This window comes from Lissotriton vulgaris, unplaced genomic scaffold, assembly GCF_964263255.1.
Source record: "Lissotriton vulgaris unplaced genomic scaffold, aLisVul1.2 SCAFFOLD_1976, whole genome shotgun sequence".
In the NCBI taxonomy this organism is placed as follows: Eukaryota; Metazoa; Chordata; class Amphibia; order Caudata; family Salamandridae; genus Lissotriton; species Lissotriton vulgaris.
This window is the reverse complement of record NW_028245914.1, coordinates 160,015-304,193: the sequence shown is the minus strand read 5'-3', so window position 1 is coordinate 304,193 and position 144,179 is coordinate 160,015. Positions and strand designations below refer to the sequence as shown.

At 47.4% G+C, this 144,179-nt stretch overlaps 1 pseudogene across 1 annotated transcript; it reads left to right on the top strand.

Moving 5' to 3' along the window:
* Positions 1-30,372: 30,372 nt before the first annotated feature.
* LOC147666256 (uncharacterized) lies at positions 30,373-120,251 on the top strand (annotated as a pseudogene). The gene is made up of 2 exons (XR_015304855.1): positions 30,373-30,481; positions 116,789-120,251. The product of XR_015304855.1 is annotated as an uncharacterized LOC147666256 (transcript).
* Positions 120,252-144,179: the final 23,928 nt, after the last annotated feature.

The window sequence follows — 144,179 nt, the reverse complement described above, 5'->3', positions numbered from 1 at the left end:
GCCATTTTGTGCTCCTGTGTCCTGGGCAGAGTGTGAGAGGGGTTATTGAAGAGGAGCCGGGCTGCTGGCGGGCCGGGGCAGCGAGGCTGCACCCACCGTGCGTGCAGCGAGGAGGGGGGCTCTGGGAACCCACCCCGGCCCACGCACACCGGCTTTTTGTGGCATCGCAGATACTTGCGGAATTCCTGGAGCAGCAGTAAACCCCGTCCCCTGCACTTCCCTTGTGCAGTTATCACTGGTCCTTTCAAAGACACTTAGGACTTCAAGGGAACGGTAACGCTTTGTCCTAATGTTCTGCTCGCCTCCCTCTGGGTGGGGCCCGGGGGCCACCAGGCCAATTAAGGAACCAATAAAATTTGAGCTCTAAAGCTGTTCTCCGTCAGGTGTGAGTGACTTACTGCAGATGTGTTTCTTTTTATATTTTTCCAGTTTTTTTGTTGTTCAGCTTGCACTGCAAAAACGTGTTGGTTTCTTAGCGCTTCATCAGTGAGGTCTGCTTGGCAGAGTGACGTAGGGGCTAGATTGTAGGCACACCGCCCCACCTTACGAGAGGTAAGTGAACAAGCATCATCAACACTGAACGGCAATGATGAAAACGTCACAGTGTAAATAAAACCGCCTGAGTGTTTGATTCAGATGCTCCGTCCATCACGACCACCTTTTGTACCGCGTTCTGCATTTGAGGCATTTTTTTTTCTTTTTTGGGGCATTTTTCTATAGCCCAAACTCGACCCACCTGAACGTATTGGAGAGTTTTGTAATTTCAATAAGCTTTACTGTTTTATTACACACAGGAGATTTAGTAATGTTACCATAATCCCAAAATGTTGAGCCGAGGCTTGAACCGGGATCCCCTACTCCAAAGTCTGCAACTTGAAGCACTGTCTTAATGAAGCCCGTATTTGACCACCTGTAGAACTAAAACGAAAGACTGGATTCAAACATTGAGCGACCAGAGGAACTTTTAACTAAGAAAGTTTAGTACACTGCACTTCGGGTTAGATAAAACTACTTAAGCATTCTGAATTAGTATGCATTTTGTTAGGATGTTCATTTTTTTTTTTTAGAATGAAGAAAACGCTGTTTAGGTATGGCCATCTGTGTAACAACCAATACTCTATCACAACATTCAGAAAAGCACTCAAGATCTGGCTCTATGACCTCCGCAGGGTCCTAGCGCCTGGCTACCCTCACGTGTGATTGGTCACGCTCTACAAATCCTGATTGATTGGACTAATACAAGTGGGTAAAATGAAAATGTAATTTGTCTTAGTGGAGGTCGACACCTTAAGGTGTAAATCCAGATGTTCTTTTTTTTTTTAACCAATATTTTGAGAACCAGAACAAAAAAGCTGGGTTTTATATGTCTGGTCGTGGTGGCAGGAAACCGCAGCGTACTTGTCGCCTAGGCAGTGAAGTCTGGATTTATCTCGGTTGCTGAACGCTCAAATGTGGAAGAGGCTCAGTCTGCAGAGAAGAGCAGAAACCCCGTGTGAAATTGCCCCGGCGCAACGCCGTGTCATTTCTGCTGAAAACTCGTGAAAGCCGTCAAGAGTCCCCAGATAAACCCTACGTGTGCAGTAATGGGCTGGCTTCAAGTCCATATCAGATCTAACAGCCTCACAGTTATGTCCCTTAATCCCAAAAGAGTATACTTTACGTCGAGGCAAGCCAGTAGGTCGCAACTATGTGAGAACTATTGGTTTTGATCCATGTTGCACAGCAACATGACTGAAAACAAAGAAAAGAACTGCACCTTGGTTCGGCCATTGTTGACTGCTTCATAGCTTTTTAAAAACATGTATACTATTCAGCCAAGTTGGGTTGTTGTACTACATGGTTAAAAAAAAAACATGTGAGACATTTTTGCTTTGCCAATGTTTGTTTTCACATGCTGCACTAATCAGCGTAGTTAGTTGAGGCGTGTGAGTAATCGGGTTCTGACAGGTTCAGGGGCTCGGGGCCATGTCCACCCTCCTGAGTTTTGCTTCTATCTTCGTTTTCTTGAATACACGTTAAGTTACAAATTATAACTTTATAGCTAGTGCCTATTATCGCACTGAGCTACCTCACTCTGCCGCCCCTCATGCCCACACCTCGCTGCCCTTTCCATCAACCTGCACCTCTTTTGCTCAAAGAATGAGCAAGCCACGTGGCAGTGCCTGCAAAGAGGCCACGGGATCGCATGGGCTCGGCTTTGGGGGTAGATTGCTGTAAATCTTTTTGCATGTCTTTGTAGGGCGGTGTCGGGTGCATCACGTCTTGTTTTCCTGCATCGAAGCCTCTGTTATTCAGTCCTTTGCCAGCGGTGCCTCGGCACCAGCTAATCAGAAGTGATCTTGTGATGTAAAGTTGTAAGTAGGCCCTCCTTCGAGGGGTGTGTCGAAAGTACTCGCCCCAGACAACAATGGGCTTATTTGACAGTGAGGGAAGGACCCCTCCCCTGTGCCCGTTGTTAGGTTAATCTGCCCCTGCCCCAGATGGCTGCACACAATGGCGGCGGCTGGGCTGTTGGTAAATGCAGATGGTGCCCGGTGGGGTGGTGCTGCTGCGCACCGGGCCAGTAGGACTGTGAACTGGAGGGGTGCTCCGGAGCGAATTGCTGCCTGGTAGGTACGTAGTGTTTAAAATTTGACCGTGAACGTTTGCGGAGGGGCATTCCTTGTGTACGGCGGCCGTCGGCTCCTGTCTGGAGGCCTGGTGTGCACAGTGAGGGAGGGTCGCCGTGTCCTTGACCCTCCCTGTGCCTGGCTACCCTTTGCCCCTCCCTCGGCTGATGTGCCCCGAAGCCGCTCCATCTGCTGCCGGAGCCCCCAGTGTCTGATGCGCTTATCCGTCTGGTACTCTTCCCCCCCCCCCCCCCCTCCCTCCCAGCCTAGTCTGTTATCGTTTCCCCCATGCGTGTGGTAGCTCGGCCTGTCCCTCATGGGGTTTCCTCCATTCCCTGGTGGTTCGGACCCTCTCTCTCTTCTCTGTTTCCTCCATGCCCATGGTGGCTGGAGCTTCCCTCTCCTGTGGTTTCCTCCATGCTTGTGGGGTCTTGGACTCCCCTCTCTCCTGTGGTTTTATCAATGTGAGTGATGGCTGGGACTGTTCCTCCTCCCCCCACATCTCCTGTGGTTTCCTCTATGTAATGGCTCGAGCTACCCTCCTTCCTTTGGTTTCTTGTGGTTGCCGGTGCTCCCCTTGGGTTTCCTCAATCGGTGAGGTGGCTGGGACTCCCTCTCTTGTTGCTTCCTCTATGCGTGTGGTGGTTGGGACTCCCGTCAGTTCTAGTGTTTACTCCAGACGTGTGGTACCTCACACCCTAGATCTAGCCGGTGTTAGAGTTTTTGGCTTCGCAGTACAAAATGCAGGTTGTGTGGCTACCATTCTGAGAATCTGAGATGCAGTGAGTACAGACATCGGTCAGGTGGAGAGAGTGTAATGTGCAATGAGAGAACCCTCCAAGGTTGCATTGCTTGCATGCATTTGTCTAATGTGTGAACCTGAGGTGAAGTGAGTGTCACTCTTGGGAGCAGTGAGTGTGAATCTGAGGGGTGGTGAGTGTGACTCTGAGGTCCAGTGAGTGTGACTCTTAATCGCACTGAATGTGAATTTGATGGGCAGTGAGTGTGACCCTGAGGTGGAGTGAGTGTCACTCTTAGGAGCAGTGAGTGTAAATCTGAGGGACGGTGAGTGTGAATCTGATGGGCAGTGAATGTGAATTTTTGGGGCAATGAGAGTAAATCTGAGGGACAATGAGTGTGACTCTGAAGAGTGTGATTCTGAGGTAGAGTGAGTGTAAATATGAGGAGCAGTGAGTGTGACTCTGTTCATGTTTTATTTGTTCATGTTTTATGATTGCCAACCCTTTAAGCTTGGTAATCACTCTTGTTTGACACCGAGCTGCCCTGAAAAGTGTGATGCACACATTTGTAATATTGCTGCACTTCTTGAGAGAATGTTTTTGCAAAAGTAAACCTTCTTTTCTACCTACGGCGTTTATCCTATTGGGATTTCTGCAGAGAGGTGGGTTTGATCCCAAATGCAGCTACATTTCAAGTATTGAAGACTCGTTACTTATTTTTCACTGAGGCACTCATTTCTTTTTAGTTGGAAGGGGAATGCTTAGCCAATATGTCTTGGTCTGAGGATGACGACAAATGTGGTATTTTGTGCAGTCAAATGCAGGGACTGGGCAAGTATTGCGGTCTATCCGGGGTGCTTGTGACTGCTATAATTTTACAATAAGTAAGAATCTTTCTGTGGGCTTGGACATAACTAACATTATGCCCGAAGAGGGGCTGATTTTGTTACCCATTTTTTTGTTGGACTTTTTTTTATAGCCCCATGCATTAAAATCAAGTAGATGAACTTGTGTGTCTTCTGTTGATGCAGCTAAAAGTGGACAAAATTCTCAGCTATATTTTTGGTATATAGCGCGGATGCTACCCGAAGGTGTCGGAGCGCGTCACAATAGGAAGAGTAATGATACATGAGGAGAAAATTACAAGAGAAAAAATACGAAAGAAAACGATAAGTTACATGAGGCAAAAGTGACAATTGTGAGCACACAAAATACAAGAGGTAGCAAACGGTACATTACAGGAGGAAAAAGTGACGTGTTCAAGTTACAAAGGCGTACAAAGTACAAGTAGAGGTATAATACTGCAATAAATGGCAGACACTCAAGCACAAGAAGAAACGTAACGTAGGCAATGGTGGCACTTTGGCAAGTATCTAAAGCAAACAAAATGAGGTCTCGGGAACGCTCCTACCCCCAGGGAAAGGAGAAGGAGGGCGTTGGATGAGGCCGGGGGAGGAGGGGGGGGACATTCCAACACCCCCCCCCCCCCGAAAAAAGGAGTGTAGTTCCAGGACGGTGATACTCGCCACATCTAATGCAGACAGGAACCAAAAATAAACTGCGGGCACTTATAATGTCCCTAGCATCTTCAGGGATGACGGCAGACTATATAATACAATATATCCAATGCCGAATATGTTCATACTGCAGAGGGCCACGGAGGTGCTTCGGTACAAGCGATTCCTATTCCCAGTCACGTTTTACACATAATTCAAAGAAGTTAGAAAAGACCATTTGTCAAAAGCAATACCAAAAGCTCAAACTTTAACAAAGGCAAAACCATTGCATTGTAAATGCTTGTTGTTATTTTAGTCTAAGCCCGCCTGATTCCATGAAATGGCGGTGGGCCGCGGGACAGGCCTTTCATTCTTTCACTTTCTGTTTCGCGCTTCCGCCGCCGCGTATGCGCGTGGGCACTAGGGCTGGCTGCTGCTGAGCGGTTGTGAGCAATGCCAGGCAGCCCCAGGGCACGCACAACACCTCATGCGCCAGCGCCGGGTCAATAAGCAGTAAGCACTCTGGTGTGGCGTGTGCGTGGCATCAGGGGCGCGGCGGCGCGCATAGCCATAATTTAAGAAGAAGTGAACTTCCCATCTCTTCGATTCCTAATCCTTCTAAGACAAAGAAAGCAGCCAGGCCCGCCCACGCTCAGCCTGTCAGATTTCCGAATCCATTCCGAAATCCGAAGACCGAAGTAAGTAGTTTTACTATGACCCGGTCCCGGCTTCAAGGAGGTGCATGGATTGCGAACTGCAGGCCTTGGTTTTGAACATTGTTTTTTCCTCAGTCTAGTTATTCATGGTTACCGGGCCACGGTGTTAACGAGAAAGAAAGAAACACCCATCGATAACCAGGCCTGATAAATTTGCACGTTACCTTTTGCAGGTGGGGATCAATATTCGAACTGCCGAAAGCAGCTTTTTTTTACTGTCACTATAACCTGCAGGAACGATAACACATGTTTACACAATTACTGCATAGGGGTATTGCTCTGCGCAGCTGTAATTGTGCAGTCGTTTTCCTCGTGTCTCCTGCTATTCTCAAATGAAAGCAGTTTAAAACAACAAGGTCCTCAATTATCCTTTTTTAAACGAATATTATTATCCCTGCTGGTTGAACTTGTGCCTTATGTTTTAATGCTTTTGTAACGCACAGATGTTAAAACATTTACAGTATACGTGACGTCAAATGCATTACACAGCTAATTTTGAGTAACAGTTTGTATTTGCATAACAACGCTTTGCTGCTTTTATCCATACCTGTGTGTAAGTGAATGTGTCTCATCTTCTTGTTCATATCAAAGTTAAAATATAACCTAAAACGTTTACCTGGTGTGAAATGCGTTGCACAGCTGTTTTTTTTTGGCCTGGGTGTGTATTTCGGTTTCCTTTCCTGCTGCCTATCGGTTAACAGTTACCTACTTTCTGATCGATATTAAAGCCAAATATGTATCCCTTAAAAAAAGCATTATTTCTTTTGTCTAAAGCGACACCCAATCTTTTTATTTCGGCTATGGTAAATGCATCCCGAGTGTTGCACATCTCTTCTCTTTGTGACGTACTTATGTAATGTAAGATTATTTCAAATCATAGTATTCACATCGTGGTTTAAAAATTAATTTCATATATTCATCCTTTGACGTTTCATTGTCTTTGCCGGCAGTTTTATTTCATTGGAACACCAGATTGGAATTACAACGGCAGTTTTTGCATTGGTTTCCTGAGAATGCCTGCTCATGAATAACGACACATTAGTATTTAAAATGAGTCCGCACACTGTTTACTGTGACATTCCTGGGTATTGTTCGTTAATTATTTACAATACATAGCAAAAGTGCACGTATTGGCAATTGTACCTAGCATAGAGAGTCTGCGTCTTTGGGTGGTCAGATCGGCTCACACTTTGGTCCTGGTGTGCAGAACACACGCTCCACTCCACTTTATTCCCCTTTACATACTGAAAACTCTGATTTGGGTGTCACGACTTTATCTGATACTATATGCATCAGGTGTGTGTGTTCTGTTTTAATTTTTTTTGAGGCAGAGATAGTGAGAAAGTATAGTTGTTTTTGTAATAGACCGGAGAGAAAATCCAAAAAGAAATAAAAACTATGCCTCTAAGCACCTGTGTCGCTCTTTATTCAATGGGAATGCCTCGGGCATTTAATTGTTTGGGTTGAACATCTGTGACATTATAGAAGTGGGCCAGTCCTATTCAAGTCAGTGTTGACCCGCCTCATAAGGAGGGGCTTTGCGGCCCTCCACATTAGTCACTGTCACTCACTCCGACCGTCACCGACCGCGGGGCTGCTGCCTGCCTCCAGGGGACAGGGTCCAACTTTGCCATCACTTGTCCGTCCTGCTCCGAATTACAATTGCACTGTAATGATTAAAATGATGAAAACTCATACCTAGTTTTTGCTTCATGAACAGAAGTGTTAGTTATGTGTATCCAATCCCTGGCCTTTAACTGTAGGGTAACGATTTGATGGAGAAGGGTTTTGTTCTGTGTGCGCACTGTCCTGACCATGCCCTTGAAAAGTAAATCTAGTTTTGAGTGAGTGGTATTTTAAACGTCCTGTAGTACATTTTTCTGCCCAGTGGTAGAATGAGTTTATCTCCTAAATGTATGGGCGCCCCGGCAGCAAACACAAAAACTAAACCAACTCCATCTTGCTTGTGTCATGTGACACATTGCTGCAGCACTGATAAACGCTTGGCTTGAGTGACTAATAATGAATGGTATTTTGCAGAGCTATACTGCGGTTGGCGTGGAGTGACAACGGAGTGAGATATGAATATGATGTTCTTGTTCTGGCATTTACAAGAGTTTGTCATGGTTGCATCAGCTTTGGGAAGAATGCATTTTTTAACAAATATTATCGCTGTACCAGGAGGGTTTGTTACACGTATAATGAATGCATATCTGTTTGTTCTACATGGAACCAAACTGTTGAGTGAATTTCCATTGTTGGACAAGGGTGTAAGTACTTGTGCGCAGCTGTTTGTGAGACATATTGCTGGAACTCGTGAATCTCCCATGTCATTCAGCTGCACAAAACCTCATCCACAGAGAACGATCCTTCTAAAACTCTTGGATTGTAGAAAATGGCAAGGCAAGCCTTAACAGGCTGAATCTGATCAGCTTATGTTGTTGTTCATACCAGTGCTACTATAAGCCACCTCGCTGGACCTCTTTTTTATTGATCTCCTAAGGACAGATTTATGAGCCAAGCTTGTGGCTAAATGTTTTTAAAAAGACTGCTCAAGCAGTTGCATTATTGTACTGAACTGTCCTACCCGCTAAACAGACAAATGATTCTTACAAAGTTGTAAACTAGAAGAAGCTATTTTTCCAGGAACCTAGAGTGAGGCCTTAAGCCAAAAGAAAGCTGGAGCCATTTTGTTTCTGCAGTAGGCAAGGGAAGGAGTTATGGGGAGTATTATCCTGAAACTGGCTGGAGCACACCAGAATGTTTTTTTTAACGTGGATGGATGCACATATGACTTCTCTTTAGGTCTGGGGTGACAGTGTAGGTGTCGCCTGATCTGGTTTTATCAGTAGAAATTAAACTCTTAGAAGCACTAGTGAGAGAGCCCAAATGTTGATATCATTGAGTACAAATTATAGCTCAGCTGAAAGAGTGCATGTATTGTACTTTCTGCCTTGTGCGACAACCTGTGCTCAGTACAAGGGTGCGTTGTTACGTAGACAAACCTTTGATCAACGCTATAGGTCTGATCTGTTTATTTGTGAAAAGTTTTGCCTATTCATACTTTGTCAGTTACTTATGATGAGGCATATTATTAGACGTTTGCGTTTGCACTTCTGTAGCTTGCATTGAACTATCAGACTGGTCTGGAACATCCTTATCCTGCTATGTTTTTACAGAAGTGCTGGTTTCAACCAACAACACCCCCTCAGTTACATAATCTGCTTTTGACAGGATTGTTGCAAATGCCATAGCATGTATGTTGAGAGTGTTTCCCACTTTCTCACTAGAACTTACAGAAAGACAATATAGAGGCATTTCATTTAAATGTTGGAGGTTTCAAAGCAAAATATTCTAGATTTCTTGGTGGTAGGGCAAAGTGGTACATGGTGGGCCGCGCCGCCGGGAAAGCATGATGGCCCGCGCCACGTGGGGGGGCCCCCTCCATGTGCTTTGCAGGGGGGCCCCCTCAAGTTTCGTTACGCCACTGGGGAGAGATGCAGGGGGGTGGAGGGAGGGAAACAGTTGATTGTTCACAGTCATGTGTATTGCTGCAGCATTCTATGCTCATACATCAGGGAACATCCACACTATCAGGTTAACACCTCAGAATGGCAAGTACATTAGATACACAACCGAATGACCCACCCAGACTCAGCGTCATGACCTGGAATGTGAATGGGCTCGGTAACCAGGTTAAGAGGGGACTGGTAAATGCATACATAAAAAGAATAGGACCAGACGTAATTTTCCTACAAGAGACGCACCTTAGGGAATCCAATTGCGCCTTCCTAGCTAGGGGACGCTATAAAGTGTTGGCCCACGCGGGATACACTACTGAGTCCAGAGGAGTTCCCATTATCCTAAAGACCACTTCCCCATTCTGCATCACACGCACGTGGACGGACCCACAGGGAACATGCGTTGGGGTTCGGGGGACATGGCGTAGACACACTTACACATTGATTTCGGTATACGCACCCCCTAAACTACAGGCTAATGCAATCAAGACACTAGCGAACATATTCCTCGATTCGGCCGACACCATTCAATTGGTGGGCGGTGACTTCAATGATGTTATGGATAGGAAGTTGGATCGCTCAGGGACGCCACCTACTAAGCATACCCAGACACCACTCGCCCAGATGATTACCACAATCGGTCTCACAGATGTATGGAGGTGGCTGCACCCGGGACAACCCGCATACTCCTTCTACTCAGCCCCACATAAGGTATTTTCGTGGCTGGACTACATCTTTATGTCCAGACAGGACTTGACTACTGACTCGACCGCAGAATATAGGGCAAGGGGAATCTCAGACCACTCGCCCCTGCTGATCAAAGTAGGACAGAGACGATACACGGCGGGGGCCACTTGGCGACTAGACGCTTGGGAACTTAAAAACCCAGCGGTCCTGAAGGGGGTACGGGCAGATGCACATGTCTACTTGGCAGAAAACGAGGGTTCAGTTGGCTAGGGAGTAACCCTCTGGGAAGCCTTAAAACTGGTCATGAGAGACAGGTTAATGAGTAGATTGGGAGAGGAGAGGAGAAAACTCCAAGGAGTGGTGGTGGAAGCGGAACGGGCCATAATAGACCTAGAGAGAGAGCACTTGGATACAAAATCCCCTATCGCACTGCGGAAATTGATAGATACACAGCGCCACTACAGGAAACTAGTGACAGACGAGACTAAGACAAAGAACCAGGCCACTCTCCACCGCCTATATGATGTGGGGGACAAATCGGGCAGGCTCCTGGCATGGCTCAGTAGGAAGGAGCGGGCAGAGCGCTGGATAGAACGCATCATAGATACAGACGGTAGACTCGCCTATACAGATACACACATTGCTGAGACTTTTGCGGCCCACTATGAAAGATTATACTGCTAGGAACCTAGGCTCTTGCAATGCTGCTCTCCGGTATATGAGCCAGACTGAAATTTCCTCTCTAGACTCGGAATCCGCCAGGGCCCTTGAGGCCGACATCACGCTAGAGGATGTTTCTTCGGCACTTGCTAGACTGAGACCTGGGAAGGCTCAGGGACCCAATGGTTTCCCGGCTGAATTTTTCCATGGCACGGCGGACATCCTGGCTCCACACCTGAGAAACCTTTTCTTAGGAGCGTATCAGGAGGGGAGTCTCCCAACTGACCTTGCTACGGCAATCATCGTCCCAATATACAAAGAGGGCAAACCGCATGAGGACTGTGCGTCCTACAGACCTATATCCCTCCTGAACACTGAGGTAAAACTCCTCGCGTCGGTCTTGGCACTCCGACTGCGGTCGGTGATACCAGATCTGATACACCTGGGTCAGACCGGCTTCCTGCCTGACAGGGCCACTAAATTCAATCTTAGGCGCATGCACAACTGGCTACAAGAGGTGAGGGACAGAGAGTCACCACACTGGTTCCTCTCCCTCGATGCAGAAAAAACCTTTGATGTGGTCACTGGCCGATTTTAGAGGCGGTACTAGAGAAATCTGGCTTTGGTCCCAAATTCCGAGCTTGGATTCGACTCCTTTACGCCAAGCCATGAGCCAGAGTACGGGTTAATGGAAGTCTATCACGAGAATTTCAGATCCAGAGAGGGACCCGACAGGGATGCCCTCTGTCGCCCCTTCTATTCACACTCACCATTGAAATCCTGGCGGCCCGGCTTTGACAGAATTCGACAATTAGTGGATTTAGAATAACAGACACAGATATTGCCCAAGAGAAGCTGTCCCTATATGCGGACGATGTCCTCCTATACATCACCAACCCAGTGACGACTATCCCGGAGCTCTTCCGGGAGTTGGAAAATTATGGTAAACGTTCGGGTTATACAATTAACTGGCATAAATCAATTCTATACAACCCCAAGGGCGGTAACCATTGGACGACGTTACCCCAACAATTAATAACTACTACGGAGGGTTTTCAATACCTAGGGATCTACATCACCCTTGACAAGAAACTCTCGCTACCGAAAAATATAGATACGATCTCTCTAAACTCAGCTGCAGACATGGAGAGATGGAAACGCCTGTCACTCACACTCCTAGGGCGGGCAGCCATGTATAAAATGATCATCCTTCCCAAATACCTGTACACCTTACAGAATGAATATTATCCCCTCCCAGACACATTACTACGCAGGATCCATTCGGATCTCCGGGCCTTCCTTTGGCTAGGAAAACAGCCTAGGATAGCACTAACCACGCTTCAAAGGCACCAATATAGCGGCGGAATCTCACTCCCAAACCTGGAAGCCTATTATTGGGCGGAACATACGACCCCGATTAATGAATGGTTACACTTGCCGGCAGACCATACCACGTATGCATTAGAAAGACATACCCTACCCACACACAACTTACTGCACTTCCTGTATGGAGGGCCCGCACATCGCACACTGCTTCCGGCGACCCTAATAACATTATGAGTCTGGAATAAGGCCATGAAACGCACAGGCTGGGACAAGACCCCTACTAGACAGACACCTCTTTGGCACTGTACGTGGCTACATGAGCTGCACAAACTAAAGGGCTTCAAGCGTTGGGATGACATCGGTATCTCCACCATCGGTGATGTAATAGCAAAGGGAGAATTGAAATCCTTTCAGACTATGAGAACCGCCTTCGGGCTTCAAAGTTCGCAGCTTTTTAAATATACCCAGTTTCGCCACGCGTGGAAGGCGCAACGTATAAGCTTGTCAGGGATACCAGAATATGCACCTTTGGAGGGGAGGCTTCTGCAAGACCGGATTCAGGAAAAAGCAGTCTCACTTACTTATAAAACACTAACCAACAACATGCTAGGGGACCTAGCGAAGCTTAGAAATGCATGGGAGAGTGAGGTAGGCACCCTTGAGGACCTAGATTGGGATCTGGTGTTAATGCACCCCCCGAGAGGTAGCGATTAAGTCCAGGCTGCGCCTCATCCAATACAACGTGTTACATAGAACATAATATGACCGGATACAACTCTATAAGATGGGGAAAATAGACAGATGTCTCCGTTGCCACTGGACAGAAGGGGGTTTCTATCATATATTATGGTCCTGCACAGTAATCCAAATCTACTGGTCCCGTGTCTTCTCAGAACTGAAGGAGATCCTGGGAGTACCACTGGCACAGGAGCCTAAGCTGGCTCTATTGGGGATGTCCAATGATGTAGACCTGCCCGCCACTTATAATCTTCTTGCTTCTGGCCTTGGTGGTGGCTAAGAGGGACGTTGCGAAACGGTGGGGGTCCCCGACTCCTCCTGACCTGGAGGAATGGAGGCGAGGGTTGGACCTATACATGACGGCTGAGAGGGTGACCTACAAATCCAGGGGGTGCCCTAGGAAGTTCCGAAAAATTTGGTCTAAGTGGAGAAACTATCATGGACTCGATGGTGGGTTGGGGGATGTCTGAGCATATGGTTGTTATACTAGTTCATTCGGGTGGAGGCGGGAGGGGCAGGAAGGGGGAGGTGAGGGACGACTCCCTGATACTTAGCTCTTTTTCACAACTATGTGGGGTACCGCGTATCAACAGCGTGCGATTGTGGGGTAGAGGGACTGAAATTACAGGAAAGAGTGTTGCTGAATACATGACTGTACTGTTGAGTTATACACAAAATGCAAATAAAAATGTTTAAAAAAAAAAAAGTGTGCTCCCTTCATACAGGTCTCCGATCACTCTGCAATCCCCCTGTAACCATAGGGCGAATGCTTGTGAGTGGAGGGCTGGAGGGAACAGTGGGTTACCTACAATGGGGTTTGTGGGGAGGGGAAGGTCGTTATACCCTTATGCACGGCTACCTTGTCCCATGTATCTAGGACTGTTTTAGTAGGCGCTGCGAGAGCGCACCGTATGGTCGAGCCACGTTAGATCCCAAATGGTATGCCCAGCTACCATCCTGTCCATATGAAACCACACCTTTTCACTTTCAGTGGTTGTCCATTCTGAGACAAAGCGGAGGTGAGAGGCCCATTAGTATTCCAGAAGGTTGGGGCACGCTAACCCCTCTTTCTCGCAGCATCATGAGGATCTTGTGGGAGAATCGTGGTCTACGACGACCCCAAATGAAGTTAGTTATATCTCATCGGAGGCCCTGTATCTGGTGTTGCGGGATAGGGGTGGGGAGACATTGGAATAGATACAAGATTTTAGGGAGTATCAACATTTTGACGGCGTTAAGCCTTCCCAGCCAGGATATAGCTAGGGGTTTCCACCCCTGTAGGTCCTCCAAGACCGTTCTCTTGCATTCACGACAATTGACTTGAGTCCATGTGTCCAGGGAAGGGATCCGTGGCCCATTGGTAAGGGGCGGGCGTCTTCAAGACTGGGATCTCCTCTTCGGGGATCGTGAGGTTTAAAGCCCAAGATTTCTCATGGTTAATTTTAAGGCCCTTGGCCAGCTCAAAGGACTATAGCAGAGTGTGAAGCGCCGGGAGAGATATATGTGGATGCGATAGTGTGAGGATAAGGTCATCCGCAAAGAGTGCTACCTTGTTCTGTTGACCTCCAAGAGTGAGACCATGTATGTCCGCATTCTGCCTGATCATCTCTGCTAAAGGCTCTATCACCAGGGCAAATAGCAGAGGGGACAGGGGACAACCCTGCTGCGTACCCCTATGTATGGAAAAGGGTTCTGTAAGCTTCCCATTGACCCGAACTCTAGCTTGTTGGGAGAGATAAGGGGCCATGATCATAGAAATCATGTTTTGGTCCAGTCCGATCTTGTGCAACAACGCTCGAAGGAAACACCAGTTCACCCGACCTAACGTCTTCTCCGCATCAATGTTAATGTTAATTTTAATGGGTATTTATAGAGCGCACTTACACCGGGTGTCTTCATGGCACTGACAGGCTTAGTTAGCTACCAGAATAACTATGTGTATGCTTGCAGAAACAACCAAGTCTTGAGAAGCTTTCTAAATTGCATAATATCAGTACTGGACCAGATTTCCAAGGGGAAGGAGTTCCAAAGCTTAGGAGCAAGGACCACAAATCTGCAGCCTCGCTTGAAGGTTGGAATAGTGAGCAGTGAGAGATGGACAGAACGAAGGTTTCGTATGGGAGTGTGTCTGTGTATCAGGCTGTTGGTAAATGCGGGACTTTTACCATGCAAGGTTTTGAATACAAGACAGCCTGTTTTGAAGGCACAACGCTGAGAAAAAGGGAGCCAATGTAGTTTCCTTAACACGGGTGTAACTGGTTGCCATCTTGGTTGTCGAAGGACCAACCGTGCTGCCTGGTTTTGAACCAGCTGCAGCCGTTTGAACAGGTAGAGTGGCATACCCAGATATACCGAGTTGGCATAATCCAAATGTGACAGAACTGTGGCAATTATAATCTGGATCAAGGTAAGTCTCAAGAGTTCGTTATGGGAACACAAGCTGTTTATCAAGACACTGGAGAATCCGGGCCCGTCTCGGACTTGTCCCCCTCCAAGGATCTGATGTGGTCAATAATGTCCTATTTAGCCTGCGACGATGATTGCTCATCAAGCGGTGGGGAGTGCCTGCGCTGACGTACGGTGGACCAAGACGGCTTGACAGGTATCCGTGTGGCGGGTGGGGCTGGCAGGCCGTGAGGTGGGGAGCCGGAGTAGTTGAGCCGCTTCTTTGTAGGACCGTATCACTTTACGAATGGACTCCCATGGAAAAATGAGGGCGAATGGGTGACCCCACTGATAGCAGATGTCCAGGCTTCGCAGTTTGTCTGTTACAGGGTTAAAGTTGCGGCGGCACTGTAAGGTATTGGGTGCTAGGTCCTGGAATATATGGATCTTGTCCCCATCATTTGTGAGGTCCTGCTTGGCTCTTGCCGCCCGCAGAATGGCTTCTTTTTCTGTGAAGAAGTGAACACTGGTTAAAATGCCCGGAAGGATGCCCTGCTTGCCCGCCGACCCGGTGAGCCTGGTCCAAAGCTGGCAGGGAAGCATCATCATTTCCCCAGACCTTGTGGAGTAGCTCTTCCACATCAGTTAAAATGTCTTTCCCTTCTGTCCCGAGAGGAACCCCTGGACGCGGAGGTTGTTCCGGCTACTTCGATTTTCCAGGTCCTCCAGCTTCAGTTGCAATTCTATGTGTTGGTCTTCCAGGGCGGCCAGGCGCTGCCAGAGTTGCTCCTGATCCTCCGTGCGGGGATCAACAGTTTTCTCCAGTCCGTCCACTCATTCGCCTAGGTCCGTAACTTCCTTCCTGAGTTCCCGGACACAGAGTGTACCTCAGTGTGAAGGGAGCCGATTTCCGTCTTCAACTTAGACATGAAGGAGCTCATGAATGCTTGCGTTACTGGTGTCAAATCCCCTCCAGCCTGCAGGGCCACCTCGGTGGGGGGGATATGGGCCCGCCTTTCCCCACATCGCTGCCACAGAGGTGCCTTTTGAGGTTGGCACTGGAAAGTCCTTGCCTCTATTGGTACATGTCATTGTTGAGCCGTGTCCATCCTGCAAGACCCCAGTCCCAAAAGCCAGCGAAGGCGCCGTAGGGGACGCAAGGCCCGACGTGGTCTCAACCCTCAGTGGTAAAGATGGCTGCCAAAGCAGGCCCAGGCCTCCTCTCCTTCCAACTATAGGGGGGCAGGTGCGCTTCAAGATGATTACCCCAGTCGCTCGGGGCTAAGATTTCCCTCAGAGAAACCATCACTCAATGCCCACTTCACCACCACAAGCCGCGTGTGCCAGGGCCTGCACCCAAAACGGTGGTGAAAACCCCCAAGGGAGCTGTAGCTTCACCGCCTGCCACGCAGCAGCCTCAGGGGGCAGACGGGACTCAGGGTGATAGGTCCAGCCGCAGGGGGGCCACAGTGCAAGTCAGAGTCGGAGGAGCCCCTCAAGCTCTCCAGGGCCAGCACCCCCGCAACCACTGGAGAAGTCCCGACCACTACCTTCTGTCTCTTGGAGCGCTACACTTCCACCATGCCTGGTCAGCCCCTGCGAGCAGGGGGGCTCAGCCAACAAACCCCTGGGGCTCAAAACTCCAGGGCAGTCTATCGCCTCCGGCCAACAGCACCACTCCAAGACCCCGTGCCCGCCAAATATCACTCCCAAAATTGCGGCCAGGTCTTCAAGGGGCCGGCAGGTTCGCCGCCCACCCCGCAGCCGTTCCAGGAATCAGGCGGGGTTCAGTTCAGCAGGGCTGAATGTGTAGCGGATGTCCGTTAATTAGGGGAGTAGACTTTCTGTGGCCCCCAGGCACCCCGGGCACCCCCGCTCGAAGGACTCAAGATAGGTTGCATAGCTTACCGGTGCCTTCCGCCAGGGTCCAGCTCCACCAGGGCCTACGTCTCTAATCCACTCGGCGGGGAGCTTTTAGCTGAGCCAACTAGGCCTACTAGATGGGTGCCATCCGCCCCCGCAAGCAGAGGTCCAGGGAAGTCTCACGTCAAAGCTCCCCAAGGAGGCAACCAGGTACACAGTCTTGCAGGCACAGAAGAGATCACCTCCGGGGGTAGCATGCAACTCCAGATGGGGTTCGCGTCAAGGACTGAGCGCGGTGCAGAAGGACAGTGTTTGCTCTGCCCCAGACGGGGTCCCTCCGCTCAGTAGCTTCCCGCACCTTCAGTCACATAGCGGCACCACTCACCGCTGAAGAACCCTGATGCCAGAGAACAGCTCCTCGGATCACCTGCCCCGGGCGAGTTCAGGCTCCGTTAGGCCCGGGTCAGGATCTAAGATGGTGGGTCAGTGGCGCGGCGGGAGACAGTTCCCCTCCGATCAGCAGCACCACCAATGCAGCAATCTCCTCTAACATGTAGCTGAGCCTCTGCCAAGTGGGTGCAGCACCAGCGGAATCCCGCTGGAGTTCAGGCTGCGCTCCCTAGCCGCGGGGAAAGGCCAGCCCCGGGAGACCCAAAATGGCGGGTGTCGCGATCCAGGCAGGGGGCTGATTCAAGACGGCCGCCCTGCCGCTTCAGTCACGCCCCAGTCGTCGGGGGGTGCCCTTCACAGTTCACCACACATGCTCCCCGAGAAAGTACGCCGATAGACCCCAAAACCCCGCTTTGATGGCGTTGAAGTGCAGCGAGCGGCCGGAGCTCCCACAGCATGTGTCTCACACCATTCGCAGCGAGACCACGCCCCCGACGCTTCGGTTTTTAAACCCATTCTGACCGGGTTGGCATCGCGATTACGCAAGGATTTGAAACCCTGACTGACAGCCCTGAAGAAGTCAAGGGATTCTTCCCATTGTGATGAAGCACGTGTTGGTTTCCTTTGTATTATGGATTAAACTTACAAAGGAAATTTACTCGTGTCAACTACAGATAATTCATGCTCTATATTTGTGAGACTTGCAAATCATCCATGTGACTCCTAGGGCTTTGGTTCCACCACCTAAAGGTATTTCACAAACGTTTGCACAGACGTTTGCTTATTTTTCTTTATTTAATACATCTGACCCACGCTCATATTAGTATATGCTTGGTCTGCACCTTCATCTGCAAAGAAGAATATGCTCACTAACACAAAACAGATATACTCTGCATCCTTTATTGCCCTACTGTCTGCTTATGGAAAGACACTAAAGACATCAAATCAGTCTGGGGGACTAAAGAATGACAGGTTCAGGGTACCGAGGCACTATTTAGTGTTGGAAAACTATGTCTAGATTGGCTAAGAACCTCAACACTGTCTTAGGTGAAAAACCACTTGTACCTATTGTCAGATGACATGGATTTTTTACTAGGTTCCAGAAAGCCCCGTCAGAAACGCTTCTTATTTGCCACTTACAACGAAATTTGGAAATTTGTCTCAACACGAAGCTGCTGAGAGGTTGCGTGAAATTGACAGAATTAACTCAGAAAATGCCTTGGTTGTGGTTGACAACAGCATGACCACATTAGCCTCCACAATTTCTTCACTGGGCAACATTGTATCTTCTGCAATGGATATAATAGAAAAGGAACTGTCCATCTTACAACACTGACAATCACAGTTGTGTTCTGTTGTATCATTGAGCTGGCTGCTACATTCACTGCGCTCTGGTTATGGTCCCTGGAGATATATTAACAATATGTCTCTGTTCTCTGCATATAACTTAACAGACAAGCAGTCATCGATGACACAAAGAGGTGCAAAATATACAGTGCTGTGCATTGAAAAATGAGACCAATTACCTTTCACAATGGCAGAGTCACCATCCATAGAATAGTTAATTCATGACCATATAATATTGCCTAGAACACCACTAGGTAGGCAGATATGAAGAAATGGGTAGGGAATTCATCCATGAATCTTGGGAATTATCATATAGTTTTAGATGCAGCAACGGGGACACCATAGGTTTTCTCAGCTGTACAGACTGCGAGAATTCTCTGAGTGGATCTCTCCGTTGCCAGGACATTCTGCTTCACAGGGCCAGTAATGGTTCAGTTTCTAACTTATCCTGTTGTTTGAAAGGTTCCCCAACGGACGTGATTAATCAAGTATTCAGGCTGCTCTCGAATAGGAGGTACTTGATGCTGAATCATCAAGGTTGCTGTGGGATGCTTCCGGGCATCGAGTATGTTGTCACTGTAGGTTCCAGGGTTACTTGTTTTATGCAAGTATTGTTTCCAATGACCCACACAGTGAGGGAGGCACCGTTATGGCCTTCGTTGAATGCTTCTTTTATAAGGTTTGATACTCTGAGACGAATGAAAGCCGTGCTTTTATAAAAAGATGTGCCCTTAACCTCAGCCTGAGAGACTTTTGATCTTCAGGTTTCAAGGTCCTCTGCTGAGATACAGGCACTAGTATGAACAAATTGCCCTTTCCACTTCGGAGAAATTGTACAACTTTTCTTTTTTTTTATAGAATGTTTTTTCCAGTTTCACATTTATTGAATACATATTAAGTTTAACGTTATACAACCTTTACAAACATGCAACAAAATGTATAGCAATTCCAACCATCGCTCAGCGTGGTTTCCAATAATCCATTCCCATGTTCTGAAGGTACTTTAAGGTACACTTTGTGTGCTGAATAAGGTCAGAATAGGAGGTTCCTTCATTCTTAGTATCTATACTTTCTATGGGCAGGCACATCCTTCCTAATCAGAGCCTGATGTCCCTGTTTTCTGCCCTCAGTGTTGCTTTAAACTCCTCTATGGACTCCCTCCATGTCACCAATTCTTCGTCTGAATGTCCATCCACCCTACACCCTCGTAGCCTGACCTCTTCTGCCACAGCCCATTCTTTCACTTCTTTACCCCATCTTTGTAAGTTGGGTCCCCCAGTGCCCATCCAAGACATAGCTACTCGTCTTTTTGCTGGTATTAGCTCCAGTTGTGCGAATCGCCATTGCATTTTTCTTCCCTTGCATTGTTTAAGTATACCCAGTAAACAAGCAGTAGGTTCTGGCCTTATTACCACAAACCCCAGTTTCTGTAACTCTCAACCACCCAGCCCCAGTAAATGATCACTGCATGACATTCCCAAACTAGGTGTAAAAATGTTGCTGGAGCTGTTTGGCACCGTTGACATGCATTCGATTTTGTGGGGTCTATACGGTGCAGCAGCACCGGGGTGACATATGTGCGGTGTAGAAAATTGAAGTGGGCTAGTTTAAATCGTGCAGTCCTTTTTAGGTCACGACCTACAGCAATGCTTGTTTGTCGAGATTATAGTAGTAAGGAATTTCAAAAGTCCGCCCAAACTGCCTGCAGATCGGGTACAGTTCATGTGAGCCAGGCGAGTGCACATCCCAGCCACATCGCACACCATCTGTCTGAGCCTCAGCATCAGACTTCAAAGGAAGCCTCTTCCCCGCCCCCACCTCAGGGGCCTAGTCCCGACCCCCTATCTCTGAGTGCACTTTCCCTGCTCCCTAACACCGGCTTCTCCACCATAACCCTCTTTTCGTTAATTTTACTCAGCTCTCATCTTTACTCCAGCCCACAGACACACACACCCACACACACAAAGACACACACACACACACACACACACACCCACACCCACACCCACACCCACACACACCCCGCCCCCCGCCGCGCAATGCCGAGAGCTTCACTGACACTTGCACTTTAATTTGGTTCTGGAAAAGCAAAATGCGTTCTTTGACTGTAACATGTCTAAAAGGATTTTAAGGTAAATTTCCCACCATTTTCATGTAAAGTGGAACAATGCATGTGCCTAAATAGTAGTACAGCTTTTTCGGATGAAATTGGCGGCGAAAACTCAGTGAGAAAATTGGTCTCAGGAACCAAGAATAGTTTTGGTGACGTCATTTTGCAGCACTCATTTTAAAAAATCGTAAATCCTACTTGCGACAAATAAATATAACTTAATTTGAGCACGAATTGTGAAATGTTAAAAGTCACTCTGACAACAACAATGCTTTTGCTAGGTGGAAGTTTAATGTGTCACATCACGGCACGCAAGAAACATTTTTTTTGTGGGGGGGAGGAGTTATGCAAGCACGAGGTGCCTAATTGACAGCGTGCTCTTACTGTGTGAACGAAAACATAACATTTTGCAATCCCGAATGTGTAGGAATGTACGTAGTGAGCGCTCGGAGAACAGACGTCTCGCGGAATGACAGATGAGAACAGCATGGGGGAAATTCTCCGGTTCATTTTAAAATGGCTCTTGGGATGGCTTCAAGGCGGAGGAATGCACCTAGCCCGTATCATTTCATTCTATCGGACCTGAACCCGTGCCAAGTAAATGAAAACAATTGCTTTCAGAGACACCGTGGCCCAACCTCACTCACCCTCACAACCTCACCCTCACCCACCCTCACTCACCCTCACAGCCTCACCCTCACACACCCTCACACACCCTCACCCTCCACACAAACCCTCATACACCCGCACTCACCCTCACACCCCTAACCCCCACAACCCTCTAACCCTCACTCACGCTCACACCCTCACACACCCTCACACACACCCTCACCCTCACACCCCCCCACCCTCACCCACCCTCTCCCCCACATCCCCTCACATTCACATCCCCTCACCCTCCCTCACACCCTCACCCTCACACCCCCTCATCCTCACACCCCCTCACTCTCACACCCCCTCACTCTCACACCCTCTCACCCTCACACACCTCTCACTCTCACTCACCCTCTCACCCTCACCCACCCTCTCACCCTCACATACCCTCTCACCCTCACACACCCTCTCACCCACCCTCACCCTCACACCCTCACACCCCCTCACCATCACACCCCCTCACCCACCCTCACTCACCAACCTCACACCCTCACCCTTACACACCCCTCAACCTCACACCCCCTCACCCCCTTACCCTCACACACACCCTCACCCTTAGATATTTACTACAAAAAATGCTATATTTGAATGGACCAAGGTTATGTCTACTGTGTTTGACACTTAAAAACACCTAATTGTGAATGCCCCATGTTTAAATCCTGAGGGATCTCATCCTCGTTACCAGTTTTGTAAGAAAGAACTCCGAGGATAACATTAATTAGAACTTTATTCAGCAGGTTACAATGACCCCTGGCACATCCCTGATCTCTGGCCGATGGCAACTGCCTGCTTCAGAGATTCTCAGAATCCACACACACCAGATTCCAGAAGTGGAATCATCCATGTTGCGGGGAAACAGCATCACAGTACCAGGGTGAAAATATACAATACAGAACATAACACTCTGGGGGTAGAGGCTCGACTGATCAGCACAGCACCCTCAAGATGCAGGTGTCTGTTTACAGTGCATGGAGCTATCGTAAAGAAGCTAAAAGGAAATATGCTTATTTATTGTTACCTGTGATATTTTATAACAGCATAGACGGTGACAGCTACACCTATGTGAAATGCTTGGATAGTGCTAAGACATGACTTCAAACTTGTGACCGGCACAACTTTATTTTACATTGTAGCCTGCGGCAGCTGGTCTCATGGTGAAAGGCGCAGCTTTTATTTGGAATTCTAGTTTTCAACACTGTACTGTTTGGACACTCGGCGATAGGCCCACTATCAGGCTGTGCCACTTACATTGTGTAGTACTCAGGGTTCATGGTCTTGATAATGTCATGATGCAATGTCATGTCGCAATGTTGTTGGTGCGGGATTCTACCCGAGTAAGTTGCTCTGTGGCTGGGGAGGGGATAGTCACGCTACATTATTGGTGTCTGTTACTAAAGGTGTTCTACCTTTACAACTAATGTGGTGCAGTCACTTCAACATTTCCCAGCCACATGTTGTGAATGACACCAGTCTGTGGTGTGAGTAGAGTCGGTGCGGGGGCCAGCAGCAGCCGCTGGGTGTGTGTCACATCTAAAGAAATTTCAAGGCATAGGTAGCATTGAAAAAGGAGTTTCAAGTCAGAGCTTCCAGTCAAGATTTGCGTCAGGTGGCCAAAGTGAGGAATGGCACATTTACTTTTCACATGCCGTGTCTTCCTGCTGCATCTGCAGTGCAACATTACCTCACGCACGAGGCCTCTGCTAAACTGCTGTGTTAGGCGCGCTACACTACTGGCCTGATAGTATGTGAAGACTACATTTGTCAAGACGTGCGATAGGGGGCCGAAGTGTGACAAGGATCACAGTGAGTTATGGGCACATCAGACTGTCTCGCCAGCGGTGACTGCCCACTGCAGTTGGTGTATAACGTTGCCTCACAAGGAATATGACACTTTACAACATGGATTTTGCACCACAATGCAGTTACAACGCGGTCTTTATGTCAACCGTGTGGTTACAAGGCAGTACCATTACAACGCAAGTCGTTATAACGACTTGCGCTTGATGGTGCGCTGGACTGAGCAATAGTATGATTTACTATTCTAATGCCAGTGTGGGCAACAGAAGGAAAGGTGTTGGAATAGTGAATCATACCATTCCTTAGTCTAGAGTGCCATCTAGTGCAAGTTGTAAATGTATTGCGGTGTAAAATTTGGTTTGTAAAGTTTGTTTACCCTCACAAGGCCTCTGCTAATCTGCCTGGCCGGGCACACACACTACACAACTGGTCTTGTGTTGGTAAAGACCGCCCACTCTGTCTGCATGATGCGCTTATTGGAGGCAGTCCCCTACTGTTTTGGGTCCTTGTACGCTGTGGAGGAGGATTCATCGGTTCTGCTCTGTGGCTGGAGCAGTTTCAAAAGATGGAGTGTCTTGGCTCATGTGACACATTAGAGGAAAGGCTCTTTGGTGGTATCCTCTGGCATTTAATTGTGGCAAGTTCCTCAATTGTTATTCCACCCCCATATCTGACACAACAGGGTCAACTTTCCCTTCAATGGGAGGAGTAAAGAGACATGTTTGATAATTACTTTATTGCACTGGATGGCGCTGGAATTCACTCCTGAATGGAATAAAGTGTTATTATTAGACACCATTGGCAAGGAGGCTCATCGTAAATATTAAATATTTACCTTATGTGCTGGGTAGTGACAATCAGCCTTTCGTTTTATACCAGACCTCTAAAAAAAAGGGGGGAAAGGCTGAATGACTTTGTATCAGGCTTACGTGAACGTTCTATAAAATGTGATTTTGGCCAAATGACCGACGAGTTGATCAGGGACCAACGTATTGCCCAGTGCCAGAGTAAAAAAAACACAAAAGCATCCGTGGGCAGCAAAACATCCTTCCTTGAAGGATGCCATCTCCATTGCCAGGGTTGTTGAAAAATCAGAGGGTTGTCTGAAAGAGATGAGTAGGAAAGAGGCTGTAGATGGAGAAGCTGCAGCAGAAGAGGCACCCTAAGCAACAACCAGCAAATACAATAATATAACACGGAGAGGGGCAATAGTGGAGGGTTGCTCCAGGTGCAGCAGTGCGTATCATACCAGTGACTTAAAGTGGTGTTTCACTTCAAACAAGGCCTGCAGAAAATGGGAGCATAGAAGTCACTATGCCGGGGTTTCTAAAGAGTTTGCTGAATCCCATGTGGAAGTTACTGACGATTTCAGTTGGGAAGACAAGAATGATGATCTTGTGTTGATGGTTCTCACTGGCTTAGGAGAAAATGTCTGAAGGATTCGACCAAAGGCATCATTCCTAATTCTGGACAGACAGATGGAACTGATGGTGGACTCCAGCTCTTTATACACGGTTATACCTAAGAAGATATGGAGAGAGGAGAGGCCTCAGGTTACTCTTCTACCCAAAGAGGTTAATCCTAGAGGTACCACACAGTTATACCTAAGAAGATATGGAGAAAGGAGAGGCCTCAGGTTACTCTTCTACCCAAAGAGGTTAATCCTAGAGGCACCACACGGTTATACCTAAGAAGATATGGAGAGAGGAGAGGCCTCAGGTTACTCTTCTACCCAAAGAGGTTAATCCTAGAGGCACCACACGGTTATACCTAAGAAGATATGGAGAAAGGAGAGGCCTCAGGTTACTCTTCTACCCAAAGAGGTTAATCCTAGAGGTACCACACGGTTATACCTAAGACGATATGGAGAGAGGAGAGGCCTCAGGTTACTCTTCTACCCAAAGAGGTTATTCCTAGAGGTACCACACGGTTATACCTAAGAAGATATGGAGAAAGGAGAGGCCTCAGGTTACTCTTCTACCCAAAGAGGTTAATCCTAGAGGTACCACACGGTTATACCTAAGAAGATATGGAGAGAGGAGAGGCCTCAGGTTACTCTTCTACCCAAAGAGGTTAATCCTAGAGGTACCACACGGTTATACCTAAGAAGATATGGAGCGAGGAGAGGCCTCAGGTTACTCTTCTACCCAAAGAGGTTAATCCTAGAGGTACCACACGGTTATACCTAAGAAGATATGGAGCGAGGAGAGGCCTCAGGTTACTCTTCTACCCAAAGAGGTTAATCCTAGAGGTACCACACGGTTATACCTAAGAATATATGGAGAAAGGAGAGGCCTCAGGTTACTCTTCTACCCAAGGAGGTTAATCCTAGAGGTACCACACGGTTATACCTAAGAATATATGGAGAAAGGAGAGGCCTCAGGTTACTCTTCTACCCAAAGAGGTTAATCCTAGAGGCACCACACGGTTATACCTAAGAAGATATGGAGAGAGGAGAGGCCTCAGGTTACTCTTCTACCCAAAGAGGTTAATCCTAGAGGCACCACACGGTTATACCTAAGACGATATGGAGAAAGGAGAGGCCTCAGGTTACTCTTCTACCCAAAGAGGTTAATCCTAGAGGCACCACACGGTTATACCTAAGAAGATATGGAGAGAGGAGAGGCCTCGGGTTACTCTTCTACCCAAAGAGGTTAATCCTAGAGGGTCCACACGGTTATACCTAAGAAGATATGGAGAAAGTAGAGGCCTCAGGTTACTCTTCTACCCAAAGAGGTTAATCCTAGAGGCACCACACGGTTATACCTAAGAAGATATGGAGAAAGGAGAGGCCTCAGATTACTCTTCTACCCAAAGAGATTAATCCTAGAGGTACCACACGGTTATACCTAAGAAGATATGGAGAAAGGAGAGGCCTCAGGTTACTCTTCTACCCAAAGAGGTTAATCCTAGAGGTACCACACGGTTATACCTAAGAAGATATGGAGAGAGGAGAGGCCTCAGGTTACTCTTCTACCCAAAGAGGTTAATCCTAGAGGCACCACACGGTTATACCTAAGAAGATATGGAGAAAGGAGAGGCCTCAGGTTACTCTTCTACCCAAAGAGGTTAATCCTAAAGGTACCACACGGTTATACCTAAGACGATATGAAGAGAGGAGATTCCTCAGGTTACTCTTCTACCCAAAGAGGTTTTTCCTAGAGGTACCACACGGTTATACCTAAGAAGATATGGAGAAAGGAGAGGCCTCAGGTTACTCTTCTACCCAAAGAGGTTAATCCTAGAGGTACCACACGGTTATACCTAAGAAGATATGGAGAGAGGAGAGGCCTCAGGTTACTCTTCTACCCAAAGAGGTTAATCCTAGAGGTACCACACGGTTATACCTAAGAAGATATGGAGCGAGGAGAGGCCTCAGGTTACTCTTCTACCCAAAGAGGTTAATCCTAGAGGTACCACACGGTTATACCTAAGAAGATATGGAGCGAGGAGAGGCCTCAGGTTACTCTTCTACCCAAAGAGGTTAATCCTAGAGGTACCACACGGTTATACCTAAGAAGATATGGAGCGAGGAGAGGGCTCAGGTTACTCTTCTACCCAAAGAGGTTAATCCTAGAGGTACCACACGGTTATACCTAAGAAGGTAAGGAGAAAGGAGAGGCCTCAGCTTACTCTTCTACCCAAAGAGGTTAATCCGAGAGGCACCGCACGGTTATACCTAAGAAGATATGGAGAGAGGAGAGGCCTCAGGTTACTCTTCTACCCAAAGAGGTTAATCCTAGAGGCACCACACGGTTATACCTAAGAAGATATGGAGAAAGGAGAGGACTCAGGTTACTCTTGTACCCAAAGAGGTTAATCCTAGAGGTACCGCACGGTTATACCTAAGAAGATATGGAGATAGGAGAGGCCTCAGGTTACTCTTCTACCCAAAGAGGTTAATCCTAGAGGTACCACACGGTTATACCTAAGAAGATATGGAGAAAGGAGAGGCCTCAGGTTACTCTTCTACCCAAAGAGGTTAATCCTAGAGGTACCACACGGTTATACCTAAGAAGATATGGAGAAAGGAGAGGCCTCAGGTTACTCTTCTACCCAAAGAGGTTAATCCTAGAGGTACCACACGGTTATACCTAAGAAGATATGGAGAAAGGAGAGGCCTCAGGTTACTCTTCTACCCAAAGGGGTTAATCCTAGAGGGACCACACGGTTATACCTAAGAAGATATGGAGAGAGGAGAGGCCTCAGGTTACTCTTCTACCCAAAGAGGTTAATCCTAGAGGTACCACACGGTTATACCTAAGAAGATATGGAGAAAGGAGAGGCCTCAGGTTACTCTTCTACCCAAAGAGGTTAATCCTAGAGGTACCGCGCGGTTATACCTAAGAAGATATGGAGAAAGGAGAGGCCTCAGGTTACTCTTCTACCCAAAGAGGTTAATCCTAGAGGTACCAGGGAGAAAATGTAGAAGTGTTGGGATATTTTTAATCTCGCATTGAGTTCAAATCATGACACGTTGTTTGAAAAGTCAATGTGGCTGAAAATGGGCCACCTATTTTGAGGTGGGGGCATCAGTGTGACCTGCATATTGTTATTGATCCCGATGCCCCGGAGTAGGTATTGTCGGGGACTGACATTACCATTGATGAGGCGTTGATGGAAATGAAAATATATTTTTGGCACTCAACTTAAAACATTTCTAACTGTGGATGCCAGTGCGCATGGTTTGGGAGCAGTATAATCCCGGGTGTGGGCGGGTATGGAAAAAACTGTGGCTTTTGCCTCATGCTCGTTGATGGATGTGTTGTGTTATGGAGTGTGAGGCCATACCAGCTGCCTGGTCTGCCGAGCATTTTAGGACATTTTTAAGGGTTATACCTTTTTTGCATATGTACTGATGACAAACAAATGGTGAACGATTTGAGTCCAGGTGGTACTGGTGAGGGCTCAGCTATGCTGGCTGGACTGGCTTCCAGACTTCAGGAGTATTTTTACAAGGTTGCCCACATTCCAGTATGATAGAACACACAGGCTGACAGCTTTACTTGTATGTCTTTGGAGTGTCCTGGGGATAACGGTCACAGTGGGTCTGCCTGGGATCAGGAAGGGGCTGTGCCATCATTGTACAATGTGGAAGGATGTAGGGGGGGTTCGTTATGGGCTGATAAATGGTGTTTGCAGGGGTTTAAGTGGGATGAAAAACTGGAGGGGTCTCTCAAAGGGGCATGGGCCATGTAGTTTGGTTGTTATTTGCATAAGATAAATAAGCAACAGCTATGGATTCATTGTATATAATATTAAAAATGTTTCAGTTCTGAAATGAGACTGTGAAAGAAATAAAACGAGGCTCTTTGAAGTTTCATAAAAGTCAGTGAGCGGTGGTACTACTGCAGACATAAGATTTTTTTTTCACCCTGAGGGTAAGGTAAAAAAATGGAGAGCTCGACAGGGACCCGTCCCAGCACCTGCTTTTTAGAACTGCCGGTTCTGAGCTCCTGCAGAACCTGGCCCACTTAAAGCCCTGGGCGTTTGGCAATGGACCAGGATGGTCTCTTGAAGAGTTTTGAACAAACGGTAGTGCATGGTGAGCATAGAGAGAGCATGGTTGGTCCTTTTGTGAGACCATTTGTTAAGATTCTGGATGAACTAACTCTGAGTGACACAAAATTTCTTATGAGAAATGACAGGTTTGTACCACCTAAGTGTTTGAGGCGCATAATAATTAAGTTAGTCCATGAGAGGCACTTAGGGCAAACTAAGACAAAAAAACGGGCGAGGGAGAATTTTTGGTGACCTTGTATGGATGATCAGATCACGGCGTGGGTTGTGGATTGTGAAGAGTGAGGAGTGTGAGGAGAGCAAAAAAAGGCTTATGACTGACAAGTACCCTGATGCAGCTTGGAGTACGGAGTATGGAGTATGATGCCTTGATTAATAATTAAAGGGAAACTAAGGCAGAAAAGTGATGTTACAAATGTATATGTATTATTTTGTTTACAGTCCCATTTAGTATCATACCCGGGCCTTTCAGACTCTTACAACAACAACAACGGGTCGGTATTCATCTTGTTGAAAGGGGTCAACCCTACCTGAGGTGAGAGCATAAAAAGCACAGCAGAGTCATAGTGGGCTCTGCTCAAGCCTGCAGGATGGGGGTGGAGAGGTACCAGAGGCTGGCGCTGAGCTGTCTCCTGCTGCCATAGGTCCTGAAAGTTAGATAAGGAGCTGAAGTGGTGAAATGAAAGAAGAGTGACTTGATCTGGCGTGAAAAACCCTGGCCCTGTGCACCTGCAGAGCCCAACGTCTACCACATGTCTAGTCATCAATGAAAAGTGTGTACGGGGCTGTAGGCAGAGCCAGCAAACACTACCAAAACAATACACTCACGTGTTGGCACTGCAGTAACGAATCCAACAGGTTTTGCTTTTCACCTGACCCGGATCATTTAGCGCTGAGAGGTCAGGTGGTAGGAGAAACACTCGGAGACGGCCAGGCTTGGCTTGATTTAAGTAATGTAAAGACAGACACCTGTGTTTAACACAGCAGACTCTGCTCAGCACGGCACCACCTGAACAGATCAAAGAGCAGCTTTGTGGAGCATGCCTCGTGGTAGTTCCGGGGTGCTATAAATACATGACTAATCCATTTCAGTGCAGTGATGCAGACACCAGCACTAACATGCTTTTGTTTTACTCCTGATGCGTGGCACTTGGCAGGGCTGTAACAAAACAGCAGAGAGACAGGCTTTGGTATCAAAGCCTGGCAGAGGCCGCTATCTCAATATATCAAGAGGCACTTGTGAGCTTAAATCAGAAATTCGTCACCTAAATTTGGCCTAAATTTCAGTGTTGTTCGACGATATAAAACTATTAATTATAAGGAAGAACCCCAAAACACAGCAATATTAGAAAAAAAGGTGTTCTTTTAGTTTTCGCTTTGAAACATGACTTATGCCAAACTGAATTTGAACTGGTGACTAGCATTGTATGCATTTTTCTTTATTTACTTTGCTGTACGCTGTGCATTTGAAAAACCGATAAGTGTTTGAAAAAATAAAATGAAACTGGAAATAAACTGTACAGTTTAATTGCACCACTAACACATAATCTGTGGCATCTAAAAACCCAGGTCTTTCCTGCCACAAAATGTTTGTTCTGTGAAATGTATTCACTTCTCCAGACTAGAAATGGAGGTTCTGTTAGTGGCCAGCAGAGGGCGCGCCTCGCCTGCTGATGAAATCCACTGAGCACATTGTATGAAAGAGGAAGAGACAGCACCAGCAGCGGATGTTGACATCACTTCCGGACTCTCCCCCTGTGTGCAGCCTGCTGCAGAGGAGGAAGGACGCCCTGTCTGTCTGTGCAATTACTTTCTTCTTCAGACCCTCACAGACCGTCCTTCTCCCCCAGACTCCAAATCTGTGCCCCACCCCAGCCATAGGAGGAAAGAGCCTGGAAATGCCTGCACAGTTTTCTGCTCAGGTAGGAGATTGTCAGCCCCTTGTGCTGTGTTTGTAGAAATAGACTGAATAATCCTGGGGAAATCTCCGTCAGGAGTCGGGCTCTTCTATCCAGGGACCTCTGGGGGCCTTTCCGTCCAGCCCTGGGGGTGTTTGTGGTCATCATTTGTGTTAAGATCTGTGCACGGTGCTTTGCATCTTAGTGCACTATGAGAAATCTGTGCTTGCTGCACTGTATTTTACTGCACTATGAGAAATCTATGCACACAGCACTGCACCGTACTTAACTATGAGGAACCTGTTCTGTACATACAGCAGTGCATCTCACTGAACTATGAGGGAAATTTCCAAAGTTGAATTATATGTTCTGAGCTCAAAATGTGATTGAGGTGCAACGTGAATATGACTCTTCAAGCGTTATAGATGTAACGTACTGTTTAGTGTTTCCAATATTAGAGCCAGGTTTAGAGCTATGGATCTGGGATTTAATCCCAATCACCAAACGGTTTAAATAAATCAAATTGAGTGATCAAGGTATTTTCCTGCAGCTGATGGCACGCGGAGTTACCTGCTCAATTACCATTCTCACCTGGGCCCATAAATATACACACTTAGAACAGGTATACCTGCTTTATTCCCTTGCCTATCAGGATTATATTTACTTTAGGATTTATACTTATACACCTTGATTTACCAATCCTTGTCACCTGTAGTTAAAGTCCTAAGGGATCGAATAGGCTGTTAGAATAATAAGTAGAATAATAAACATTTATCTTTTTCATTAAATAACCACAGACTCAGGAAAGTTTAAACACTTTATCTATGAAAATTCTTAAATGCCAGAGTCCATACAAGCGCAGTTAAAGACTTCTCAATTAGAAAAATAACAACTGATACAAAGATATGTAGAAATATTACGAGATTTCTTTTGTGCATTGATACCTGGGAAGGGTAAGGAAAGGGAAACAATACAAGGACATACCCACACAGATTTATATTTACCTAGAATGGCGTGAAGACCAACCCTGGCCACGGGCTGGGGCAAAGGAAACAGATCTCCCAATAGTTCAGGTGTCAACAGGACAAGACAGGTGCAGCTCAGGACAGGTGAGGATCAGGACTAGACAGATGCAAGTCTGGACCGGTACCCTCAGCTAAGTGCAACAACAGCGTCACACCGTTCTCTGTGGCTAACAGTCGGACCCCGATTGGGTTATCAATTCTTCTCCCTCAGCAATTATCTATTCTTCTGACAAAGTGCTCCACCAGCACCTCTGCTCTCGATCTTCTACAGCATAAGTTGGGTCAGTGACAGGTCAGCTACTCGGACAAGTCGGACAACTAACTAACTAAGCCTACCTTAGTTATACCATTTTCCTGGGCAGTGTACCACCCCCCTGTGTTGCAAATTTGTGTATTCCCTTGATTTGATTGGTCAGAAAGGCGAGGAGAGGTCATCACACCATACCAGTATGAGATCATTTCTATGCAATAATTTAGATCAATGTTCCCGCCCATAATTTACTTTCCCATGATTTTATTCCACCCAGCATTACTGTAGCAAAAAGATATACAATTTATAACATTTTATATTTTTCTCTTCCCCTGGAGAGTTCATGAGGTTAGATTCCCAGGCGCATCGCAGGCAATACTGTCACTGGCATAGGTTCAATGCCATTGCTTGAGGACTCCTGGATTTCTGGTACATGCGCGGTGTGGGTTTCAATATGGCGTTACAATTCACTCTTCTGGCCCAAATAGCTAATGATAAAATCAGAGAAAGACACATTAAAATGCGAAAATAAATTAATGCACTGTATACCACTTATCTCAACTCTGTTCCCATTACTTTATTTTATCTATAGCAGTAATAGTTAAGCAGAACTAACAGAGTTTAGTTAGAGCACAAGGAGGTGCTTTAGTATGTGAAACATGAAACTGCCATCTTTAATACTAGTGCACAGCTGCAAGAAATTCCCACCAAAGCAGAGACACGTCACACCACGTGAGTGTGGTGAACGCATGTGCAGAAAGGTTCCCGCGTTTTTGGCAGCCATTTTAATGCATTTGGGTTATTGTTAGTTAAAGCACATAGTCAAGCTTCCCCTAGATACTAAAAATGTTGTGTAGTGCGATGGTAGGATATTTGCGTGTGTGCACTGCATACACTAGTAATGAATTGCACTGAGTGGTGTCTTCGATACGGTAGGGCCTACTTCGCATATTGGATTGGTGTGAGTGACCTATGGAAAGGCTATTGATCTGGATTTCCTACATGCAGAAGAGTGTCAGTTTAGTGTTTGATATCGATGATTTCTTAATGCAGTGAATTCGACACAACAGTGGAAATATCCCTTAGGGAAAGTGGCATTGTCTGTACTCATGGCTCTGTATGCCTATCCACCTGTCTCCAATTCACAACTGGCTGCTGGGGGGGATGGCTACATCTGTGCATTTCTGATAAGACCGCTATAAACTAGGTGCTCAAGGGATACTACAGACCTCGCACTCTGAGGGGCCTTCCTTTGTTGGTTAAGTGGGGGTTGAATTGGCACCGGCATTACAAGTGGCAGGATTGTGGCCCCACTAAAGATACTTATTAAGCCTTCCAGGGTAGGATGTCAGGCATGACAACATTTGGTGGTCTGAGTGAATTCAACATTACGACGGTGGAAAAAACACTTTGGGAAGTGGGTATTTTGGTACTTATGGCTCTGTATGCCTCTCCACCTGTCTGGCTGTGCGGGGGATTGCTACATTTGTGCAATCCGGACAAGACGACCATAAACTATGGGCTTAAGCCATACTGCAGACCGCTGACTCTGAGGGGCATTCCTGGGTTGGTTAAGAGGGGGTGGAATTGGCACCTGCATTCCCATGGGCAGGTTTGCGGCCCCACTAAAGATACTGATCAAGCCTCCCAGGGTAGGATGTCAAATAGGACAAAATTTAACACGCATTGGCATAGCCAATAGGTCTCGCCTTTGGGACCTTATAAGTGGTTCGTCATGCAGTGAGGGTAGGAGAGGACGGGGCAGTGCGCTCAGGTACTCTACTCGGGTAGGGGAGGAAAGAGGTAGACTAGCTTGTGAGCAGGAGCACAGATTCACATTGAGGGAACTGACGCATTAAGTAGGGGCTTGCATACATGGTAAATGGGAGAGGTACATTAGAGATGGTAGTATGGCCTTGGGTGCACTGCGGGTAAGGAGGAAATTATAGCTCGGAGTCAGAGTTTAGGTACACAGTGTGGAGAAGGGAGCTGGTGCTTGAGTACACCACACCGTAAGCATAGGGAAGGTTAACTGGAGCTGTGAGCAGGTGCTCGGGTTACGGTGTGGTGTGAGATGAGATGAGATGAGCCGTGCTGTGCTGTGAGCAGAAGCTCATGTACTCAGTGAGGGTAGGGAGTCTGAAGCTGTGTGCTCTGCGCAGGACCTCGGCTACACAGTTAGGGCAGGAGTGCATGGGAGGAGTCAGTAGAGGCTCTGAGTCACAGCAAGAGTCAAGCGGGACTTGAGCAATGGACAGTGGTTTCAGTTAGCGCTCTAAAACAAAAAACGCCTGTCTGCTTCTTACAAGCACTCCTCCCATTCCCATCCACTTTCATGGCAGTTGGGCCTTGTTATAATTTCTTTATATCCATGAGAGGCCTGACATGCCATCAGCGCTGCGGCAAGGGGCTGCAGGGAAGACAGAGCAGGGCTTCACGAGGCCTCCATGAGCCGTCATGGACCGGAAGGCCAGTGAGCTGTCAGCCACACACTGATCACCGCCGCCCGCAATGAATGCAGCAACAGAAAATTAAACAAGCGCAGCCGTGAAAGTAAAAGCAACCGCGCTGTGTTTATTTAGTAACCTGATCCACGAGGCGATGAGGGAGGAATACAGCTGCCACATTGCGAGCTGCTGCGCATTCTTGAGTCTAAAACGCAGTGGGAGTGAACATTTTAAGAAGAGGTGGGGCATGCACCTGTGTTTGGCCATTTGCATGCTTTCATTATTGAAAGCCACACACTAAGGCCAATTCAATGTGTGGGAGGAGTCGGACCCACACGGAGAAGTTTTGAGTACTAGGCTCGACCTAAAAAGGACCCATGCATTTCGAAGGTGGCCTTTTTAACTGATCTCATCTTCATAGGCCATTGTGGTTATAACTACTGGGGCTCTGCCTTTAGCAATTAGAGACGCTTTGAGGATTGGAAACATGCTACTCTGGTTCAACGCTGGGACATCCACAAGAGGAACTATTTGGGTGGGAGGCTACAACTGGATTATCTGCAGACTTGTGGTGGCCTGCGGCTTGTCATGCTCTAGGACAGAAACTATCACATGGTGGATTTTGCTGGATGTTGCTGGCCTGCAGCTAATTGCCAGCTGTCACGGCCCGGGTCCCTACGCACTTTCCAAGTACTGGTTGACTGGCCTCCTGTCCATGAGTTCCCAAGGACATAAATGATCTCCCCATTTCCACAAGAAGGGTGCGGCAGAAACGGGTGGAAGTGATTGTCGGTCGGGACAAGGACCCTCCTGACGTGTGCAGTCTTCAGAATGTGCCAAAGAGTGTGCTCGTAACGTTCAGCAGCACACTTGGGGTGGCCGTAGCATGACGAGTTGAGGAGTGTGGGGGAAGTTTGCGGAGTCAGAGGGTCCGCGCTTACAGCTGGAATCCTCTGCTAGAATGCATTCCTTAGCATGTGGTGTATGAGCGGTGTTGATAGAAGTTTGCAGAGTCAGCAATATCCAAGCTGGCAGCCTCCAGATTGGCAGGATGACAGTGCCTGACATCGCGGCCACAGTCCAAGGTTTCATTAATCTAATTAAAGTGTCGACAGCAGGGGCAACATGTTTTAGTTGGCTGGTGTAGTTTGAGTGGCTAGGTCACAAGGTGTAGAGAGAACCTGTGCATGTCGTTTTGATTTCAATGTGTGTGTAATACAAAGAACAGTGTATTATACATACAATACAATGTGGAGTATTTGTTAAGCATCCACAGGGTGTTGTGAGGTTTAGGGTTATGCCAATACTTTACACTTTGCCCCTGAGGATAAGCATGACTGGTCTGTGCCAAGCTATCCGAGGGAGAGTATAGGTTATCAGACAAGTGTATCCTACTCATCCTATCTAGAACTGATGTCTGACTTAACAACGAAAGCTCAAATCCCAATGGATTTTTAATGAAGGCGTTACTACGAAGCTGGCATTACCGCACCAGTTTCTACAATGAATGCAAACATCACGCCATGCCATACTGTACAGTTAAAAATTCAGCAAAAACGAACGTGATGCTAATGCGCCCAATTACGATGACTACCATTACAACAACTAATGGTAATGTACGACAGTAATTAGCTTAAAGCAATTTGAAGTAAAAAAACATTTCAATTACCTTTTCACATTCGATAAGCTTTGATTTCAGGCAAATAACATAACCACTTTGGGGAAATGCTTTCTTTAGTTCAAAGGCAGCATTGTAACAATTCTGCCCTAAGCGCTTATGCAGTAAGATAATGGAATTGTGGTTCTACCTTACTGTTTATTAATTTAATCAACGTTTCCCAATTCAAAATGGATATATTATTTGGCCCCTTTATGAAATCTTTGAATTTAAAACTAATTGAGGGAATCCTTATGGCCGTTGGCTGTGAGCGTTTATCCTTCACAGTGAGCTGCGTTACGCATACCAGAGCAATGACTTATGTCTTATAGTTACTGGCCATGTCAACACAACCCGTGAGCCTGATTCAAGCACTGCCCCGCGAGCCCATGCAGAGAAACACTCCTCCTACAGACAAAAGAGAACAGTATTAGGGGAACGTGCTGATACGGAGGGATGTATGATTGAACAACTACTGCCTAACCCACGAATTCCTACACCACGATCAATGCTAAACCACCTATAGATGGCACTAATGTACTAACAATACTTCCACGAAATATTTTTATATTGCTCATTACCCATTTTCACCACAATGTTCTTTTTAATCCGCATATTTTTGTCATTTTAAATAAAATAAATATGTTAATAGTTGATTTGAATAATAATCAATTATCATTTGATGATACTTTAATCAAAGTATATTTTAACAGCTGTCATTCCAGCTCCAATGAGACGCTGACAGCCGTAAACACTGGGAGTGAATTAGCACTTAGATTTCTTTTCTTTTTCACTTTCCCCCCTAATTCTAGGGAATTCCATGCCTTTTTTTACTCCCCTCCTAATAATATATTTAAAGCCCGCAGTAACCTGTACTTCAAATAAGCACTGGCGGAGAAGCTGTTGAAGATATGTCAACAATACGAGCGTGTCCTTTTCTGGTGATTTATGACTGAAAGCCCGCAGCTGCACCGCTCACATTGTGTTCTCAGCAAGAAAGAGCCAACTTAAATGAAATTTAATTGAAGATACTAGCGTGTTACTACTCACTGGGCTGATTTGTCCGCACACTCCAATGGCTTTGTTCCTCGTGAAGGTACTCGGATGTGTTGCCTAAGCTGTCCTTAGCAGGGGAGTTGAGTTGCTGGCAATGCCGTAACCATAAATATTCGTTTTGTGAATAGTCAAGTCAAGTCAAGAGATTTATATAGCGCGCTACATACCCATAGGGTCTCAAGGCGCTTGAGGAAGGGTGGGGAATTACTTGTCGAATATCCAAGTTTTAAGTTGCTTTCTGAATGCTAGGTGGTTCTGAGTAAGGCGAAGGTGAGTGGGAAGAGAGTTCCAAGTTTTAGCTGCCAGGTAGGAGAAGGATCTGCCTCCCATGGTGGTTTTGCTGATGCGAGGTACAGTGGCAAGGGCTTGGTTGGAGGATCGTAGATGACGTGAGGGGGTGTAGAAGGACAGTCGTGTGTTGAGGCATTCGGGTCCAAGTTCGTAAAGTGCTTTGTGTGCGTGGGTTAGGAGGCGGAAAGTAATCCTCTTATTTACGGGGAGCCAGTGGAGGTTTTTCAGGTGACCAGAGATGTGTTCTTTACGCGGGATGTCTAGTATGAGCCTGGCTGAAGCGTTCTGGATGCGTTGGAGTTTTTTCTGGAGTTTTGCGGTGGTGCCGGCGTATAGGGTGTTTCCGTAGTCCAGGCGACTCGTGACTAGTGCGTGGGTGACCGTTTTTCTAGTTTCGGTGGGGATCCAGCGAAATGTTTTTTTGAGCATGCGAAGAATGTTGAAGCAAGATGATGAAACGGCGTTGACTTGTCTGGTCATCGAGAGTGAGGAGTCCAGAATGACGCCCAGGTTCCGTGCGTGGTCCGTCGGGATGGGTGCTTTTCCAAGGGCCTCTGGCCACCAAGAGTCATCCCAGGCGGAGGGGGAGGTGCCTAAGATGAGGACTTCTGTTTTGTCTGAGTTCTGTTTCAGACGGCTGTGCTTAATCCACTCGGCTACTTCTTTCATTCCTTCGTGTAAGTTGGTTTTGGCGGTGTTAGGGTCTTTGGTGAGTGAGAGGATCAGTTGAGTGTCGTCAGCGTAGGAGATGATGTTGAGATTGTGTTGGCGAGCGATGGCCGCAAGGGGGCTCATGTATACGTTGAAGAGGGTGGGGCTGAGTGACGATCCTTGTGGCACGCCGCAGATGACTTCAGAGGCTTCTGACTTGAATGGTGGGAGGCGGACTCTCTGGGTTCTTCCAGTGAGGAACGAGGTGATCCATTCCAGTGCTTTTCCTTGGATTCCGACGTTTCTGAGGCGCTGTAGAAGGGTGCTATGACAGACTGTGTCGAAGGCAGCGGAGAGGTCGAGGAGGATGAGGGCGACTGTGTCTCCGTTGTCCAGTAGAGTTCGAATGTCGTCTGTTGCTGCGATAAGTGCGGTCTCAGTGCTGTGTTTGGCTCGGAAGCCGGACTGTGAAGAGTCGAGGGATTTGTTGGTTTCGAGGAAGGTGGCGAGTTGGTTGTTGACAGCTTTCTCAATGACTTTGGCCGGGAATGGAAGAAGCGAGATGGGGCGGTAGTTTTTGAGTTCGGTGGGGTCAGCTGTGGGTTTTTTCAGAAGGGCGCTGAGTTCTGCGTGTTTCCAGTTTTCCGGGAAGGTGGCGGAGTTGAGGGAGCAGTTGATGACATCTCGGAGGTGTGGTGCTATGATGGAGTCGGCTTTGTTGAAGATGTGATGAGGGCATGGGTCAGTTGGGGATCCTGAGTGGATGGAGTTCATCAGGCGGATGGTGTCCTCAGTGGAGATTGGGTTCCAGTCGTTAAGGATGTTCAAGGGGGGTGAAGGTCCTGCAGAAGATTGGGTGGGTTGGTGTCCGGGTTGGTTGTCGAAGCTGTTGTGGATGTCTGCGATTTTGTTGTGGAAGAAGGAAGCTAGGGAGTCGCAGAGGGCTTGGGAGGGGGTGATGTCGTTGGAGTTGGCTGATGGGTTGGTAAATTCTTTGACGATGTTGAATAATTCCTTGCTGTTGTGGGCGTTGTTGTCTAGTCGGTCTTTGAATGCGGCTTTCTTGGCAGACCGGATTAGTTGATGGTGTATGCGGGTGGCGTTTTTGAAGGCGTCTCTGGTGCTGGTGTTTGGGTCTTTTTTCCAGGCCTTCTCGAGGGAGCGACAGAGTTTCTTCGATTTCTTAAGATCATCGTTGAACCAGGAGGCGTTTTTGCTGCCTAGTTTGATTTGGCGTTTTTTCAACGGTGCTAGGATGTCGGCGCTGTTGGATAGCCATTGGGTGAGGTTAATGGTTGCTTGGTCGGGGTTTGGGCAGTGGGCGGGGGGGTTAAGAAGAAGCGATGAGGAGATCTGGTCGGTGGTGATTTTGTTCCAATTTCTTCGCAGGGTGGGTTGAGGATGGTTGTGGATTGTGGTCTTATTGTAGATAAAGTGAACGCAGCTGTGGTCCGTCCAATGAAGAGCTGTGGTGTGACTGAATGAGACATGTTTGCTGGAGGTGAAGATAGGGTCGAGTGTGTGACCTGCAATGTGGGTGGGGGTAGTGACAAGTTGTTTGAGTCCGAGGTTGGCGAAGTTGTCCACAAGGGTGGTGGCGCTGCTGTCATTGCTCTTTTCCAGGTGAAAATTGAGGTCTCCCAATAGAATGTAGTCCTCGGAGGGGAGGGCGTGTGGGGTGATAAAGTCAATGATGTCGTCACTGAATTGTGCACGGGGTCCTGGGGGCCGGTAGAGGAGGGTGCCTCTGAGTGTGGTCTTGGGGTCGGTGTGGATCTGGAAGTGGAGGTGTTCGGCGCTAGCAAGGTTGACGTCTGAGCTGGTTGAGATGCGGATGGAGTTCTTATGGACGATAGCGATGCCTCCTCCTGTTTGCTTGATGCGGTCTTTACGGATGGTCTTGTATCCTTCCGGGATGGCAATGGTGATGTCTGGGGCTGAAGAGGCATTCATCCATGTTTCTGTTAGGAAGGCGACGTCCGGTGAGATGGTGTATAGTAGATTCCAGAGGTCGATGGCGTGTCTGTGGACCGAGCGAGTGTTAAGCAGGATGCAATTTAGGTGGTTGGTGTCAGGTCTCTGTTTGGTGTTGGTGGATGAGGAGTTGGTTTTGGTGCCGTCGAACTTGCAGGAGTTGCAAGAGAAGGGTCCATGGGTGTGTCCAGGAGCGGCTTGGACGCAGTTGGGGGAACGGCCAGGGTTAAGAGCTAGGAGGGTGGTGGCATCGTAAGTGATGCGAGTGGGCTGGGCATTGCGGGAACCAGGGGGACAGGCGCTGGGCGCGGTCCAGGCGCGGACGGGCGTAGGCGGGCTTACCTTTGGCGCACCTTCGGCACGGCCGTAGCGCGTGGATGCTGCGCGTGGGGGCATCCGTCATTAAATGGACATTGAGGGGGGAGGGGCGTGGGAGGGTAGCAGGGAGGCGGGATCAGTGCGAGGAGGAAGGGCTCTGGGAGACAACAACAAACAAAATGGAGGCGGTGAAAAGTCGAGTGAGGCTGGGGCACCGAGATAATATTCACACGCGCTTTTAAACAGGCAGCGTTATTGTGCACAGATAGAGCGCAGTTCCGTTTCCGTCGCGCTGTTTAAATGGCACCAACTATGCAGCAATGCAGAACACCAGAAATGCTGTTGCGCTATAAAAATGGCACAAACTAAGCTGACTAATTAATCACCAGAAGCGCTATGAGATCAAACAAGTGCACAAATTAAAGTACAGACACACAGACAGTCGGGAGTCAATGGATGAGTAATGATACCACCTTGCCATGTGCGCAACTGGGAGGATGGCCTGGTGTAAATTCCCTTTGTGTGTATGTGCGCAGATGCTGTGTGCCATGGCTGGAGCAGCACCGATTTTTTTAATGTATTATGCCACTGCCGTTTCCAAGTTTCCTAAAGGGGTGGGGGGCAAAGAAGAGTGAAGTGCAACAAATTGTACCAGGGCCATTGCAGTCCGGGAATCGATGTTAAGAAAAGTCGTGATTTAGGTCTTCGTTGTTCAGGTAAGTCGTAATTCAAGTCAAGTCAAGTCAAGGATTTGTATAGCGCGCTACATACCCATAGGGTCTCAAGGCGCTTGAGGAAGAGGGGGGGAGTTACTTGTCGAATATCCAGGTTTTAAGTTGTTTTCTGAATGCTAGGTGGTTCTGAGTAAGGCGTAGTTGAGTGGGAAGAGAGTTCCAGATTTTAGCTGCCAGGTAGGAGAAGGATCTACCTCCCATGGTGGTTTTGTTGATGCGAGGTACAGTGGCAAGGGCTTGGTTGGAGGATCGTAGCTGGCGGGAGGGGGTGTAGAAGGACAGTCGTGTGTTGAGGCATTCGGGTCCAAGTTCGTAAAGTGCTTTGTGTGCGTGGGTTAAGAGGCGGAAAGTAATCCTCTTATTTACGGGGAGCCAGTGGAGGTTTTTCAGGTGACCAGAAATGTGTTCTTTACGCGGGATGTCTAGTATGAGCCTGGCTGAGGCGTTCTGGATGTGTTGGAGTTTTTTCTGGATTTTTGCGGAGGTACCGGCGTAGAGGGTGTTTCCTTAGTCCAAGCGGCTCGTGACCAGTGCGTGAGTGACCGTTTTTCTAGTTTCGGTGGGGATCCAGCGAAATGTCTTTTTGAGCATGCGAAGAATGTTGAAGCAAGATGATGAGATGGCGTTGGCTTGTCTGGTCATCGAGAGTGAGGAGTCGAGAATGACGCCCAGGTTCCGTGCGTGGTCCGTCGGGATGGGTGCTTTTCCAAGGGCTTCTGGCCACCAAGAGTCATCCCAGGCGGAGGGGGAGGTACCTAAGATGAGGACCTCTGTTTTGTCTGAGTTAAGTTTCAGACGGCTGTGCTTCATCCACTCGGCTACTTCTTTCATTCCTTCGTGTAAGTTGTTTTTGGCCGTGTTAGGGTCTTTGGTGAGTGAGAGGATCAGTTGAGTGTCGTCAGCGTAGGAGATGATGTTGAGGTTGTGTTGGCGTGCAATGGCTGCGAGGGGGCTCATGTATACGTTGAAGAGGGTGGTGCTGAGTGAGGATCCTTGTGGTACGCCGCAGATGACTTCAGTGGCCTCAGACTTGAATGGTGGGAGGCGGACTCTTTGGGTTCTTCCAGTGAGGAACGAGGTGATCCAATCCAGTGCTTTTCCTTGGATTCCGATGTTTCTGAGGCGTTGTAACAGGGTGCTATGACAGACTGTGTCGAAGGCTGCGGAGAGGTCGAGGAGGATGAGGGCGACTGTGTCTCCATTGTCCAGTAGAGTTCGGATGTCGTCTGTTGCTGCAATGAGTGCGGTCTCAGTGGTGTGTTTGGCTCGGAATCCGGACTGTGAGGGGTCGAGGGATTTGTTGTTTTCGAGGAATGTGGCGAGCTGGTTGTTGACAGCTTTCTCGATGACTTTGGCCGGGAAAGGAAGAAGCGATATGGGGCGGTAGTTTTTGAGTTCGGTGGGGTCAGCTGTGGGTTTTTTCAGAAGGGCGCTGAGTTCTGCGTGTTTCCAGCTTTCCGGGAAGGTGGCGGAGTTGAAGGAGCAGTTGATGACGTCTCGGAGGTGTGGAGCTATGATGGAGTCTGCTTTGTTGAAGATGTGGTGAGGGCATGGGTCAGTTGGGGATCCTGAGTGGATGGAGTTCATCAGTCGGATGGTGTCCTCAGTGGAGATTGGGTTCCAGTCGTTAAGGATGTTCAAGGGGGGTGAAGGTCCTGCAGAAGGTTGGGTGGGTTGGTGTCCGGGTTGGTTGTCGAAGCTGTTGTGGATGTCTGCGATTTTGTTGTGGAAGAAGGAAGCTAGGGAGTCGCACAGGGCTTGGGAGGGGGTGATGTCGTTGGAGTTGGCTGATGGGTTGGTAAATTCTTTGACGATGTTGAATAATTCCTTGCTGTTGTGGGCGTTGTTGTCTAGTCGGTCTTTGAATGCGGCTTTCTTGGCAGACCGGATTAGTTGATGGTGTATGCGGGTGGCGTTTTTGAAGGCGTCTCTGGTGCTGGTGTTTGGGTCTTTTTTCCAGGCCTTCTCGAGGGAGCGACAGAGTTTCTTCGATTTCTTAAGATCATCGTTGAACCAGGAGGCGTTTTTGCTGCCTAGTTTGATTTGGCGTTTTTTCAACGGTGCTAGGATGTCGGCGCTGTTGGATAGCCATTGGGTGAGGTTAGTGGCTGCTTGGTCGGGGTTTGGGCAGTGGGCGGGGGGGTTAAGAAGAAGCGATGAGGAGATCTGGTCGGTGGTGATTTTGTTCCAATTTCTTCGCAGGGTGGGTTGAGGATGGTTGTGGATTGTGGTCTTATTGTAGATAAAGTGAACGCAGCTGTGGTCCGTCCAATGAAGAGCTGTGGTGTGACTGAATGAGACATGTTTTCTGGAGGTGAAGATAGGGTCGAGTGTGTGACCTGCAATGTGGGTGGGGGTAGTGACAAGTTGTTTGAGTCTGAGGTTGGCGAAGTTGTCCAGAAGGGTGGTGGCGCTGCTGTCATTGCTCTTTTCCAGGTGAAAATTGAGGTCTCCCAATAGAATGTAGTCCTCGGAGGGGAGGGCGTGTGGGGTGATCAAGTCAATGATGTCGTCACTGAATTGTGCACGGGGTCCTGGGGGCCGGTAGAGGAGGGTGCCTCTGAGTGTGGTCTTGGGGTCGGTGTGGATCTGGAAGTGGAGGTGTTCGGCGCTAGCAAGGTTGACGTCTGAGCTGGTTGAGATGCGGATGGAGTTCTTATGGACGATAGCGATGCCTCCTCCTGTTTGCTTGATGCGGTCTTTACGGATGGTCTTGTATCCTTCCGGGATGGCAATGGTGATGTCTGGGGCTGAAGAGGCATTCATCCATGTTTCTGTTAGGAAGGCGACGTCCGGTGAGATGGTGTATAGTAGATTCCAGAGGTCGATGGCGTGTCTGTGGACCGAGCGAGTGTTAAGCAGGATGCAATTTAGGTGGTTGGTGTCAGGTCTCTGTTTGGTGTTGGTGGATGAGGAGTTGGTTTTGGTGCCGTTGAACTTGCAGGAGTTGCAAGAGAAGGGTCCATGGGTGTGTCCAGGAGCGGCTTGGACGCAGTTGGGGGAACGGCCGGGGTTAAGAGCTAGGAGGGTGGTGGCATCGTAAGTGATGCGAGTGGGCTGGGCATTGCGGGAACCAGGGGGACAGGCGCTGGGCGCGGTCCAGGCGCGGACGGGCGTAGACGGGCTTACCTTTGGCGCACCTTCGGCGCGGCCGTAGCGCGTGGACGCTGCGCGTGGGGGCATCCGTCATTAAATGGACATTGAGGGGGGAGGGGCGTGGGAGGGGCAGCAGGGAGGCGGGATCGGTGCGAGGAGGAAGGGCGCTGGGAGACAACAACAAACAAAATGGAGGCGGTGAAAAGTCGAGTGAGGCTGGGGCACCGAGATAATATTCACACGCGCTTTTAAACAGGCAGCGTTATTGTGCACAGATAGAGGGCAGTTCCGTTTCCGTCGCGCTGTTTAAATGGCACCAACTATGCAGCAATGCAGAACACCAGAAACGCTGTTGCGCTATAAAAATGGCACAAACTAAGCTGACTAATTAATCACCAGAAGCGCTATGAGATCAAACAAGTGCACAAATTAAAGTACAGACACACAGACAGTCGGGAGTCAATGGATGAGTAACAATACCACCTTGCCATGTGCGCAACTGGGAGGATGGCCTGGTGTAAATTCCCTTTGTGTGTATGTGCGCAGATGCTGTGTGCCATGGCTGGAGCAGCACCGATTTTTTTAATGTATTATGTCACTGCCGTTTCCAAGTTTCCTAAAGGGGTGGGGGGCAAAGAAGAGTGAAGTGCAACAAATTGTACCAGGGCCATTGCAGTCCGGGAATCGATGTTAAGAAAAGTCGTGGTTTAGGTCTTCGTTGTTCAGGTAAGTCGTAATTCAAGTCAAGTCAAGTCAAGGATTTGTATAGCGCGCTACATACCCATAGGGTCTCAAGGCGCTTGAGGAAGAGGGGGGGAGTTACTTGTCGAATATCCAGGTTTTAAGTTGTTTTCTGAATGCTAGGTGGTTCTGAGTAAGGCGTAGTTGAGTAGGAAGAGAGTTCCAGGTTTTAGCTGCCAGGTAGGAGAAGGATCTACCTCCCATGGTGGTTTTGTTGATGCGAGGTACAGTGGCAAGGGCTTGGTTGGAGGATCGTAGCTGGCGGGAGGGGGTGTAGAAGGACAGTCGTGTGTTGAGGTGGTACACAAAAGTGAGCAACCCAATATACCCTTGAGGGTTTGGGCAATATATATGTTATGGTAATTGAACCTTCAAGGATTTTAATTGTCTTAATGTTTCGAATATTATTTTAAATAGCTACAATTGTACGACCTGATATATTTGATGCCGTTAATGCACAACAACTGTGACAAATGTCTTTTTAAGTTAATTTCTGTTTGTCACTGAACAGTGATCTTTTTGAGACAAAAGAGAGCAAGAGAAAGGGTGTATATGAAAGAGTATTCGGATTTAATATTTGTTACAAGGGTACATGATAGATAAACAACGTTGTAAGAGAACATACAAATAAATTGATCTATAAAAATTCTCTATACAACAATTGTAAAAGCTTTTCTACCTATTTACAATCTAATTTATTATCCGGTAGAAAAAGCAATCGTCGACGTTTCGGTCTCTATTCTTGCGTTTCCGAGACCATCCTCAGGACATAAAAAATCATATCTTGGGAGACCCTCAATCACGAAAATTCTGAATATGGTGGTAATGTGCAACACAGCATAAATCAAAATGATTGTATATCTCTTAGTAGAATAACCTGTTTGAAGTCCTTATTCGCCTGACTTCATAGATGTATAGAAAAGGAATTGGGCAGATAGGAGATTTTCACCAATTTTTTTTAGATATCTTATCTGCCCAATTCCTTTTCTATACATCTATGAAGTCAGGCGAATAAGGACTTCAAACAGGTTATTCTACTAAGAGACATACAATCATTTTGATTTATGCTGTGTTGCACATTACCACCATATTCAGAATTTTCGTGATTGAGGGTCTCCCAAGATATGATTTTTTATGTCCTGAGGATGGTCTCGGAAACGCAAGAATAGAGACCGAAACGTCGACGATTGCTTTTTCTACCGGATAATAAATTAGATTGTAAATAGGTAGAAAAGCTTTTACAATTGTTGTATAGAGAATTTTTATAGATCAATCTATTTGTATGTTCTCTTACAACGTTGTTTATCTATCATGTACCCTTGTAACAAATATTAAATCCGAATACTCTTTCATATACACCCTTTCTCTTGCTCTCTTTTGTCTCAAAAAGATCACTGTTCAGTGACAAACAGAAATTAACTTAAAAAGACATTTGTCACAGTTGTTGTGCATTAACGGCATCAAATATATCAGGTCGTACAATTGTAGATATTTAAAATAATATTCGAAACATTAAGACAATTAAAACCCTTGAAGGTTCAATTACCATAACACAGTCGTGTGTTGAGGCATTCGGGTCCAAGTTCGTAAAGTGCTTTGTGTGCGTGGGTTAAGAGGCGGAAAGTAATCCTCTTATTTACGGGGAGCCAGTGGAGGTTTTTCAGGTGACCAGAAATGTGTTCTTTACGCGGGATGTCTAGTATGAGCCTGGCTGAGGCGTTCTGGATGCGTTGGAGTTTTTTCTGGATTTTTGCGGAGGTACCGGCGTATAGGGTGTTTCCATAGTCCAAGCGGCTCGTGACCAGTGCGTGAGTGACCGTTTTTCTAGTTTCGGTGGGGATCCAGCGAAATGTCTTTTTGAGCATGCGAAGAATGTTGAAGCAAGATGATGAGACGGCGTTGGCTTGCCTGGTCATCGAGAGTGAGGAGTCGAGAATGACGCCCAGGTTCCGTGCGTGGTACGTCGGGATGGGTGCTTTTCCAAGGGCTTCTGGCCACCAAGAGTCATCCCAGGCGGAGGGGGAGGTACCTAAGATGAGGACCTCTGTTTTGTCTGAGTTAAGTTTCAGACGGCTGTGCTTCATCCACTCGGCTACTTCTTTCATTCCTTCGTGTAAGTTGTTTTTGGCCGTGTTAGGGTCTTTGGTGAGTGAGAGGATCAGTTGAGTGTCGTCAGCGTAGGAGATGATGTTGAGGTTGTGTTGGCGTGCGATGGCTGCGAGGGGGCTCATTTATACGTTGAAGAGGGTGGTGCTGAGGGAGGATCCTTGTGGTACGCCGCAGATGACTTCAGTGGCCTCAGACTTGAATGGTGGGAGGCGGACTCTTTGGGTTCTTCCAGTGAGGAACGAGGTGATCCAATCGAGTGCTTTTCCTTGGATTCCGATGTTTCTGAGGCGTTGTAACAGGGTGCTATGACAGACTGTGTCGAAGGCTGCGAAGAGGTCGAGGAGGATGAGGGCGATTGTGTCTCCATTGTCCAGTAGAGTTCGGATGTCGTCTGTTGCTGCAATGAGTGGGGTCTCAGTGCTGTGTTTGGCTCGGAATCCGGACTGTGAGGGGTCGAGGGATTTGTTGTTTTCGAGGAAGGTGGCGAGCTGGTTGTTGACAGCTTTCTCGATGACTTTGGCCGGGAAAGGAAGAAGCGATATGGGGCGGTAGTTTTTGAGTTCGGTGGGGTCAGCTGTGGGTTTTTTCAGAAGGGCGCTGAGTTCTGCGTGTTTCCAGCTTTCCGGGAAGGTGGCGGAGTTGAAGGAGCAGTTGATGACGTTTCGGAGGTGTGGAGCTATGATGGAGTCTGCTTTGTTGAAGATGTGGTGAGGGCATGGGTCAGTTGGGGATCCTGAGTGGATGGAGTTCATCAGTCGGATGGTGTCCTCAGTTGAGATTGAGTTCCAGTCGTTAAGGGTGCTCAAGTTGGGTGAAGGTCCTGCAGTAGGTTGAGTGGGTTGGTCTCCGGGTCGGTTGTTGAAACTGTTGTGGATGTCTGCGATTTTGTTGTGGAAGAAGGAAGCTAGTGAGTCGCATAGGGCTTGGGAGGGGGTGATGTCGTTGGAGTTGGCTGATGGGTTGGTAAATTCTTTGACGATATTGAATAATTCCTTGCTGTTGTGGGCGTTGTTATCTAGTCGGTCTTTGAGAGCGGCTTTCTCGGCAGACCGGATAAGTTGGTGGTGTATGCGGGTGGCGTTTTTGAAGGCGTCCTTGGTGCTGGCGTTTGGGTCTTTTTTCCAGGCCTTCTCGAGGGAGCGACAGAGTTTCTTGGATTTCTTAAGATCATCGTTGAACTAGGAGGCCTTCTTGCTGCCTAGCTTGATTTGGCGTTTTTTCAACGGTGCTAGAATGTCGGCGCTGTTGGATAGCCATTGGGTGAAGTTAATGGCTGCTTGGTCGGGGTTTGAAGAGTGGACAGGAGGGTTTTGAAGGAGCGATGAGGAGATCTGGTCGATGGTGAGTTTGTTCCAGTTTCTACGCAGGGTGGGTTGAGGGTGGTTGTGGATTGTTGTCTTACTGTAGATAAAGTGAACGCAGCTGTGGTTCGTCCAATGAAGAGCTGTGGTGTGGCTGAAAGAGATATGTTTGCTGGAGGTGAAGATAGGGTCGAGTGTGTGCCCAGCGATGTGGGTGGGGGAAGTAACAAGTTGTTTGAGTCCAAGGTTGGCGAGGTTGTCCAGAAGTGTGGTGGCGCTGTTGTCATTGCTCTTTTCCAGGTGAAAATTGAGGTCTCCCAATAGGATGCAGTCCTCGGAGGGGAGGGCGTGTGGGGTGATAAAGTCAGCGATGTCGTCATTGAATTGTGCACGGGGTCCCGGGGGCCGGTAGAGGAGGGTGCCTCTGAGTGTGGTCTTGGGGTCGGTGTGGATCTGGAAGTGAAGGTGCTCGGCGCTGGCAAGGTTGACGTCTGAGCTGGTTGAGATGCGGATGGAATTCTTATGGACGATGGCAATGCCTCCTTCTGTGTGCTTGACGCGGTCTTTACGGATGATCTTGTATCCTTCTGGGATGGTAATGGTGATGTCTGGGGCTGAGGAGGCGTTCATCCATGTTTCTGTTAGGAAGGCGACGTCCGGTGAGATGGTGTCTAGTAGATTCCAGAGGTCGATGGCATGTCTGTGAACAGAGCGGGTGTTGAGCAGGATGCATTTTAGGTGGTTGGTGTCAGGTCTCTGTTTGGTGTTGGTGGATGAGGAGTTGGTTTTGGTGCCGTTGAACTTGCAGGAGTGGCAAGAGAAGGGTCCATGGGTGTGTCCAGGAGCGGCTTGGACGCAGTTGGGGGAACGGCCGGGGTTCAGGGCTAGGAGGGTGGTGGCATCGTACGCAGTGCGCGAGGGGTGGATGGGACGGGGGACAGGGGGTCTGGCGCTGGGCGCGGGCTTGGCGTGGACGGGCGTAGACGGGCTTACCTTTGGCGCACCTTCGGCGCGAATGGGGCGCGACCGCTGCGCGTTAACGCTGCACGCAAGTGCTTCTGTCATATATGGGTAGTGGGAAGGGGAGGGGCGAGGGAGGATCCGATGGGAGGCGGGTGCGTGGTGGAGGGGGCGGTCTCAGGGCAAAACAACAGCAACACAGCAAATGGCGGCAATAACACTAAAGCAGACCGGGTTTGAGGAAACTTGGAGCGTATTTAACAAAAAACGATCCCAAACTGTGAGCAAATGCAGCTTATAGGCACAAGGGTTAAAAAACATAAATATATGCAGGTACAGTTGCGCACAATCAGGCAGGCACGTTCGAGCGCTAAGCGAGGGCAGCAGCGCTATGTAGGCAAAAGTGAAAGTGAAGAGCAGCGTCAGGAAGTCTCAGCAGCGCAATGTCTACGATACCAGGCAGCTCTGGGTAGGAGTCAGCGAGGGCAGGAGGGAGACCCGTGGTCTCATGTATATCTTTTAGTATCAGATAAACAAGAGCCTGAAATAGTGAGTAGCTCTGACCTTTCCTATGTGAGCCTCCGCGCCCTCTTCATTGGGAGGGAGGGGTTAGGGGGGGGGGGTGAAGCAGACCAGGACAAGGAATATGTGGAAAAGGACGCTTTTATTGGAACAGGTGCGCATAACATATTAAATAAACCTCTGCAAAAGCCTTCCAAAACTAAACTTCACTAAATACGTAACATCCCTAACCCCGCCCCCGCCCCTAAAATGTCATGACCCCGCCCCCACCCATACAATACAACATTTCAAACATTACAAAAACATTACATCCCCATATCAACCATTATAACCTATAAATACAAGCCCTCCGTTAACCAACTCCCATGCCTGCACCTTCACATCTGTCAATCCCCCAAAACGTGTAACCAAACTAAAAACAACCAACCTATCCTTTCCCTGTCGATAACACAACTTACCCATTAATCAACAAACCTCTGCCAAAAAACTGCCCAAAAACAAATAGACCCAGCACAGCACCTGCTCCAAGCGACAGAATACAGCAAAACATTCCTGCTCCCCTGTTCCAACAAAACGAACCGAACCACTAACCCACTGAGAAAAAATTATAAAATAAAAAACAAAAACACGAACTGGCTGAAGGGAAGAAAAACATGAAATCTAGAAAAAGTGGGAGGGAAAAAATTCCTGCCTGAGCTCCCAGCCACCAGGTCACCAAACCTGAAATGGTGGCTGGGAGCAGGAGCCCAAAGCATTTATGCTTGGGCTCCTTTTGGGCTACATACTAGGAGAAGCCCAAAAACTGAAATGGCCGCTGCCCTGCCTCATAAACCCCCCCTCACAGCCCCTCCCAAATCGCCCGGGGGGGGGGGGACCTCCCTTTGGTCGGCTGCCCCCCCAAACCCCATTTGGGAGGGAGGGATGAGGGGGGGTGAAGCAGACCAGGACAAGGAATATGTGGAAAAGGCCGCTTTTATTGGAACAGGTGCGCATCACATATTAAATCAACCTCTGCAAAAGCCTTCCAAAACTAAACCTCACTAAATACGTAACATCCCTAACCCCGCCCCCTCCCCTAAAATTTCATGACCCCGCCCCCACCCATACAATACAACATTTCAAACATTACAAAAACATTACATCCCCATATCAACCATTATAACCTATAAATACAAGCCCTCTGTTAACCTCTTAAGTGCTGCGTCGGGGCGTTGGCCGACGGCAGCACTACCTCCCCAGTGCTGCGCACGACCATTGGACGTCCATTCAGCACTAGTTCCAATGGACAGCGCAGCACTGGGGAGGGATATTTGCGCCGCATCTAAGGTGTTAACCAACTCCCATGCCTGCCCCTTCACATCTGTCAATCCCCCAAAACGTGTAACTAAACTAAAAACAACCAACCTATCCTTTCCCTGTCGATAACACAACTTACCCATTAATCAACAAACCTCTGCCAAAAAACTGCCCAAAAACAAATAGACCCCGCCACCCAGAAAGGCGGGGGAAGGAAACTACCCCCCCTTTCTGCCCCCCCCCCCCCCCCCCAGTAGGAACAATTCTAAAACCCTTCACTTCTGAACCTACAAGCATCTAGACAAAACTTCTCTGAACTCCAGCAAATAAAGGTCCATACCCAACCTGGATACATGAACTCCATCATCACGAAAAAACTCAACCGACTCAAAGCAGATATTCCTGTGTGACACATCTCCCAAAACCCAACTGACGGCAAAACCTAAAACTCTCTGAATTCACCTACTTCCTAGCCCTGTCAATTGCTCTAGGGTTCACTGCCCCTCTCCAGATCTTTCACGTCACTAATTCTGACCGTAACACATGGCAACCAGACCAACACTTTTCAATTAAAGATAAATCCTTCTTAGTAGCCAGCAACAAAACCACTCCTTTCACCCCACAAACATCATTCTCTCCCTGGTGTATCAAGAAAATATCCAGACATAGTCCTCTCACCATCGCCTTATTCAAACACGGAATGAGTTCCCCCCAAAGAATACCCCCTTTCCCCTTCCACACAATATCGAACATTTGATCAGTAAAACCCAACATTTCAAAAATAACTTTGGGCTGCCTGCACCTGGGCCCCTTTGATGAACGAATGCCCCATTATCCAAACCGTCACTTCTTTAGACTGGGGCCCAGCTACAGAACCTGTAAAAAGAAAAATACAATGAATCTCTAATCAAGGAGGATGACGCATGCGCCTCCCCCGCGTTGATCTTCACATAACGCTGGAAACAATTTGACAACCAGCGCCCTAACCGCATGATTTCCCCTTGAGACCATCCCCTATTATGTGCTTCAGACGCTGCACCAATCCTAAAAGAGTGCGTTCCATATTGCTCCTTATTAACCTAATTTTCTGCGAGCTTTACGCAACACCATGCACAGTTGATATGCTGTAACTAGCGCCCCATTAAATGTGCTGAAAACAGTATTGCCGTCTGACCTCCTGACAATGTCTTCCAGCGGCGGGCCAATGCCATGGACAAGTAACCTGAGGAGCCCTCGCTTCCAACCATACCCCTTTCCCCAACTTCCCCTGATCGGTTTTAGAACTGGAAAACCAAACCTGCACCCCTTCTTCAAGGAAAAACACGTTTTACCAAGAGATTCCCTTTTTAGATTTGAAAACCTGATAACTCCGAGACTCAAAAGCCCCAAAAAACACAAATGCCTGCAAACCAAAGGTAAAACTTCCAACAACGAGCCAATTACTGCCACGAGAGGGGAGAACGGGTCAACTGAACACCTTCCCGCTCACTAGCCCAACCTTCAAGCATTCTGTTCCCGACTTCACCAGCCAAAGGAGAATAACCCTAATCGTCCTGCGATGAAAAGCCTCTCTCTAAAAATCCATAATGAATCGCACAACATCCTCGGAACGCCGCCAAGCTCTTTCACGCCTACCTGCCCCATACGCCAAAAATTCCTTCCATGCCAGGGCATGTGCTGTTAGCGTGGACGCAGACAAAGAACCTACCACAAGGTGTAATACCCTATGTTGCCTACATACTACAGATGTTACGGCATTGGGATCGGTGTCCTGTCCGCCTCCTTGTCCAGCCCACGGAATCCCCCCCACTGCGAACGAGACAACGCATCAGCTATGTCAATGTCCACACCCAGCATGTGCAAAGCTCGAAATGTAAAATCATGTTTCAGGCAGCCTAGAACAAAAACACTCATTAACGTCAAATTCTGTTCATCTCTAGTTGATTGCCTGTGGAAGATCTCAACCACTGCCATGTTGTCCACCCAAAAAAGGACCTTCTTGTGTGCCAGTTCCTCCCCCCAAAGGGTCAATGCCACTAACAATGGAAAAGGCTCAAGAAATGTTACGCACCTCCCTCCATCCCTCCAGTCCTGTGGCTACTTTTCTGCACACCACCTGCTGCACCAGTATAAGCCAAAACCGTCACAGCCCGTTGTATCTGACAACATTTGTACGTCCCACTGAACATCTTCCTCCCTGACCCATGGCACACCATTAAATGAAGTAAGAAAACAAAAGGACCACCTACGCAAACCCTCCATCACTCCCCTGACAACCGGACACAGTGATGAGGCAAATGCCGACCAGCCAAAGATCTTCCCAATCTCTTACAGAAAATCCTCCCTGCCCTGATCGCCCTGCAAGCGAAGTTAAGATGTCCCAGCAACACTTGAATCTCCTTCACCTCCACCTTCTATTTTGACAGCATCCTGACCAGTAAGTATCATTTTCAGCTTTTTGTCAACCGGCAAGCGAGCCCGCATTGCCACTGAACCGATGGCAATACCCAAAAAGGATAATACTGTAGCTGGTCTCTTTGTTGTTTCAGGAGCCAAGACCACTCCCAAGTCCTTCATGAGCTCATGGAACGTGTCCAGTGCTGACTGGCACTCCGTGGAACCCAGGGTATTAACAAAGAAAAATCAACCAAATCGTGTGTTACCCATAAATGACCTGTGTAGTGCGTGAAATACCATTGCCCAAAAGGTGCTGAAACATTCAAATAGAGCACATGACATGGAGCAACCCATCGATAATGCTTTGACCACGTACCATTTATCCTTGAAATGGATACTCAGAAGATCCTAATCATCTGGTTGGACTGGTGAGGAAATATAAATTTTATGGTCAAGAAATGTTCCCTAACGTGTACCCCACCGTCTCCATGTACCAGCTTAAAGTGCATGTAACTTCCCTCCTGTGTCAGCTATGAAGACGCAAATACATTTGCGTCCAACATTAACATGTCCTCTTTCAGACCCGCCATGAACGGGTTGAATATTCCGTTTCTAAATATGCCATGCCAACGTCTTCTTGTGGTGTACTTTACACGTTTTTCAGCTCTGGCGAAGTAGGCCCTGAATTCTGCCATCGAGCCTTTTTCTGCCTTCTGACTCTGAACGCCTCAGCCTGGACTGCCTCTGTACCCGTGACCTCTGCCTTACTCCCTGCGCGGCTCACGGCGCTTAGCTCAGCCTGCTGCCTGCCAAGACTGTATTCAACCTTCGAATTATCTGTTCCGCTCCTCGAAAATGCATTCCTACCTACTAGTTTAAGTAAACATCCCCCCAGCTGCAGAGCAAAGGGCCCGGCCTCACTGTCTCCGTGCAAGTAATTCATAGCCTCTGTTACCATGGTAGGCCCATGCCCCCTCGCATCTCATGCAGACACTTAGACGCTTATACACGCACTCACAGTCAGTATAGAGTAGCTTCTGCCCCAGAGACCTTTTCCTTTTAGATAATATGGTTCCTAAACATCAGATATCAGATATGATAGAGGCACGAGTTGATCTGACATGCCAGACTTCTGTCTCTTTCCGCTAGTGTAAATGTCAAGTCCCCTGCACCCTCCAGCTTCACGTCAATCACACGTCATGCAGCTGCGCGCGCATCCAGGCCTCAGATTTCTGCTGACATTGCAAGATTCTGCTTTGTAGCCACCCACTTGTGACACTTACATATGACGTTTCTAGCACACACCTCTATGTTCACGCCTAGTTCACGCCTTCTAATTACGTGTCACTACCACGTGTGTGTTCTTATCTTGTTTCTCTCAGCTGTTACGCCTACTGTATTGGTTTCTATAATATGATTTAAGTATATAAGCTATGTATTGTCAATAAAATATTGCTCTATCCCTTCCTGCACCCCAGTGGTGGCAGGAACATGATATCCGGTCTGGTACCATTCCTTTTTAAGGAATAAAACCCCTAAGAACTCTAACACCACGGCTGCATAGAAATTAGGACGGTAAATCAAATATTTACCACATTATTTTGGCGCCCGAACAGGGACCCCTCCCCCACCCCACGCGCCGGTTGGTGCATTGCAAGCTTTGCCCCCTGCCATCAGTCAAGACGGAACTACACGTACCCGCAGGATTTCCTGTATCTCCCTCTGGCCCACGGAGGTGACGGAGACTGCGATCAGCACCCAGACGAGGCGGTGAGGAGTGCGGAGGATCCCGACCAGAGCCTAGCCGAAAGAAGCAAGGTCCGAGGTGTCAAGAGGCCCACCAGTTTCCGAAGTATCCACGTGTCGAGTCGAGTCGAGTCCGGTCCAGTCCAGTCGAGTTTTCCGAGGCCTTCTGTTTCCGTGCTTCCCGGTGAGTACCATTGCTGGGACGTATCTAGACGGGTGCATTATTATGTATCCGGTAAAGACGGGTTTGGGTACACAAACGCGGTCTGCACTGTTTTAGACAGTGTATCTGTACTGTTTAGCAGTATATCAGTTATTCAAGTTCTTGCACTGTTCTCAGCAGTGTATCTGTGCTGTTTAGCAGTACATTCAGTATCGAGGGTAGTCATATATGTTTCAAATGTTTTTCATGTGATTAATGTCGTGGTATGAGTGACTGTTTGATATACATTATTGTGTTTTTGTGTAACTAGGTGTGTTCAGGGTTAAGTAGCAAGGATTGAGTATCCAGTACTAAGTAAACAAGATGCCGTTTTTCAATAAGTTAAAGCAGATAGGAACTAGGAAAGGGATACTAGAGGAAGAAATTCCTATCCCCCCTAGGGACACGCCTGGAAATTTCATGTACCACAAGCATGGCATAGACGCCATACTGTATCTAGATTTATGGGCCGATTATACTAAGCACCTAGAAGAAAGACACAGGTGGCCCGTTACAGGAACATGGGATGCCGAGTGCATCCTGAAAGTAGAAGAAGCACTATGGAGAAAGAAAGCCAGACAATCCCAGAAAGATGCCATAGAATTGTGGCGTAAAGAATCACATAAACGTGCTGAAAAAGAACTCCGAAAAGAAGACAGACATAGAGAGGCGTCGGATAGAGTCCGAGAAAACGAATTAGTTAATGAAGGGATCCGAGTAAAGGCAGAACAAGTAGACCGCGCACGAAACAATCTTGTAAATGGCATGTACTTAGTGGCCGAGGGTTCGCCTGAAGCCACTTCAGAAATACCGAAAGATCTGCCGCCACCATTGGTTCCAACTAAAGTAAAACACAGGACTACTAAAGATATATTTCTCGCTTCCTATCTAGATGATGTAGCACCCGCTTACACCAATCCACCTGCCCGCGGGCCGCCTGTTGACGGTGACGGAGGTGGCAACCCGCCTCAAGACCATATCCCGCCATTACCGCAACAAAGTTCCCCCGTTCGACAGCCTGTCCCTCCACCCCCGCCACTTCCCACACCTAAGGTTAATATACCAAATCCGTTTTTGCCTGATCCTATTAAGAGACAAGTTCAGGTACACATACAGACTCCACAGAGAGATAATGCTCAAGCCTCAGCCTCAGGAGGTGCGACGGGGGGTCTCCAGACCCCGCCAACAGCACACAGATTAAACTTTAGAGACATGCTGAAACAACGTACACCCCAATCACCAGGTTTGGACAGGCTCAGAGAACCCCTTCCAGTTTGCAGATACGATCCAGTACCCGGTAAAGACGATAGAATGTTGATAGCATCACTACGTTTGCGACAAGCCACAGATTACCTAGTGTTATTCCCAGGGATGGCTGAACACCTAGATAGAATATATCATTTTGTCCAGACTGGGGAAAATCCTGAAAGTATTAAGGAGGCCCTGGCACACCAGAAAGTTGACACTCAAGCATATGTATTACGTTTTTTCATAAATTGCTTAATAAGAGACCGAGACAGGCCTGGGGTAGACCAGGAAGAAATGGAAGCACTAAACAAGTGGGGTCAAAATATAGCCGAAGGAAAACATGATAAGCTTAATTGCATAGCAAGCATGTACAAGAAAATCAGAAAAGAAGTAGTAGAAATACACAAAAGAGAACAAGAAAAAGAAAGTGACAGGGACAACTCCTCCGAGGAGGAGGAAGGACCTGAAGAACCAGAAACGACTACAGATACGATAGCGTATGTAGGTAAGGGAAGTTACCTTAGGAAAGGCATTCGTCCAGAAAGCAAGAGAGTTTTTCTCTCTGGCATATCAAAACCGAATTCTCCTGAACATCTGTTTCAGGTTGCCGATAAAATGCTTCAAGAACGAATGGGGTACCATGTTCTCAATTCTATGGATGAACAAGAACTAGCCCGGTCAGCAGTACTATGGGCTGACAATCCTAATATATACAATGATGACACAGTAGCACAGACATTTCTGAACCTTTCCCCAGACGAGCAGAAATTAGCAGGTATATACATGATTCAGCACCTCCTCACGTTATACAGAAATCAACATTCTGACCCAGGTCCCTTACCTGATACATTAGAAGCACTACTTATGAACAGATGGAGAGGCCTAAGTACCAAGTTAATTCAAATAATTCTAGAACAACGGAACAGATATAACACTTTCTTAGGCCCACAATATGTTTCCGCTCCGCCCCCAGAAAGAAAAATGTTCCATATGGAGCATTTTGACAGGCAGAATCCTTTACGGGAAGTACATCCAGTTATGGGCACCGATAATACCCTGAAACGTGTGTATGTATACACACCTCTGACCAAGTTAGAACTATTAGAAATGAAGAAACTAGTACCTTGTCACGATAAAGACCCTGCAGGTTTTCACCGAGAACTTAAAGACATGTTACTTATGGGAGATTACACATATACGGATATTATGAAATTGTTAAAGGTTCTGTTGCCCACCGGCATCTACGAGAAACTCAAGGAAAGAGAATGGGAGGTGGGAGATAAAAAGATTATATGGACTGAAATAGAAGACGAGGAAAAAATTCGTACTCCAGGGCTAGGCCTTGGGAAGAAAGCTAAAGCATTACCAGGTTTAATAGTACAGGTTCTGCCAAGATTATTGACCACTAAAAAGGAAGACTGGGACGCAATCTCAGCCTGTAAACAGAAACACGATGAAGATACTAGTGACTTCTATTCAAGATTCGAGAAATGTTTCATTATAAATAGTGGCCTAAAACCAGGTAGCGAGTCATACCCACATCTTTTTGTAACGAAATTAGTCGAGAATTCCCTGACATTAGTTAAGAACCGCGTATACAAAGTTGAAAGTACATGGCAAGCAAATACACCATCCCAGATGTTACAGATGTTACAGTATCACCAGAACAGAATTAGAGAAGAACAGGATCATGAACAGAGACGCATGAAAGACACGAAAATGAAAATGTTAGTGGCCCAGTCGGTTCCAGCCGACGGCCAGAGAAAAGGTACGACCCAGACCCAGAATTCAGCAGCTCCCGTTAAAGGGACATGCAACTATTGCAAGCAGCCAGGTCACTACGTACATGAATGTCCAGTCCTGAAACACAATATATCAACAGGTAAAACTAAAGAAAGACCGCGTCAGCCTAGACAAGACCAGGTCCAGCAACAGACTTCACAGAATATACAGCCTATGCATGCTTCACCACATACAGTACAGACCGTAGCGGTACCACAGTCACAGCCACAGCCCATTGCCGCGACTCAGCAAGTTTCACAACAGATGTACCAGTATGCCCAATCTGATTACCCCGATTATCCGCGATACACATGAAACAGCCTAGAGAGGGAGGTTGGCTTGCCTCTTATCGAGATTCCTGTAGATCAAGAGGGTCCTTATGTACACAGTCAAGTATTGGGAAAAGACAGAAAGTTTTTAATTGACACAGGGGCAAGCCGCACAACAATCAGCCATGATGAAGTCCCAGGGGCACCCCTCTCAGGCTCACAGAATGTCTCCCTTGGTTTTTCAGGACAGCCTATTGTAAATGAGGTATCGAAACCCGTCCCCCTAGCAGTAGGTCCATTATCACGTGTTACAGACTTGTTACTCACGAAATCATGTCCAGAAAACTTGTTAGGAATCAAGACACTGAAGGCTCTAGGAGCTGTGATATGTTGTTCTCCGGAAGGAGTTAGACTTTTCTTGCGTGACTTTAAGGGTCACTATGTATTACGAGAGTTTGATGTCAGATTGAAAAATGTACCGGACCACTTGTGGGCACAAGGCCCAACCGATGTAGGCTGCATGCACATTACACCATACCGTGTTACACTCAAGCCAGGTGTTGTTTTACCCCGAATCAGACCATACAAGTTACCACCCGATGCTGTAGTGGCTTTACTGGAAATCATTGAAGAGCTCATTGCCCAAGGAGTGGTCGTAGAGACCGACTCCAATATCTGTAATTCCCCCATCATTCCGATTCTTAAACGTACTGATCCCAATGCACCGCCAGTATATCGGCTGGTGATTGATTTGCAAGAACTGAATAAATGCATTGTTCCACAGTACCCTGTGGTTCCCGACATCTCATCTTTATTGACTGCTATTGATTCAGAAGCAACGTTCTTTACTGTAATTGACCTCAAGAACGCCTTCTTCAGTGTACCTATTGATCCAGAGAGCCAATATCTCTTCGGATTCAGTTTAAATGGACGAAGTTTCAAATTTTCACGCGCACCTCAAGGATTCACAGAAAGCCCCAGCATCTATAGCCAAGCACTGAAAAGACATCTTGATTGTATCCAAATGCCAGTTAACACTGCCTTACTACAGTACGTCGATGATCTGCTGATCACCGCACAAAGTGAACCCGAATGTGAGCAAGCATCACTGACAGTTTTACATTTTCTGGCCGACAAGGGACACAAGGTGTCTCCTTCGAAGCTACAATTCTGTGTTCAGCAAGTTGTGTACTTGGGTCACTTGCTGTCCAAAGTGGGGAGACAGCTCACTCCTGACCGCATTCAGTTAATTGTAAATATGCCACAACCCCAGACACAAAAGGAAGTGCGGGCCTTTATAGGCCTCACCTCGTATTGCAGACAATGGATTCCTCAGTATGCATTTCTAGCTAAACCACTCATTCAGTTGACAACACAGGAGGCAGCGACTTCGACTGCCCTTCCTTGGACTCAGGAACATACACAGGCTTTTGAAGAATTAAAGAAAGCTTTATGTCAAGCACCAGTTCTAGCGACACCATGTTACAGCAAACCTTTTACACTTTTTGTTACAGAACGTGATGGTACAGCGTTGTCTGTCCTCACTCAAGACCAAGCAGGTTCACATAAGCCTTGCGCTTATTTTTCAAGTACATTGGATTCAGTAGCCCAGGCACTCCCTGCGTGCTTAAAGTCAGTTGCAGCGACAGCCCTAGCAATCAGACAGAGCGACTCAATTGTATTAGGACATCCATTAACAGTACAAGTTCCACATTCTGTAGAGGTTCTTTTAAACAGAACACAGACTCAACACTTGACTATAGCACGACTGACAGGTTATGAATTGACGCTATTCCAGCCACACATAGAAATCAGACGCTGTAGCATTCTAAACCCCGCAACATTGTTACCCTCGATTATGACAGATCCAGCCCCGCATGATTGTATAGAGATCATTAATGCAGTAACAAAGCCTCGACGAGACTTAACAGATGTTCCACTGACAAACCCAGACCTGACACTTTAAGTGGATGGTTCATGCATGAGAACAAGTACAGGAGAATTAGTGGCCGCGTATGCAGTGACCACTGAAACTGAAGTTAAAGAAACACATCGTATTGACACACTGTCTGCTCAAGCGGCGGAGCTCATCGCTCTGACCCGAGCCTGTATACTAGCCAAGAACAGAAATGTTAACATATACACTGATTCCCGTTATGCTTTCGGAGTCGTACACGACTTCGGAGTGTTATGGCAAGAACGAGGTTTCTTGACCTCTCATGGTGCCAAGATCCAACACGGTCCCCTCATTCAAGCACTGTTAGAAGCAATACATCTGCCTTCAGGCATATCCATCATGAAGTGTAAAGCACATACTAAAGTTACAGATTCTGTTTCCCAGGGTAACGACCTGGCAGACCAAACAGCAAAACATACAGCATTGACTCACACCCAGACAACTGATGTGACAAAGACAATAGTACCGACACAGTGTATGTCAGTTAGGGATCCCACACTAGATGTAATTGATATTCAGACACATGCCACTCCAGATGAAATCAAGAAATGGACTGAACTAGGAGGAATTCAGACAGATCAAGGATGGATGACGAAGGGAAAATCTACATGGTTTCTCCCTGACTCTATGGTTCAAGTCATAATAAATACAGCACATAGTCCAGCACACCTAGGAGAAAAAGCGATGTTAGACAGTTTACAGAATCTCTGGTACAACAAACACTTACGAGCAGCAGCAAAACAGAAAGTGCGTACTTGCATGATCTGTTGTCAGTTCAATCCAGGTAAAAGCGTCCCTGTAGAGCAAGGTGGATTTCATCCTCCCGATCACCCTTTTGAAGTCCTCCAGATGGATTATATCCAGATGGACCGTTGTCGAGGATTCAAGTATGTCCTCGTAGTTGTTTGTGCACTTTCCCGTTGGACCGAAGCATATCCAGTCTCAGATTACACTGCCCCGACCACTGCCAGGCAGCTGGTTCGAGAATTTTTCCCACGGTACGGCTTGCCTCGTATCGTGTACTCAGATAACCGACAGCCATTCTCATCCGAGCTCATGAAACAGGTTTCCCTTCTGCTAGGATATCAGTGGAGATTCCATTGTGTCCGACATCGCGAGGCCGCTGGCCTTGTAGAAAGGCATAACCAGACACTGAAAACACGCCTTGCTAAAATCTGTAAAGAGAAAGGGGGCGACTGGATAGTCGCCCTGCCAGTTGCGCTGTTCTATAGGAGAATGGTCCCCCATTCGAGATCAGGACTATCCCCGTATGAAGTGGTCTTTGGCCGACCACCGAATATGTGGGGGACGCCCATGCCTAAGAAAATAACCGATGTTGATTGTAATATGCTGACAGATTACCTTGCCTCCTTGATGTCTGCACTCCAATCATGTCGTTCACAGGTTGCCGCAGCCTTCCCTGACAACACTGATGTAAAGCCACACGATGTCCGTCCCGGCGATACTGTGTTAATTCGCAATTTCGACAGGAAAAGCCCGCTGGAGCCCCGCTGGAAAGAGCCGAAGATCGTCCTTCTTACCACGAGGACCGCGATTAAGGTGGAAGGCCGAAAGGGGTGGATCCACACGAGTCATATTAAAAAATGTAATGAACTGTTGCCAGAGACTGACTCGTCCACCCCCTCAAAGGACTGCCTTGAATCTAGTGACTTTAAAGTTCCCAAACGAGAGAAAACTCCCCAAGAGGAGTATCGAACAAAACTCCGATCTAGCAAGTCAGACAGTTTAATTGTTTAAGTCCTCCCCTAGGTGAATCGGTTAAATAGTTTCTGACATGTATCCCCTAGATCGAGATAGAGAGAGAGAGAGACAATTCAAGAAACGTGCATACTGTAAATCACTCCGCAGTCACTGTATAGTGACATTATTGGTTATGTTTTTTCTAAGTCTTTTGATTATTGTTGCTAGTATACTACTGCCAATATACTACCCTATCTTCAAGCGTGAACAATCTGCTTACAATGTCACTGCCGAACATTCTTTTAGTGAATTACCGCCTCATGAACTATCTTACAGACTTGCGCTGCGCAACAACACATTCATTAGTATGTTACATCACTCCCATCAGACTAGCAATGCTACAAACTGTTGGATATGTGGCCGACTCCCTCCCTATCAGAAATACAAGGGAGTTCTGCCCCTCTTTCCGTATCCGTTCACTCACAATGGCTCCTGTGGTGCATGGATTAGATTAATTAATTCTTTAGATCCTGATATTGCTGTTTTCGAGGGGAATTGGATTTGGGGAAACCTGAACCTAGTTCTGCTCAACGCCTGCTACCCTGACAAGAATGGACAACCCATTAGGACAGGAACTGATCTAGAAAACGAAGTATATGGATTAGGTAATTATACAATTAACCTCATGATTCTTACTATTGAATCCAAAGCTGCACCCGTTCTCCCCGCTGTGTCAGTATTACCAGTCACTGGTGATTTTTGTGTCAGAAAGAAGGGTTCAGTATACTTAGGTCATAGTAAATGTACTACTGTGGTCGATTCAATGATCAGGGCAGGTCCTCATTTAGAGCTACTCGTCATTCCTACTTTGTTTGTGGCCATACCGCATACATACGCTTGCCTCCTGATTGGGATGGTACCTGTTACATTGCCTTCCTTCTGCCCCCTGTTTTCCTAGCTCCTCCTGATTATCATAGAAATACAAATCTAGTAAACAGTAGACTCCGAAGAGATCTCCCGATTGTCGACTATACTGAAACGGCATGGGAGCAATACACAGATTTCAATAAAGGATTCTTTTTCTTCACAGGCCCCGTCCAAAACAGTAAACTAATACGTAGATTAACTAGAACACTCGAAGCAGTAGTGAATGAAACTGCCTCCGCTCTAGGTAACTTAACAGAGGAGCAGTCCGCCATGCGGATTGTTGTCCTTCAAAATCGTCTTGTTATTGACGTCATCTTGGCAGATAGAGGTGGAGCTTGTAAGGTCATCGGGTCAAGTTGCTGTGTTTTCATTCCAGAAAACGCGCCAACTGTATATAAAGCTATTACACGTCTTCATAAAATTGCAAGTTTTGAAGTAAATCGGGGTTCCCAAGGCCTACACGCTCCGGAGATAACCCACTTACACTCAAGAACTGTTGGCACGGAAACTGTAAAAGGCAAAGAACAAGTTTATTAAGACCCCATGGGGTGGTGGTACACTCAAACAGCACCCTTCGGTAATGCAAGAGGTATCACACCGAACACGGGTGTGACCCCGTTTATATACAGTTTTGGGGCAATAAAAGATAGGCGGCACAAGTTAAGACACATTTTAAGGACATATATGGTCATGTTTTGGAATACTGCCAGCTCATTGGAGGGGGCACAACTCCGCTGGTCAGTTTGGTGCACATTCCTGAAGGCTTACGGGTCAGCTAGAACTGCGCGTGTGCGGCTTGACCAGTACTAAAAATAGCCTGTTGCTGGGCAGATTGGAGTGGTCAGTGGAACGGACAACGGACTAAAGGGCACGCCGGCCACGAGGCCGCTTATGATCTAAGATGGCCGCCGCAACATTCAAAATGGCGTTTTAGTATATAGCCAAGTTAAGGAGGACAACGTGTAGGTTCAGCTAATCGCTAACGCGGCCGGGCCAATTACGACAGACGACCCTTTTAGCGTTTAGCTGAATCTACCTCATAGTGAACATAATCAGGATGTTCGTCCTCGATGTCTATTAACATTATTTGTGTTACCTCTTTGTGAAGCATCATTTTGTCATGGGCAAGAGCTCGTCTTGATGGTATGCAAGCTGATAAACACATTGAACATAAAGCTGGGCCACATTGAATACATAGGCATATGAAAAACATGGCTCCCACAAGTATACACAGAATCGTCAACAGTTTCCAGCCCCAAGTTGCAAGCATGGACCAGAACCATCCTGAAAGTGTCCAAGTTCCATTGTCCGGGTGTATTTCAGCTGCAATTTTATGAAGCTTGGAGATGGCATCATACACAGATGGAGAATTGTCCGGAATATATACACAACAGCTGCTTCCGATAATTCTACATGCCCCCCCCCACGATCAGCCAAAACGACATCCAACACCATCCTATTTTGGAGCGTAACAATCCTGGAAATCTGTAGTTCCTCGGTAATATTCCCCAGGGCAATGGCAGTGTCATTCGCTACAGCCTCGACAACACGTGTCAGTCGTCTGATTTTCCGGCTGTTTAATGCAGCCCCCACAAAGGAGAATAGTCCCAGATTAAAGTCCACATACTGTTGCAATGCAGTGTCTGTTTGGTCAATGTCCTCCAGGACAACAGTTCGTTTAACCCTATTCAAGACGAAGTCATGGTACAAGGTGTAATCATTGTGATACATTGGAGGGGCAATGAATACAGGCGGTAACACAAACGATACGTAGCACGTGCCCAACCACCCCAATGGAAGCTGATGGTAGCCCTTCGTTCCACAAATAAAATACGTATTTCGTGATGCAACAAATGAAATGCCATTCGGGCTATCAAAAGTGAGAGTAGTATTACATTCGCTTTTCCCCACTGCAATCGAGCCCTTATTCCTGATACATAAATCGGCTTTTGTAGCAATGACATTTATAACATGTGCACTAGATACATTAATGTTCCGCTGATTGCTGTATACACGTGGGGCAGACACATTATCAGGCCTATACTCCTCCCATTCAAACCTAGTGCCCTCAGCCCGTGGAAACCCATCCTTGTCATGGGAACATACTTTATTCAAGCGGAAAAGCACCCCCCTTTTGTTGGCCATCTCAAAGTAAAGAGGAGGGTGTACCAAGCGTTGCATGATCCATTATGCGAAAACGGGAGTGGAATAAGTGGGGTGCCCCCTCTCTTCTGGTGCCCTGGCAACATCCCACACACCCAGCAATTTGAGGTATTGGTCATGTTATGTGTGTGGTGAAGAATCTGAATGAAGCTGTTATTTAAATACGTTTGGCGGTGTCGTTCTTCATGAAAGGGCAGTGTAAAATGAAAATGTTCAGACGGAGCCGGGGTAGTCGGCAGCAAATGTTCACGTACTGGCACCACAAGTTCAACTACCCAGGCTATGACAGCTATCACCACAATAGTCAGAACAAAGAGAAAGGCACCCAAGATTTTCTTATCACGAGATGCCGCTGATGTATCACGAGATGCCGTTGACGCCATAGTTCAGAAATGTTCGTGCAAAGTCTCAAATAGCACAAATTGTTCACAAAGTCTCAGATACACGTGCGTGTATACCTAAAAAAAAAAGAAAAATACGGTGCTGAACTCCGAGGTAGCCGTTGTTTTCTTCTCCGGGCCAAGACGGGTGTCGCTACACTGGCAGAACTGATCCCCCCCCCTTGGAATTCCCGGTTTCCGTTTCACAAACCTGGAGCGGTAACCAACCAGTCATAAAATGCAAAAAAAAAAATCTTCTTATCGAGGACGCAAGTTGTAGCGCTCTCGTCCGGCAGCAGCTTGGTCCGGGAAGGCTCCCTCAACTTCGGCCGACGTCACAGCTGGGCTCTTTTCTTTCTCCAAGATCTCCTTGTAATCAGTCAGCACAGCAGGAGTCACCAGATCCGGAGAGACACGGCGACAATGTGTTGAATGCACCCACCGCTTCCTGTTTGTCACTCGTACAGCGGTGCGGGTCGCAAGGAGGACCTGCTCGGGGCCCTTCCACCTGGGCTCCAGACTGCTTGCTCTCTCAAACGAGCGAATCATCACATGATCACCAGGGCGGAGATCATGGCCCTCTCCAGTAGAGTTGTCAGGGAGCGCTTCTCGAACCTGTTGATGAATAGAGAGCAAATCATTTGTTAATCGTGCCAAATAATCATTCATCATAACACAAGGCACATCATGTATTAATCGCGGCTTGGGCACCCCCCAGATATTCATAGGGCGGCCAAACACCACCTCATAAGGCGTAAGGCCGGTTCGTGAGTGGGGTACTGATCTGAGAGAGAGTAGTGCTAGCGGCAAAGCATCTGGCCACTTCAACGATGTAGACGCCACAATCTTGGCCAGCTTAAGCTTCAACGTCGCATTGTACCACTCGACCAGACCTGCTGACTGAGGGTGGAATACAGCGTGGAACTTCTGCTGAATCCCTAACCCCTTCAGTACATATTCCACAATCTTTCCAACAAAATGGGGCCCATTATCGCTCCACAAAAATTTACAAACTCCAAAGCGAGGAAAGAATTCCTTAAGCAACACCTTAGCTGTTGTCAAAGCCATGTTGTCTTTCGTGGGGTAGGCCTCAACCCATTTGCTAAAAGCACATACCACCACTAGGACATACTTCAGGTTATTGCAGCGCTCGAGTTGGATGTAATCCATTTGAAGCACCTCAAATGGTGCAGAAGGTGGAACGAACCCTCCTTTCGGAGTATGGGTCCCCTTTCCAGGATTGTGTTGCAAACATACCAGGCAGGTCTGCACTACTCTCTTTGCAGTATTAGCAATCTCGGGATGTTCCCAAACTCATGTTAAAAGCCGAGTAATTGCAAGAGCTCCGACATGAGCCAGTCCATGTGTCATCTGGACCATCGCCTGTAAGTAAGCCGCAGGCAATTTCCACTTCTCCATGTCTTTGCTTCTCCAACAACCCTCGTCATATAGTACCCCATCTGCTGCCCATGCCGCGAGTTCAGATTCAGTAGCTGATTTTTGAATATCCCGTATTTCTGCTCTAGCATCACTCCATCGCTCAGCCTGTGATTGTACCACGTACATGGGGGAGCTAGTTCGGGACATAGCCGTTTGTCTTGCTATGCTGTCTGCAAAGGCATTTCCTTGGCCCACTTTATCCGTGATCTTTTTGTGGGCACTGCACTTCACTATCGCTACTTTCTTAGGGCCAAGCAACGCATTTAGGAGATCACGCACTAGCTCTCCGTGCATAATGTGCTCTCCGTGTGATGTCAGAAACCCACGTTCCCTCCAAAGTAGCCCGAAGTCATGGGCCACTCCAAAGGCATACCGGCTGTCCGTGTATATGTTCACACATAATCCGGCACTCAATTCGCAGGCTCTTGTTAAGGCTATCAGCTCTGCTGCCTGAGCCGACTTTTGTGGTATCCTAGCTGTTTCTACCACTGTCTTAAGCGTCGTGATCGCCTAGGCTGCGGAAGTCGTACCATCTGGCAGCCTTAAACACGATCCATCAACCCACAGTTCCCCATCCACATCTGGAAGTGGCACATCCTGTAAGTCAACACGACCCTTTGTCTGTTCCTCGGACAGGAAAACACAGTCGTGATGTTTTTCTTCCTGACCCTCCTTGGCCGGATAGGGCAATAAAGTGGCAGGGTTCAAAGTAGCGCATCTTTTCAGTGTAATATGTGGCGCCAAGAGTGTCAGCTCATATCCTGTTAGCCGTGCACTCGTAAGGTATTGGGTCTTTGTTTGGTTTAACAGGGCATCTACTGCGTGAGGAACTAACACCAACAATTTGTGTGATAACACTATTCCCTCACTCTGTCGTATGGCCACCGCTGTTGCTGCTACCGCTCGAAAACACCCAGGCAACCCTCGTGCTACAGGATCCAGAATGGCAGAGAAGTATGCACATGGTCTCTGCTTATCCCCGTGTAATTGCACTAACACTGACAACGCGCACCCATCATTCTCGTGCACGTACAATGTGAAAAATTTCGTGTAGTCTGGTGTACCTAACACGGGTGCGGAACAAAGGGCCTGCCTCAACTGCTCGAAAGCCTTCTGGCATTCATCTGTCCACTCAAGGGGCATTGGTGTAGCTTTGGACAGTAATGCTAGCAAAGGTTTTATGATATGTGAAAAACCCATGATCCATTGCCTACAAAAGGACGTCAACCCTATGAAGGCACGTACATCTCTCTGCGTGCGGGGGACTGGTGTGTCTAAAATTGCTTGAATTAGATCAGATGTTAATGCACGCCCCTCCTTAGACAACAGATGACCGAGATAGGTCACCTGGGGTCTACAGTATTGAAGCTTTTTCTTGGAAACCTTATGATTGTTTTGTGCCAAAAAGGAAAGCAACGCAAGTGTGCTCTGTTCACATTGTGCATAGGAGTCAGCGGCAAGCAGAAGGTCATCCACGTACTGGATGAGCGCAACGCCAGACTGCAATTTAAAAGAATCCAGCTGCCTTTTCAAAGCCTGGCTGTAGATGCTAGGACTTTCAGTATATCCTTGGGGAACACGACAAAATCTATACGATTTATTATTGAGCGTAAAGCCGAACAGATATCTGCTATCAGGATGAACAGGGATGGAAAAGAACGCATTCTTTAAATCAATAACGCTAAAGGTGGTGGCTGTCGGTGGAACCAAGGTAAGCAAGGTCGTAATATCAGACACCACCGGGTATTGGGGATTGACAATTTTGTTGATCTCTCGCAAATCAATAATAAATCGATAGATTTTGCCGTCAGTGTCTCTCTTAAGAATCGGAAGAATAGGACTGTTACAAACATTATAAGGGACCTCCTCCACAACCCCTGCAGAAATCAAATCCTGAACAATATGTGTCAACGCAATTTCACCTTCTCTCGAAATCTTATACTGTGGCACTCGTGGTAGAGGGGCCCCCTCCTTAACAGTAATGTGTATTGGTGGAATACGCATCTCTCCCACATCCGTATCTGAGGTCGCCCACAACGTATGCGGTAGAGAGGCCAAAGCTGGAATATCTAAAATCGCATAAAACCTGTCAGGGTCAAGATAATTGTCATTCAGGATAACCCGCACTCCCTCTGGAGCGCAACGTATGGTCGCTCGAAAATATTTAAGCAAATCAATACCCAGGATATTGTCTGGGGTATGGGGTGATAACAAAAATTGGCCAAAACTGAAGTATTTGTCAATACATAGTGCAAGGGGCTTGGACAATGGGCTGGGGGAGGGTGTGCCATCAAACCCTACACACGTAATCATTTCGCCAGACAGGGGAGCCCTCGGAACCAAGTTTTTCGACAAAGCGCTACGAGTAGCTCCTGTGTCGACTAGAAATTGATCAGTAGAACCCAGAATACCCGCTGTTACATATGGACCTTGCTGATCTATCGGCACTTCAACTGATTCCTTACCCCATCCTACGCAGTCCTATGCATGCACATAATCCTGGTGTTCCACATTCTCTCCCTCCGAAATCTGATATTGATTCCGTCTATCAAATGTATTTTGTTCGTCCTGGCCACGGCCCCTCTCTTCAACCTGTCTACGATCACCTCCACCACCTCTTGCTCCAGTATAACCTCCTCTTGACCTTCCACTTCCTCGACCACGCTGACTACGCTGTTCACGAAGTACCGGACAATCTTCGGCCCAATGCCCAAACTCCTTACAATAAGCACACTGATCCTCCGCTATGTCCGTACGACCATACGACGCGTGACCTCCACCTCGTCTACCTCTATCATTCCCTCTACCCTGTGTTCCCCGAACCTGCGCCAACATCACCTTCGTTTTCAATTCCTTCGCCTTTTTCTCTACACTTTCTTTAGCCTCCACTTCCTGCCGCTCATAATACTGAGCCATAGTTAACAAAGACGCAGGGGTCGCCGTGGCCCAGGAACTTTCACTCGACTTCAATCGCTTTGCAATCTCTGGTAGGAGATTAGCCACATACTTATCTACAAACAAATGCCGACCCGTATCGTCAGTTAAAGATTGACCACTGTAATCATGAAATGCCTCCTCGAAGCGTGTAAAGAAATCTGAGACCGTTTCATCGGGTTTCTGCTTGCACGACGTTAGCATGGTCCAATCAATCTTTTTAGAGGGAACAAGCGTTTTTAATTTATTCAAGATAGCTGCCGGAAGGTCTAGAATTAGCTGGCAGGGCTTACATGCTGGTTCTCTATCTAAATCTGCAGCATTTATTTCTTTCCATGTTCCCCCCAATATCGTTTCATCATTATTTTTACGAATTTGCCTCCACATATCAGGTGGTAAAATTAGCCCAAAAAACAAATCTATATCCACAAGAGTCATCACACAAGACGATATAGCCCCCTCCACCCCCTCATAGAATGCCGCCGAATTCTTCCGAAGATCAGGTAAAGAATTTTTTAATGCCATAACATCTGCTCTATTCCACGGCGTATATACCCAATTATACACAAAATACCCTTTCGCATCCTTCGACAATTTATCATCATCCGTACCTTCCCCTTTAGGTGGAACATACAAAGGCGCGGCTTCACGCATAGGCATAACATGCAATGCAGAACTCTTATCTGAACCACGGAGAGAGCACTCCTTAATCTGCCCATTATTCCCCGACTCGGACTCCTTTTGCCTCCTTTTTCGTTCCTCCCGCAATCGAGTTGTCTCATCCCGCAGCTTGATCAGTTGCTTGAACAGGTCGTCAACATCTGAAAGATCAAAATCACCTTTAGCCAAATTCTCACGATACACTGACAACGATTTAGGCTCTAACGTATCAGAAAGTTCACGAAACGCGCCTACAACTTCATCCGTCAGACTGGACAGAAAATACATTAATTCAAGATCCGAACACGCTTTCTTTTCTGTTAACAACTGCTCCTGAGTAACACAATGCTTATTCACTTTACGAGCCCAACTGCGTAAATGAGCGGACCTCTCCGCAGTAAACCTGAGAGCCGATACACCCTTCTGGCCCAACTGATCCTGTCTATCGTCCTCTGAATCCGCAGCCAGAGTCGTCGGCGAAACGTACGGAGGCGGTGACCGATCTAACAAAGAAAAATCATCAATTTCATTATTAAGGACAGGATAAAGTGGTCGGCGAATAGGAAATTGACCAGTCGTTTGCAATTTACGTTCCCGTTCCTCCCTTTCTTTCTTCCCCTGAGCCTCCTTTTCCTCAAGCTGTAAAGCCTTATCCCGAGCAGCCTTGCGCTGCTCTTTGTCCGCCAAGGCAACCTCACGCTTCATTCGGTCACGCGCCGCTTTCTCCCACATTCGCACGCAATCAAACATATTTTGTCTAGACCTGCGTTGAAACAGACATTGCTCCACAAATTGTACTTTAGATAAATCAAACGACCCGTGTAGAGGCCATTGCAATTCAGGATCGGCCTTGGTGTACTTATGCCATAATTTACTGTACATAATAGGGGGAAGGCCAAATTTTATGTACATCTCCCGATTTGGTGTTCCCTCTGGGGGAGCCGGCTGTGCCTCTGCTAACCTAATTGAGGTACCTTCTCCAAGACAGCACATTCCTCGGAGTGTGCTGAAAACAGGCATGTTCGAAAAGTATCACGAAAGCGTGACACCAGACAAAATGGCACTTACAGTTCTTCACACGATTGTGCCGCTCAGAGGGAAAAAAACAAAGTTAGAGAAACATCTCTACATGCCTGCCTATGTGAAGTGCACTACACATATAAGTTCAAAGATCACAAATTCACAATGTTAGCTAACTCAAATCAAAAACGTAGATTGTAGGACTTCGGCAAGCGTCCGAGGACTACCTTACCGATCACAAATCACAGAATTTCAGTAAGCGTCCGAAGACTACCTTACCGAACACAAATCATAGGACCTCAGTAAGCGTCCGAAGACTACCTTACCGATCACAAAGCTTACCCAAATTCCCAAATGTCCAGATTCCAACTGCCAAGGTCTTGTAAGCCAAATCAGCCAAACGGCACTTTCTCAGCGATGCAGACACTCGAAAACTCAGTCGGAGACCGGCGCCACCTGGAAAGTCAGATCGGAAGGAAAGGAAAAGACACCGTGGCAGCCAAGACTCGGGTCACTCGTGGCAGCGCGCGCCCATGGCGGGTTTCCAAGCCTTCGTCACGACCTCTCCTTCGGGCATCCGAGTCGCCGATGAGTCCCTTCGTGGTCGCCAATTGAAGTAAATCGGGGTTCCCAAGGCCTACACGCTCCGGAGATAACCCACTTACACTCAAGAACTGTTGGCACGGAAACTGTAAAAGGCAAAGAACAAGTTTATTAAGACCCCATGGGGTGGTGGTACACTCAAACAGCACCCTTCGGTAATGCAAGAGGTATCACACCGAACACCAGTGTGACCCCGTTTATATACAGTTTTGGGGCAATAAAAGATAGGCGGCACAAGTTAAGACACATTTTAAGGCCATATATGGTCATGTTTTGGAATACTGCCAGCTCATTGGAGGGGGCACAACTCCGCTGGTCAGTTTGGTGCACATTCCTGAAGGCTTACGGGTCAGCTAGAACTGCGCGTGTGCGGCTTAACCAGTACTAAAAATAGCCTGTTGCTGGGCAGATTGGAGTGGTCAGTGGAACGGACAACGGACTAAAGGGCACGCCGGCCACGAGGCCGCTTATGATCTAAGATGGCCGCCGCAACATTCAAAATGGCGTTTTCGTATATAGCCAAGTTAAGGAGGACAACGTGTAGGTTCAGTTAATCGCTAACGCGGCCGGGCCAATTACGACAGTTTGATACATCAGAATCCTGGCACCTGGACTTGGTCCGGTTGGTTCTGGACAACGTTGACCGCTTGGGGATGGAAGATCCTATCCTTCCTAGGCATTGCCCTTGTCATAGTATTCAGTTGCTGCCTGTGCCTACAGTGTGGGCCAGCGATTTGTGGACTGTGCGCCACATCGTGCATTGCACATTCCAGTTTTCTCTCAAAACGCGAAAAGAAGAAAGAAGAGCAAATGATGTTACAAGAACAGACTGATCGATTCATGAGGATCGATATATCATGAAGGGTCCGTAGGGAACAAGGAGGGAATGAGGAAATATAAATTTTATGGTCAAGAAATGTTCCCTAACGTGTACCCCACCGTCTCCATGTACCAGCTTAAAGTGCATGTAACTTCCCTCCTGTGTCAGCTATGAAGACGCAAATACATTTGCGTCCAACGTTAACATGTCCTCTTTCAGACCCGCCATGAACGGGTTGAATATTCCGTTTCTAAATATGCCATGCCAACGTCTTTTTGTGGTGTACTTTACACGTTTTTCAGCTCTGGCGAAGTAGGCCCTGAATTCTGCCATCGAGCCTTTTTCTGCCTTCTGACTCTGAACGCCTCAGCCTGGGCTGCCTCTGTACCCGTGACCTCTGCCTTACTCCCTGCGCGGCTCACGGCGCTTAGCTCAGCCTACTGCCTGCCAAGACTGTATTCAACCTTCGAATTATCTGTTCCGCTCCTCGAAAATGCATTCCTACCTACTAGTTTAAGTAAACATCCCCCCAGCTGCAGAGCAAAGGGCCCGGCCTCACTGTCTCCGTGCAAGTAATTCATAGCCTCTGTTACCATGGTAGGCCCATGCCCCCTCTCATCTCATGCAGACACTTAGACGCTTATACACGCACTCACAGTCAGTATAGAGTAGCTTCTGCCCCAGAGACCTTTTCCTTTTAGATAATATGGTTCCTAAACATCAGATATCAGATATGATAGAGGCACGAGTTGATCTGACATGCCAGACTTCTGTCTCTTTCCGCTAGTGTAAATGTCAAGTCCCCTGCACCCTCCAGCTTCACGTCAATCACACGTCATGCAGCTGCGCGCGCATCCAGGCCTCAGATTTCTGCTGACATTGCAAGATTCTGCTTTGTAGCCACCCACTTGTGACACTTACATATGACGTTTCTAGCACACACCTCTATGTTCACGCCTAGTTCACGCCTTCTAATTACGTGTCACTACCACGTGTGTGTTCTTATCTTGTTTCTCTCAGCTGTTACGCCTACTGTATTGGTTTCTATAATATGATTTAAGTATATAAGCTATGTATTGTCAATAAAATATTGCTCTATCCCTTCCTGCACCCCAGTGGTGGCAGGAACATGATATCCGGTCTGGTACCATTCCTTTTTAAGGAATAAAACCCCTAAGAACTCTAACACCACGGACTCTGCCTCTTTCTTTCCGATTGAGTTATTTTTGTTTAAGTACTTACCTGCATAGAAATTAGGACGGTAAATCAAATATTTACCACACTGGAAGCAACTGAAAAGCAGACTTAATATCACATTTTTGCCATCTCTGCAGTTACGCCCGCGGTCACCACTAGTGACATGGCCACGTCAACTGAGGAATATGTAACTGAGGCACTCTCCTCATCAATGAAATCATTCACCGAAGACCCCTCAGGCCATGACAAATGCTGAATTAGCCCGTATTGCCCTTGTTCTTTTTTGGGCACCACTCCAATAGGTGATATTATCAATTTCAGGATCGGCCAGTGAATAAAAAGGGCCTCCCATCCTTCCTCCATGCACTTCTTTGCTCAGTTTTTCTCGCACCCCCGCTATGCTCTGACGCTGACTTCAAGTTATCCGCCCACCTTCTCTGCCTTGATCCCTGATATCCCAAATGAAAACCATATTGAAAACCTTCTAAAAGCTTCTATTTCACTCCTACCTCCTCATAACCCTGGAGTGCCTGTTCTAGCTTTGACAGCCTAACTGGCGTTGGAGCCCATTGTCCCAGATCCATGTGCCCCTCTACCTCCCCAACCCCCTTGAAACTGCTGTGTGGTGCCCAGATGTACCTGCCCCATACTTATTACCTTGCTGACTACCTGGTGGTTTTGGCTCTGTACTTGCAATACTCCCTAGTGCATAGCCCTTTGTTGAAGTCCCAGCATGCTCCAGTTCCAGCCTGTGTAGCCGATCCGCTTCCCACCCCACCCCGGGTGGGGTTCCCCTAAAAGGGGCGATAAATTAACGGCAAACCATTAACTGTTAACAATAGATTTGCCGCCTGCAGCCGCCCCCATGGTATGCTGCCATAAAGCTATATGTAACTCCCCCCACTTTGCTTCTGAAACCCATGCAATCTGAGCCCGAAACTCCTCAACGTATTGGGCCCATGCATAGCCTCCCCCCCGTACGCTGGGCTTTCGAATCACATCCATATATTTAAAGATAGACATGCTGCCGTCCAGGAATGTCTCACAATATATACTTGCACATATTAGAAACGCTGCTGTCCAGTTCTCAATAGTCAATGTCACTTTAGGGCGCTTTGCCAATTCATACTTTTACTCCTTAGAACCTTCTTTTAACCAGACCTCCCTGTAAAGGAGTTTCAATATCTCAACATACTCACCCTTCCAAATGCGCTCTTTTGTTGCCACCCATAAATAAGCACCCAACGGCTTAGTTACCCCCATGTAAGGCAGCTTTTTAATTTTCACTTCTTTAATATTAAGTGGCTCTTTAACCCTCTTTGCTTTATCCGTATTAGTCCCGCTCTCCACCCTATTGTCCAAGGCCACATTTCCATCCTCAGTGCCCACTCATGTGACCTTGACATATCTACCCTCGAGCAGTCAACCCTCCAACTCCCCCTGACCCACCCCAGTCCCCACAAACACCATTTTTGGTTTGGCCTGTGTATGAGCTTTCTCACCTGGCTCTAAAGAGGCTGGTTTGGCTGACTCCGACCGCCGTGCCGATAATTCCACTCTTTCTCTTGTCCGAGGAGCCCTCACCAAGGGGCCGCGCTCTCTTCTGTTCCTTGGCTGCTGTGCCACTCCTGAAACCTGTAAAACACTATGAGAAGCGTGATAGGGCTCTCCCCCCTCCATATCCTGCAAGTCCCCTTCCTCGGGGCTGTCTTCATCATAATCAAGCAAACTCGGCCCCACCACCTGAAGCCCCTAATTATCAAAAGCAACCTCACGGGTCCTACCAAAAACCTGCATCAACAATACTGTCCTTCATGTACACTTGGCGTTCCTTTTGGCGGGGGAGCCGACTGTACCCGCCGGTACTCCCCCAAGCGTTGACTCTGAAGCTCCATAGCCGACGGTAAGGTAGACCACCTACACCTGCTATTCGTTGGGGCCAGCTTGGTTGCGCCGGACCTTCATGCGCTGACCAAGACGGGGTCCCTCTGCGGTACGGAAAGTGCAGCGCAAGGCTCTGTCCTCCATTCACCTCGGCGCAGCTGGGCCGAACTGCGCCCTACCGAGTCTGCTGCGCCGCGCTGATCTGAATCCTGAAAGTAAAAGTTTGGACTGATGTGCTGGGGCCCCTAATAGAAAAAACTGACTCTGGCCCCTGCCAACTAGACACCACCGGGCCCCGCTGACCGCCTTCTTACACGCCCTGACTGCACTGTCCTGCCTGTACTCGCCACAGGGAGATGTGACCCCCCTCCTCAAAATCACTCCAATCCAACCTAGACCCCAATGCTGCTGAAACTTGACCGCAACTCCTGTCCACTCTAGCAACAACACTCTCCCCGTACTGCCTCCCGACTGGCCCACTGAAATCCAACCGGCCCCCAGATACCCCACCGGGTCTTACTGTTCCACCACACCACGGCCCTTTACACCAACTGACCAAGAAGGAAAATTATCCAGGCCCTCCCAAGCTTGCCCACCACTTGCTGGCCCCAAGTCCCCTTGCACCCCCACCACTGAACTAGAAATAACACTCCCAATACTCTCAACAGGAGACATTACGCGTGTCCTCACAGGTGAAACAAAGAAAGCACCATCATCACAAGAAAAACTCCCTTTAACCTGCCCTGCACCGAAGCAGAAAAACCCCCTTTTGACAAACCCTCCAGTTGAAGTACCTCCAAATGTCTCCCTCCTTTCTATCTGCCTCACACCCGAAAAGAAAAAACCTTCTTTACTGGAGCCCCCTTCTCCCACCTGCGCCCACTCACCATCACCTTTTAAACTCCCAACCACTTTCTAACACCTCAACGCTAAATTTAATTAAACTAGTGCTAATTACAATTACCTCATAATACCACAAAAAATTCCTGCCTGAGCTCCCAGCCACCAGGTCATCAAAGCTAAAATGGTGGCTGGGAGCAAGGAGCCCAAAGCATTTATGCTTGGGCTCCTTTTGGGCTACATACTAGGAGAAGCCCAAAAACTGAAATGGCCGCTGCCCTGCCTCATAAACCCCCCCTCACAGCCCCTCCCAAGCACCCCTTGTCTCAGAAAGGTATTCCAGACCCTTCTTCTTTGTCTCACCTGTCAGTACCGCAGTTCTTAATGCGATATTTTCAAGTCTAACTAACGCAGGAACTGATTCCAGCAGAGAAGAAAACAGAGCAAAATGTATCATTGCGAAGGACATGCCTGTTAAAGTGACAGTAGTTCACATGGCTGAAGAAATACGAATACTTTTACAAAGAATAAGCCTTTAACATTCGTTGTACAGGCATTCGTGATAAAAGCATATTCGTTTGTAAAGGATGATTTCCATCTAGGATAGTGGATTCTGCCTGCCTTCGTTGCATCCCAGCCTGCCAAAAACCGCTGGGTCTAACAAGTTCCTAATAAAAAATAAATTACAACTTACTCCTAAGATGCACCATATTGCACACAAGTCCACCTCAAGCTGTACCAACTCTAGACATGTTTTTGCTATTGTAAAAGAGCTATGAAGGTGTCTTTTGTGGTCCAGCTAATATTTTGGTAGTAAGTAGGACAAGTGAACTTCTCTAAAGGGCAAGTTGATTCATGTATCAATCTGCCCTTTGTCAAGCAGATTTTAAAACATCCTTCCACACCCCATGAAGGGGTATGTACAGATCTGTAAGGTGCACTGATTATCACTTGCATTAAGAGGGTGTGTAGAGTTTAAGAAATCTGTGTGCTCTGCTGAAGACTTAATCTGTGCACCTGGCACTGCTTTTTGCCGTGGCAGGGGAAAAGAAGTTAGGATATGAATAATGTTATGTTAAGTGTATCTGTAGAACGCATTATCACCCGAGATGGTATCCTGGTGCTGGGAAGGTTTGGAAGTCTAGCCTAGAGGGCAGATTCAGTCGAAGAGCTAGGTCTTCAACTGCTTGGTTAACTCAAGAAGCGAGGAGGCTCTGATCAATCAGGAATTTTGAGGCGGCAACTCACCCGTGAGGGTCTCAAGACGCTGGGGGGGGGGAGCAGCTCCGGTCAGTCCAAGAGCCAGGTCTTGAGGGTCTTCCTGAACATGTGTAGAGTGGGGCGCATATGATGTCGCTGGGGAGCTCGTTCCAGATCATGGCCGCGATGTAGTAGAAGGTCCTTTTGCCGGTTCTGGCTATACGGATGCGCGTGGGTTTTGCAAGGGCGAGGTCAGCGGAATGGAGGTTTCTCTTGGGTACCTGGAAGGAGATTCTTTTGTTGAGATTTTGGGGTCCGGTGTTGTGGAGGCATTTGTAGGCGTGGGTGAGTATCTTGAAAGTTACTCTCCTCTCAACAGGGAGCCAGTGGAGATTTCGCAGGTATTGTGTGATGTGTTTGTGTTGAGGGATGCAGAGGACAAGACTGTCTGTGGTGTTCTGTATGATCTGAGCAGAGACTTGTTGATCACGCTTAGAGGAGGTTTCCATAGTCCAGTCTGCTGGTTATAAGTGCGTGGGTGACGGTCTTTCTTGTTTCTTGGGGGATCCATTTGAAGGTCTTCCAGAGGATACGGAGGGTTGTTGAGCAGGTGAAGGCAACGGCGTTGATCTGTTGGATCATGGAGAGATAGAAGTCGGGTACGATGCCAAGGTTTCGGGCATGGTCCATGGGGATGGGGGACTGCAAAGGGCAGTGGGCCACCAGGTGTTGTCCCAAGCAAAGGGGGAGGGTCTGAGGATGGGGACCTCTGTCTTCTCCGAGTTGAGCTTCACGCAGCTGCTGCTCATCCAGGATCCGACGTCATTCATTCCTTTCTAGAATCTGAGTCTGGGGGTGATGAGGTCCTTGGTGAGGGAGAAGATGAGATGGGTGTTTTTTGCTTAGGATACTATTCTGAATCTGTGCTGTCTGATGATGGCGGTGTGGGGCACCATGTAGAAATTGAAGAGTGTGGGACTGAGCATAGATCCTTGGAATACTCTGCAACTGATCTCTGGGTTCAGAGAGGAAGGGTGGAAGTCTGATTCTTTGGGTTCTTCCAGTGAGGAAGGAACGGAGCCTGTCTAGGGCGGTTTCCTGTATGTTGGTGGCGTGGAGTCTGGCAGTGAGTGTGCGGTGGAAGACTGTGTCGAAGGCTGCAGAGATGTCAAGTAGGACCGCAGTGTGGCCTTGGTCGAGGAGTGTGTGGATGTTGTCGGTAGCGGCGAGTAGAGCAGGCCCGCTGCTGAGGTTCCTGCGGAATCCGGATTGGGTGGGGTCGAGGATGGAGTTCTCTTCGATAAATTTCATTAGTTGGGCGTTGACGGTCTTCTCGGTGACTTTGGCCGCGAAGGGGAGGAGGGAGGTGGTTTGGTAGTTCATGAGGTCCGAAGGATCTGCTGAGGGCTTCTTGATTGGGCGCTTGACTTCTGCACGTTTCCAGTCATCGGGGAATGTGCCTGTTTCGAAGGTGGCGTTGATGGTGCATTATAGTTCTGGTGCATCTGTGGAAGATGTGCGGAGGGCAGGGGTCTCCAGAGTGAATGACTTTCATGGTCGATGCGGTGTCTTCGGTGGTGACTGGGGACCAAGAGGACTGAAGGGCTGACTGGCGATGCTGGCTGAGGGGGTGTTCCCTGAAGTTGTAGTAGAGGGCTGTTAGACCTGGCACCATTGATATGGGTCTCCCTTCCATTTTTGCTGTTGCCTCATGTAGTTTTGCTGGTGTTATATGATTTGGGCACTTGCCACTGCTATCCAGTACCACAGTGCAAGTGCTCCCAATTGTAAATTGATGTATTTATCAGTGGTTCCATGTTTGGCTATTTGGTTTACTTGTCAGACCCTAGTCTAGTGCACTGAGTGTGCCCAGGGCGTGTTAATCCAAATGCTGCTGGTGGGCCTGCAGCACTGGTTGTGCCACCCACAGAAGCAGCCTTGTAAAATGTGTCTACAGTCTGCCATTGTAGAGCCTGCGTGCAGTCTGGTACTGTCATGCTGACTGGGCAAGTGCTCTCACTTGCCAGTCCCTAAACCTTCCCTTTTCTTCATATCAGTCACCCCTATAGTAGGCCCAAGGGCATTGTAAGTATAAGGTAGGACAGGCCCTGGTGTGTGTGGCATGTCCTAATAGTGAATTACAGCCATTTTCATGTTTCACTATTGCAAGGATACCTGTTCTCCATTGGCCAGAATGGGCTGTTAGAGTTATTACATTTTATAATCCTAACTGTCTCAGAGAACATGGTAGAAATTCGAGTTTAGTATGCCTGAACTCAGAATGATAAAAACTTTTAATGAAGTTGGTTTTAACATTCTGTGTTCGCAAATACCACTTTTAGAAAGTCGGTATTTGCTTGTCTAACCATTCAAACCTGCCTCTGCTAGGTTGTGTATTCCTTTGTCTGGTTTTGTGAGTGACAGTGCTGGGTATTCCAAGAGACAGGCTGAGTCACCCATTGGTGAATAGAGAGATCTGCATATAGATGGGAGGGAGGAGTTGCACCTGCACCTTGAATAGGGCTGTGCCTGCATTCCACAATGCTGGCTCCACCTCCTGGGGAGCGGCTGAAGTCTCTGCCCTGCACACTCAAAGAAGAGAAGGAATCCGGTAAACAAAGTGCTCCAGGACTGTACTTGCCTTCCACAATGCTGGCTCCACCTCCTGTGGGGGGTCTGATGTGCCTGCCCTGCACTGTGAAAGGAAAGGAGAAGTCTAGTAAACAGAGTGCTTCAGAACTAGTTTGGACTGGGCACATGTCCCTCTCCCCTCAGAGAACAAAGGATTTGGGGGTATAAGTATTGGGACCCTGGTCCCATGAAATTAGATCACTGTTGGACTACAAGAAGAAACCTTTACTGAGGAGAGGAACCTGAAGAAACTGAGGAGAGACTATTCCCAAGCTGAAGTGCTGCTTAAGGGTTTGGCCTGCAGTGGTTGCCTTACTGCCAAAGGAAGGAGAAATTAACTTTGTGTACTTTGCTTTCAACTTGTGAAGGATCTCCAAGGGCTTGGAAAGGAGCTTGCTTCCTGCTGAAGTCTCAGGGACAACAGACTTCAACCCCCCAGATCCCCAAAGTTCTTTGGAAGTGCCTGCTGCTGTTTTGGGCCTTCTGAGGAATTGTGTGCCGCAAGGAGCTGGAAGCGCGACTCAACGAGAAGAAGCGTGTCGCCGTCGCTGTGCCTGCCGTCGCAACTCCGAACTGGAACTGTCGCACTGCACCGCATCGGAGAGAAGCGTGCCGCAACGAAGTGGAAGTGTGTCGCCGTCGCTGCTGCTGCCATCGCAACTCCGAAGGAGGGTGTCAAGGCTGTAGTTGCCGCACTGAACCGCATCAGGAGAAGAACCTTGCAACGAGGTCGGAGCGTGTTGCTGTCGCTGTGCCTGCCGTCGCAACTCCGAAGGAGGGTGTCGCTGGTGGAACTGTCGCACTGCACCGCATCGAAGATGAGCACCTCGCACCCCCGAGAAGCACACAGCCGTCGGAGCTGCTGCCGTCGCGTCATAGATGACGCCTCTGTAGTTGTCGCATCGTGCGGAAGCTTCACGCATCGTGGGAGAACAGTGTCGCCGCTGGAGCTGCTGCCGTCGCATTGCGGAACAAGGGTGTCGCCGCTGCAGTCCACGCATCGAACCGAGAACATCTCGCATCCCCGAGAAGCGTGCCACATCTGGAAGATCTTCACGTCTTTATTTCTTTGTATCTGAACTTTGCCGCATTCCCATCGCTGCGACATTGCTTGTCGTGGAAGCACAACGCAACCTAAGGTACATTGACGCAAAGTGTCGCATCTAAGAACTGAACTGAACTACACTTAATCTACCATCTTAAAGTAATAGTATTGTGTATTTTTGTCGTTAATGGACTTGTGGTAACTCTATATAAAGTCTACTTATTTTTTATATTAAAGCCTGTGTGGTGTCCATTTGTAGTGTTGTCACTGGGTTACTGTATGTGGTCACAAATACTTAACACACAATGCCTCTGAGATAAAGCCTGTGTGCTCGTGCAAAGCTACCAAGAGGGTGAGCAGGGGTTATTTTAGGAGTGTAATCCCCCTTGCCCTGACTAGAGGCGAGGGTCCCTATTTGTCACAAGTACCTACCTGTGCCAACTAGAGAACCCCAAATCTAACAAGGGCCTTGATTTTCAGGTGGAAGTAGGAGCCAAGCTTATTGTAGAGTTCCCGGGAGGGGGTGATGCCTGTGGATTCGCTGTGGGGTTTGGTGAATTCCTGGATGATGTTAAACAGTTCTTTTGAGTTACTGGAGTTGACGAGCATCTTGTTCTGTATGATGGATCTGATGATTTTTTATTCTGTCATGGAGTTTTTGTATGTGATGCGGTCTTCAGAGGATTTACTGTTTCTCCGATTCTTATTGAGACTTCTGCAGGTGCATCTGGATTCTAGGAGTTCGGCTGTGAACCAGGAGGCCTTTCTGGGGCGCTGTCTGTCGGGGTTGCAGAGGGGTGCGAGCTCGTTTGTGCAGTTGGTGATCCACCTGTGGATTTGTTTGGCCCTGAGGTAGGCGTCGGTTGTGGTGGAGGGAGCAACCCAGTTGAGGGTGCGGTTGAGCTGCTCCTCAGTGATCTTGCTCAGGTGATAGCGTGGGGCACGATGAGGTCGACGATGGTGGTGGTGAATGTGGTTCGCGGTCCCGGAGGTCTGTAGGTGAGTGTGCCTCGTAGGGTCATTCTGGGGCTGATCTGGATCTGGAAACGGAGGTGTTAGGTGGTAGGCAAGCTGTCGCTCGTGCTGGTGGTGGTGAGTAGGAGGGAGCTCTTGTGCCAGACCTCCTCCCGGATGGTTGGTACGGTCCTTCCTCTGGATTTTGTATCTGTGGGGGATGGCATGTCTAATGGTGGAGGTGGAGTTGGTCCATGTTTCTGTGAAAAATGCGACATCTAGCGAAAGGATGTTGAGGAGGTCCCAGGTTTCTATAGTGTGCCTGTGTAGGGTGTTGGCATCCAGCGTGGTGCCCGTTGGGGTCCGAAGGGTGGTGAAGTTTAGACAGCAGTGTCAGCAGGAGAAATGGCCGTGGGTGGGGGTTCAGCGTAGAAATCTGGCAGTTGCTGTTCCTTCTAGGGTTGAGTGCAAGGACTGCAGGTGAGTCGTAGCAGTTGGTGGTCCGATATCCAGGGTCTCGGGCACTGGTCGGGTCGCGGACGGGCGCAGATGGGCTTGTGCAGCGCCGCCATTAAATAGGGTAGGGGGAGGGAAGCGCAGCAGAAATGCGGGAGCGGGAAAGGCAGAGGGAGGGGCCGCAGGGGCTGCAGTGGCAGGAAAAGGGCAGTGTAAACAGGCACAGAGGACAAAAACAAAGGGCACGGGAACAACAATGAGGAAAAAGTGAAAAAAATAAAACAGAATCACAGAAAATAAACAAACACCTGACAAAGCAATAAAAAGACTGACAGAAAGAAGGTAAATTAGCACAACATATAGCTAGACAACAGCGGGCCTTGAACACCTACCAGGAGAGGTGTAGGTGGCAGCGGCACAACAGCGGAGCTGCAGTGACAGAGAGCGGGGAAGTAGGTCTACGCTTTAGGAGTGATGTATGAGAAGGGTTGGCCTCTGGATCCGTTTCTGTGTTTGCGTGAGATGTCTGAGTCTGGCTGAACAGAGGTGCCTTGGCGGTTGATGGAAGGAGATGTTGTTGATAATGGAGGCAGGGACTTGTTGGGTAGTGCCTTGAATGTGTGGATGAGGAGTTTTAACTGTGGGCGCTTATGTATCTTGAGCCAGGGGGCTGTGATATGTGTTCTGAGTGGGAGGTTGAGGATACGTCTGCCTGCTGCATTTTGGGTGGTTTGCAGCCTTCTGGTGAGTTGTTTGATGACTCCTGCATAGTGAGAGTTCCTGTAGTCCAAACTACTGTTGAGGAGTGCATGGATGACAGTCTTCTGGTGATTCTTGGGAGCCATTCGAAAATATTCTTTAGGGTGCAGAAGCAGTGACGCTATTCACCTGGGTGAACATGTCCACCTTTTTGTTGATGATGATCCCTGGGTTGCTGGCGTGCGAACTAGAGGTGGGAATAGGTTGTAGGTTGGAAGGCCATCACATGGAGTCCCATGGAAATGTGATGTTTCCAAAGATCAACACTTCTATCGTATCAGTGTTGAGTTTGAGACAGTTGAACTTCATCCTAGTGGCTACTACCATCATGCAGGCAGTGAACTTGTTCCTTGTGTTGTGGATTTTGTCTGAGAGGGACAGTATTAGTTGTGTGTCGTCAGTGTAGGAGAGGATGTTCATGTAGTGGGTATGGATGGCGTTGGCCAGTGGGGTTATGTAAGTGTTATGTAGGCTGAGGACACTATTCAAAACCTGGAAGGAGCAGATCAGTCGCATACAGGTCCTTGAATCTCGAACTTGTGAAGGCGCCTGATGAGGATTGGATGTGGTACCATGTGACATGCCGCCAAGAAGTACAATTGGATGACGGCCTTAATCTCTCCTCTGTCTAAGATCATGCAAATGGCGTTGGTAGATTCAATGAGCTCTTTTTCCATTGTCGGGTTGGGCCTGCATCCAGACTGGGTGGCCTCGAGGAGCTGGTGGTTCACAAAGTAGCTGGTCAGACACTTCTTTTTTTTTTTTTTTTTTTTAAAACCTTTATTGATGCATTCAAATACAACCACAGGGGCTGGCCGCAAAGTGGCAAAGCAATTCAAAGTACATGCATTTGTAAGTAATCCTGGCGATCTCTACGAAGAATTTACAGCAGACGAGTAAATGCATCACCAATATAACAAACATATTAAAGGTTTCATTTTTTCTTTTTTGAAGAGTCAGTAGTATCATTACTGTGAAAGGCGTCACACCATACTTGAAAGCAGTAAGAGACGAGGGGGTGTACTACGCACTGCAGTCAAAAGACAGGGAACAAACCAGTACAGTCTTGAGCCCGCAACAGACTAGGAGTAAAAAATATATTTACTAGCAAGCGATCAAGTGCGAGCTCCCTCCCGGACATCCACCCTCAAGAGACAATGAAATAGAAGCTGGTGTAGACGCCCCACGAATCAAGGAATGGCAGAAGGAGAAACAGCCAACCCACTGGGAAGAAGAAAGAAAAGAAAAGGACCATAGAACAAAACAAACTAAAATACCAAAACCCCCCTTAACACCCGCCACCCTGCCCCTGTAATGGCTACGGCCTACCCCACTAACAGCGTGCCTGTTGCCCCGGAACTACCCTAAAAGAAGGAAAGAAAAGCGGAGGAGGAGAAGAACATATACACTCCCGGTCTCCCTTGCCCCCCGCCAGTGGCGACCCCCCCAGGACATCTCAACCACTGCACAAAGCAAGTATTACACCCCAGCAACAGCAACAGCAACAAAACCACCTGACCCCCGTTGCAATATGAGGTACAGTCCCGACTTAGAGCACAAGACGCAGCAAACCCCAGAAGCCAAAATCAACCCTGCCCAGTACGTTCTTTAGATAGTCCTTGCTGCCCGATCCAGAGTCTACATAAGGAGATCAAAGCATTCAATACAGTACTAGACAATGGGGTCAGATCGAAAGTAGGACAGAACCAAATTCAACCCTGACCAGTACGTGTTTGTCCAAAAGTCCTTGCCGCCCAGTCCAGAGTCTTCACGAGGAGATCGAAGCAATCAACACAGTACAAGACAATGGAGTCAAATCGAAAACAGGATACAAAATGGCGGCATCCACAATTCCGTCCGGGAAGGATGAGGAAAAACCGCGAGCTTCTCTGACAGTCACTGAAGAGCTGGTCGTGGCGATCAACACTTTTAGCACCGATGTTTCGTCGAACAAGAATTGAGGAGGGAAGGCCAGCAATGATCTCAAGTGCGCCATCCACCAAGCCAGGATCATCCGAGTGGGCTAAAGCAGGCTTCCGCTCAGGGCTTTCAGAATGACAGATAAAGGACTCCACAGGAACCACAGGTTGCTGATAGCATGTCGGGGCATCGTGCACCGGTCTTAAACAAGCCTTGGTCAGCGGTATAGACATCCGAACGTAAATGTCGGCAATTTGAGAGCGGAGCGCCCCAATGACGGCCATTACAGACCTCAGCGATATTGTGTCGTCCGCCTCCTCCATCTCCTCCCCCAGAGAGACGAAGCAGGACACAATCACCGAACACAAACTCAGAGGCACTAGGCACGCACAAAGCCAATGATAGCAGCGGGCGCTCACCAAACAGAACGGATCGACACCTTCGCCGCCCGCGGGGCCAAGCCAGTCGACCCCGGCCCAGATAGGTCTCCGGGCGTCGAACCCCCGGTCACGGCTGTCGTTCTTCAATTATTGCACCGTACCATATCCACCGCTCAAATCGGTAACTGAGATGCCAATCGAAATTCCAAGAATGGTCCAAATCCGGGAGACCGGATGCAGCCCCGACCCCACAGCCGATATTGTTCAATTCCAACCCGGCTGGGCTAGAAATCGAGGTCCCGGCTTCAGCCCTGGAGTAGGCCAAGAATAGTTCTCGATATAACTTCGCCACCCGGTGAGCTGGGAAGACCGGGATTGCACCGCAAGAGTCAGGAGCACTTCATGCGCACGGGGGTCTGGTGAGAGGAAAGAATAATCAGCAGGATATACGAGCCGCCGGCGGAGGTCGGCGGAGCCGGGAGCTTATGCGGCCATCTTGGTTCGCGGCGTAGCTCCTCCTCCGGGCATACACTTCTTGATCGTTTTCTCTAGGACTTTGGCATTGTATGATAGGAGGGTGATTAGTTAGTAGTTGGAGAGTTAGGTGAGGTCCACTGAGGGTTTCCTCTGCAGGGATGTGACAGCTGCCTGCCTCCGGGTTTCTGGGGAGAGGACCGCATTGATGGGGTCATTCAGGATGGGAGTGAGGACTTGACTGATGTATGTATGTATGTATGTATAAACCATTTTATAACGCGCTCTGTTACTTGGGAGTATCCTGGCGCGATGGGAAAAAGCAGAGAAAAGACAAACGGAAATCAACTTATGTCACACTCGGGCAGCCACAACAGCTATGGACTGGCCCCCTAGTCTAGTTCGCTTAAAGCGAGGAAGAGTCATCTTGAATAAAGAGGATGATCTGAGGGCTCGTGTGGGGGCATAGAGAACGAATCTCTTCTTCAGGTAGGCAGGTCCTTGATCATGGGTTGCTCTAAACGAGATTACCAAAGATTTGAACAAGATGCGATGTGACACTGGCAACCAATGAAGGCTACACAGCTGGGAGCGAACGCTCTGCCATCTCGGGACATTAAATAAAAGACGGACAGCGGCTTTCTGGATCACCTGCAAACGTTTAACTAGGTAAGCGGGGATACCGCTAAACAGAGCGTTCGCATAGTCCAGCCTTGCTAGAATGAGAGCTCGGGCAACAGTCTCCCTTGCTTCTCTAGGGAGCAATGGAAAGAATCTACGTAGCATTCTCAGAGTAGCAAAGCATGTCCCCGAAAGTTTCTTTATGTGGTCCTCAAATCTTAGGTCCTCTCCAAACCATATGCCAAGATTTTTTGCGGGCCACCCATCACCTTAGGGCAGGGAATGTTCGGGGGCCACAGCGAGTTTTTGAAGTCGGAAGGGAAGGAACTATAGAAGAGGACCTCGGATTTGTCCTCATTACATTTCAACTGCGCCATAGTTAGCCAGCAAAAAACTGAGGACAAACATAGCTGGACTACAGAAGTATCCAGATGATCATCAGGCCAGGTAAACAGCAGCTGTGTATCATCCGCATACCCTATAATCTTAGCCCCGTACTGTTCCGCTAGGTATACCAGGGGAGTGATATAAATGTTGAACAGTAGGGGACTAAGAGTGGATCCCTGTGGGACCCCCGTGAGGAGCGGTTTGGGCTGTGAGGCATGAGGCGGCATTCAGACCTGTTGTGTTCTGTCTACTAAAAAAGAGGACAGCCAGGCCAGGGCACCACCACCAATGCCAATAGCCGACAGCCTGGCAAGGAGGAGCTCGTGAGGGACGGTATCGAATGCGGCAGAGAGGTCCAATAAAATCAGGACCGCTCTGCCGCCTCCGTCCAAGCACTCCCGAACCGACTCCGCCATCTCAACCAGTGCCATCTCTGTGCTATAGGCCGCCCTAAAGCCTGATTGAGCTGGATGTAGAGCATTGGAGGTCTCCACAAAGCTCTGTAGTTGACGAAAGACCACTGTGAGAAGTTGGCCCGATATGCAACGTTCGCTATTCTAGCGACCGCTATGTATCGTTCCAACGACCCTTATGGTGTTTGGTTGTAAGTCAACCTATAGACCAGCTATCCTAGTAGCGTGGATACGAGCAGTCTAAGGCTAAAGACTCGAGAGGGCGCGTTAAGCTAGCTGTTTACCACACATGTACCCCTTGAACACCCAGTGAAAGGACACCACACAAGTGTTATGAAAATAAACAATATATTTATTAAGAATCACAACAGCCCTGTACTCTTTATGAGGACAGGGTACTAAGCACAAACCAAATCTCTTTAGCAAATACTTCAAGTGCACGTTTAAACAAGTGTCCGAGGACACGGAAAGGTTAAGGCAAGTCGGAAGCGAGGGACTCGGGACCCTAGAGCAAGGAGGCTATGCAGGCACCGAAATGCCGAGTTACCTAGCCACAAGGGCTGCGGCTGCACAAGTCTTACAGGCGTCGGGGTCTTCGCTGACGAGCCAGGAGCCGGAAGAAAAGGAGTTGCTGGCCGGCGACCAGTGATGAATAGTTCGTAGAGATCCAAGCCTGGATCGGAGATTGATGAAACCTGAAACCAGAGGGGACCAAGTTCGTACTACTAGCCAGTAGTCAGAGGGTACCAGGAAGGCACCGGTTGGCCGTCACCTCGACCAGGTGAGTGGGCGACGCTAGGCTCTGCAGTCTCACGGACCAGGAGGCGTTGTCGGCGACCACGGTGGAGGTGCGAGCTGTCCCACGAAGGATGGCGCTGTCGGCGTCTTGGGTGGACCAGGAGGGTCCGGGGTGCTTCTCTAAAAGATGGAAGCAAGGGCCAGTCTGGAGCAACCAGACCGGCAGTGATGATTCTCGGATGTCGTCACAGAAGGACACAAGCCAGCGGCTAGTGACCAGACAACGTGCTGAGCAGCGAGCAGAAGGGCCCCACGCAGGTCGTGGAGATGCTGGGAGACTGCACTTCGGTGCTGGAGCGGCTCAGGGTCGGGGCTTCTCGGACCCCAGTGCACTCACCAGAGAGTTACCTCGATGGTCGTGCTGGTTTTAAGAGCGTGCAGGTTCTGATGATGGCCGGTCCCTCGAGGTCTCGTCGCACCCACAGATCACAGCTGAGCTGATGACGTGGGTAGAGGTCAGAGGTGCCAGGGAAGCCGGTTCTCGTCGAGCTGGGCCGTCGGATTCCTTGAGGAAGGACTTACAGCAAACCGCAGAGTTCTTAGATGGTGCCCGCTGATGCAGGGTGACTACTCCTTAGCCACAAGGGAGAAATCTTGAGAAGAGTCTTGAAGTCCTTTCGTAGAAAGTATTCTTGATTCAAAGATGATCTAATTTGGAAGGGTCCCCGCTCCGGCCTTTATTCTAAAGAAAGGGGTGGGTACATGACTAGGTCCTGCCCTAAGGGTGGGACCAGGAAGGGGGGTAGTTACACCCCTCTCCCCTGCCGGACTTTCCCCAGGCCAGGGCTGTCGCCCCTGGAACTGGTTCTAACCGGCAGATGCGTAGTGAGCACCGGGGTGCCACTCCGCAGTCACCTTCTCGCAAAAGCCCTACCTACCCAGAATACACAAACCCTGTCTGGGACGGTGCGAACACCGCCCTCGACAGGAAACCCTTTGTCCAAGTGCTCCTCGCTGGAAGGACTCCCAGCAGCAGGAGGTCAGACTCGTGTCTGTGGTGGCAGCATCCATTTTGTGGAGCTGAGGCTTTCGTTAACTTTAACCGGGGTTCACAGTTACGTACATGTCGTGTCCCTCTAGAAGGGCGGAATGCTAACCTCGTCGCCAGGGTTGGTGAGAGGGCAGTACCCCGATTCGTATTACACCTTACTCGACATGTCTTGATAACGCGACACCGAAGTTACCGATGTGGTACGCGTTATCATGGAACAGCCATTGGGTCTCTTCTCCGCAAGCTGCAACCGGCTCGGCTCGGGCCTGAACCTAGCTCACACGAGCCCACGCACTCTGCCTTCAGGATTGTTAAGGCCTGCCATAGGAGTGACTGATAGGAACTCGGGTGTCCATGGTATGGTTAGATATAGAGCTACTATACCTAAAGCGAAGGGTGTTTACACGTCTTCGCCCCAGCTGTCGTGCAGCCAGTTGTGTCAAATTTAGGAGGCCAGCCAGGGGTGGCATAATACATGCTTCAGCCCCTGGCGGCCCTGGGTACACCTATGCCCTGCGTTACGGGGTCTGATAAGGTGGCCCAGTACCAATTGGAAATGCACCTAGGGTACATGGAATCCATTTTAAAGAGAGAGCAGTAGGCTTGGGGTCCTGATTGGCAGGGTCCCAGGTCGACTATGTCCAAAACCAGCTAAAACACAGGGCAAAAAGTTGGGGGCAACCATAGTCAGGATGTACCTTCCTACAACCACTTTCTCACATATTTGGGCCAACGCTGGCAAAAGGGATATTGAACGATAGTTCCCAAGAACAGTGACATCTAGCCCGGATTTTTTCAGAAGCGGCAAAACCTTTGCCTGCTTCCAGCTTAGAGGAACCTCTGCCGAAGATAGAGAGAGATTCACTATCTGGGTGACCTCACTGCAGACAATACTAGCCACCTCCGAGAGCACCCGAGCAGGGCAGGGGTCAGCGGGAGAGCCCAATTTGAGGGACTGAAGAAGAGGCAGTACATCACATTCTGCGGCCAGCGAGAAGCCTGTAAACTGTTGGATGTTACTATGGCATGGCGAAGAAAGAGGGCCAGCCGCTGAACTATCTGCTGGTAACGCAGAAAGTAAGTCCTGCTGAATCTTAGTTATTTTATTAATAAAGAAATTAGATAGGTCCTCGCACCATTGCACAGATGAAGGGAGTGTGGTAGTTTCAGCAACGGGGGATACAAAACTTTTAACAATAGAGAAAATCTCTCTACTGTTATTTTCGGCTGTAGCAATTTTCCCTGCATAGTAAATCCCTTTGGCTGTCTTAATAGCGGCATAGTAGTCTTTCTGGGCTGCGTGTAGTGCGGACTTTGTCTCCAAACTATACCTGAGTCTCCAAGCTCGCTCCAGCTTTTTACATCCCAATTTCAGCTCCCTCGGCTCAGGGGAGAACCATGGTTGAGAGGGGGTGCGTCGGAACCTGAACACAGTAGTATGTTTGGTAGACACGTTCGCCGCCTGCGACACCCACCCATTAAAGACACTAACCGCCTCACCCAGCACAGGAATAAGCTTCGGACGGGCTCTAGATAGCTCGTGGGCGGTGTGGGGACTAATCGACCCACACCCTCCACCTCCCAAGAGAACCTAACAAGGTCATGATCCGACCACGTTACTTTTTCTAGGCTTAAAGCCTTGATGGGAAAGTTGGAGCAAACTAAATCTAAAAGCGTGAGTCGGAGAGACCACCCATTGTTTGAGTTGTGCCAGATCAAAAACTTCCCCCAGCCGGTGAGCTTCAGTGGAGTCGAAGACATCCACATGGATGTTAAAGTCGCTGACCAGAAGAAATTTTGGAAAGCTCAAGGCCCGTGGCACTATGCACTCCTCCAAGGTGTCAATGAAGTGGCTGGCAGGACCCGGAGGCCTATAAATTAGTGAGCCTCCCAGGGTGAAATGAGAGTTAATAGTAAGGGAGAAGTGGAAGACTTCATAGTCAACCCCTGCAGCAGGTTGCTCAGAGGGGAAGTGCCACCCCTCCCTGAAAATTACAGCTAGCCCGCCCCCTCTGCCTAAGGGTCTATCAACTCTAACAATCTTAAATCCTCTGGGGACAGCAGATTCAACAATCTGGGCACACAAGTTGGTAAGCCATGTCTCCGTGATGAAAAGGAGTTCAAGCTTACCATCCACCAGAGTATCAAAGATGTGGGCTGCATGTTTCACCATAGATCTAGCATTAATTAGCCTGGCCCTAATTATCGAGTAAACTGTGCCGCCAACTGATCGTGGGGGTAAGGAGGGCTGGGGGAGAAAGCCACAGCTTGAGCACTTCGAAGTAGCACAGTCCCGCCCCGCCCGTAGACATATATCCCTTCCGGCGGTCAGATTAAGCTTCAAAAGCTCGCAGCGAGAGTACCTGATCCTATCAGGCCCCATGTGACCAGGGTGGAGTTGGGCAGAATGGCTGGCCCTGGGCCCGTCCGAGGCACGGACGGGCACAGACGGGCTCTCCTTTGGCGCTCCTTCGGCGCGCAGACGGCGAGCCCGCTGCGCGTTCGGTGGGGCACCGCTATTTGAGGCCCAAGCCCCTCCCCGAGCTGGACCGCTAACTCAAGTCCAGCAGGGGTGGGGGACTACCAAAGATGGCGCCCGACCTGGCCCTCCACAGCAATCGGCACTAGCAAGCCACGGTGGAACAGGGCACAGGGAGACCGGGAAGCAGCGCACACAATGTTAAAAACGGTACAGTTTTAATGAACAACATACATCACAATTATCAAATCAATTGGGTGTACAAAATTAGCAGTGCAGAGCGAGTAAGCAGAAGAGAATCTCTCGCAGTCTGCTCGCCTTTCCCAAACGCAATCTCAAGGTGCCGCCACCACCCTGGTCAAACCCTGGTAGTTAGACCTTTGTTGAAAGTGTGGTGGGGACATAGGTCTAAGGGGCCCCGGAGTGGATGGTCTTCATGGTTGCGGCAATCTCGTTTGTGGTCATGGTGTTCTACATAGTCAAGCTCCATTCTTTAACTGAGATTGGAAGACTGGCTACGAGGTTGCTGAAGTCAGGTTAAAGGTTGAAGTTGGGTTAGGTGGATGTGATCACCTTCCAAAAAAAGTTACAGAGATTGTTGCAGTGGGTCTTGTAAGGAGAGAGGTTGCTGGTGGTAGCTGCAGCACAGTGAATTCTCTGATTATGGAGACAATTTATGTGGTGCTGTTGTTGCGGGCTTCGATGCGGTTGGTGTGGGCTGTTCACTTGGCATTTCACACATGCTGGTGGAAGCATGTCAGGGCAGATTAGAAGACGTCATTGTCTGCCGTGTCTTGGATCATTCTCCACTTGCTTCCCAGGTGCTTACAGTGCTGCATCACCATCCTGAGTTCTTCTGTGTACCAGCTGGCTTGCTTTTGTGATATTGAGTTTCTTTCCTGTGCTCGAGGGGGGCAGGTTGTTGGTGCAGGTAGTGATCCATTCATTGAAGTTCTTGATGTCTTCCGTTAGGTTGCTGGTGTGCTTGGGGAGGCTTATGGAGAGGGCTGAAGCCCAGGCTTTCACTGAGATGTTCTTGCAGCAGCGACCGCCTGTCCAGGTGTGCTTGGTCTCCTGTGATTCAGGATGGTGAGCTTGAAACTCAAAAGGGTGTTGTCAGTTCAGGTGATAGGCGTTGATTTGTAGACTGATGCTGTTTAGTGTGGAGAAGAGAGGGTCCAGGAAGTGTTCGGCGGTGTAGGTGGGTCTGGTGATGTGCAGAGTAAGGTTGGTGTTCGTACGGCTTTTGAAGAGGGTATTTGAGTTTTAGTCATTACGATCCTCTAGGTCCGTGGTTCCCAAACTGTGCGCCGCGGCACCCCGGTGCGCCGTAATGAGGAGCCAGGGGCGCCGCAGCCACAGTGGGGAAAAGTGAAGCAGCCTTCGCGAAAATATGTCCCACCTGCAAAAACCGAGGACATGGTTTGTCCCAAGGACGCACTGCCGCCATTGCCGCCATAGGTGCGTACGTATCGTACGTGTGTTTTACAAGCTTCGGAGGTAGTCTCTATCACTGGCATACGATTGCCATACGCAGCTCTGGCCGTTGGAGGGGAAGTTACTTGTGCCGTGTTCTGTGCCCGCTGTCCTCCGCAGCTTGCAGCCTGGAAAAATGGCTCTTTAATACGGCGTAGGAAGACAGCAGTTCCGTCAGTCAGACGGCCTTTTTTTAACTTGCCTCTGTGCTCCACGCTGGCTTCATTGTTTTAATCCACTCATGCTTGGTACAGTCGCCACAAAACGTTTGGTCGGAACAGGTCGTTGAAAAATCTTTTTTTAAGATGTTGCTCACAACAGCGCACAATGAAGTAATCTAAATGACCGTAACCTAATGCCAGTCCACTTTCCTCACTGTCAGTTTACTTATATGGCTAATCGGTCATAATGTCTGTTTTTACTTAAGTCTAATGATACGGTTTTCTGTCGAGGTTTAACACAAATAATTGGTTTTGACTGCATGGAAATGTTTATGGTTTTAGTTAACTGAAATACATTTTACTTACTTACTGACAAACTCAGGCTTATAAACAACTGAGAACTCCCTCTGCTGTCTAAATTGATTTAGTTGTCAAATTGTATTGCACGTTATGAAATATTTTTGCTTTTGATCTCAGATGTAAAATAGAGGAGTCTGCACTGTGCTTTCTACATCTAGCTTTCTTACCATTTTGAAAATGAATTTTCTTTAGCATTGTTTTCTACTTTTAGGGTGGCTTCTCCTTAGTCTCGTTGACCTATATGTAGGCAGGTAAATACAAAGCTACCAGACTAAAGTTCTGAAACAATGTCCTTTCTCATGTAAAGCACTCTGATACCTCTGGGTCTAGTCACAGCTATATAAAACGTATTTATTTTGTTACAATATGATTATTATACCTTCATTGCATCCCAATTAATTTAAGGAAGAAAACAGGAAGCACTCCCGAGGTCGAGCTTACATCCCCTCCCACCGGCCCACCGGTAAAAAAATGGTGGGGAGCGACGGCCAACTGCCAATTAGGTCAAGGGAGCCACGGGTCAAAAAAGTTTGGGAACCACTGCTCTAGGTGAAAGTTCGGGTCTCAAAGGAGGATGAAAGTGCTGGAGTTGATGGTATTCTCAGAACTAGATTCATTCCAATTTCCATTCTTTCTGTTACACAGAATTATATCTCTATATCATCAAAGTCAAGAAAGCCTTTTCCCATTTTTCTTCTGCATTTTAATTTGGGACTGGTGGCTTCAAGTAATTCACTCTGTTGTTAACCTAGAAAGACAAGTTGACTGGTTCACTTTAATTCTTCCAAACAGTTTGAGGACACTCTGTGCTGAATGCTTCAATCTCTGACCCAATGAGAGCCTTCTCTCGTTTGTGAACATCTGAGCGGAAAAATAAATTGGGATTTTCCCTACACGGGGTTCGGTCCGTGTGAAGGTCACCTTCTTCTGATAGCAACCGTTGTATCCTCTCTGGTTAATTACTTGATGTCTGGAATACTATGTGGAATACGTATCCAGTCTCCTGTGATCCCATACTCTTTACCAAGAGACTAAAAAAGGTTGAAGTGTACCACAATCACACTGAGGACAGATATTTACCCTTCTAACAATGCAATGATGTGACTGGCTGTGATGACAGCAGATTATTCATCAGGGTACCATTGTGTTCACTTTCACCCCTTAGAGAAATACTGCTGGCTGAGGGTGGGGAGGGCAGGTATGTGTCTGTCTGTCTGACTGTTCGCTGTTACATGCTGGTTGTCCTGTGTCCCTGATGTGCCTGACAACCAGACCATTTCTATTGCTGATACTGGAAGTAGGTTGGGGTAGGGGGGTCTTGGCTCTGTGACTTTATTAGTTAAACGCCGATTAAGAAGGTGACCTAGAGCAGCTCTGACTCACCTGAACTTTGAACTGCTCGGTCAGGAAAGGAGCAACACCAGACTGGAAGAAAGCTCTGTAAGACCTGCAAGAGGCACCTCCTGCCTGGAGGTGGCTTCAAAGCTGTGAGTCGCCCACAAACCACGGGCTCCTTCCAGCCCAGCTGGCCTCAGGCATCAGAACAACAACAAGCATCATCCAGGGCAGTGGTGCTGTAGAAACACATTTTCTGTTGGTTGTTCTGTGACCACAGGTGTCATGGCACTAGAGAACCAAGAACATACTGATAGATCTGAAACAGACAGACAAGCACAAGCCATCAGGGCTGCATGGTAGCAGAATAAAACATTGACCCAGCTCTCCTGAAACAATTATGACTTTACAGTGGGAAGGAATGAGTTGAGGGGCCAAAGGTAGCTCAATTTGTATGTGCTGCCTAAGTTCACCAAAGGTCCCCATATCACATTTAGCCCTCTGGAAGGAAAGTATATGACGCAGGACCCGGGCACTGGATCGCAGAAGCGACATGGGAGTGTGGGGCACCAACACGTCAGCCAACGAGGTTGGACTGCCTTTGCACACTGTATAAGGCCTGATGTGTAAGACAGAGGTTTTAAAAGTGGATCAGTTGTTTGTCTGTAATCCATTGAAGAAACTTGATGACATTTCTGCATCCCTAACTCTAGCATTATTGGTATATTGTGACTACACTGTAGTCTTCTCAGTGTAGTTTCCAGCAAGCTGAGGTAGGAAATAAAGGCTCTTACCCCCTCCACTTGTTTAGGGCTGTGGTGCAATGGCAATATCATATCATGATCCACGGTTCTAAAATGCAAGAACAGCAAACCCTTTGCTTTTAAGGATGGAAAGTTAAATGTGGTGACCAGGTTCTTAATCTTTTCAGCTACAACCGGCATGGGCCAGTGGTCCAACAACCCAGCTGATGTTGTTCCACCAACAACAAGAACTTCCGTTTTATCTCTGTTCATCTGAATTCATTTAGTAGTCATCAGGACATGGATGACTGTCAAGCAGACCCCCAGATGACTGATGGAATTGTCAGAATCCTGGTGCATTGTAAGGAAGAGCTGTGTGTCATCGTCATAGGCTTACACTTTCAAACCAAAGGAGTGGACTAACCCCTCAGTGCTGCCACAAACAGATTACAGTGAAAGGGTGAGGTAGCGTCGCCCTTGCGTTGCTCAGTTATATTGTTAAGCGGAAGAGCAACATTCTGAGAATCCCTGAACTGATAGGAGCAGAATAGAGAGTCTACCTGCAATGCCTTCCATCGAGGGATATTCAATGACAAGCAAGTGTTTGACAGTCTCTGAAGCAATTTAGGGACTGGATTCAGTCCTCAAACTTCCTTCACTGCTGAAAACAGTGACTGCAACTGGAAGTTTTTAAGACACAACAGCAGAATCCTATTCATGTGGACTCCATAGAGGGCACTGACTCTGCACTGCCTTTATCTCCAATTGAGTACCTTGCAACTACCAGACCAGTTGAGGTCTTAATTAGTCTAACCCAAGCACTGGGCCTTGATAAACTGAGCACAGAGTGCCCAATCTGTTAAAAACAAATAAGGGTAAACGCATATAGTGGCAATGTATCACATTTTGGTGTCATGCCATTTTACCAGTGCATATTGTCATTCCCCCAGTTTCCCTTTGAGACACCCTTGTACACACCACAATGTTTGGTGGGTGATCCATTTGCCTTCCCACCATGGTAGGAGAGTTACCCCAGCATTCTGCTGAAGTATAATCTAACTTTTTCCAAGTTGTGGAAAGTTCAAATTGGAGTTCCACACATACAAACTGCCAAAGCAAACCATGCGTGTGTAATTCTGTGCATATATGACAGGAAATTATACAGTGTCAAAATAATTACACCTGTCAGGTATTCTTCAGTGGGTCACTGTCAAGCATCAGCAGATACATCAATGCCTTTCTGACTGGACACTGGGATGCTTGGTGCCATAAAACGAACTTTTTGGTGGGTCCTTTTGTGTCTTAAATGTTTTTGTGGGCAAGGAAGAATTTTTTGAATGTTTATAACTTGAAACACAGTAGCAGGTACTCAGGCTCAATGAGTTGTCCAGTTTATATTTGTCACCAATTTCCCATTGGCTAGTTTAGTTTACAAACGTAGGAAGAACCACTGAGTCCTAAAGACTTCTGAGAGCATCTGTTAGATTTGGGGTTCTCTGGTTAGCACAGGTAGGTACTTGTGACAAGCAGGGACCCTCTCCTTTAGTCAGGGCAAGGGGGATTACACTCCTAAAATAACCCTTGCTCACCCTCTAGGTAGCGTGGCGAGAGCAGCCAAGGCTTTACTTCAGAGGCGCTGTAAGTTAAGCAGTTGTGACCACATACAGTAACCCAGTGACAACACTACACATGGACACCACACAAGTTTTATATAAAAAATAAGTAGACTTTATATAGAGTTACCACAAGACCATAAACGACGAAAATACACACTCTGATTACTTTAAGATGGTAGATTTGAGCTTAGTTCAGTTCTGTTCTTAGATGCAACACTCTGCGCTTCCACAATAAGCAATGTCGCAGCATTGGGAAATACGGCAAAGTTCAGATACAAAGAAATAAAGACGTGAAGATCTTCCAGATGCGGCACGCTTCTCGGGGATGCGAGAAGCTCTCGGTTCGATACGTGGACTGCAGCAGCGACACCCTTACGATGCGACAGCAACAGATCCAGCGGCGACGCTCTTCTCCCACGATGCGTGAAGCTTTCACTCGATGTGACAACTACAGCAGCGACATCCAAGATGCAACGGCAGCAGCTCCGACGGCGGCGCGCTTCTCGGAGGATGCGAAGTTCTCTTGATCTATGCGGTGCAGTGCGACAGTTCCAGTGGCGACACCCTCCTTCTCCGGAGTTGCGACGGCAGGCACAGCGATGGCAACACGCTCCGACCTCGTTGCGAGATTCTTCTCCTGATGCGGTGCAGTGCGACAGCTCCAGCGACGACACCCTCCTTCTTCGGAGTTGCGACGGCAGCAGCAGCGACGGCGACACGCTTTTTCTTCGTTGTGGCCTGCTTCTCCCCGATGTGGTGCAGTGCGACAGTTCCAGCAGCGACACCCTGCTTTATCCGGAGTTGCGATGGCAGGCACAGCGACACGCTTCTTCTCGTTGAGTCGTGCTTCCAGCTCCTTGCGACGCGCAGTTCCTCAGAAGGCCCAGAACAGCAGCAGGCACTTCCCCAAGAACTCTGGGAAGCTGGGGGGTGAAGTCTGTTGTCCCTGAGACTTCAGCAGGAGGCAAGCTATTTTCCAAGCCCTTGGAGATCCTTCACAAGTTGAAAGTAGAGTACACAAAGTTCCTTTCTCCTTCCTTTGGCAGTAAGGCAACCACTGCAGGCCAATCTCCCAAGCAGCACATCAGCTTGGGAATAGTCTCACCTCAGTTTCTTCAGGTTCCTCTCCTCAGTAAAGGTTTCTTCTTGTAGTCCAAAAGTGATCTAATTTCTTGGGAGCAGGGTCCCAATATTTATACCCCCAATTCCTTTGTTCTCTGAGGGGAGAGGGGCCTTTGCCCAATCCAAACCAGTTCTGAAGCACTCTGTTTACCAGACTTCTCCTTTCCTTTCACAGTGCAGGGCATGCACATCAGACGCCCCACAGGAGGTGGAGCCAGCCATGTGGAAGGCAAGTACAGTCCTGGAGCACTCTGTTTACAGGACTCCTTCCCTTCTTTCAGTTTGCTGGGCAGAGAAAAAGACATCAGCCGCTCCCCAGGGGGTGGAGCCAGCATTGTGGAAGGCAGGCACAGCCCTATTCAGAGTTCAGTTGCACTCCTCCCTCCCATCTAGATGCAGATCTCTCTATTCACCACTGGGTGACTCAGCCTGTCTCCTGGAATTCCCCAGCCCTGTCACTCACAGAGACCAGGCATAAGAATACACAACCTAGCAGAGGCAGGTTTGAATGGGTAGACAAGCAAATACCTACTTTCTAAAAGTGGTATTTGCAAACACAGAATATTAAAATAAACTTTACTAAAATATGTATTTTATTATTCTGAGTTCAGGCAAACTAAACTCGAATTTCTACCATGTTCTCTGAGCCTGTTAGGATTATAAAATGTAACAATTCTAACAGCCCATTCTGGCCTATGGAGAACAGGTAGCCTTTGCAATAGTGAAAAACGAAAATGGCTGTAATTCACTATTAGGACATGCCACACACACCAGTGCTTGTCCTACCTTATCCTCACAATGCTCCCTGCCCTTGGGCCTACCATAGGGGTGACTGATATGAAGAAAAGGGAAGGTTTAGGGACTGGGAAGTGGGTGCACTTGCCCAGTCAGCATGACAGTACCAGACTGCACGCAGGCTCTGCAATGGCAGACCTTAGACACATTTTGCAAGGCTGCTGCTGTGGGTGGCACAACCAGTGCTGCAGGCCCACCAGCAGCATTTGGATTACACGCCCTGACACACTCAGTGTACTAGACTAGGGTCTGACAAGTAAACCAAAATAGCCAAACATGGAATCACTAATCCATACATCAATTTACAATAGGGAGCACTTGCACTCTGGCTCTGAATAGCAGTGTCACAGTGCCCAAAGCATCTAACACCAGCAAAACACATGAGGCAACAGCAAAAATGGGAGGGAGACCCGCGCCAATGGTGCCAGGTCTAACAGCATCTAATCGCTATCCCCGAAGTTATCATTGGACATGGGACTTGATATTATTTGAGACCCCACTTTGTGCTCAGACACACAGTAAATTGTTTTGACTTTGTAACTCCCCAAGAGGGTCCCGGCACCTTCTGTATATTTTTTCTTGCTCCTTTTTGTACCTCTTGGTGACAGTCAAATTCTTCTTTCACTTTGTAGCTGTGGTTGGGCATTGGCCTTATTGTATGTGGTTTACTATGTTGTGCTGCATCTGATTTCTAACCTGTGCCAGAACATGCCTTGACTGCTTGACCTTACTACTCCGAGAGTCATTTACTCAAAGAAAGTAACCTGATTATTTAGTTGAAGTGCTGCAGCATTGGTGTCCCTGAAAGCACTGTACCTGCCTGTAATACTGCCACGTCACCACTGACTGATCACGAGACCCCAAGAAAATGCTTCTCCAGCTCCTGCACCTGATAGCTCCTCCCTGAGAGTACTCAGGTGGAGTGGTCTGCTGGGTGTCTTCAGCTGTTCTGGTCAGGACGTCTTCATGCTCAGGACGTCTTCCTGCACCTGTTTGTTGCACTGCACTTGGTTCCTTTGCAGGTTTATTTTCACAAAGATGACCTCTCTGATTCCAGCAGGTCACAGGACCAACCTTTTTACCATGCTGTAACCTCTTGTCTCTTTGGACTTTTTCTGCTCTCCTTACCAGAGCTTTTTTGTAGTTTCTAACTTTTCAAGCCTCCAGGCTTCAGTTATACTGTTCTACGCACACACAGGTTTCTTGATCACATGTCTCAACACCTCAACTGACACAATATTGGAAGCATTTCATAGCTGGCCATTATTTACAACAGTTCTTGATCCAAAGTCACCGCAGGGACATTATTCCAACTCTAGAAAATGATACAATGGCAGCAGGACTTACTACTACAACTGAAATCTTCCAAACTCCATATTATAAAGTCATATCTAAGCGTACACACTTGACGTTTATAACTATTGCTGTGAAATGGGTACCACAAAGTCTTAAGCAAGGTTGATGTGGTCTATCTCACAAGTCCATATGTTGCTGCATGTGCTCTCTATCAGTAATCCAGCTGTTCCTCCTTGTGTCTCGAGCTGTTTCTTTGCTTTTGTGGTTGCTGATCTTGTTTTTGGAGCCAGACTAGTGGGCAGAAGGTTTATTTTCCAGTGCACTTGTGAAAGAACTTAACAAGGTGTGGCTTTAGGTCTCCTACTTCAAGATTTTGGACATTTGCAGAGATTCTGTCACAAAGACAATCTCAGTCTAATCTAATTAGAAAAACAGTAAGCTTGATCTGTCTGTCCAAGCAACCGTAGATGTATCCATGAGAAGGCTTCTGCTCCTGGCACGTAACCAGGGTCAATCACATCATTGCGCCTTGCTTCTCGCTCAACCCTTCATTGGCCGTGGTAGACTTGCCATTAATTTCTACCTCATCTCTGGTAACGGGCACTCAATGTCATCCCCACCGCACTAGAGAGAATCTCCTCGTGCTTAAGATACTCCCTCCCAACAATAGTCCCGTAAGCACCTGCATCCTTCAGGGTAATGACCTTCCTCCCTTCAAGGCTAGCTAAGAACACAGACCCCATGATATTTGGATTTATGCACTTAGGAACATCTGTGTCCCCTTCCAAAATGGTGGTTGCTGCTACATTGAGTCCAACAGGGGCACATTACCCAAGTCAACACACTCAGTATAATGGGTGCTGTGAGACACGTCTTTCACCTGACAGTTCTTTACTGAATGCCCCCTCATTCCCTGTAGCAAGTTATCTCTTTGAATTTGAAAGAATATTCTTTTCCTTTTGTACTGACTTGAAAACCAATTCCTTTTTGCCTGTGTCCTACCCGTGGGAATGTGCTGTGGTTCCTACAAATTAAGTAGGACTGTGTATTCTGGACTGCATAAATGTCAAAATATGAGAATGTGGTTCACACGTTTGATCAGAAATTGTTGGCCTGGCTTCTAACTAGCTCACAGTGCCCCATCCAGCACAATTGTTTAACGACATAAATGGTGTTCTGTCCCCGTGGGGGCAGAGAGAAGAATTCCGGCAGAGAGGACTGATCTGGAACAACAGCAGTGCCTGACATGCAGCCCTGCATAAACTAAGTTTACACTCATGATGCAGACCATCTAAATACATACACCAGAAATGGGGGTCTTGGGCCAATCCCAGATCGCAAATATATCCCTGTGCTCCCAAAATAAAGATAGAACTAGACAGATATATAATTTGACATAGTTAGGATGTGTGTCCTATACAGTCTGGTAGTAATTCTAATTACTATGTTTAGTTGCATTTGCCTAATGATCGCAGCATATTTGCTTCCTAATAGACAATGATAGTTTCAATAAATTTATCATAAACTTTCTTTGTGTCTTTCTTATGTTTACAATGGGCGTGCATGAGTGAGTAAGTGAGTAACAAAGGTGAGGATCTGTTTCCACAGTTCCCTTGGGGATAGAGGGTCGTGTTAGAGTTTGCTGAAATCACTTGTTACTCTGGGAAGACTAGGAGTTCAGGTGAGGCACTGTGAGCTAGCAGGATTGGCCCAACAGGGACTAACGTACTTTGTAGATAGACTCAGTCCCTACGCTCTCACGTCCTGTTGTCCTAACACACAATTCTGCTTTACTAGTGGAATCGTGGAAAAGGTTCAACCATTATAACATTACTGTGTGGTTATATAAATATATAATATTCTATTCCTACCTAACAGTACCTATACTATAGTGGGAGTACCCTTTGCCAGATACCTTGGGATACCCTAAACTTCCATACCTAACTGTGATGTATGACTGAGCCAGCCTGTGTAGAACAGGTTATCGTCCATCTTTTTTTGCCATCAGTCTTTGTGTGCGTGTTAAATTATAAGGCAAAAACCGTTCTGTTGTGTTTAGATATTTCCATGGCACACGGTTTGATTTTAACACATGCAATTTCCACTCAATTACATAATCGTTCTCAGTTGACTTTGCCCATGCTGTAAGAGAGAAGTGTCATTAAGTATAACATTGAATGCATATGATACAGTATTATTTAAAGAATATATGAGTTGACAATGTAGTCATGCCTTTGTCCACAACAGGCAATGACTTTTCCAAATGAATCCTGTCAATTTGTCTTTAGTGTTCAGCAGCTTCCACGGTTCATTGTAAGTGGTGTATATGAATCTGTTAGAATGTGGTGACCTAGGACTCAACAAGAAATCTTGTAATTTCATGTCATCAAAAAGGAGAGATAGATGTTCCTTAACTGCAGATAATGTGGAAGGTTGTGACCATTGCTGTATTGAAGCAGGTTCTGATTATTAAAAAAGTAGAACAGCGAGGCTTGGCAATCGGGAACAGGTTAAGTTTAATGAAACAATAATAGCCAGGAATAGCAGCCACATCTCTTACAGCTGTGTGCTGGAATTCAATTTGCATTAGGTACTTGGCCTGCTTTATACTGTACACCTGGTGCAATAAAGTGAAGCTTGTCCCTATTGTGCAGGAAATACTGGTGCAGTGGGGCATAGGCAGATGGTGGTCTCTGCTTGGGGTGACACTTAAAAGACACTGGACACGATGCACACCAAGGGTCTTATTTAGATTTTGGTGGACAGGTTACTGCATCACAAAGGTGATGTGTATTCCGCCCGCCATATTAGAAGTGCATTTAACCCAGTGACAATTGTAGTAAGATGGACTGGGATATCTGTCACATTTGTGATGCAATAACCGCTCTGCCAAACTCCAAATCGTTCTTCAAGTCTGCAATCAATGTTGTATCAGAGAGAACAAGCATTACAGGAAGGGGGCCTAGAAGCAGCTGTAGTCCCAGAGGCACAGGAAAGGGAATCTGAGAGAGTGGACTGATAGCAAATGAACCTTGGATCTGTTGTGGCTATGCCCGAGAAGCAGGGTGTTCCTTAGGATCCTTTTATGCCCCTTGCTGATATTGTCTGACATCTGGACCCTCACCTCCCCCCTCAAGACAGGCATCCTCTAAGTGTTGTGCTTTTTCAGGTTCTGCTCCTCTCATGGAAAGGTCAAAGTCCAATCTACCATAAAAGGTGGCCATAAAAAGGCGGCCAATGCACAGACACTGTCTTTGTGGTGACACATTGCTGCTAGACACAAGGCGCTTTTAAAAACTGGTGTCACTAAATTTTAACATTCTTAAACATTATGTGCTGCTACTGAATCCTATGAATTAGATTGTGTGGCGGGCGCGATTTGCTGGACGTTCTTCACTGTAGTTGAGCTACTGTTCTCATCAGTGGCCATTTTGTTCTGGCCACAGAGTGAGAGAGGTTAGCAATTGTCCCCATATTCAAGAAAGGAAGTAGAGATAACCCCCAATGCTACAGACCAATATCGTTGATCGATGTCTCTGCCAAAATCCTGGGCCGGGTAGTACTAGACCGACTTCTGCACTGGACAGAAGAGCACCACACTATAGTAGACACCCAGTACGGCTTTAGGGCAGGAAAATCAACAAGCGATCAGTGCCTTAACCTTTATTTACTGGTCGCCAAATATACAAAGGCCAGTAGCGAAACAATTTATTTGGGCTTCATGGATTTGGCCGCGGCTTTTGATAATGTAAATTGGAACAAGTTATGGGCTATAATGAGCGACTTGGGAACTGACCCTGGATTGATTAATATTCTTAGACAACTACACTGGAACACCAGCGCCAGGGTCCGCTACAGTATGGAGGGGGGGAGAACAGAACCTTTTCCATGCACTCTCAGGGTGAGGCAAGGTTGCATCCTTGCTCCGTTTTTGTTCTCTCTTTATATTAATAACCTGGATAGAGCTCTTATTGCCCTGAATACAGATAGCCTAAAAGCCGTAACCCGCCATATTCCGGTACTTTTGTACGCGGATGACGCGGTCCTGCTTGCCCGTACTCCGCGGAGCTTCTTTATATTAATAATCTGGATAGAGCTCTTATTGCCCTGAACACAGATAGCCTAAAAGCCGTAACCCGCCATATTCCGGTACTTTTGTACGCGGATGACGCGGTCCTGCTTGCCCGTACTCCGCGGAGCTTACAGTGCTTGATCGATGGATTTGTAAAATTCATGGACACCCTAGACCTGTCTGTGAATTTGAGCAAGTCCTTTGTGATGCTAGCAGGAAAAAAGCACTGTAGGAATCCTGGTTTTAAAATAGGGACTCACACTATAGAGACGGTGAAGACTTTTTCCTATCTGGGTCTTTTATTTGATGGGGCACTTAAATTAAACACTCTGATTGAGGAGCGCTATGCAAAATTGGTCTCCTCAAATGGTGCTATATTAAACTTTGCGCGAAGGCTGGGCCGTTGGTGTCCAGAACAGATGATGAATCTATATGGCTCCATAAGCACCGCAAAAGCCCTGTATGGAGCAGAGGTTTGGGGCTTTGGGGACGCAAAACAATTGCAGGTGGAGGAAGACAAATTCCTGCGGAGGATTCTTAAGATCCCGCAGAGCACTCCAGCTGCAATGGCACACAGCGAACTGGGAAGCCCGTACATTATAGACTGGGTAAAGCTGAGCCCCATGGTAGCATGGCTTAGAATATGGGAAAATCCTGAGGCAGAACTAAGCAGAATAATTGTAGCAGATTGTTTACAAAGGGACAAGGGGCCGTTAATCCCATGGCTTAATTATGTCAAATTGCTGAGAGAGAGGGGTCCCAGTAAACACACAGAAAATTATTTACAAACCATCAAGAAAAGTCAATTATAAAGACAAGAAGGTCAGTCTGCTAACATTGTTTTTATTTACAATGTAGCTAAGCCAATTATTAGGGCAAACATTCTAGATATAACATTTGCAATTATAGTAACGTGCCCTGGAAAAGGGGAGAGGGGAAGTGTGCAGTGAGTGTAGGAGAGGGTAAGTGACATAAAAACAAAGCCAAAAGGCTACAATCAATCGAAGACTCTTAAACTGATTCAGATTGTCAATGACCATAAGTTCAGTGATAATACTACAAAGTAACATGCTTCATGAATGTAATCAATAACGTAATTGTTGGAATGAAGCTGAAAACACAAAAAACAGTCGACGTTTCGACCCCTGTTATAAAGGCAGGCTGAAATTGATCCCTTGCAATGGGGTCTTCATCAGGACGGGAGACAGAGACACAAACCTATTTGGTACAAAAGAGGGTTTTACCATTAGGAACAGATCCACAGGATTGTAATTAAAACAAAAAAACTAAAAAAACTCAGCACATCAAAGTTGGAGAAAACAAGACATACCAGGGATGCTTGTTTTCAAGGGAGGAGAGGGAACTAGTACTCACACACGGCAGGCTCGGTGGAGCCTGAGCTGGGGGCCAACCTCTGGTGTCAGACACGACTGAAGGATAAATGAAGAAGCGTCATTCTGTGGAGGGAAGAATTCATGCAATGGGTAAGCTAGTGCCAAGCAGTTTCAATAGTAACTGGACAAAGTGAAATGAGTGAACTTACAATGAGCACCACTTATAATTCCAGACGAATTAAGATGAGTCGGGAACACCGTATGATTCAAAAGGGGGGCCGCAGGATTACATCAAAATAGAGTCTCTAAGGAAGAAAAAGGGGGGTGGAAAAGACCATCACTAATAATGCCACATGCCAAAAAGGCTTTGGAGAAATTCAATCGGGCATAAAGGTACAGAGGTAAAAAGCTAGCCTACTCCACTCTGCAGATTCACGCGTACCTGGTTGATCAAACCGGCATCTGTCATTAACAGAAAACTAAAGTCTCCAGTCAAGTTGTACGGAGAAACGGAGGCCAGTATGTAGATAAATAGCTGGGTCAACAAATGGAGGTCTCTGAGGAGGGAAGGAAGAGACCATCACTAAATGATCCATGGGTCAGGAGGCCCTTCAGACAAAGGAGGCAATTCAATCAGGCATACCGGTAACGAGTTGCATGGTGAAATCTCCGAGCTTGCTGGGAGTTGCGTACCTGGATATACAAAACGGCATCTGTCGGTGACAGAAAATGGGGGTCTCTGTTAGAAATGTACGGAGATAGTGGGGTTCTTAGGTGGGTTGCAAAAAGTAACATGAAAGATATACCTGCAGTGAAGGGAGTTAATCCGAGTGTCACCGGCAGCTGCGTAGCGAAGTTCGCGTAGCGGAGTCAACCAAGGGATTACAAACTCGAGTTGCGATCACGTGGTGTGGATCGTCATAAAAATAAAAGAGGGCAAAGGTGATGGATTGGGAAGCGTCATCCAGCGGCCATCGTAGAGTGGCTAATGGTATATGAATAAAGTTCCACGGGGATAGAAATACTTTGGACATCGTATTATTAGTAACAAGGAGCATGTGAAAATCGTGGATGTATGAAAAAATAGACATATACACGATAAACTTAAAACGGGGAAGGGGAAGGAACTCAGAATTGGCTGGTAGCATACTCCAATTTAAACAATGGACATTTCAAGTTAGTATAAAACCTAAGGTGTAAAGTGGATTGACCATGAAAACATGTATTTGTCACAATAGTTGAACAAGGAATTAAATATTATCTGAAATATTGTAAGGACCAGCACCACTACTTTACTTTATATCGCAAACCCACCGAACGTAACTCATTGTTACAGTATACGAGCCATCATCCCCGGGCCCTCCGGGATAACCTACCCTTCGGGCAGTTTCTTCGGACCCGAAGAAATTGCTCTTTCAAAGATCACTACATGGCCCAATCTGAAGATTTATCAACTCGTCTTCTAGAACGTGGTTATCCTAAAAGACTTGTTCGCCAGGCCAGAAAACGCGCCTGGTTTAACCCTAGGGAAGACTTGCTTATTCCCAAGACCAAACCTGACATTCTAAATGATCGCATTGTATGCGCAACCACCTTTTCCACAAAGAGCAATGATATAAAACGCACCATTAACCAACACTGGGCACTAGTGGCCGATGACATACATCAGAAAGAACCCCCCCTTCATGCATTTAAAAAGGGCAAGAGTGTGCGTGATTCTGTGGTTCGTTCCTTCCTACGAAGTCCGGAAGACCCTACTCTGTCATCTATGTGGAATTTACCACCCATTGTGGGTCACTATCGGTGCGGTCATTGCAAGGCCTGTGAGAGCACCATACAGACTAAGGAGTTTGAGCATCTGCACATTAAAACATCTATGAGATCTCATACCAACTGCAATTCTACTAACATCATTTATGCCATTCTGTGTCCATGTGACCTGATATACATCGGACAGACCCAACAAAAAGCCAAGGTCTGTATTCTTCAACATATGAGCAAGATTCGTTGTGAAGTTCAGGGTGCACCTCTTGTGCAACATTTCAAATCTGCTACTCACTCTCCAGAAAGTTTCAAGTGGGTCATCTTAGAACAGGTGACACTTGGTCCCAGAGGCGGTAACATTGCAGAGATTCTTAATGTAAGGGAGCTCAAATGGATGTTTTGCTTTGATTCTATCAACAATGGACTCAATGAATATGACAGTTCTTTTTCCCAGCTAGCGTTACTCCGATAGTGAGGTCTGGCTCCCACTCCGTAAGACATTAATTATAAGAACTGTCTATATTTTGTATAATTTGGCATGTTATAACATAAGGCAATAACTGTTATATGGCCTTTTACCGTCTTGTGACAGGTACGCCCTTTTTTGAAACATTTGCATTGGTTAATAGTTAATAGATTCTATATCGAATATATGACATCACTCTATGTTTAATGATTGTGCATTTTCAGATCCTACTACCACCCCTGGTTGGCCTATACCGTCATGTGACAGGTACGCCCTACTTTGGTGCTGGTCCTTACAATATTTCAGATAATCTTTAATTCCTTGTTCAACTATTGTGACAAATACATGTTTTCATGGTCAATCCACTTTACACCTTAGGTTTTATGCTAACTTGAAATGTCCATTGTTTAAATTGGAGTATGCTACCAGCCAATTCTGAGTTCCTTCCCCGTTTTAGGTTTATCATGTATATGTCTATTTTTTCATACATCCACGATTTTCACATGCTCCTTGTTAGTAATAATACGATGTCCAAAGTATTTCTATCCCCGTGAAACTTTATTCATATACCATTAGCCACTCTACGATGGCCGCTGGATGACGCTTCCCAATCCATCACTTTTGCCCTCTTTTATTTTTATGACGATCCACACCACGTGATCGCAACTCCAGTTTGTAATCCCTTGGTTGACTCCGCTACGCGAACTTCGCTACGCGGCTGCCGGTGACACTCGGATTAACTCCCTTCACTGCAGGTATATCTTTGATCTTACTTTTTGCAACCCACCTAAGAACCCCACTATCTCCGTACATTTCTAACAGAGACCCCCGTTTTCTGTCACCGACAGATGCCGTTTTGAATATCCAGGTACGCGACTCCCAGCAAGCTCGGAGATTTCACCATGCAACTCGTTACCGGTATGCCTGATTGAATTGTCTCCTTTGTCTGAAGGGCCTCCTGACCCATGGCTCATTTAATGATGGTCTCTTCCTTCCCTCCTCCGAGACCTCCATTTGTTGACCCAGCTATTTATCTACATACTGGCCTCCGTTTCTCCGAACAACTTGATTGGAGACTTTCGTTTTCTGTTAATGACAGATGCCGGTTTGATCAACCAGGTACGCGTGAATCTGCAGAGTGGAGTAGGCTAGCTTTTTACCTCTGTACCTTTATGCCCGATTGAATTTCTCCAAAGCCTTTTTGGCATGTGGCATTATTAGTGATGGTCTTTTCCACCCCCCTTTTTCTTCCTTAGAGACTCTATTTTGATGTAATCCTGCGGCCCCCCCTTTTGAATCTTACGGTGTTCCCGACTCATCTTAATTCGTCTGGAATTATAAGTGGTGCTCATTGTAAGTTCACTCATTCCACTTTGTCCAGTTACTATTGAAACTGCTTGGCACTAGCTTACCCATTGCATGAATTCTTCCCTCCACAGAATGGTGCTTCTTCTTTTATCCTTCAGTCATGTCTGATACCAGAGGTTGGCCCCCCAGCTCTGGCTCCACCGAGCCTGCCGTGTGGGAGTACTAGTTCCCTCTCCTCCCTTGAAAACAAGCATCCCTGGTATGTCTTGTTTTCTCCAACTTTGATGTGCTGAGTTTTTTTAGTTTTAATTACAATTCTGTGGATCTGTTCCTAATGGTAAAACCCTCTTTTGTACCAAATAGGTTTGTGTCCCTGTCTCCCGTCCTGATGAAGACCCCATAGCAAGGGATCAATTTCAGCCTGCCTTTATAACAGGGGTCGAAACGTCGACTGTTTTTTGTGTTTTCAGCTTCATTCCAACAATTACTTTATTGATTACATTCATGAAGCATGTTACTTTGTAGTATTATCACTGAACTTATGGTCATTGACAATCTGAATCAGTTTAAGAGTCTTCGATTGATTGTAGCCTTTTGGCTTTGTTTTTATGTCACTTACCCTCTCCTACACTCACTGCACACTTCCCCTCTCCCCTTTTCCAGGGCACGTTACTATAATTGCAAATGTTATACCTAGAATGTTTGCCCTAATAATTGGCTTAGCTACATTGTAAATAAAAACAATGTTAGCAGACTGACCTTCTTGTCTTTATAATTGACTTTTCTTGATGGTTTGTAAATAATTTTCTGTGTGTTTACTGGGACCCCTCTCGCTCAGCAATATACATACGCAGGTCCCAGTGACGATATTGGGTGAACCCCCCTTTTTGCAACTTAATTATGTCAAAGTTACGCTAGAAGATGTAGGACGGAAGGACCTTTTCATCAACCCTACTTTAATTTCTAGCTCGTGTAAACCACTGATCAAAAAATTGCTGCTAGAAAAGTTCGCTTTTTGCAGAACTGGTATTGATTTGGTGAAGAGATCAGTCACTGCTCATTGTCTTGTGAGTAATAGTGAGGGTATGAAACCCTATCTATTTTTAATGTATAATGCGCAAGACAGGTTTTTAATGTGTCGTTTTAGGCTCAATTTGTTACCAATTATACTGTCTTATCCATCTGGTTTTACTTTAACAATTGAGCAGAAGGGTGCTTGCGGATGCGACAATAGGTCCCCGCAGAACACCCTTCATTTTGTAGTTTTGTGTCCTTTTTACCAGATGCCTCGACGCAAATTCTTGGTGGCTATTTTGAAAGAGGCTAAGTTTCGACATGCCAAAACGGCTTTACTCTTCTTGCAAAGAGCAAACGATATGCGAACATTATGCTCCATTATGAACTTTTTAAAAGTGGCTACAATTTTAAGAATGACAAGAGGGTAATGCTAATGATTTTTATCAAGGAATGAATGTATACTGTGTTTTATAACTATGTATCTTAATTTTTAGATAAAAGTTCAGAAATGCTATTTAAATAATTTTTTAACTGTAGATATGTATTTTTATGATGGTTTTTAATCATCGAAATAAAGATTTACTGATCTGAGAGGTTAGCAGTCTAGTGGCTTCACCTGGGGAAAGTTCCATGAGCCCGATCTGCTATAAAATGGCAGTCAATGTTCGGATGCGCTGAAGGTGCACCTAAGGCAAGCCTGTCAGTGCCTGAGTCCAGAACCCCTGCTCCTTTGACATCGCCTAGGACTACCCACTCTGCCCCTTAACCGCTGTTATTCAGGCCACTTTGCACCAAGGTTTGCCTACACCCGTTCACCTTTGGGGAAACGGCATGGCCGGAGTGCACTGCAGACATTGTCGTTTTGCTTCAACTATTAAGGGTAACTTCACTAATTCTGCTACTACTTCCTCTAAGGCTAACTCAATGTCATTAACTTTAAAAATGCACAGAATTAACTTTCGCGCACTGACCTGCCACTATGCTGATATCCCCGTCCTGGATCACAAGCTCAGTGTCTTATTCCTCACAGAAACATGGCTCACTCAATCTACATATGTAGAACATGTTTGGGCTCTCCCTCCAGGATATCTCGTTCAAAGATGTGATATACCCTGTGGCAGATGGGTTGGTATCACAATCATTCACAGAACCTGTATTAAGTGCATTCTGTTCCCTGGCCTTATTTAGGACTGTGAAAGCATTCCATTTAAACTGCCTTTTTAGCAAAACTTTGACCTTTTCAGGCTTTCTTATGTATAGACTGCCAGGTCCCTCTAAACAGTCCAGGGAATCTCCAATAGAGCTTTCTACCTTGCACTCACTTCAACAATCCAACTTTAACATACTTGGAGACTTGAATCTTTATCTTGATCTAATCAACAATAAATAAATCCAGGACTTTACTAATGACATGGCCACTTTCCAATTAGCTCAGTTAGTAAAACATTCAGCTACGAGGCCGGCCACCTGCTGGACCCTATTTTTTCCAACCTAGCCACCCTTCAAACTGCTCCCCCTGTTCCAGGGACCTGGTCAAACCATTATTTGGTGCCAATGACGATAGATACTACTAGTATTGAAAAAAACATGACCGGTAACCCCACGAGAGGTAGTGGCATAAACTGGACCCATCTGCCTTTTCAAGGTTTATCGAAAGGAGTGTGCCTCTATTAGACTCCAATATAGAATGTGCGAAGGCTTCCACCAAAGCATGGCTCAATTCTGCCTTGGATCATTTGATTCCTGCTACAACAATACCGGGAGAGGAAGGGTCAAAGGGAAATTTTAAAGACCAGCCCATGTTCACATCCCCAATTACTAACTTATGAACAACAAAACAAGCCGGGGCTCTAAAGGCCAATACTGTGGCAGGCTATCTACAACTTCACAGAGGTAAGTTGGTACCTAAGTCACAAAAAAAGTAAACGGATACGGAACTCAAAACGGAAGAAGAACGCTACAGTGATATGTGGTAAGAACCAAACTCCTATACCTGGATTGCCATCAATTTCTCGTTGTGATATGGTAATGGGTTGGATCAACCCACATTCACTTTAGAAAACACAAGACCATAGAGAAGACACAAAAACGCAAAAAGATGTGGTGGTTAAAATAGGGTGATGTGGCAAAGAACGGAGAACATTTTATTAAGGTATAGACCCATCCCCTAACTAAAAACACAACAGTGCAACAGGCAGTTTAAACAAATAGCTGCCAAAAAGGGCCAGTTGCTTGGTTCAATGAAGCATTGCTCGGAAAAGAAGCAATTCTAAGAAATAGAGTGCGCTTGGCACAAATCCTATCATGCTGCTGCATGAATGCCATACTTGAGAGCGATTAAATGCTATAAGAAACTGATTAAAACAGCCTGTATCGAAATATTTGCAGACAAATCAAAAACAGCAGTAAGCCTTCTGAGGAAGTCTTCTCTATTGTGAACACCTGAATAAACCCACCTCCACTCCTGGATTATCGGAAGCTTCTAACAGCCACTGCAGCAAGCTTGGTCAATGATCTTTATCTTTACTTTAACAGGGGTGAGAAAACAGTCAGACCTGTCTCTCTTGACACAGGGAGCTACCTCGCGCAATGGGCTACCTTGGACCAATTGGCTCTACTTGACGCAGATTCTATTCCTACCTTAATGCGTCAAGTGAAATCTGGATCTACGGATGACCCATTTAAACCTGATTATATTTTGAAATTTCAGGAGAGCGTCACACCCATATTTCTAGAATTAGCCAAACTCACGCTGAGCACTTCAGAAGTATCAATATCATGGAAACACGCCAAGGTGATCCCTCTTCTAAAAAAGTCTTCGCTAAATTCCACTCAGCCAGAAAACTATTGACCCATTTCTCTTCTGTCGTTTCTGTCCAAGGATGCCGAGAAACATGTAAACAATCTCCCAACCAAAATATTAGAACAATATGAAATATTAGATTGTTCCCAAAATGGATTTAGATCATACAGCACCGAAACTGCTCTTTTAACAGTTGCTGCATCCCTTTACAGTACTGTATATGCTGGCAAATCCCGGGCTCTGATACTCCTAGATTGAAGTGCGGCCTTCGACACTGTCTCACATGCAATAATGTTAACTCTCCTCACTGACCTGGGGGTACAGGGCAAAGGTCTGGCCTGGTTTACTTCCTTTTTAAAGGAGTGGTCCTTTCAAGTTATAGCACCCCCCTATCGTCTCATCACACAGAGGACTGGCTCCTGGCATCTCCCAGGGTTTGGAGCTCAGTCCTACCCTTTTTATTATTCACGTCAGACCTCTGGTAAAGTTGTTAATTCCTTTGGAATCTCACCAGTGTTGTATGCAGACGACACTCAGCTAATTATTTCCTTGTCAGCAGAGTTGACCAGCGGTTGTATCAAATATAGAAACTGTCTAACAGCGGTGGCGGCATGGATGCACAACAACTGTTTAAAACCTAACTCCTGCTCGGCAGACATACCCATCTTTGTAGTGATCAATGATGTCCAGAAATACTATGTACCCATCGAACTTAAAGTGGTGGTAGAAAACCTTGGGGTATGGATGGATAGCTCTTCATCCTTTGAAACCGGTGTCCAGATTCTAGCAGGTCACTGTTTTGGCACCCTAAGGAACCTCAAACCAATATTAGGACACTTTTCCTGGCAATCCTGCCAACTGATTGTACAGTGCCTTGTCATTTTGCTCCTGGACTATTGCAAATATCTCTATTTGGGCTCAAAGAAATCTGTTCTGAACCGATTCAGCTCTGCTTCCCAACTTTTGAACTATTGGAAAGCTTTCAAAGCTCTATCCATCTCACACAAAATCCTATGCAAGCAAGGAGAACCCAGCCTAGCTGCCTGGATGCAATTTTACAAGCCCAGCAGAACACTACGCTCCGCCAATCTAAACCTGGCCCACATCACTCGTCACAGCAGAGCCAGAACGGGAGGTTCCTCCTTCCATGTCTTAGCTCCGACCCGATGGAACTCTATGCCTCCTAACCTTAGAAAGAGTCAATATCACTTACTGATCCAGAAACAGTGGAAGACCCGGCTCTTTTGCCGCTGTGTTTCATAGGATCCATTTATGTCCCTTGCTGATATTGTCTGACGCCTGGAACCTCACCTTCCCCTCAAGGCAGGCAGTCTCCAGGTGTTGTGCTAACACCCCTGCAGCAAGTGCTACTATCAGCCGCAGGAATAAGATATAGTGCACACCAATACCCAGCCCAGTAAAGTCCTGAAACAGACCGAAAAAGAAGCATATACCTACAGGTTCGCCTACTCTGTTTGTACCTCATTAGTAGCTACCTGTGCACTTCCTCCGTTTGTATGTCCCTGGCGAGCCTCTTTATTGACGGTTGGGATCCTGGTACTGCCAAGCATGGCCATTTGTCTGTCAGATCATTACCTGATGTCTGCTGTGTGCATCGAGTCACTCCTCTGCTTTAGCTGTAAGTGAACCCTGTGGAGCGAGTACGCAGACACAAGGGAGTATGGAAGGCGATGAACAGGGAGTAAGGTGAAGCTGATTTCAAGAAATGCCCAAAGGTATAAATTCTGCACTCCCCCTCAAGCAACAGACATCTTGTCCCATTCTGCCAACGCTCCACCCACCCACAGAGTAGCATGCTGGCACCAAACGGAAAACATTAAGTCAGATGCCATGGTAAGGTAGAAAAAGACAAAAAGCAGACGCATTTGCAGAAGAGATATTGCAGGTATATTACAGGTTGTGATGGAATCTCTATAATCAATGCTGTAATCTTCCCACAAATGCTTGAACCAACCCCAGGAAACTGGCAAAGATAACTTAACAAACAGAAAAGTAAAGACAGGAGTTGTAACTTCAGCTGCTCCAGTGTGAACAGGAAAGTATTGTCAAGAAGAGAGTGAATGGAGCTTCATTTCTTATATACTTCCTGGAGCGTTACCTTTATTATATACTTCCTGAGAGTTTTGTTTGTGATACCGTTCTTGAAAGGGTTACCGTTGTTATACTTTTCCTGAAACTGAAGTGACAGCAGCAGATCCTGATCCATCTCTTTTTCCACAATCCCTTCTTGTTTAAATCAAATCTTGGCCATGTTGCATCTTCCGAACGCTGTACCTCTAGCGAGTGGGCACTCCATGTGCACTCTTTCTGTACTAAGTTACTCTGTGAACACTGGAAAATCACCTCCTTTTCTGAAGTAAGTAAGAGTGACATGTTCAATGAAAGATTTAGTTAAATATCTGTGTATGGTGAAATAGCCCTTGGTAACCTTCATAAATGGTAAAGAAGAGATATCTTTTACAACTAGTTAAATATTGTGTATTCACATTCTCTTACATTTCCATTTAATGATTTTAAATCTCTTTACATCCAATAGGAAACCTGCCTTGAATGCACAAAGGATCGTGAAGAATGACAGTAATCGTGCAATTCTGAAAAAAGTGGTTAGACAAAATAAGCTCCAATATTCAGGAAAAGATCTGCACAGTCAGAGACTGAGGACCCTGAACATAAACTGATAGATCCTGGAAGAAGCAGTCAAGAGCATATCAGTGGATGCACGCAACATGACTAAGAAATGACCTCTAGAAAATTAAGGCAACAACACTGACAAACCACCTCCTGTAGAAACAGGCCTGCACCACCAGCTTTGATCATGTGTTTGGTATGAGGTGGATACAGCATTGCTCTGCTTCCTGTAATGATGGCATACCACCATTCAGCGTGCTAAGAGTATTATAAACTCTTTCTGGCCAAACCACATGAGCACGAGAAAAACACAAGGGAGTGGAGCCAGACAACTGAAGGGTAATAGAAAGAGAGGGTCCTTGATCTACAACAGACTGTGCTAATTTGCATCGACCAGAAGGAAGACTAATCTTTACCCGTAACACACAAAACTATTATGCAATCTAAAGACATACCCACCTACAAAGAAGCTTTACTTGCCAAGATAATAATATATGTAGCTGGCGAATCTTCTATTTCATTGTGAAATCTGAAATCAACCATCCCAAAATACCACACACACACACCGGGAATGTGAGAATAACACAAGTGCTTCATCAACCATGTTAGCTCCTCAGGAAACACAGTCATGGGATGCAGACAATTATAAACCCGACTCACAGACACTAACCAAGAAAGAAAAATCATTCCCATGCAGCAAGAGCTTTAGTTTGTCGTCGCTACTAAAGAACCATCAGCAAACACACACGGGAGAAGCAATGTGCAATTGCAATGAATGTATGAAGAACTGTAGTCAGTTAACACACCTAAAAGATAATCAGCGAACCCACACAGGGGAAAAATCATACCATTGCAATGAATGTGTGAAGAGCTTCAGTCGGTCATCAGACCTCCAAGTACATAAACGAACACACACAGGGAAAAAACCATTTCAGTGCATTGAATGTATGAAGAGCTTTAGTCAGTTATCACATCTCCAATCACATCAGCGAACACACACTGGGGAAAAGCCATTCCAGTGCAGTGAATGTGTAAAGAGCTTCATTCGGTTATCACATCTCCAATCACATCAGCGAACACACACAGGGGAAAAACCATTCCAGTGCAATGAATGTGGAAGTAGTTTTAGTCTATCCTCAACTCTCAGGAGTCATCAGGGAACACACACAGGGGAAAAGCCATTCCAGTGCAATGAATGTGGAAGTAGTTTTAGTAATTCCTCACATCTGAGTAGACATCAGCGAACACACACAGGGGAAAAACCATTCCAGTGCAGTGAATGTGTAAAGAGCTTCAGTCTGTTATCACATCTCCAATCACATCAACGAACACATACTGGGGAAAAACCATTCCAGTGCAATGAATGTGGAAGAAGTTTTAGTCAATCCTCAACTCTCAGGAGTCATCAGCGAACACACACAGGGGAAAAACCATTCCAGTGCAATGAATGTGGAAGTAGTTTTAGTAATTCCTCACATCTGAGGATACATCAGCGAACACACACAGGGGAAAAACCATTCCAGTGCAATGAATGTGTAAAGAACTTTAGTCAGTTATCAACTCTCCAATCACATCAGCGAACACATACTGGGGAAAAACCATACCATTGCAATGAATGTGGAAGTAGTTTTAGTCAATCCTCAAATCTCAGGCGTCATCAGCGAACACACACTGGGGAAAAGCCATTTTAATGCAATGAATGTGTAAAGAGGTTTAGTAAGTTATCACATCTCCAAAAACATCAGCGAGCACACACGGGAAAAACCATTCCAGTGCAATGAATGTGGAAGTAGTTTTAGTAATTCCTCACATCTGAGGAGACATCAGCGAACACACACAGGGGAAAAACCATACCATTGCAATGAATGTGGGAGTAGTTTTAGTCAATCCTCAAAACTCAGGAGTCATCAGCGAACACACACTCGGGAAAAGCCATTCCAGTGCAGTGAATGTGTAAAGAGCTTCATTCGGTTGTCACATCTCCAATGACATCAGCGAGCACATACTGGGGAAAAATCATACCATTGCAATGAATGTGGAAGTAGTTTTAGTGATTCCTCAACTCTCAGGAGTCATCAGCGAACACACACAGGGGAAAAACCATTCCAGTGCAGTGAATGTATGAAGAAATTCAGTCAGTCAGTCAGTCAGTCAGTAAATCTTTATTTCGAAGAATAAAAATTCCTCATAAAAGCACATTACATAAAATTTCATTAGATTTCATTACATTTCATTCCTTAACTTTACATGTTAAAAACAGCGATAGAGAAGAGAGGATATGATTCGCGGGGCACATATAATTTTACAACACTAATTCATTTCTTGTATTCCTCAATCTTAATGCTACTTTTAAAAAGCTTAAAATGGCACATAGGGTGTGGGGATCAGTGGCTTTCTGTAAAAACAACAATGCAGTTCTTGCTTGGCGGAATTTCTGCTTCTTTAAAATGTCTACCAAAAACAATCGCCTGGGGTTGCTATAAAATGAACATAAAAGTACAAAATGAAGGGTGTCCTGCGGAGACCTATTGTCGCAGCCGCAGGCACCCTTCTGCTCAATTGATACAGTAAAACCAGCAGGGTAAGCTAAAATATTTGGTAACCAATTGAGCCTAAAACGGCACATTAAAAAACGATCATTTTGGCTATACATAAGAAACAGATATGATTCCATTCCCCCTCCATTTCTTACAAGGTCATAGGCTGCTCGTGATTTCTTTGCCAGGCCACAACGTCTTCTGTCAGCAACATATTTTTCTAAAAGCAATTTTTTTACCTTCATTTTACAACTATTTACAATCAAGGAGGGGTCATTAAAAATCTGTCCCTGGTCAATACTTGTCAAAGAATCTTTCACATATTTCAACCAAGGGATTTGTAGGGCCTTGTCTCTTTGTAAGCAGTCTGTAATTATTTCCCTGGTCAGAGCTGCCTCTGGATTAGTCCAAGCTCTCATCCATGCCATAATTGGCCTTAGTTTAACAATGTCAGAGATATATGGCATCCCCAATTCATCATGGGCAATTTCCGCAGGGATGGCTTGCGGAACTTTTAAGATTCTCCGAAAAAATGTATCTTCATGCTGTTGAAGTTGCTTACAGTCCCTAAAGCCCCATATCTCAGCACCATATAGGGCCTTAGCTGTACTGATTGAGGCATATAGTGCCATTATCTGTTTTATGGGCACCAACGTCCCAATCTACGGGCAAAGCTCAAAATAGCCCCAATTGAGGACACAAGCTTGGTGCAATGGGCCTCGAGCAGGTGATTAAATAGCATGTCCCCATCCATTAGCAGCCCTAAGTAGGGGAAGGTCTTTACTTTGCCCAGAGTCTGTGGCCCAATTTTGAACACAGTCTTGTTAGTAGGTTTTTTACCGGCCACCATGACAAAGGATTTTGTTAGGTTGACAGACAAGTCCAAGTCCCCCATGAACTTAACGAATCCGTCCACCAGGAGTTGCAAAGCCCTTGGGGTCCTGGCCAGCAGGACCGCGTCATCCGCGTACAATAGTACTGGGACATGACGCGGTCCTACTTTGGGGGAATCAACTTCTAGGGCGGTGAGGGCACTCTCTAGGGCATTAATGTAAAGGGAGAAAAGAAAAGGGGCTAATATGCACCCTTGTCTTACTCCCCCTGAACATAGAAATTGATCAGTTCGCCCCCCCTCTGGGCTGAAACGGACCTTAGCCGTGGTGTTCCAGTGCAGCTCTTTCAGGATATTAATCAGCCCCTCTTCTATACCTAAATTATGCATCATGATCCATAGTTTAGACCTATTGACATTGTCAAAGGCCGCGGCTAGGTCCATGAATGCCATATAGACCCTGCCCCTGCCTGCTTTCGTGTACTTAGTTGTCAAGAGATACAAATTTAGACACTGGTCACTTGTCGATCTACCCTCCCTAAACCCGCATTGTATTTCTGCCAATATATGATGTTCCGCCGTCCACTCCATAAGCCTATTCAGAATCACTCGCCCCATAATTTTAGCAGAAACATCTATGAGCGAGATCGGTCTATAGCACTTTGGGTCATCCCTGGACCCTTTTTTAAATATGGGTACAATCAGTGCCGTGGACCAGGAGCGTGGTAGGCCAGATTTGATAGCGGCATTTAGCACCCTTGTTAAAATTGGTGCCCATAGATCTATATTACTTCTATATAGATCCGGTGGGGTACCATCCGGACCAGGGGCTTTGTTTGGGGTTAATCCACTAATTGCATTTATTATCTCACCTAGCGAGAGGGTTATTTTATCACTCCGAGTACCCTGCCACTCGCCCTCCTGAATTGCTAGGTGTGATTTGTTGTATAACCCTTGAAAGTGGTTGACCCATTCCTCTGGGAGGATGTTATTACTAATCACCGGGGCAGAATTCTCATTAAAACAGGGTCGATTTACAATTTTCCAGAATTCTGCAAAATCCCTGTTTTCTCCCGCCTCTCTAAGGTCTGCCCACACTTCTGCTTGAAGCAGCTTCTTCCGCTCTTTTACCTTGGTTCTGTATTTTAATCTACAAGTGGCCACGTCTGTCTTATTCCTTGGTTTAACTTTAAGACAGGCTTTTAGATCCCTTAATGCTTTGGAGCAGCTCTCATCGAACCAGCGTGGGTTCTTCTGCTCTTTCCTCAGGCCTTTGACTTCCAGCATTTTGTTCACTATGCTTGTAAGGGTTACAAAGGATTCCGTTAATTCTGGACCATCTTTTAGGGGTCCAGACAGTCTCCTATCTCTTTTCTTCCATTTTGGACAAGAGATTTATAAAACTCTTGAGAGTCTACCCTTGCCCACTTAAGTCGCCTTCCCTGGTCTGTCGTTTGGAGGCTAATTTCCCCCCCCTTTGGGTTTGCCCGCCCCACAGGTGTGTCTTATTTCCAGAACGAGAGGGTTATGGTCACTAAAGGGGCTCCATTTAGTTTTAACCATCACGATTCTATTTTTGGCAAAGGAGGATATTAGTATGTAGTCTATTATAGTAGAACTCCCTCTGCCTTTGAAGGTTGGTACGTATGTCCCCTCTACCTCTGGGTTTATTAGGTCCATCGTATGTGCTAATGAATGGGCTTCTATCATTACATTTAATTGTGTGCCCTCCTGATTATGTTCCCAGTGAGGCCCTTCATTAAAGGGGCGAGCGTCCCAATATGGATAGTACTGAAGCAAAACTGGCCAAAGGTGACAATTAAAGTCACCCAGTACTATCGTCATTGGAACCCCCCCCCCCTTCTTTAGCTCAGCCTCATGTGTAAGTTTTTAATCTAATTCACTGAGAGCGCCATTCTTTCCATCTATGGGCCCCGAATTATAAAAATTGAAAAACTGCACCCTCAACTCTCTACTCTGGAATATAGCGGATTGCAAGGTAAATGATGTCCAAGATGGTACAGTCCATTTGCCTTCTAATGTTAGATCAACATAGAGCGCCAACCCTCCTCTTGCTCTTCCCGGCCTGTCTATTTGTGCGGGCACAAAAAAGCACTTATATCCCTCTATTTGGTATGGAACGGCACTGACTGCCCATGTCTCCTGAAATGCCAGGATATGAAAGCCCCGGATCTCATTCCTCCATTCAGGGTTATCAAATTTACCTGCTAACCCCGCTACATTCCATGTCCGTATATTCACTTTTCGTGTCTGAACTTCACCACTATTCGCAATCCCTATGATATGATTTGGATCAATTATTGTTTCCTTGCCAGCCCTCCCTATTTCTATTGCTTCAGAGTTTGGGGTTTCTGCCATGTTTAGGGTGGCTTCATTTTCCTCCACCCCCTCCCCTCTTGCCAGTGTTACAATCGTTTCTCCCTTAACCTTCTCTACTTCCCTCAGTCATTCATTTTCATCCATGTATTGTAAGGGGCTGTATCTATTTGTCCATTGGGGACCTCCCTGGTATGCTATATTTTGCATGCCGTACTCCATGGGCCTAGGGTCGTATCCCTCTATGAATCTATTTCTCCCCATGAAGTGAAAGTTTGGTTGGCGTGTCATCAATTTCCTAGGGTAAAAATATGCTAAAGGCATGGTCCTTATAGTGCTAGTGGTGTTTCTATTATCATTGGTTAATATATACTCCACAAGATTCGGGTCCCTGAAGTTGGCGATGACACAGTTCCCCTCTATTTCTTTCTTTCTGGTTCCTACCCACTGTGCTCTCCTTAAATTTAGAATCTCCCCCCTCTTCCTCCCTTTAAGGGTCTATGAATATTTAACCAGGTTGAGATCTTTTGTTTTAATTCTGTGAAAGTTTCTCTCTGCCCTCGTCCTAGCTCTGGGACCCCTGGAAAAATAACGACAAAAGGGCTTGCTTCCGGGGGAAGGTTTACACATGAGAGTGGGCCTTGTGCTCTAGTATTGTGCTCAGTGAAATGGTGTTGATTTTTTGCCTGATATGAGGTGCCAATGTTGTCTGTCTGCCTTGGCCCTCCCCCGCCCTGTCTTTGAGTGTTATTTCTATTCGAGTTTTCATGTGTCTTAACACTCCCACCCCGTTCTGCTATTGCCCCATCAGTCGCAACATGCACCTGAGCAATGGTGCATTGATCGTGGCTAACACAGCTATTGGATGGTGCTGGTCATTGGGCTGGAATAGTATTTGTTAAAGCCCCTTTACCATTTTGTGTTGTTATTGGGGCTTCCCTTGCCTTGCCCTGTCTTTGCAATTCGCTAGCTATTTTATCTATCTTACTTACTAGTGGTTTGACTAAACTAGTTATAAATGTCTCCAGATGCTTTTGTAGCTCTAAAATTATAGGGTCAAGCCACCTTGGAGGAAGTGGGGCGGCTTTAGATTCTATTATTAGGACTTCCTCCTCTATATCTTTCGATTTATTGTATTTGTTATTCTTTTTCTTAGCCCTTGTTTGTCTGATTTTGTGTTGACGTTTTTTGGAAGGTGGTTTAAGTGTTATGCTTGTATCTATATTTGTAGGTGCTTGGTCCTCCGCTACTATTTGTGCACATGGGATAGTGTCTAGCGAGTTTTCACGGGTCCCTTCAGGTGATCTATCACCTTGGATTGCATCCTCAGTTTGAGTTGGTGTAAGTGGCAGGGAAGTTAAAGTCATTGATATACGTCTCTCCGCACGCTCAATATCCCCAGCGACCTTTCGTAGCATTAGGTCAATGACCGTTGGAGTGGCTTTATGGATGGGTGTTTCACCAGGGCCTAGGTCGGGATTTTTTGGTTTAAGAGGTGTTCCAGCTTTACTCTTCGCCGAGCGAGTTTTGGGTTTCGTCGCCATAGTTTTACAAGTAGCTATATTAATAATTCAAGCCCTCTTGCTATCTAGCGTTGCACAGTTCGATGCAGGGTAATTAGAACCAGAGCAATGTTCTGTCCGTGTTCCCAGAATGCAATTATTACAATTCCATATCCAGTCTGTTACAGTACCTTTCAGCAAGACCACGGGGGGTGGCCCGTTCCGTCCCCAGACGGCCACAGACGGCCCGCCCTATGCCCGGGCTCAGCCCGGCATGTCCCGCGACGCGGGAGGAAGGGCTTGCACAAGTACGCCTCCCGGCGGAAGCCCCAGCTGGCAGGCGGCGTGAAGCAAGGTACGCTGGGGATTGTAGTGTCTCCTGCCCAGCCCCTCTCGGCGGCCGCGAGGGGTTTGCGGCGGCGGGGGCAGGCAGGGAGGGCTGGAGTCCTGGAGACACAGCAACGAGATGATGGTAAGCCCCCGAAGGTGGTTAAAGTGATCTCCGCTCTGCCGAAGGAAGGGCTTGCACAAGTACGCCTCCCGGCGGAAGCCCCAGCTGGCAGGCGGCGCCCCTGTGAAGCAAGGAACGCTGGGGATTGTAGTGTCTCCTGGCCAAGTCCCTGGAGTCAGCAAAGCAGAGCTCACCCTTTTATGTAGTAGAACTCAACACTTTAAATCCAGCTCATACCATGGCACCATCCTCATTAAAACAAGTCTCTGGGCGACCTTCCCCCTTGCCACTGCCGCACTTCACTGCCCCACTGTTCGACAACAAGCAGCAACAAGCTACAACGAGGCACTGCTGTGGTGCTAAGGCTTACCTCCCAGCCTGTCTGCTAGTGGTGCGCACAAGGGAACCACCCGCACCTCCTTACAGCTGCCGCCGTCCTGAAACAACGCGGCGCAATGCGGGACAGGCAGCGAATGTCAGGCAACGAATGCTGGAGTCAAACAGCATTCAAACACTGGAACAGCAGCCGTCAACAGGAGGCAGCCATCGGCCAACAGGTAGGAGGTGGTGCGGCGGTGTGGCAGCCCGATGTCTTTGATGCCAGTGCTTGGGACCAGCCCCCCGACAATGACTCGGCAAAGTTGGAAGGTCCGGGGCAGGTCAGGTTCCACCGGACCGGGTTCGGGTCAGCTCACTCATTTTCATTTTTGGAGCACAGAGCTGCAGCTGCACCTGCGGCTTCCAGCGCGGCTAATGATAGTTGTAGTCATTTACAATGTCCTCTGCTCAGCTCCTATGTTGCCGTAGTCCTTTGTTTGTGTCTTCACACCAAACGTTGTCCGCTTGCCAATCCTCCACACACAGGGGAAAAACCATTCCAGTGCAGTGAATGTATGAAGAAATTCAGTCAGTTATCAACCCTCCGGAACCACCAGCGAACACACACGGGAAAAACCATACCATTGCACTGAATGTGTGAAGAGCTTCAGTGGGTTGGCAACCCTCCGGAGCCACCAGCGAACACACACAGGGGAAAAACCCTCACTACCCAGCCAATGAGGAACAGCAACAAGACTGCTCTTCAGCACACCCATCCATATACATAACAAACTCCAGGGGCTTGCTCCAGGGTCAAACTCACTTTACTTTCATGTTAACAGCAACATGTTCTAAACTGGAGAATATATATTTAGGAACAAAGGGTTTATACTTCCATTAGTGGCATTATACATTTGAAACCCAATACTTTATAGATCTGTATTAAATTATACATAACCAAACACCACCCTTGTATGGACATCCAAGAGCCTTTAAAAACCACACTACAGAGGTGTGTACCGGGATTTACTTTAACATTAACATGAACTAAATTATGATACAGCACAAACAATCATGATGCTATGAAATGTACACAATGATGGCTAGATGTTACATGTTAAAAAGAAATGTATGTTTTTAGACATAATAAAACAACAAATGTATTTGAATTCATGGTATTTGACTTGCTGAGTGTATATAAGGTGATCTTAGGTGTGATTTATTCCCTAAACTTTAAAGATAATTTGTGATGTCAGCAAGAAGCCTAGTTTATTTGGTAATAGAGGGGTCAAATCTCGATAGCATGACTGCTTTCAGCTGGGAGTCTGGTGCAGGTGGTATCAGAGGGGACTATTCTCACCAGTGTGCCTTCTCTCAGAGTGAGAAGCGGTTCTTTGCTTGAGGTGGTACTACCTCTCCTTCTGTGTTAAGGAAGAGAGAAGTGCTACCAGTAATACTGAGATCTGGGATTCTCGGCTGTTTTGGGAACTTAATTCAGTCTTTTTCACCCAATCAATACCTGATTTATTTAGGAAAGCTAAAATATGTCTGTATCTTGGCAGTCCTCTTGTTAATAATCCATAAAAATACCACAGGGATTTAAACATGAATTTGGCAAATACACATTTTTATTTTTTTACGGTTCTTATATAGCACTGCTTTATCTAATAATGTCTGATGGGTTTTCTTCGAGCCCTTTCTTCATCGGAAGAAGTTTTCCATCGACAGACTCAATGGGATTTCCGATGAAAGGCTGACAACCTGTCCAACTCTAAACAAGGATGGTGGTTGGGCCTTTGGTTTGGCTGGTGTAACTCTTTGTTGCATTTTTGATAGGGTGCCCTAAATCCAACCCGCCTTTCTTTAGTGATTTTTCTATGTTAAGTTACATTTGAAGAATGTCCCGCTCATTTATAGTTTGACGGGGGTCCATGGGCTGCCAGAGGAACAGGCGTAACAACCTCCACTACCCCGTTGGACTACCATGCACCATATTTAGCGATCTCCACCAACCTGGCTATCCCTGTGTCTTCAAGGAGCAACAGGAGCTCCTCTAAAACCACCTAAAGTTTGGTGAGTGTCTGCCATTTTTCACACGGTTGCACAACAGACTTTTTGGTTTTACTCCTAAAGTGAGAGTTTGCTTTTTGTAAAACCAATAAATAATGTACTTGATACACTGAGAGCTTTCTACAAGGGAGTCTAGGTCATTTTTCATAGATTTCCATTTAATACAATTTGCTAATGGATTATACATGAGAACCACGGCCATGCTTTCTTCTCTTACTCATGCATAAGGGTGCAGGAGGTTGTCTCTATGATTCTTGGCCTCTTCTTCGCCTGCTTTAGTCCTTCTGGGATAACCTCTTCTACCAATTTATCCTTTAAGGATTCCTGTTGTTTCATTAAAGAGCCTTACATGAACAGTTTCTTTCTCTGATAGGTCTATCAAGTCTAATTGACCATGCTTTTGTGTTCCAGACAGCAATCCTTTGGCTGTGTTGGCTGGGCAGTGTTCTCCTGGAATTCTGTTCTCAATTTCCAGCTGGACAAAACATTTTTAACACCAGTGGATTATCCTGCCTTTCCTGAGCGACCAAATCTCTGTGTAGCTACATGTCTTAACACCTTAGCTGCTGTGGGTTTTCCCGTCCTGCGCTGAATATCCAAAATCACCATAATTCATGACGAGCTGGCCTTGTCATCCGCGCACGGCAGGTAAGCGCCATGACGAGCCCAGCTCGTCATTAGCTTCGAAGGGGTTAAAGACTAGAAATCTTGAACATCTGGTCTCAAAATGCTTATTTAATTTATGAAACTGCATTGTCCTATATCCTAAAGAACATATATTTTATTAGAACAACCTTCAATCTGAAAAATACAAATACATATATTACCTAAACATTGTTTACATGATTATATGGCTATCACAGACAATATTTTTTTCCCACATAGATAACTAGACACACAACTGTTGTAAACTCCCAACACGTTATCCTGTCTGTGTGTGGTCGATGTGCAGCATGTCATTATCTTTCTGAGAACTCATGAATGTTTCAATTTATACAAACAATAACTTTGCTACCACACAAGGCGACACAAGTCTGCTACCAGCTCCATGATATCTGCCTTTCAAGGTCTGACAGTGAATGTGAAAAATGTACATGTTTTCTCGTTCGAATCTTTTTATCATGCTAGTTCATAGCAGTTATGTCTACGGATTAATGGGAAGTACCCCACTGTAGAGTAAAAGTCAGTCATTAACACTCTATGTACCTCATGAATTGACCACTGAATTAGGGAGGTCTTCGTCCCAATTTACCACAAAAGCTCCTGCCAGACGGCTGCAGCATCCGTTCCTATGTTGAGAGCCAATCAGAGAGGAGCAGATCTAAGCCCAGCTGATGTGTGTTTTCCTTCCAAAGGAACACTTTCTTAACTTAAGTCTGATAGTCACTGCTTCTGAAATGTGAATACGTATGCAGTGTACCAAGGTCCAAGAAACTCTATAGGCAAGTTAGCTACTCCACACTCTCATAGTGTAGCACCTAGAAGAAGTACAATAACTTGGAATTCTGTTTAAGCGATGGAGCACTGAGCTTAGTCCAGGCACCCGTGCGTGGGAAAACCAAAGCCTATTGAGGTTGGCCAGATCCCTAGTTTATGCAACACAACAATATTGTTTACATGATTACTGGGTTGTTATAAACAATATCTTCAATCCAAATAAGACCGATAGTCAAACAGTTATCATATGTTTCACCTTGCTTCACATAAGACCGTATCTTCAAGACCATAATACATACACAAACAAAACATTTTATTATCAAAACATCAATTATCCCTGATATTCTTTTAAACCTTTGCACATTTAATTTAATTATTTTCTTAGTAAAATATGACACTAAAATTTATGTCACAGGATTTGTCTCTGTTAAATATATAGCCATTCATATTTAATATTTCTCCATAAAGCATTTGATTTAAACAATAATATATTTTGCACTAGCCCTAAATATCTTATAGCTTAATTTAATTTACAATACTTGTGCTGAATCAATGTAAGAGTCTCAAACTTATGTTGTTTATCAGTAATTATGGCATTATGTCTCAGCCTACGATTAGTGTAGATAAGTATACCTTTATTTAATGTACGCATTTATTGTCAGGATAACGTCCTCCGTTTTCCGACAAACACAGAATTATTATCAAGTCTTTATTTCTGAACAACAAGGACAGCATTATGACTATAAGTCACAGTAGTGGAGGAGTAATGATGTCTTTAATAAGATTGAGGCTTTCAGTGACTGCGGCAGCGGCAGTAGGCAGGCACCAACAGACACCGAGGAGCAGCCGTCAGGGGTCGGCGGCAAAAGACGGGTATTTGCGGTAGTGCGGGAGCCCTTTCAGTTACTGAAAAGACACTTGGTAGGGTATTATGTATACCAACTCTGTATCCTACGTTGTGGGAAGAGCGAGAACCAACTTGACAGGAAGGAGGCCTAGAGGCAGCTGTAGTACTAAAGGTGCTGGAAAAGGCATCTGAGTTTGAGAGAGTGTACTGATAGCAATGGAACCCTTGGACCAGAGGTGGGAACACCCCCGAAGCAAAGTGTTTCTTATAGGCATGTATTTGCTGTGCTTGACACCTTAGCCTGGCTATCGCCCCTAGGGAAGGGGCAGTCTCTAGGGACTGTGTTGTCTGTGCTCTGCTCTCCTATGGTAAAAGGCCAAAGTAGTAACAACCCAGTCAGTATGTGTCCATGCAAGAGTATGGAATCAGAGGAGACAGGAAAGCACAGGATCAGAGCTATGACTGACCACCTGAAAAACCCTGTGCGGCCTGATCTGGAGAGCACCCCACTGTGGCAAGCTTTAATTATCAACAAAGAGCCATGCGAACTGTCAACAGACTTACGCAAACAAATGATGGACGAAATGCTGACAAATGCAAACATTCTCCCCCAGTCAAAAGATCTGGGTTAAATCTATAGTTCTTTTGCCCACTATGCCACCCCAGTTAGTCCCATCCATACGCAAATCACTCTTGACCCTGTTCCCCATGGGAACAATCCAGACCGAACTGCCAGGTCAGGTCCTCCCTGGACCGGAAACAAGCATCCCGGGACCGGTTCAGGTATGTCACCCTTCTTCAGCCAGGCTAGCTTGAATCCAGTGGCACGGTGAGCAAGGGACCCACGTCTGGGCATACCCATCCAAATTAGGGTGAAAAGTGTTACGCAAACAAATTATGGACAGAATGCTGTCAATGCAGCCATTCTCCCCCAGTCAAAAGATCTGGGTTAAATCCATCGTTCTTTTGCCCACCACGCCACCCCAGTTTGGACCCAGTCAACAGACTGCCTGCTACAGGGACTATTAGTCCCATGATAACTGCTTGCCTGCTGATGGAGGAGAAGGGGTCACATCGTCTACATGCTCTATAGTGCCGGACTAACAAATGCAGCTGGATGCCACACCACTGCAGCTGCCTGGTAAAGGGACTACATATCCCAGGAGACCAGCTGTCTGCTGGGGGAAGGACCACATCTTCAACGTGCTATGTAGCCCGTACTATCTCCTGCAGCACCGGATACCAAACGCACGTCTTCATTCAGCCTGTAACTGTTACTTTAGCTGAGAGACTGCTCTGCATTTTCCTATATGCAGGCAGCTGCACAAAGTAACTTCACAACTGGGAGCCCCTAAAGCAATTGTGAAAGTGACACAGCTCAGAGCTCTGCAGTCATGGACTGTCTGCACAACAATTTGAGTTCTGTTCAGTTTCATAAAGCTGTCTCAGGCCCGCTCACCGCAGGGGCCTCTCATGAGTGCCCTTACTTATATTTCAGGTTCCTTGCAGCAGTAAGGTCAGTTGAGATAATGAAATGAAAAGAACAGATTGCAATACTTTGTGAGCTTTTGAAAACATATTTAGTTTGTCAAATAACCGTAAGTTAGCCTATAGCAGCCAAAGAAACCATATAGCAGTTGATTATAAACACTTATATTATGAAACACTGTTGTCTCTGAAGTGTGCAAACATCAACCGATTTCACAAAAACTGAACCAAATAGGTACAGTTAGGAAAAAAGCGATCTGACATGGCAAGCACTGGCTGCATCACAGCTCTTTGTTTTCTCACGACAAGTTGGTAGTATGGGTGTTTGGGTAAGATGTTTCTTTATAAGTCTAGTTAGCTGTGTAAGTACATATATTTAAAAATAGGTTAACCTATTGCAATTCAAGTCTGTAAAAAAATATAATAAGGAAATTGGCTTTAAATGGTTGAAAGAAACATATGTATCCAGGATGTACATCTGTCAATGACATACAGTCACAGGGAGAGCTGACCACGCGGCATCTCCGCCAGTAGGTGTTTGAGGCCTCTGTCTGCCTCTTTGCTTGTGTCCGATTTTGTGCTGTCTTTGTCTGTGTGTGTTATTACTGTGCCTTGGTGCCTTGTTATTGTGCTTGTTTAATTGGTGCCTCTTTATCTGTTTTTCCGGTCTTTCCTGTTGTTCTGTTGTGTCCTCTGTGCACAGGTTTTTCCTGCTGCCCCTGTGGCCCCTCCACCTGCTGGTTTCCAGCTCCCGCCTCCCAGCTGCACTTCCCTTCCCTATTTAATGGCAGCCACTGAGAGGGAGCACGAGAAAGACCCCTGACCAGGTACCTGCTTTCTCCCCCAGCAGCTCTGCTGTTTTGCCACCGCCGCCGACCCGCGTCACCTCTACCAGTAGGTGTTCGAGGCCTATGTCTGCCTCTCTGCCTGTGTCCGTTTTTGTGCTGTCCTTGTCTGTGTCTGTTATTACTGTGCCCTGGTGTCTTGTTATTCTTGTTTTTTGATGTGTGCCTCTTTGCCTGATTTTTATTTTTCTTTATCTGTCTTTCCTGTTGTTCTGTTGTGTCCTCTGTGCACTGGTTTTCCCCACCGCTGCTGCCCCATGGCCTTCCACCTGCTGGTTTCCCTCTCCCACCTCCCGGCTGTGCTTCCCTCTCCCTTCCCTATTTAATGGCGGACGCTGCACGCCAAAGGCGTACCAAAGGCAAGCCCGCATGCACCCGTTCGCAGCCCATCTATATTCAGCGCCAGGGACCCTGGATCTCCGGCCACCCACCGCTACGACAGAGCTGCCCTCCTTGCATTCAACCCCGACAAGAACAACTGCCAGCTGTCCACGCCAGACATCACCCACGGCCACCGCCAGACCTTCACCTCCATCTGCACCCCTACGGCACCCGCACCCACGTCGGACGCCAATACCACCGAAGTCCTGAGGTGTATCCTCCTCAACATGCGCTCCATGGACAGCCACGCCATAGAGATCTGGGACTTCATCGACACCCTCTCACCAGACATCACCTTCTTCACAGAAACCTGCACCGCCCCGACATCGCCTCCGCCCGACGAATACAAGATCAAGAGGAAGGATCGCCCAGGAGGAGGATTTGCCATCGTACACAAGAGCGCCCTCCGACTCATGACCTTGAGTTCAAGCGACAGTCCGCCACCACTGAACCCCTCTATTTTAAGATCCAGACCAGTCCCAGAAGGACCCTAAGAAGCACCCTCAGCTACAGACCTCCTGGACCTTGAACTGCGTTTACCACCACCTTCGCCAACCTCAAAGGACCCCACGCCATTGCTTCCACGGACTACATACTCATCGGAGACCTCGACTTCCACCTCAACAACATTACTCTGCCACCCTCCTGGACAACCTCACCAACCTCGGACTGAAACAACTTGTCACCACCCCCACCCACAAGGCAGGACACACCCTCTACCCCATCTTCATAGGAGGTAACATCCACTTCAGCCACACCATGCAACCCCCATGTAAGGACCTCCACTGCGTACAATTCCACATCGACAAACCCACGGCGTCCAAACCTGCACCCCAACCTACAGGAAGAAACTGGAGAACAATTACTGAGGAGCAGCTGAAGTCCACCCTCAACCGCGATGCCTACGCCACCTCGACCAACGACAACCTCGTAGTCAAAGAACTCCACAGATGGATCTCCAACTGTGCAGACGAGCTTGCACCCCTACCTACCCCCAACAAATATGAGCCCCAGAAAACCTACCTGGTTTATCGCCGAACTCCAAGAATCCAGACGCACCTGCAGATATCTCAAGAAGAACTGTAGAAACAGCAAATCCTCGGAGGGCTGCATCACCTACAAGAACACCATGACAGAATACCACCAACGCTTCAGATCCACGAAATGGACCTTCATCCAGAACAACTCCAGCAGCTCCAAGGAGCTCTTCAGCATCATCCAGGAATTCACCAAACCCCCCAACAAAACCACAGATATCAACCCCTCCCAGGACCTCTGCAAAAAGCTCGGCTTCTACTTTCATCAGAAAATCAAGGGCCTCCACAACAACTTCAGCGACCAGACACCCTACTCTGAAACCACTCCCCCCTCCAGCAACCCCAACCAGCCCACCATCTCCTCCTGGACCCCAGTCACCACCGAAGACACCGCATCGACCATGAAAGCATCCACTCGGGAGCCCCCACGGACCCCTGCCCATGCACATTTTCCACAGAACCACCACCACCACCATCGCTACGGAACAACGACACACAATTAACGCCACCAGCATCATTCCAGATGACTGGAAATGCACAGAAGTTAGACCCCTACTCAAGAAGCGCACAGCAGATCCATCGGACCTCAAGAACTACAACCCATCTACCTCCTCTTCACGGCAAACGTCACAGAGAAGACCGTCAGCCTCCGACTAACGAAATTCATCGGAGGAAACTCCATCCTGGACCCCTCCCAATCCGGATTCTGCAGCAACCACAGCACTGAGACCTCTCTACTCGCAGCCACAGAAGACATCCGCACCCTGCTAAACCAAGGACACACCGCAGCCCTGATCGTACTCAACTTCTCTGCAGCCTTCAACACTGTCTCCCCCCGCACACTCACCGCCAGACTCCACAAAGCTGGGATACAGGGAACCGCTCTCGACAGGCTCCGCTCCTTCCTCACCGGCAGAAGCCAAAGAATCAAACTTCCACCCTGACCTGACAGGCCAACGCCATCGTATCCACCTGCTTCAGTAACCTCTGCATCCTCTGAAAGATCTTCAAATGGTCACCCATGGACTCATAAACAGCAGACTGGACTAAGGAAACGTCCTCTTCGCCGGAATCAACAAGTCTCTGCTCCTCAAACTATCCAAACCATACAGAACACCGCAGCCAGACTCATTCTCAGCATCCCTTGACACGAACACATCACCCAGCACCTGTGTAACGTCCACTGGCTCCCACATCAAGAAAAGAGTAACTTTCAAGATACTCGCCCATACCTACAAATGCCTCCACAACACTGGACCCTGATATCTCAACAACATAATCTACTTCCAGGTACCCATAAGGACCCTTCGATCGGCTGACCTCACACTCACTGAACCCCCGCGCATCCGCAGAGCAAGAGCGGGGGGAAGAACCTTCTCCTACATCACGATCAAGATCTAGAACGAGCTGCCGATCAACATCAGACGCGCTCCCACCCTGCACATCTTCAGGAAGACCCTCAAGACCTGCCTCTTCAACTGACCGGAGCTGCTCCCTTTCTCCCTCAGCGCCTTGAGACCCTCACGGGTGGGTAGCGGGCTTTAAACTTCCCTGATTGATTGATAGAAGTATCTTGGGCCATGCCAGTGACGATTGGATGCCTCTGGTCAGTGGTGACGGAGCTAGTGTCACTCCTACTTGTTGAAATGTCACTCATAATTACCCTGAAAATATGAAAATGTCACACATAGCAATCTGATACCTTGGCAGCTATGCCTAATTTGGGCCTAAATTCAGAGTTGTTTGAGGATATAAAACTGTATTAAATATAAGGAATAACCCCAAATCACAGGAAGATTAGAAAAAATCTGTTCTTTTAATTTTCGCTTTGACATATGACTTATGCCACACTATTTGATCTGGTGAATAAAACGGAATGCTATTTTTCTCTATTTACTTTGCTATGTACCATGATGTGCATTTGAAAAACCCTATAAAGCGTTTAAAAAAAATGAGAAAATAAATAAGCTGCCCAGTTTAATTGCACCCCTAACTCATATATTGAATGAAGTATAAACTGTCACTTCCAGTTGACAACTTTCTCTAAATACTCGTTAGTCCTCTGCATCATTCTTTTGAAGATGTTCATGTGTAATGAAGCTGTAAATACTTTTTTACAGCAGCAACCCAGAGTGAGACCTTGTATGTGGACTGTGTGTATGTTAAAAACATCCACATCTGTGACATCTAAAAACCCAGACCCTGCCACAAAATGCTTGTTTGTGTGTATTCACTCCTGGAGACTGGATGTGAAGTTTCTTTAAGTGGACAGCAGAGGGCGTGCCTCGGCTCCTGATGAAATCCACTGAGCACATTGTATGAAAGGAAGAAAGGTTTCCTGTTCCAGGTCAGCGGTGGCAGAGACAGTACCAGCAGCAGATGCTGATATTACTTCCTGCTACTCAATCTGAGTCCAGCCTGCTGCAGATGAGGAAGGACGCCCTGGCTCTCTGTGCAGTTATCTTTATCCTCTTACAGACACCCTCCTCCCCAGACCCCAAATCTGCACCTGCTACTCAGGTAGGAGATTGTCAGCACCTTGTGCTATGTTTGTAGAAATAGACTGAATAGTCTTGGAGTAAATCTCTGCCAGGAGCCAGACTTTTCTATCTGGGGACCGGTGGGGGACTTTCCGTCCTGCCCTGAAGGTTTTTGTGGTCATCATTTGTGTTAAAGAGGGGCTCTGTGCACGATGCACTGCATCTTGCTGCACTATGAGAAATCTGTGCACACTCTTTGCTCGGCTCTCGCTGTCAGTTTGTTGACTTGCCCCCCTGTTCCCCTATGTCAGAAGCATGTCCCCCAGGCAATTGAACATCAAGCTTTCCCTGCTGCCCTGTGCCCCTTTACCCCTGTTCTCATATCTATGTTTAGGTAAAACCTCAGTCTTTGCAATAGTTTCCAGCGGCATAGGTTGGCTTATAGCATTATCTGCTGCAGAGGTTGTGTGTCTGCTGCAGGGATTGTGTGTGTGTGTGTGTGTGTGTGCACTGACCTTGGGTCTGCCAGGTAGGAGGCCTTTCAAGCAGTGGAACGTACATGTCTGTGTTTTTGATGTACAAATGCAAGTTGGATGTGTGTGTATCTGAACAGGGTAGAGTTGTCTTTGCAGGCTGTGTGTGTGTGTGTGTGTGTATATGAGGCACATCTACAGTGTGTCTTTTTTCAGTGTGTCTGTCTAAGCAGATGTTGGCGGGACTGTCAGTCACTCTTCTCGGCCTCTCCTCTCTGTATCGAAATCTTTAGGATCACTTGCTGTAAGAGGGTCTGCTCTGTGCAGAATAGTCAGGTACTACTCAGCACACAGCAGACGTCTAAGCAAAGTCACGTGCGAAGTTCTAGTTCTTCCCCGCAGTTTGGAAGAATTAGGCAGTGTTAGACGGACCGGGAGGGTCGGCCGAGGACAAGGGGAGAGGTCTCCGGGGAGAGCCGTCTCCAGCGATCGGACAGACGAGTAACTTCCCCCCCCACAGATGTACACCACACAAGGATAAGGTTCAACGTTCTTTATAAGCAATTCTTTAAGTACGGTGAAATGGTACAAGGAGGTCTGGACTCAGGGGTCCCCTCTATTCTAGTCTCTTGGTTGGGAAAGGGGGTAGCGGGACAGTCTCGTTACCAATCTAGTGGATATGGTGATAGATGAATAGCTCACAATCCTCGAGCTCGGCGTTCTAGATGGTCGGGCCGCGGCGGAGCCAGCAGGTCCCGGGATGGTTGAAGGTAGCGACGGTCCGCGGCGGAGCCAGCAGGTCCCGATGAAGGTGGTGGTTACAAACGGTCCGCGGCCACGCCAGCAGGTCCCGACGACGATGAAGGTTTCAGAAGGTTGCGGCAGCGCCAGCAGGCAGGTCGATAGTTCACAAGGCAGGGCTACGGCAGCGCCAGTAGTCCGTCAAGGATGAGTTCTTCACTGCGTCTCTCGACTCCAGGATACAACTGCCTTCCTGCTCTGGAACTGCCCCAGTTATAGGTCTGGCGCCCTTTGATGTCCGGACCCTCGCACTTGGAGGTCGGGAGGTCCGGGATGAGGGAGTCCAGACACCCAGCAGGGGGGTGGAGCCAGCGCCTGGGGGAGCTGGGGGCGATCAGCACCTGGCGGGGGAGAACCATCGACACCTCTTTCTCCCATTGACCTGCCAAGTAGTCCGCTCACCTCCTGGGTGGATGGTGGTGCCGGGATGTCGGGGCCTGGCCAGGCCCAGGGTTAGGGTCGATCGGAGGCCACGCGGCCTCGTGCTGCTGTGTCCAAGATGGCGCCCAGGCCGGGCGAGAGGGCTGGTAGGGAATCGGCCCCATGATGTGGAGATGTTTCAGGGGCAGGGGTCCCATATGAGACGGGAAACGGGTGGTTGTTGCGTGTAACACCTGGAGAGCCGGGCTCGGGCCTGGTCGTGCGGGGAGGGAGCAAGCCTTTCACGTGGCCTGTCCAACATGCGTCCCCCCCAGCTGAAGGCGGGGAGAGTCACCCATCCTCTTAGGGACTCTCTTCGTCGAGGCGGAAAAAGCGTGACAGGCCATCTGCGTTGGCGTGGTCTTGCCCGGGTCGATGTTCCACAGTGAAGTCTATCCCCTGCAGGGAGATGGACCAACGCAATAGTTTCGGGTTTTCCCCCCGCATCTGCATTAGCCACTGCAGGGGCCGATGATCGGTCTGTACCCGGAAGTGGGTACCGAAGAGATAAGGCCGGAGCTTTTTGAGGGCCCACACCACGGCGAAGGCCTCCCTCTCGATTGTGCTCCAGCGTTGTTCTCGGGCCAGGAGTCGTCTGCTGATGAAAGCCACTGGCTGGTCAAGTCCTTCGGGGTTCAGCTGGGAAAGGACTGCCCCAATGCCATGGTCGGAGGCATCCGTTTGGACGATAAATTCCTGACTGTAGTCGGGGGCCTGGAGCACAGGGGCGGAGCACATGGCGGCCTTCAGCTTCTCGAAGGCCGCTTGACAGTCTGGGGTCCAGTTGACCTTCTTTGGTGGGTTTTTGGATGTGAGTTCCGTGAGGGGCCCCACAATGCTGCCATAGTCCCTCACGAACTGCCGGTAGTAGCCTGTGAGCCCTAAGAAGGCGCGGACCTCGGTCTGGGTGATGGGGGGCTGCCAAGACTGGATGGCAGCGATCTTGAGTTGCAGAGGAGCCACCAGACCGCTTCCCACCTGGTGCCCGAGATAGGTCACGGACCCCTGGCCAATTTGGCACTTGCTGGCCTTGATCGTGAGGCCAGCTCGTTGGAGGGCCTGTAGCACCTCTCGGAGGTGGTGGAGGTGGTCGGACCAGTGGCGGCTGTACACAGCGATATCGTCCAGGTAGGCGGCGCTGAATTCTTCGAGTCCCGCCAGGACCTGGTTTACTAGCCGCTGAAATGTTGCTGGGGCATTCTTCATGCCGAATGGCATGACCTTGAAGTGGTAGTGGCCATCAGGGGTGGAGAAGGCAGATCGTTCTTGGGTCCGGGGTGTGAGACCGATCTGCCAGTAGCCCGCTGTCAGGTCGAAGATGCTGAGGTAGCGGGCGGCTCCCATGCGGTCGATTAGTTCATCTGCTCGGGGAATGGGGTGTGCGTCCGTTCTGGTGACCGCATTCAAGCCCCGGTAGCAATAGGGCACAGGTAAGGCAGAGAACATGTGAATCTGTCCTGCAAGCAAGTTTAAAATAAGATACCAAGTGAAATAAAGTAACAGTGAGCTTTAAAACAAGCGTCTAGATTCCCGGCTTTCCGCCTCAGGAATCGTCTAGGATCATATACATACTGGTGATTAGTGTAGAGATGATTGGCTAAATTGAGTTTGCTATAAGTCCATTATCTAGAGGTAAGACATATACCTAGGGCATGTAACTCAACGCCTCCTCCGTGGGCCTGCAGAACTGGTTGTGCTACCCATGGAGGTAGTTGTTTAAATGTGCCACAGATTTGCCAGGACGGCGCCTGTGTGTGCAGGTTACTGTTACTAGGTTTGGCATTTAAGAAGACACTTGTCAAGGTCCTGCATGTCTCTTGCTATATCTGAGTACTCCCTGGGTACAGGGTGCGATGTCGGGAAGAGGTAGGGCATGTGCGTGTGCCGCTACATACGCTGGTAGTGAATGGAACCGAGTGGTGTGTTTGGTACAGTAGGGCCTGCTTCTCATATTGGATTGGCCTGAGGGACCTGTGGAAAGGCTATTGAGCTGGATTTCTTGCATGCAGAAGACTGGCAGTATTTGATATTGATTATTTCTTAATGCAGTGAATTCGACACAACAAAAGTGGAAATATCACTTAGGGGAAGTGGACATTTCTGTACTCATGGCTCTGTATGCCTATCTGCCTGTCTCCAGTCCACAGCTGGCTGCTGGGAGTTGACGAGGTAGCTGGTCAGACACTTCTTGATGGTTTTCTCTAGGACTTTGGCCATGTATGATAGGATGGTGATTAGTCAGTAGTTGGAGAGTTTGGTGAGATCCACAGAGGGTTTACTCAGCAGGGCTGTGACTTCTGCCTGCTTCCGGGTTTCTGGGAAGAGGACCACATTGATGGAGTCATTCAGGATGGGAGTGAGGACTTCATTGATGGTGGTTAGACCTTTGTTGAAAGTGTGGTGGGGGCATGGGTCTAACAGGTCCCCACGGTTGTTGGTGTTCATGGTTGCGGCAGTCTCTTTTGTGGGGATGGCGTTCTACATGGTCAAGGTCCATTCTTCAGGTGATATTGGAAGACTGGCTGCGAGGTTGCTGGCGTCAGGTTGAAGGTTGAAGTTGACATAGGTGGATGTGATCTCCTTCCAAAAGAAATTACAGATATTGTTGCAATGGGTCTTGTAAGAGGAGATGTTGCTGGTGGTGGCTGCTACACCCTGAATTCTCTGATTATGGAGAAGATTAATTGGGGAGAGGATGAGCTGGGTGCCGTCGGCGTAGGAGATGATGTTGAGGTCGTGTTGGCGGGCCACTTGTGCGAGGGGGGCCATGTAGATGTTGAACAGCGTCGGGCTGAGGGATGAGCCCTGGGGGATGGCGCAGATGATGTTGGTGGCCTCGGATCGGAAGGGCGGGAGGCGGACACTCTGGGTTCTGCCGGAGAGGAAGGACATGGTCCAGTAAAGGGCCTTCTCTTGGGTTCCGGCTTCTAGAAGGCGTGTCTTTAGAGTGCGATGGCAGACCGTGTTGAAGGCGGCTGACAGGTCCAGGAAGATGAGGGCTGATGTTTCGCCATTGTCTAGTTGGCGCCTGATGTCGTCTGTGGCAGCGATGAGGGCTGTCTCGGTGCTGTGGTTTCGTCTGAACCCGGACTGGGACGAGTCCAATATGTTGTTGTCTTCCAGGTGGCGTGCCAGTCTCGATGACTTTTGCCGGGAACGGGAGCAGGGAGATGGGTCTGAAGTTCTTGAGGTCCTTGGGGTCCGCCTTGGGCTTCTTGAGGAGGATGCTGATTTCGGCGTGTTTCCAGCTTTCGGGGAATGTCGCTGTTTCGAAGGAGATGTTTATGACCTTCTGTAGTTGGGGTGGGATGGCAGCGTCTGCTTTGTTGAATACGTGGTGTGGGCACGGGTCTGACGGAGATCCTGAGTGGATGGAGTTCATGACCTTGCGTGTCTCGTCGTCGTTGACGTTGGATCAGGAGGTCAGGCGGTTGGCGCTAGTGGTGTTCACAAGGGAGATGGGGCCTGGCGTATTCGAGGTGGTCAAGGTGTTGAAGCTGTCATGGATGTCAGTGATCTTGCGGTGGAAGAAGATGGCCAGTGAATTGCACAGTTCTTGTGAGGGCGGTATGTCGTTGCTGTTGGCGCTGGGGTTGGAGAGTTCCTTTACGATACTGAAGAGCTCTTTGCTGTCGTGTGCGTTGTTATCCAGGCGGTCTTTGAAGGAGGATCTCTTGGCTAGTCTGATGAGGTGGTGATGTCTGCGGGTGGCGTCCTTGTGGGCTGCGCGGTTGTCCGGATTGCGTTCGTGGAACAATATCTTCTCCAGTTTCCGGCATGCGCGTTTGAAGTTCTGCAGCTCATCGGAGAACCAGGTGGCTCTCTTGCTGGCGTGGTTGTTGGAGGGTTTCTTGAGTGGGGCGAGGGTGTTGGCGCAGTCGTCCATCCACTGACTGAGGTTGCGGGCTGCGGCGTCTAGGTTGGTGGGTGGGTTCTGGGCGAGGGTGGTGATCAGCTGGTCTTCAGTGACTTTGCTCCAGCAGCGGCGAAGCAGCTGTTGGGTGCGGTGGTGGGTGGTTGGTTTGTTGAAGGTGAAATGGATGCAGCAGTGGTCGGTCCAGTGGAGTTCGGTGGTGTGGTTGACTTGGGTGCCTGTGGAGAAGACGGGGTCCAGTGTGTGCCAGCAGCGTGGGTGGGTGCGGTGACGAGTTGTCTAAGGCCGAGGTTGGCAAGGTTGGCGATCAGGGTGTTGTGTCTAACAGGGGCTCATTACCCAAGTCAACACACTCACCATAATAGGTGCTGCTGAGACATGTCTTTCACCTGAGAGTTCTTTTCTGAATGGCCCCTCATTCTGACCTCTGTAGCAAGTTATCTCTTTGAGCTTGAAAGAATATTCTTTTCCTTTTGTACTGACTTGAAACCCAATTCCTTTTTTCCTGTGTCCTACCCATGGGAATGTGCTACGGTTCCTACGAATTAAGTAGGACTGTGTATCCTGGACTGCATAAATGTCAAAATATGGGAACGTGGTTTACACATTTGATCAGGAATTGTTGGCCTGGCTTCTAACTAGCTCACAGTGCCCCATCTGAACCCCCTAAACTTACAAGGGTTCCAGATGGTATCGGCAATCACAAACATGACCACTGTTTTACTCCCCAAGGGAAACATGGAAAGAGAACTTCCCTTTTGTTGTTTACTTTTGCGAGCCCAAGGTAAAAACAAGAAAGATACAAATTGACTTTTCAAACATTTATTGAAACAATCGAAATCTTGTATACAAAGAGTGTACTGCAATTGTTCAGCAAAAATAACAAAGCAGTGTAACCAGCATTACAAGAATGGATAAAAAGTTTCTAGTGATTTCCCCTTTGGGCCCATTTTGGCTCTCCGTTAGTTTTGTGTTTTAGAGGTTTTAGGCTGCCCCTGCTCACTCTGCATTGCCACATATAACACATTTGTGTTTGCTATATTATTTTGACAATACGCTGTACCTATTGTTTGTTATTCACAGACTCTTCTTTGGATTTCGTCTTCAAATTTTATACTAGGTTGTTTGGAATACATAACAACATTGTGCACTGTTTTCTTTGCTCATCCAGCAACAGCTCCTTACATTTAGACATAACACAGACGCACAGCTTTATCTCCAGCACAATAGTTTTACCATATAAATGGTGTTCTGTCCCCTTGGGGGCAGAGAGGAGAATACCGGCAGAGAGGACTGTTCTGGAACAACAGCAGTGCCTGACATGCAGCCCTGCATAAACTAAGTTTACACTCATGATGCAGACCACCTAAATACATACACTAGGCATTGGGTCTTAGGCTAATCCCAGAGATCACAAATATATCCCTGTGCTCACAAAATAAGGGTAGAACTAGACAGATACATAATTTGCCATAGTTGGGATGTGTGTCCTATACAGTCTGGTAGTAATTCTAATTACTTTGTTGAGTTGCATCTGCCTGATGATCGCAGCATATTTGCTTCATAATAGACTACCATAGTTTCAATAAATGTATCGTAAACTTTCTTTGTGTCTTTCTTATGTTTACAATGGGCATGCATGAGTGAGTAAGTGAGTAACAAAGGTGAAGATCTGTTTCCACAGTGCCTTTGGGGATAGAGAGTCGTGTTTGAGGTTACTGAAATCACTTGTTACTCTGGGAAGATTAGGAGTTCAGGTGAGGCACTGTGAGCTAGCAGGATTGGCTCAACAGATACTGACGTTGTTGAGAGACTCAGTCCCTACGCTCTCACGTCCTGTTGTCCTAACACACAATTCTGCTTTACTAGTGGAATCCATGCAACAAGTTCAACCATTATAACATTACTGTGCGGTTATATGAGTATATTATTATACTCCTACCTAACAGTAACTATACTACTAAGAGTATAGTGGGAGTACCCTTTGCCAGATACCTTGGTATCCCCTAAACTTCCATACCTAACTGTGATGTATGACTGAGCCAGCCTGTGTAGAACAGGTTATCGCACGTCTTTTTTTGCCATCAGTCTTTGTGTGTGTGTTAAATTATAAGGCAAAAAACGTTCTGTTGTGTTTAGATATTTCCAAGGCACACAGTTTGATCTTAAAACCTGCAATTTCCACTCAATTACATAATCGTTCTCAGTTGACTTTGCCCATGCTGTAAGAGAGACGTGTCAATCAATCAATCAATCAATACATTTGTAGAGCGCTCTACTCACCTGTGAGGGTTTTTAAGGCACTGGGGGCGTGGTGGTGCTGCTACTGCTCGAAGAGCCAGGTCTTGAGTAACCTCCTGAAGGTTAGTAGGTCTTCGGTCTGCCGCAGGAGGATGGGGAGGGTGTTCCAGGTTTTGGCGGCGAGGTAGGAGAAACATCTGCTGCCAGTGGTCGCTCTTCGGATGCGGGGTGGTAGCCAGGGTACAGTCGGTGGAGCGGAGCTGACGTTTCGGGGTGTGGAACCTGAGTCGTCTGTTGACGTATGCTTGTCTGGTGTCGTTGAGTGCCTTGTGAACATTGGTGAGGATCTTGAAGGTGATCCTCCTGTTGATGGGGAGCCAGTGCAGGTCTCTTAGGTGGGGTGTGATGTGGCTGTCGCGAGGGATGTCGAGGATCAGGTGTGCAGAGGCGTTCTATCTGCGCTCCTTGTAGAGGGCATTTCCGTAGTCCAGCCTGCTGCTGATGAGGGCCTGGGTGACCGTTTTTCTTGTGTCGGTGGGGATCCACCTGTAGATCTTTCGGAGAATGCGGAGAGTGTTGAAACAGGAGGACGAGATGGCGTTGACTTGCTTGGTCATGGAGAGTGCTGAGTCGAGGATGAATCCCAGGTTGTGTGCATGGTTGGTGGGTGTCTGTGCGGTTCCCAGGGCAGTCGGCCACCAGGAGTCGTCCCAGGCTGAGGGGGTGGAGCCGAGGATGAGGCCCTCTGTCTTGTCTGAGTTCAGCTTCAGACGGCTGTTCTTCATCCATTCGGCGACGGCTTTCATTCCTTCGTGGAGGTTGGTTTTGGCGGTGAGGGGGTCCTCAATGAGGGAGAGGATCAGCTGTGTGTCGTTGGCATAGGAGATGATGTTGAGGTCATGTAGTCTGTTGACGTGGGCGAGCAGGG